We start from the raw sequence: 138,263 nt of genomic DNA, 5'->3' as shown, positions 1-138,263 counted from the left end.
GGATCCTTAACCCACTGAGCAAGGCCAGGGACCGAACCCGAAACCTCATGGTTCCTAGTTGGATTCATTTCCACTGTGCCACGACGGGAACTCCAAGTGCCTGGTTTTCATTAACCTCCTCTAAAGAGTATTGAATTTGGTTTTGGCAGTCGTTTAAGTTGCCTGTGGATCAGCTTGATTCTTGCCAGGTTTGTCTGAAAGCTTTGTTGGCATCATTCTAAAGCGGCCTTTGCTCTGAGGCTAGTCAGCTCTACTGAAGTCGTGTTCCACACGTCTCCCCACTCAGCTCTTGGATCCTGACTCTCCTCCTGTCCTACACGAGCTGCGGGAATTACCAGCGTACGATTTCCCAATAGTTTTTCTTCCCCCAGACTTGTAGAACTTTATTCTACGCAAACATGAGTGTTTACTAAAACTTAGGGGACCCTATTGTAGATTTCTGGAACTTTCTTTGAGTTGACCCCTTTTCTCTAGTACTCTTATCTGAAAATGCCAAATACCTTGGCTTCCCCAAACTCTGGCTTCTGTTTTCTAAACTCATCAAGACCACCACCTTCCAGTGGGATCCTCTTCCCTGCACTGCAGTCTGGAAATGCCTCCAGATGGAAAACTAGGGCCATCATAGGCTCTATGTCCCTTGCTTCCTTTCTCTCAGGAAGCCCAGTCCTGTGCTGTCTTTTATCCAATGTGTGAAGTATTTTGTTCACTTTTCTAGATTTTTCCCCTTTGGAAAGTGGTCAAGTCCAATAGCTATTATTCACTATTATTCCATAATGGCTATAAGCCTTTTTTTTTTCCTGCCACACCCATGGCATATGGAAGTTCCCAGACCAGGGACTGAATCTGAGTCACAGCTGCAACATACCCCACAGCTGCCACAACCCTGGATCCTTAATCTGCTGTGCCACAGCAAGAACTCCTAAACCATTAAAAAAAATCATAATTAATGGTTGAGTATAATAAAATTCACATCTATTGAGATGATCATGCAATTTTTCTCTCTTTGTCCATGACTGTGTTGGATTATTGAAAATGAAATGGGATGTTGAGCCATCCTTGGATTTCTGGGTTAACCCATGTGATCAGAAATGCATTTACAAAAATAAACTCTCAAATTTCATTAGCTAATATTTTGTAGTGACTTTTGATAGGCTCGTAAGTGAAATAGACATATGATTCATTAATATTCTTGAGCTATTCTTATCATGTTGTGGCTTCATAAAATGAACGGAGATGTAATATAAGCTAGATTCCTAAATAGAACTTTCTGCTGAAAATGGTTAAAAATCCAGGATAAACTATTTTCTAAAAAAGTGTTTTCTAAGATCATTGATGATCTAGTAAGAAAATAGGTGCTAAATAAGACAGGAGCCCAGAGGGACAAGTGGATCACTGCCCACTGATTTTGATAATAGGTGTCTGATGAACCAAGAAGGCTGTATTTGGGATTTTATGGCCTATGCCTTGTTGAATAATGTCCCCCCCCCACCCCAAGGCCAATTCATAGACACTCAGAACCTCAGGATGTGATCTTACTTATAAATAAGATCTTTGCAGATCCGATTAGTTAAGATAAGGTCATAATGGATTAGGTTGTGTCCTAATCCAATTACTGGTGTCCTTGTAAAAAGAGGGGAATTTGGGCACCGACACAGACACTGGGAGGGACGGTCATGCAACAATGGAGTCAGAGATTAAAGTGATGTATCCACAAGCCAAGGAATGCCAGCAACCACCAGCCGCTAGGAAGAGGCAAAAAAAAAAAAAAAAAAAAAAAAAAAAAAAAAAAAAAGACGCTTTCCTCAAAATTTTGGAGACAGCGCAGCCTACTGACTTTGCAGAGAACAGCCTGCTTGATTTTGAGCTTCTAACCTCCAGAACTGTGAGAGAATAAACGTATGTTGTTTTAGGCTGCCACTTTTTATGGCACTTTTTATGACAGCCCTGGGAAACTAATGTGTAACCTTTGAGATATAGAGGACAGAGATAAAGCCTGCTCAGGAGGAGACTCCTAATAAGAGACCAGCTGTCTACAAAGCCTAGGCATCAAAGGATTAAAGCCCATGGGTAAGGGCAAAATAGAAACATACTCTGTCTTTCGTGGACTGCAAACAAAAGTGACAGTTTCAAACTTGGGGGCAAAGTCAAGTTGTGTGTGTGTGTGTGTGTGTGTGAGAGAGAGAGAGAGAGAGAGAAGGAGAAACAGAGACAGAGATTCTGAAAATTTAAAAGAAGCTGGCCCTCACATGGATTGGCAGCTCACATTCCAAGAAACTACATATTGAGTGATCTCAGGTTGGAAATTCTATAGATGCCTGGTAGAAGCAAACACAGGTACTCGCCTTCTTCCTAGGCCTCAGGCTTTCTCGTAAATACAATCTGAAGGCTAATAAACACCTGTAAGTTACAAAAGGTAATTAAACAGAGAAACAATGGGGAATCATGGGAACAAGCCAGCAGTAACCACAGACATCTTCTTTAAGATAATGAAATTATCGAATGGATTATAAAATGCCTATTTTCAATATAATTAAAGTATTAAAAGTCAAGGTTGAAAATACATGCAGAAACTTAAAAGTGTAATGAACTATCAAGCAGTTCAAAAAGAAGTTCCAAACGCAAGTACTAAAACGAAAGTTTTAATTTAGTAAAAATTTTAGTCAAATTTAATTTCAACTAAATTTAAAACCAGTACATAGCTGTAAGAGAAAAGTATAAGCAGTTAAAGACAGAACGAATGAAATAAAGATAAAGGTCAATAAATTATCCTGAATATTGCTTGGAAAGATACAGAGATGGAAAACGTGAAAGAAAGGTTAGGCTATGGGAGGCTAGGATGAGGAGGTCCAGCCTGGATTTTACTAGAGGCCCAGAAGGAGGAGAGGTGGAAAGGGGCAGAGGCAATACTTGAAGAGGTAGCAGCTGTGCCATTTCTAAGTGAAGGGAAGAGAAATCCTGTCGTTAAGAAACTCGGTGAGGACTTGCCTCCATGGCACAGTGGGTTAAGAACCCAACTGCAGCCACTCGGGTCGGTGTGGAGGTGTGCATTCAATCCTGACCCAGTAAAGTGGGTTAGAGAATCTGGCATTGCACATGCTGCGGCTCAGGTTCAATTCCTGGCCTGGGAACTTCCATACACCATGGGGGCTGCCATCAAAAAAGGAAGGAAGGAAGGAAGGAAGAAAGGAAGAGAGAGAGAGACAAAAAAAAACCTCAGTGAAACTCAGGGGGAAAAAGCAAACACACCACACTTTGATACCCATCTTGAAGCTTCAGAACATGAAAGTAGGATAAAGAAGTCTCCCCCTCCCTTTTTTTGTCTTTTTAGGGCTGCACCCGTGGCATATAAAAGTTCCCAGGCTAGGGGTCAAATTGGAGCTGTAGCTGCCAGCCAACACCACAGCCACAGCAACTCAGGATCCAAGGAGCATCTGCGAACTACACCGCAGCTCAGGGCAACGTTGGATCTTAACTCACTGAGCAGGGCCAGGGATCAAAGCTGCGTCCTCATGGATATTAGCCGGGTTCGTTAACAGCCGAGCCATGACAGGAACTCCCAGATAGAGAAGTCTTAAGTGCAGCTGGAAAGGAAAGGGAAATTACCTTCAAGGGAGTGGCAAACTGAGAGGTGGCTTCTCATAGCAACAAGGGAATTTGGAGGAAGACGGTGGATGATGAAGGAAATAAACTACCTGACCTAGAATTCTATAGCCGGTATAAAAATATCTTTCAGCAGTCTGGGCAAAATAAAGACATTTTGAGACAAACTGTGAGTTTATCTCCCAAAGCTCTCAATAAAGAACATTTTGGAGACTGTCCTTCAGACAAAAGGAATCTTTTAAGACATTTAGATTACAGAGATTATTCTTATTTATAAAAACGATCTTCTAAAAAAAAAAAAAGCTTTGACTTGTATTTATTGCCATGAGAGTTTTCCCCATTGGTAGAAATCTATTTTTGAAAGGTGTAACTATTTGTGAGAAGTCTTTCTTAAACCAAAAGAAGGACAACTTCTACTGTCCTTTCCTTTAAAACATAGCAGTACTGAAAACCCCATGGCTTTAGATCAACTATACAAATAGAAATGAGAATATACTATTTATTTTAAGAGTAGAATATGCTTGTTTGCCTATGGAAATGATCCAAAGGAAAAAAAATTGATGATACCAGAGAGGGGGCTAATTTCAAGCAAGGCACTTGAGTTGACAATGGGAAAAGTGAGAGATCAAAGGACTGGAGACCTGTGGTGGTTTTATAACATGACTCCCGAATTCTCTGACATGCCTCCCATTGAGAAGTGGGATCTGTGACTGCTCTTTTGAATCTGGGTGGGATTGTGACTGCTTTAGCCGATTGAAAGTTATATGACTTCTTTGGCTAGATCAGAAAAGGCCATGCAGCTGCCCTCTGGACCTCCCTGGACAGTCACTCTGGGGGAAGTCAGCACTTATATAAGAAGTCCAACTACCCTGAGACTACCCTGCTGGTGAGGCCGGGTGTAGGTGCTGGTTGACAGCCTGAGCTGAGCTCCCAGTCAACAGTGCCAACTGCCACCCTTAACTCTGACTGTATTCAAACTGCATGAGATTGGAGCCGTTCCTGGACTGATGACCCCCAAATTGTAAGCAGAGTAAAGTGGTTGTTTTAGTCCTCTAAATGTGGTGGTAATTTGCAACACAGCAATAGTATATGGAAGAAGTTTCTTATGCAATTAAAGAATTGTGGGTGCCGTGGTAATATACTAAGAAAGCAAGAAAAACAGGAGACAACGGTCGGAGACTTGAGGACTTAAAATCAAGATGTAAGAGGTGGAGATGTTACTGCTTATGACAGTATTCTCAACAATGTATGGCTCTTAAGCTTTTCACTTTTTTGTTTTAGCTATTGACATTTTAATTTTATGCTTGTGACTTCTATGCTGTAAGAGTAGAATAAAAGAGAGATGGTTTGAATTTCCCATAGTGTCGCCGTGGGTTAAGAACCCAACTGCAGTGGTGTGGGTTTGATCCCTGGTGTGGTGAAGTGGGCCAAACGATCTGGCATGGGCTGCGGCTGCAGCTCGTATTCAATCCCTGGCCCAGGAAATTCCATATGCAGTGAATGTGGCTGTAAAAAGAAAAAAGAAAAAAAAAAAGACTCACAGTTTGCATTCATTTTGCTTTTGTTTTTTTTGGCCATCCCACGGCGTACAGAGTTCCTGGGCCAGGGATCAGATCCCAGCCACACTCGCAACATACACTGCAGCTGTGGCAGTGCTGGATCCTTACCCCACTGTGCCGGGCTGGGGATTGAATCTGCGTCCCAGTGCCCCAGAGATCTGTCAATCCCGTTGTGCCACAGCAGGGACTCTGGTTTGCATTTACTTATTTTCTAATCTATGAGAGAATTGTCGGTGTCCTCTGGCCTTTTAGGATGGTGGGTGGTCAGGCTCGCTGAGACTGCGTTGTTATTGCAATTATACCATATAGGTCCAGTCGAGTTTGTGTCTTGTACTGGCTGCACCATTCGTGCACCATAGACCATCAGAAGTCAAGAGTGTTTGATGGGTCACTTATGTGGATGTCTAAGTTAACCAGTTTGGTGACAAGACTCAGGATCAAAAGGAAATCTGGGAAGTTTGGGTCAAAACCCTCTGTGAATTCTAGAATGAGATCCAGAGATTTTGGGGGAAAGTCAAAGAGGTTATTACATCCAGACTCCTTGAACCTCATAAATAAGGAATGTTCTTAATTCTTCAAAAATTGAAAAGACAACATGATGACAAGGATTTAATGCCCCAGACCCGGTAGGGCCTGTAAGCCCTGACTCATTCATGTATTTATTCATACATATATTTACTTAGCCCCTACCATGTGCCAGGCACTGTGCTTGGAGCTTGGAGGTTCAAAGAGATATAAATCAGTGTCTCTGCTTTCCTGTAACTCTCAGCCACTGCGGAGGGAAACATGCCCTTATAAATGCCATTCTTAGAAAAAACACTGTAATTGGAGATAAAATATAAACTGTAGTCGGGCCACAAATGAGGGCACCATCTGTCTCTGAGCATAGGCCTTCTCTCTGGGCCGGAATCATTGCCACCCAAAGAATGATGTCACCTTTCCCAACTTTCATGAGCTCCTTCTGCCCTGTGGCTTCCAGGCATCAGTCACTCAAGTGCCTAATCCTTTCCTCAGAGATAATTTTCCACAAAAATAACTTAGACAAAGAAATGCTGGGGAGTTCCTGTTGTGGCGCAGGGGAAACGAATCTGACTAGGAACCATGAGGTTGAAAGTTCGATCCCTGGCCTCGCTCAGTGGGTTAAGGATCCCGTCTTGTGGTGAGCTGAGGTGTAGGTGGCAGGCACGGCTCGGATCTGGTGTTGCTGTGGCTCTGGTGTAGGCTGGCAGCTGCAGCTCTGATTCGACCCCTAGCCTGGGAACTCCTCCATGTGCCTCAGGTGCAGGCCTAAAAAGACAAAAAAAAAAAAAAAAAAAAAAAAAAAAAGAAAGAAAGAAAGAAAAGAAATGTTATGGCACGTAATTTCCATCAAGGGGGAAAAGGGTCATTTCATTGCAGCCTCGTTGAAATGCCAGCCTCCTTCTTTAGCCAAGTCTTCTCCACAAAGTCTCCCTAAGCTGTCCTTCCAACCCGTCTGTAATACCCATGCCACAACTCCGATCTGTCCTTCCCCAACTGCCAACACCAGCCAACCCTCACCTCATGTGATTCCTTGAGCTGATTTCAGCCATTTCTCTTCCCACACAGCTCCACAAAGGCCAGAAAATGTTGGTACCCTAAAGAGTCAATTACATAGCTGGCACTCAAGAAACAGTGTTTCCAATTAATGGACAGAGCTTCAGGGTTATCACTTCACGCAATGTCCATCAACACCTCCCTCCAGCCTGTGCAATCTGTACTGTGTACTGCAAGTTCAGTTTTAGCCCAATCAGCATCCTCTATACAGTCACATCTGGGTCCAGCCTGGATCAGCCTCCCTTGGGCTCCGGCTTCTGCTCAACGCTGCTCAGCAGTTGGGCAACACTTCCTCCAGCTCTGATCAGGACCCGTCGGGGAAACAGTTCCTCCAGCCCGAGTCAGCAAGTTTTAGGGAGAAATCTCCGTGGGCCCAATCAGCACCCTTTGTGGGACAGCTCCGACCAGTCCTGATCAGCACCCCGATGTGGACAGCTCCTCCAGCCCAGCTTCCGTAGGAATCCCGCAGCCCTCGGCTGGAGACCTCAACGCTTCTGATTACCCGGGACGCCAGTGCTGCTCCTGGGGCCGCAGCCACCCCTCCACGAGCCCCTGTCTCCTTGTCCCACCTCCCCAGACCAGTTAACCAGAGGTCTGCGGGCCGACGTCTCCATCGCAGTTTCCTCGTTTAAGCTCTTAGCGCACGAACGGATCCCTCATCCCCACCAATCCGCTTCTCACCTTCCCCCGCCCCGAGGAGACCAAACCGCACACCCGATCCTTCCCCAACCGAGTCTCTCAGTCAAACCATCTCGTCTCCACCAACCAGCTTCCCCGCCGGCCCCTTCGCCCTCCCCCCGGGTCCGCCCTCCTCCCCTCCCCCCGGATCCTCCCTCCTCCCCCCGCCCCCCCCCCGCCGGCTCGCGCTGCCGCGGTGTCCCGGTGGCGAGGTGTGCCGGCAGCGGGGTGTCGCAGGGCGTGTCACGAGGTGACTCGGGGCGGGCCGAGGGCGGGCGGGAGGGCGCGACGAAGGGCGTGCGGGGCTGTGGCTCCAGGCACCCCTCCCCCGCCGCGGTCGGCAGGCCTTTCCCGGGAGAAGATGGCGGATCGGGCGGAGATGTTTTCTCTTTCCACCTTTCACTCGCTGTCGCCGCCAGGCTGCAGGTACGCACTTGGGCGCCCCGGGCCTCGGCAGGTCCCTCCCTTCCTACAGCCCTTTCTCCGACCCAGTCTCCAGACTCCTCCGACCCGACCCTGCCACCCCACCCCCATCGCCTTTGGGGACCCAAGCCCCGGACCCCTCGTTGGTCCTGAGGCTCGTGACTCCTGCTCCCCATCCCCCACCCACGGGTTCTGGCTCTCCCCCTGTGTGTCCTCCCCTTAGCCCCCTCCTCCAGCCCCAATGACCCTCCCACCCCCAATTCCTGTGGGGTTCCAGGGCCGCACCCAGCCCGAGCCGCCGACCCCTTAAGGGTGGAGGTGGTGGCTGAGCCTCCGAGAGGCCGCAGGATGCTGGGTACACCCTCTGTGCTTGGCAGTGTCCTTTTGGCCTTGCTGGGCCTCTTCGGTGGAAGCCTGGCCAGGTCTGCAGGGCTCAGGGAGGAAGAGAGTTGAAATCAAGCCTGGAGCCTGGGGGAAGGGGCTAGGGTGGGAAGAGGGGCTAGCCTGGACCTCTGGGTGTAGGCCTGCCTTGAGAAGGATTGAGGGACAAAGTGGCCAGACTGTGCGCCCAGAACAGGCTCGACCCCCTCCCCCTCCTGCTGCTGCAGCTTCAGCTCCCCCTCCCCCTCCTCTGCTCAGCCTGACTCCCCTGAGGCTGAGGCTGCGACCCAGAGGGGCCTGAGCGGAGTGCAGAGGGAGGAGAGGCTGCTGGCTCTGTGAGGGAGGAGGGCTGGGGGGCTGGTGGCTCCTCTGAGCTGGTCATGGCTCAGATTGTGGGGGAAATCCATTGCAGAGCAGAGCCTGAGGTTCATGGCAGGATGTGGGTCTGGGAGTTGGGGGCTCTGGAGACTATGGAGCCTAGGAGCTGGGAGGGTCTCCCTTGGCCCCTGCTTCGGACCGGCTCCCAGACAAGGGTCCAGGGCGGGTGGCTCTCTCAGGAGCCCTGTGCTTGCTCTCTCACCCCGGTCCCCTCTCCAGGCCTCCTCAGGACATAAGCCTGGAAGAATTTGACGATGAGGATCTGTCCGAGATCACCGATGACTGTGGTCTGGGCCTCAGCTATGACTCGGACCACTGCGAGAAGGTGGGCCAGGGGCTGGGGGCAGACTCAAGGCAGAGTCTTGCTTCAGCTCTGCTTAGCGTTCCCCTGGGGTTTGAGGGTGGGTCCAAGCTCAGCCTTGAAACAAGGGGTCCTCTGACCTCCCGCTCCCCGCTGGCCTCTCGACCAGGGTCTTCCTTGATCTCAAACCTCTCTTTTCCTAACAGACCGTAGGCCCTCCACTTGGGACCTTCCCCGGCAGTCCTCACCTGGCCCGCACCACTGGGCTAGGTTGGGAGAGGGGAGATGTGCCTCCCCTGTGCGGCCCTCTGTCTCTCAGAGCACGTCCCAGAAAGATCTGTCCCCTTCCAGCTGCTGTCTCACTTCATCTCCTCCTCAGCCCTTTCCCCACCTCTCAAGCCACCTTCTATCTGCCTCATGCCAACATCCCTGAATCTTTTTTCTCTCCATCTTTTGCTTCTCTTCCTCCTCCCTATCTCTCCACATCCCCCTCCCCCCGTCGCCCCCCCCCCCCCCCGCAATTGTGGCGTATGGAAGTTCCCAGGCCAGGGATCGAACCTGTGCCACAGCAGTGACCCAAACTGCTGCAGTGACAACACCGGATCCCTAACCCACTACATCACAAGAGCGCTCCTATCTCTCCATGGTGTTTATTTCATTCAAGAACATTTCTGAGAATCTCCTGTGTGGCAAGTGATAGGGGCTTCCAGGTGCCTGGGAGGAGAGCAGGACAGGTGTGGCTCTTGCCTTTAGGAGCTTGTAACCTGGTGAAGGAGAAAGACATGCGAGAGGCAATAGCCACCTGAATCTCCACTACTGGATTCCAATGGGAGGGGTGTCATGGGGTGCAATGAGGGGAACCCACTCGAGACTGAGGCCACGGGAGAGATTTTCTGGTGGAAAGGGTGCACAGCCATGCCCTTAGGGAAGACTAGCAGGAGCTGGTAGATGAGGGAGATAGGAGGGGATGAGGAGAGGAATTGCTGGAAGGGATTAGTGGGTCAAAGCCCCCGAGATTGGTGCAAACTTGGTGAACCCTGGGTGCTGGCTGTCTTGGCTTCATGCATTCACTTGATATTTACGGAGCTTCCACTGTGGGCCAGGCCCTGTTTTCGGTGGGGGGCAGGGTCCATCAGTGTACAATGGCCCTGATGGGGCCTGTTCTGGTGGGGTTGCAGCTTGCTGGGGAACACAGTCTCCAAACCCTACAGGGAATGAGTTGTGTTAAAATGCTATGGAGGAAAAAGTGCTGGTGTGACAATTTAGGGGCGAAATGAGGCTGGCATGTGGGTTGGGGCCACTCTGAGAATCCCTGTCACCCAGGCTTAAGAGTTTGGACTCTTACTTACCAAGAACTGGAGTGATCCTTATGTGTCGCAAGCAGAGTTTTTACAAAGCTGTGCTCTTGGAGCTCAGAATGAACTGGAGGGAGGCTTCCCTCCCTTGACTGACAGCTTCCTGCCTCCCCCTGTCCTGGGACCTGGGACCTGGGACCTGGGTCACTGTCCCCCTCTGGCCTAGCTCTGCCCTGTCCTTCTTTCCTCCAGGACAGCCTTTCCCTGGGGCGTTCGGAGCAGCCGCACCCCATCTGCTCCTTCCAGGATGACTTTCAGGAGTTTGAGATGATTGATGACAATGAAGAGGAGGAGGAAGAGGAGGAGGAGGAGGAGGAAGAGGAGGAAGGAGAAGGGGAGGGCATGGAGGGAGGAGGGCCCGGCTCAGAGACCGCTGCTCTGGAGCCCCTGATCCCCTCTCCCTCCCTGGAGGAGCCCCACAAGCACCGGCCCACCACGCTCCACCTGACAACCCTGGGAGCCCAGGTGAGCACCCAGACTCAGCTAAACCCCAATTGCCAGCATCTGGGACTCTGTTCCCCAGGGCAGCCTGTGCCACCACCCCCGAGAGCTGGGGCCTCTCCTCAGCGCTGCTCTCTCTCCCCCCACTCCAGGACTCCCTGAACAACAACGGAGGGTTCGCCCCAGCGCCTCCAGACTCCTGGCAGGAGACAGTGCTGTGCCCACCCCCCCAGGAGCCCCTCAGAGGTGAGCCAGGCAGCAGGTGGGAGGGGCCCGGGAGGTGCGGGAGGAGGAAGCGGGGTGGGCTGGCTGATGCCTCCCATGGCTCCGCAGACCCGCCCGTCCCCATCCCGCCCACGGACATGAGCCCCTGTGGGGCACAGCCTCCTGTGCGCCCAGATTGCGACCTGGAAGGAAACCGGCCCGCGGGCTCCCCGGCCCAAGGCGGGGCCTCGCCCTCCTCGGATCCAGGCATTGAGGCCGACCTGGGGAGCGGCTCCAGCACAGGCCGTGGGGGCCGGCGAAGCAGCCAGGAGCTGTCCTCGCCCGGCTCCGACTCCGAGGACGTGGCGGGCGCGCGCCTGGGCCGCATGATCTCGTCCATCTCCGAGACGGAGCTGGAGCGGAGTAGCGACGACGGCAGCAGCAGCAGCGGCCGCTCCTCACACCTCACCAACTCCATCGAGGAGGCCTCGTCGCCGGCTTCCGAGCCGGAGCCGGAGCCTCCGTGCGAGCCCCCGCGCCGCCCCGCCTTCCTGCCCGTGGGGCCCGACGACACCAACAGCGAGTACGAGTCCGGGTCCGAATCGGAGCCAGACCTCAGCGAGGACGCTGACTCGCCCTGGCTGCTCAGCAACCTCGTGAGCCGCATGATCTCCGAGGGCTCCTCGCCCATCCTCTGCCCCGGCCAGTGCCTATCTCCCGCCGCGCGCCCTGCGGGGGAGCCCGAGGCAACGGCCAGCGGAGCCCCCGGCGCGCCCGAGCTGGCCCCTGGGCCCGGCGGCGGCGGCGGCAGCGGCGGCGGCGGTGGCGACGTGGAGCTGGTGGACATGGAGACGCTGTGTGGGCCGCCGCCCCCCGCGCCCCCGGCGCCTCGGCCCGGCGCTGCGCAGCCGGGGCCCTGCCTCTTCCTCAGCAACCCGACGCGGGACACCATCACCCCGCTGTGGGCTGCTCCGGGCCGCGCGGCCCGCCCCGGCCGCCCCTGCTCGGCGGCCTGCTCGGAGGAGGAGGACGACGACGAGGAGGACGACGAGGAGGAGGAAGCTGAGGACAAGGCCGGGCCTCCCGGGGGCAGGGGCACAGGCCCTGCGGCGCTGGACGCCTCGCTGGTGTACGACGCGGTCAAGTACACGCTCGTGGTGGACGAGCACACGCAGCTGGAGCTGGTGAGCCTGCGGCGCTGCGCCGGCCTGGGCGACGACAGCGAGGAAGACAGCGGCGGCGAGGCCAGCGAGGAGGAGGCGGGCGCGGCACTCCTGGGTGGTGGACAGAGAGCCGAGGACACCTCCCCAGACAGCCCGGACCTCACCTTCTCCAAGAAGTTCCTCAATGTCTTTGTCAACAGCACCTCTCGATCTTCCAGTGAGTGGGAGGGGCAGGGGGGCGCCCCCGGCTGGCTCCTCCCAGAGCCCATGCAGGTCCCCAGAGGGTGGTGGGACTGGGCCTGTCCGCAGATCCTCATGCGGTGGGCAATCTGGAGGGGCTGCTCTGCTCCCAGCCCCTGTTGAGGGTTGAGGGGCGGTTGAGGGGCGGGGCGCTGGGCGGGGCCTTCGAGGACGCCCCTCCCCCGCCCCTGAGTCTGTGTCTCCCTGTTTCTGTCTCTCAGGCACCGAGTCTTTCGGCCTTTTTTCCTGCCTGGTCAACGGCGAGGAGAGAGAGCAAACCCATCGGGCCGTCTTCAGGTACAGCCTCTCCTCCTGCCGCTGGGGACCCTTCACCAGAGTCTCTAGCCACCCCAGGACACTAGTAGACACAACTCAGCCAGTCCAGCCCCGGCCGCAGTGACCCCCCGCCCCCGACCTGATTCAGGTTCATTCCCCGCCATCCGGACGAGCTGGAGCTGGATGTGGATGACCCGGTGCTGGTGGAGGCTGAGGAGGATGACTTCTGGTTCCGAGGCTTCAACATGCGCACAGGGGAGCGGGGTGTCTTCCCTGCCTTCTACGCCCACGCGGTGCCCGGCCCGGCCAAGGACCTGCTGGGTGAGGCCCCATTCCCAAGGGGTGTCTTGTCATCCCAGACCCCTCTTGCTTGCCTGACCTACGCCCCTTGTCATCCCCCCAGGGAGCAAGCGGGGTCCCTGCTGGGTGGAGCGCTTCGACGTCCAGTTCCTGGGCTCCGTGGAGGTACCCTGTCACCAGGGCAACGGTATCCTCTGTGCAGCCATGCAGAAGGTCAGTCTGGAGGTGGGCGCCCCCAGCCCCACAGGCCAGCACAGCCCTTGGAGGCCCCAGGCCTCTGCCTGCTTCCACAGAGGGTTCTAGAGGATGCTCAGGGGCCTGGGCCCCCACCCCTGATTCAGAGGCCTGGGTAGACAGGCCTAAGGCAGCGCTCAGCAGCTGTCCGCCATCACTTTCGTGCTCACCCCTCTTCCTCTTCAGCCTGTCCTATTCTTTTTCTTTTCTTAGGGCCGCACCCGCAGCATATGGAGGTTCCCAGGCTAGGGGTCAAGTAGGGAGCTGTAGCCACCAGCCTACGCCACAGCCATGGCAACGCAGGATCCAAGCCGCATCTGTGACCTACACCACAGCTCACTGCAATGCCAGGTCCTTAACCCACTGAGCGAGGCCAGGGATTGAACCCGCAACCTCATGGGTCCTAGTTGGATTCATTACCACTGAGCCACAACGGGAACTCTAGCCCATCCTATCCTTGTCTGAGAGTCTTGATTGACTCTCAGACTCTTCCCTAGGTGTCACGTACTCACTCATTCATTCCGCAGTGGATGTTGACTGAGTGCCTGGCCATCTGCTGTCCTGTGACTGGATAGGAGAGCAGTGGGGGAGCAAGACAGTCCTGCACGCATCCAGCTCATGGGCCAGGCATGAGGAGGCCGGGATCAGTAGGGCCACGGTCCTGGGGAGGAATGGAGAGAAGAAGAGGCAGGATGTCCTGAGACTGAAGAGTGGCCAAGACCACGCTCACATCTTCCAGAATCAGTGCCAGGAGACTTCAGGCCAAATCTAGAATGTTCTACCAGGAGGGATAGACACCCTTGTCGGCCCTTGAGACCCCTCTCCTCTGACTTCTTCTCCAGATTGCCACTGCCCGAAAACTGACTGTCCACCTGCGTCCTCCTGCCTCCTGTGACCTTGAGATTTCTCTTCGGGGGGTCAAGCTGAGTCTAAGTGGAGGACCCGAGGTGGGGGCGTGGGGGCCTGAGGCACAGGGGAGGCTGGGGGTGGGGTAAGGCCAGAGGGTGCGACCAAGGCGTGTACGGCAGGGGTGGCAGGGGCCCCGAGCCGCTGCGTCTAACTCTGCTGACTTCTTCCACCTCTGTTCCAGTTCCAGCACTGCAGCCACTTCTTCCAGATGAAGAACATCTCGTTCTGTGGCTGCCACCCCCGCAACAGCTGGTAAGACCCCGACCCACCGCACGGGCTCCGCAAACCCTGAGGGCGGCCCTACGCAATCCCACCCTCCACCACGAACAGCCGTTTGGCTCCAGCATTGAGCCCCCGTAAGGTGCCCACAGAGACACATTTGGGCTGAGGAGCCACGTTTTAGGCAGGCTCCCATCTGGTCTCGGTGGGCAGACAGACATACAGACAAGCATATGCTAGAAATATCTGTGGGGGTTCTGGTGGACGTCTGTTTGGGGCTCCCCGAGCAGACCTGCAGAGAGGCAAGGGACTTAGGGGTCGACTGAAGAGCACGCTGCAGAGCTTGAAAGACAGGTAGGTGACAGGGTGGCAGCCAGCTGAGCTGAGGCTGTGGGTGAGGGGCACTTTGGGGGTGGCTCGGATGAGGCTGGAGGGGTACCTTCTGACGATGCCTAGGGGCTTGTACTTAAACCTCACTGGTTTGGGGGTCATGGTGTGACACAGGTTGACCAGCCGGCTCTGGCTGCTGGGCAGAGTAGAGGGACCCGAGTGCTGCTGGCTGAAGGCCAGACGGCTGCTGAGGTTATCCACCTGCCGTGTCCCTTATGTCCTAAGGCGTTTAGGAGGTGGGGCAGGCAGGACCTGAGTAGATTGGACGTAGAGGCTGACCTGGGAGGGCATAACACCTGGGTGTTGGGCGGTTGGAAACCCACACACCAAGAGAAGAGGCACAGCGTGAATGGGGCTGCAGGCTGGCGATGCAGTATTTGGGCCCTGACCAGATGCAGTGAGACCCCAGCGGCTACTAGAATGTGGAAAGGAGACGGGGGCGGGGGGAGGAGGTCTGTTTGCGAGCAGGTAGACAGCTTTGGTCATGAGGCAGGCAGGATAGCCAGGTGGAGTGAGACGAGGCGGGAGTGAGCGGGGAGGCATGAGCATGAGTGTGGGGTGGGCCACAGCCCCCCTGCCCGCCAGGCTCCTGCCCAGGATGCCAGGGCCCTAGATGAAGGAGAGGGGAGGCGCTCACCACTGAGGCAGACAGAGCCAAGCAGAGTCTCAAACGGACCCCCTGGTTGCGAGGAAGCAGGTCCTTAAGGGAGGCAGGATGCGGGAAGGCCACACTGCCCTGGGCCTGAGGCTTGTGACAGATGCTGAGGCTGGCACGTGTGTTGTTGGACATTTGCAGTAAGAGTGAGCCACTGTCTGCTGGCTGGCTGACACGCCACAGGGGCAGAGCTGTGTGGCTGCTTCTCCACTGAGGAGGGAGATGGTTTAGATGCTGCTTTGAGGCCTGGAGAGCTGGGGTAGAGGGCAGGGCTCAGACCAGGCGGTGGGCGGAGCTGGCACCATAAGGACCGAGCTGCACAGCAGCCCACAGCCCACAGGGATGGTGGGCCGAGGGGGGGCATGGCTAAGGAAGGAAGGACAACAGAGGGAAACTGTAGATGCCCCAGGCTCAAGCCTCCAGGCTGGACACTGACCCAGATGTGGTTCCATGAGAGAAAGATGAGTGGCTCAAAGGCTAGGAACGTACTGAAAGCTGCTGACCTGGCGCAGACCTTCCTGGTATTTGTTGCTCTAGAGCCAGCCCAGTAGTCCCCACAGTGAGGAGGCACAGCGGGACAGTGTCAGGTGTCTCACTGCAAAGCAGGTGCCGAGGTGATCAGGAGTGGGCCAGGTGCACTGTGTCTGGACAAGTTGGGCATGTGTGGTGTCTGAGATCACGGCAGCCTCGAACACTCCCCGTGCACCACAGACTGGCTGTGTGTCTGTGGGCAGGTTTCCAACCTCCTCTGTGCCTTAGTGGCCTCCTTTAGAGGCTTTCTTCCAGGGCTGTTGTGAGGTTTTTGGCATTAATCATACAAAGACCTTGCTTAGGATGGTACCTGGCACGTGGTAGGCAGCATCTAAGTGCAGTGGCCATGAATGCACTCATCCAAACACGGCATTTGACAGGTTCACGGTCAACGTGAGCACGCTGTCCCGGCAACGATGCTGTCACATGGGTTCCCATCTGGTGGACCCGCAACCCCTAATCCCACCCTGTGTGTACTGGATTAGCCGAAGTTGGAGGATCTGCACTGTGCTCCTGTAGGATTCGGACGTTTCTTCCCTCTGGACAATAATTTTTATTAATGTCTTGATGAGAAAAAGAAGGGCAGATTCAGGAAAGGCATACATGGAACAGAGCTGGGGCAGCCGCTGCATGAGTGGCAGAGCCAGGGTGCTGCCTCTTCTCCGGGGAGACAGCTGTACACATTGGTGCCCACGTCGAGCCCCACAGCAGAGCCTGGAAAGTAGCTGTGGGTTTGCAGGACCAGAGGTGGTGCTGGGCAGGCTCAGGGTGCCAGGTGATAATGATGAGGAAGTTGGTGGAGATGTGGCGTCCAGAAGACAGGGGAGAGGCCTTCCTCTGTGGTCGGGGCTGGGGGTGGGGGGCACAGAGGCAGGTGGACACTCTGCGGTGAAGAAATGAACTTAGAGCAGTAACTCCTCACAGACCCCAGCACTGTTCTTGGACAGGGACCCACAAAGGGGCCTCACATCTTGAAATCAAATGACCAGCACCCCGCCCCAAGCCCTTCGTTCCTGCCTCTTCTCTCCAGTCCCTGGGGGCTGAGGCGTGGGGCCACATCCCTTGACGTTTCTGTGTGCTGACCCCCCCCCCCCCCAGTTATTTTGGCTTCATCACCAAACACCCTCTGCTGAGCCGCTTTGCCTGCCACGTCTTTGTCTCCCAGGAGTCCATGAGGCCTGTGGCCCAGAGCGTGGGGTGAGTGGGTCTGGAGGGAGGTGCAGGATGAGGGGTGGACTGGTGGGCAGTGATGGCTGGGACTGCAGTGGGGATGCAGAACTAGGGCCGGGTGCCTCTGGGGGGAGTGGGCTGGAGTTGGATGGGGATGAGGTCTGGGGAGACAGGAACGGGGAGGAGGGCGAGAGGGAAGGTCAGATGAGAGTGGTGGGGGTGGAGGGTTGGGGAGATAATGGGTGGGACACTTGGGTCAGGAGCTCTGGCGGGGGGTGGGGTGGTCCTGGGCATGGAAATGGCACAGGCAGGGTGCCCTTGTGGGTACTGAGGCCAGACAGTAAGGAAAAAGGTCTGTGCTGTGGACATGGTTGCCAGGCCAGGAGGACTGAGGCAGGATGTTGGGGGGGGGGCGGGGCTGAGGACCCCTCTCCTCTGCAGCCGCGCCTTCCTGGAGTACTACCAGGAGCACCTGGAGTACGCCTGCCCCACAGAGGACATCTACCTGGAGTAGCTGCCCGCCACTCCCCTGCTCCAGGAGCAGCTGGGCTGGGAGTGTCTCAGGAGGCCCCCTCAGCTTTGGCAAGGACTGGACCGGGGGCACATGGGACCTGACATCCAGGGGGTCTCCGGGCTGTGCTGGGAAGCCTCCTCCTTGCTCCCCAGAGGCTGCTGAAGAGTGGAGCCTGCACCTCCGCTTCCCCCGATCCATTCTCTCTCTGTGTCACCCCGGCCGCCCTCCTCTCTCCTCCTGTCTGTCTCTGCTCCTCTGTGCCTGCAAACTCTCGTCCTCTGCTCTTTACTTTGGGGTCAGAATTGGGAAGCTCCCACGTGACCCCCACTTGCTCTTCCCCCTGGGATTTATAAAGGAATTTTAATTTTTATAGTGACTATCAAGGGATCATCCCATCTTCGAGCTTAGGGACAAAGAGAGCCCCCCATACTGCCTCACTTGGAGCTCGGGATGCAGGGAGGGGCTCCCCAGAAGGGCCTGGGGGAGACGAGGAGTAGTTGATGCTCACCCTAAGCCCCCAGACTGCTAGGAGGAGGGTGCCCTGCCGGGGCCCCAGCCACACCAGCATCTGCTTTGCCGCTGCAAACACTTCCCACAGTCCAGCACCTCAATAAACTCTCTGCTTGGTGTGACCTCGTGTGTTTCTGGGGTGGTGGGGGTGCAGATACAGGTGCTGCCTGTGGCAGTGTGCGCGAAGACCCCAAGGTAATGGAGTCGTGAGACGCTTAGCTTTTCGGTGCTCTCCGAGCTCATGCCGGGGATTCCATCTCCCCAAAAACATGTGATTGGCCAGCGAGGAATCTGAGGCCAAAGGGAGAGTCCCTCGACGTGTGTTCTTTCTCATGCCCTGGAGTGCTGGCTGGGGAGTGCACATGCCGTGCGTGCTCGAGAGTGTGTGCAAAGGCAGAGAGCGAGCAAAGGCAGCACAGACAAATTCACACATGAAGACTGAAAAGTACTGTCTATAAAAATCACGCCCTTCTGGGAGTTCCTGCTGTGACCCAACAGGATCAGCGGCAGCATCTTGGGAGCTTTGGGACGCAGGTTCGATCCCTGGCCTGGCAGAGCGGGTTAAGGATCCAGCGTTGCCACAGTTGTGGCTTAGGTCTCTACTACAGCTCAGATCTGAGAGAGAGAAATCATATGCCCCTGGGTTTCTGCGGTGGCACAGCAGGTTAAAGATCCGGTGTCACTACCGTGGTTCGGGTTGCAGCTGTGGCGTAGGTTTGGTCCTTGGTCCTGGAACTTCCACATGCTGAGTGTGCGGCTAAATAAATGAATAAATAAAATCACACACTCCTATTCAAATTAAAGGCAACCCACCAAAAGAGAATATAGTCAGGAGTTAGTAAATAACCCAGCCTTCAGCATTCGGGCAGCCCCAGCACAGGCAAGGGCCCCTGACCAGTGGCATGCCCGCACACTGGAACACTCCGTGGAAAGAGGCAGAGAGCCCATGGGCGTGTTTGAAATGCACACCTCTGCACCTGGGCAGGGGCATGGCTCTCAGACCGCTGTGGCTGCACCAGCTTCTGCTCCCCTTCGCTCAGTCAGGTGGGCATTCTCGCCCTCGCACATCTCAGGGAAGACTCCATTTTGCCCAGCGACCCCTGGCCCTGTTGGGCTCGGTCTCCTTCCAGCCCACTTCTCTGCTTCTCGGGATCTTTAGCCTTTCTCTTCCTGCTGGCCCTTCAGGTCAGTTGCCAGACATCTCGGGCATCCCGCACCAGCTGTCAGTGGGGCCCTTTCCCCGCCTGTCCACCCTCTCTGGCTTCCTTTCCCGCACCTGCCCAGGCACTTTCCCTCACCTCCCCAGCTGCTCCTTCTCAGCTCTCATGGTCTCCAGCTCGGCTGCACCCCAGACCCCAACCCGGTTCCTTCTTCCCTCAGATTTGATGCCTTCCCTGTGCTGAGGGCCCCAGCGTCCTGCCTCTGAACAGATGGCTTGGTTCAGTTCTGTGCTGCCCATTAACTCACCAACCGCAGCTGACACCTGGGAGCACTCTCTCTGCCAGCCACTGGCCAGGGGCCTTGTGGAATTCTGTATACACAGCAACCCTAACAAGGGCACCGAGGTGCAGAAGAAGGAAGTTCCTGGTGGGGCCAGGGACACGTCCAAATTACACCTTTTCCTCATGGGCCTCTGTTCTATGTTCTGTGCTTTCTATTTTTTTCCAGTTGCCTGTGCTGGAGTCCTGGAGTCACTCTAGACTGCTCCCCTGTTATCACCTCACCTCCAGCACATCACCCCTAGGTCTGCCCCTCCGCCTCCCCACCTCTGCCTGGATCAGACCACCTTGAGGGAGTTTCCATTGTGGCTCAGCGGAAACAAATCTGACTAGTATACATGAGGACGCAGGTTCGATCCCCGGCCTCACTTAATGGGTCAAGGATCCGGCATTGCCGTGAAGTGTGGTGTAGGTTGCAGACACGGCTCGGATCTGGCACTGCTGTGGCTGGGGCATAGGCCAGTGGCTACAGCTCTGATTTGACCCCTAGCCTGGGAACCTCCATATGTCTTATGTGCAGCCCTAAAAAAGAAACCAGCCTGAGTTTCTGCCTGGATTTTTTGGGGGGCCACATCTGTAGCATATGGAAATTCCTGGGCCAGGGGTCAAATCTAAGCTGCAGCTACGACCAACACCACAGCTGGGGCAACACGGGATCCTCAGCCCACTGCATCACAGTGGGAACTCCTCTGCCTAGATCTCTGTGCATCAGGCAGCCTCCTCCAGGCTCCCTTCCTCCACCTGCATCTACAAATCCACCAGGACCTGCAACCAGACAAGAGTTTTTAAACAGAAACTTGAGCAGGCCATTCACCATCTTAAACGCTACTGTGGGCTCCCTGTTGAACCTCTCCTACCTCATCCCCACCCCTCTCCTGCCTTCTCTTCACCCCATTTCTGCCCCGGAAACTGAGCGTCCCGAGAGTATTCACTGTCCCTCTCTGCATGTTGCTGGGCGATGCTCCTTCTGCATGTTGGAGTGTGCTGGGTCCTACCTGCTCCCCTGGCAGAGGCTGCCAACTGTGAGTCTGAGAGTAGGACGTGGCTAATGTCCACCCAGAACTTGGTGCAGCACCTGACATACCTGCTGGGCCTGCAGGGCCAGAGTGGTAAGTGAGGAGGCCTCCCATGCCAGGACTCTGACTTCTCGTAGTGCAGCCAAGGATAGCATCCTAAATGAAAAGCTTTGGGAGTTCCCTGGTGCCTCAGCAGGTTAAGGACCCAGTGTTGTCACTGCTGTGGTGTGGGTTCAGTCCTTGGCCTGGGAACTTATAAGTGCCTTGGGAATGACCAAAAAGTAAAAAGTAAAATACAATGTTGAAAGCACAAAATCATCTAAATATTAACCAGTAGGGTTAACTGAATTAAAGTACATTTACCTAACTGCAACATTAGGCAGATTATGAAAAAAGTGTGCTTACAAACATTCAGTAATAACACAGAAAATATTTGTTATGTTATTAAGGAAAAATAAATACGCAAAATCTATGCTACATTGAAAAAGTCTGAAAGGGCGTGTTCCCTGGTGGCCTAGAAAGTTAAGGATCCAGCGTTTTCCCTGCTGTGGCTTGGGTTCGACCCCTGGCCTGGAAACGTCTGCACACTGTGGGTGTGGCATAAGAAAAAGGCTGAAAGGAAACATTAAGGCAACAGTCATTCAGTGAAGGTAGGACTGACAGTTTCACTTCCTTTTTTCACTGCAACAAGCATGTCAACTGTTTTAAGCATTATAGGTTGCTCTTAGGCACCCTCAAATGAAAATAGAAACACTCACAAAAAAAAAACCACTAAAAATTAAAATGTAAAGATATGTTAATTAAACTCAAACATAAAAAGTTACGTTGGCCACAACGAAAGTACCCATCTAATAGGGTCATTATGAGACTCGAGTGAGCTCACCTGTCAGGCCAAGAACAGCACTCCTGGGAGTTAGCACTCGTTACCTTTTTACAATTTTTTTTTCTTTTTTTTAGGGCTGCACCCACGGCATATGGAAGTTCCCAGGCTGGGGGTTGAATCAGAGCTGCAGCCACCAGCCTACACCAGAGCCACGGCAACACCAGATCTGAGCCGTGTCTGCGACCTACACCGTGGCTTTGCGTCAACACTGGATCCTTAACCCAATGAGCGAGGCCAGAGATCGAACCTGAATCCTCATAGATACCTGCTGAGCCACAACAGGAATTCCTAGCACTCATTACTTTTATAAATACCATTGCTTGGAGCCAGAAAGAGTTTGGAAGAATCAAGGAAGGAATTACGGCAAATTAGGCAAGATCATTATAAAGAATGGTGGTCTCACGGAGTTCCTGTAGCGGTGCAGTGGAAACAAATCTGACTAGGAACCATGAGGTTGGGAATTCAATTCCCTGGCCTTGTTCAGTGGGTCAAAGATCTGGTGTTGCCGTGAGCTGTGGTATAGGTGGCAGACTTGGCTCAGATCCTACATTGCTGTGGCTGTGGTGTAGGCTGGCAACTACAACTCTGATTTGACCCCTAGCCTGGGAACCTCCATATGCCATGGGTGCAGCCCTAAAAAAAAAAAAAAAAAAAAAAGCAAAAAAAAAAGAATGGTGGTCTTGGATTCAGAGACAAAATGGTGGAGAAGAATTCAACATCTCCTCTCACAAAAACACCAAAATTACAACAAACTGCTGAACAACCAGCAACAAAATAGACTGGAAGCTACCAAAAAAAAAAAAAAAAAAAAAAAAAAAAAAAAAAAAAAAGATATGCTATACCCAAAGACAAAGAAGAACCAAAGACAAAGAAGGAGCCACCTTGAGATTGTAGGAGGGGCACTTTTGTGATATAAGCAATCCCACACCTGCCTGGTGGCAACCCACAGACTGGAAAGTAACTATATTGCAGAGGCTCTCCCACAGGAGCGAGTGTTCCAAGTCCTACGTCAGGTTCCCCAGCCCAGGGGTCTGGCATTGGGAGGAGGAGCTTCCAGATCATTTGGCGTTGAAGGCCAGTGGGGCTTGTGCACAGGAGCTCCATGAACTGGGGGAAACAGAGACCCTACTCTTGGAAGGCTCACATAGGTTTTCATGTGCTCTGGGTTCCAGGGCAAAGCAGGGACTCCATAAGAATCTGGGTCAGACCTACCTGTGGGGAGGGTCTCCTGGGAAAGCAGGAGGCAGCTGTGGCTCACTGTGGGGGCAGAACATTGGAGGTCAAGTTCCCAGGGAATAATCATCAGTGTGAGGAGGCTAGAGGCTGGAGGCTGGAAACCTGGAGGCTGCCATTTTGAAAAAATCTAGCCCCATCCACCAGGGCTGAGAAGCTACAGGGCAAACAACAAACAGGGTGGGTACACAATGCCACCCATCAGCAAACAGGCTGCATGAAGTCCTCCCAGGCACACAGCTGCCTCTAATCACACTCAGAGACAAAGCCCCACCCACCAGAGGGACAAGACTCCACTTCATCTGCCAGCGGGCAGGCACAAGCCCCTCCCATCAGGAAGCCTATAATAAGCCTCTGTGTCAACTTTTCCCACAAGGGGGAAGACACCAGAGCAAGAGAGGCTATAACACTGTAGACTGCAAAAAGGAAACCACACAAAAATCTATATAAAATGAAAAGGCAGAGAAATATGGGCCAGATGAAGGAAAAAGACAAAATCCTTCATCTGGCCCATAAAAGAACAGTTATGTGAAGTGGAGATAAGCAAGCTACATGAAAAAAACTTTAGCATAATGATAGTAAGGATGATCCAAAACCTTGGAAGAAAACTGGAGGCAGAGATTGCTAAATTACAGAAACATTTACTAAAGATATAGACTATTTAGAGAATAAACAAGCAAGGTGAACAACACAATAACCAAAATGGAAAATTCACTAGATGGAACAAACAGCAGAACACAGGAGGCAGAGGAATGAATAAGTGAGCTGGAAGACAGACTGGTGGAAATCAGTGATGCAGAACAGAATATAGAAAAAAGATTGAAAAGAAACAAGGTCAGTCTAAGAGAACTCTAGGACAACATTAAGTGTACCAACAGTCACATTATAGGGGTGCCAGAAGGAGAAGAGAGAAAAGGCCAAAGAAAATGTTTGAAGAGATAATAGCTGAAAACTTCCCTACCTTGGGAAAGGAAACATTTGCTCAAATCCAGGAAGCACAATACCACATAGAATAGTCCCAAGGAGGAACACCCCAAGAAATAAATTAATCAAATTGACCAAAATTAAAGAAAAAGAGAAAATGTTGAAAGCAGCTAGGGAAAAGCAACAAATAATATATAAGGGAACCATGATAAGGCTATCAGCTGATTTTTCAGCAGAAACTCTGCAGGCCAGAAGGTATTGGCATGATATTTTTTAAGTGATGAAAGGAAAAAACCTACAATCAAGAATACTCTACCCAGCAAATTTCCTTCAGATTTGAAGGAGAAAATCAAAAGATTTACAGACAAGCAAAGCCTAAGAGAATTCCGTATCACCAAACTTTACAACATACACTAAAAGAACTTCTCTAGGTGAAAAAGAAAAGGCTACAACTAGAAACAAAAAAATTGCAAATGAGAAGGCTCACTGGTAAAGGCAACTATCACATAGTAAAGGTAGAAAATCATCCACATAAACATGATAATGAAACCAGCAACCGTGAGAAGAGGAGGGCACAAATGCAGAATACCGAAGATGCCTTTGCAATTAAGAGACTAGAAACTAAAAACAATCATGAGTATATTTAGACTTCTGTATCAAAACCTCATTTTAACCACAAACCAAAAATCTACAATAGACACACACACAAATAAGAAAATGCGATCCAAATACAACACTAAAGATAGTTATCAAACCATAAGATAGGAGAACAAGAGAAGAAGGGAAGAAAAAAGACCAATAAAACAAATCTAAAACAACAAAATGGCAATAAGAATACACATATCAATAATTACCTTAAATGTAAATGGACTAAATACTCCAACAAAAAGCCATAGACTGGCTGAAGTGATACAAGAACAAGACCCATATATATGACATCTAAAGAGACCCACTTCAGTTCTAGAGACACACAGAAACTGAAAGCGAGAGGATGGAAGAAGATATTCCATGCAAAGAGAAATCGGAAGAAAGCTGGAGTAGCAATATTCATATTAGACAAAACAGACTTTAAAATAAAGACTGTTACGGAGGAGTTCCTGTCATGGCTCAGTGGTTAACAAATCCGACTAGGACCCACGAGGCTGCAGGTTTGATCCCTGGCCTCGCTCAGTGGGTTAAGGATCTGGCGTTGCTGTGAGCTGTGGTGTAGGTTGCAGATGCGGCTCGGATCCTGTGTTGTTGTGGCTCTGGTGTAGGCTGGTGGCTGCAGCTCTGATTAGACCCCTAGCCTGGGAACCTCCATATGCCATGGGTGAGGCCCTGGAAAAGACAAAAAGACAAAAATAAATAAATACATAAATAAATAAAAATAAAATAAAGACTGTTATAAGAGACAAAAGACAGTACATAATGATCATGCGATCAATCCAAGAAGCAGATAAAACAATTGTGAATATATCTGCACCCAACGTAGGAGCACCTCAATGTATAAGGCAACTGCTAATGGCCATAAAAGGAGAAACCAACAATAACCCAGCAATACTGGGGGACTTTGACATTCCACTTAACAGCAATGGACAGGTCATCCGGACAGAAAATGAACAGGGAAACACAGGCCTTAAAGGATGCATTAGACCAGATGGACTTAACAGATATTTATAGAACATTCCATCCAAAAGGAGCAGAATACACATTCTTCTCAAGTGTACATGAAACGTTTTCTAGGATGGATCACATTCTGGGCCACAAATCAAGCCTTGGTAAATTTAAGAAAACTGAAATCTTTTTAAATTGAAATAACAATGTGATAAGCCTAGAAATCAACTACAAGTAAAAACAACTGCAAAAAACACAAACACGGGGATACTAAACAATTGCTATTAAACAACCAATGGATCACCAAAGAAATCAAAGAGGAAATCAAAGAATATCTAGAGACAAATGAAAGTGAAAGCACAACGATCCAAAAACCTATGTGATGCAGCAAAAGCAGTTCTAAGAGGGAAGTTTATAATAGCAATACAAACAGGAAACAAGGAAAATCTCAAACGACCTAACCTTACACTAAAGCAACTAGAGAAAGAAGAACAAACAAAATCCAAAGTTAGTAGAAGGAAAGAAATCATAAAGAACAGAGCAGAAATAAATGAAAGAGAAGTGAGGAAAACAATAGAAAAGATCAATGAAACTAAAAGCTGGTTCTTTAAAAAGTCAACGAAATTGATATACCCTTCACCAGCCTCATTAAGAAAAAAGAGAGGGCTCAAATCAACAAAATTAGAAGTAAAAAAGAAATTAACAATGGCCATCATAGAAATACAAGGGATCCTAAGAGACCACTACAAGCAACGATATGCCAATAAAATGGACAACCTAGAAGAAATAGACAAATTCTTAGAAAGGTACAATCTGGAGTTCCTGTCGTGGCTCAGTGGAAACAAATCTGACCAGCATCCATGAGGACACAGGTTCCATCCCTGGCCTCGCTCAGTGGGTTAAGGATCTGCTGCTGCTGTGAGCTGTGGTGTAGGTTGCAAATGAGGCTTGGATCCCACATTGCTGTGGTTGTGGTGTAGGTCGGCAGCTACAGCTCCGATTCGACTCCTAGCCTGGGAACCTCCATATAACTGAACTCCAGGTGGCCTGAGCACTCAGGGTTGATGCTCATTTCCTTTGCTAGACATTAAGCACCACAGGTGCAGGGGTGGTCCCCTCTGCTGATCTGTGACCCAGCACTATACACCAGCCTCTCATGGTATGTAAACATTTGTGGAACTAATACGTGATGCTCTCACTCAGGTGGACAACAGACCTGGACAAGGTGCCTGCATTCATTTCATTCTTGCTGGAGCGTTTGAGCTTTGGATGTGATACGGAGATCACTTCCACTCCCCTCTGTCCTCATTGTGAAACCAAGGCACCTTGAGGTGACTGCAGATCTCACCGGAAGAGAGGCTGCAGGCTGCAGTGGGTAGGTACGCCCAGACCACAGTGCACATGGGCCCGCGAGCCAGCATCAGTGTCTCAGGCGGCCCCCAAGGAAACCACTGCCCTATGCAGTCAGCTCCAAGACATAGCAGGATTTGGGGCATGGTTAGCGCAGCCCCCAAAACAGACCAGAATAGATGGGACAGTCACATGGACACAGAAGAGGGCTCAGCACATGGTATCTGACACCTCAAGCTCCCTTAGGAAACCCCCTGCACATGCACACACACCTTGCACACACATCATTCCAGCAAGACTGCTTATAGCTGCAAGCAATAGATGACCCAACAGCCGTGGCTTCAACAGGCTGGTTTATTGTCTTACACTGTGAGCTCTGGAGGCATGTGGCTGGGGACACTGGTTTAGCAGCCGCACGATGTCTGGTCAGGGCCAGTGATGCCACAAATCACCACTTCTGGGAGATGAAAGCTGAAGAGGACCCAGGGATTCCAGCTGACTGCCCCCGACTTTTCACTGACCAGGACTGTTGGTCACATGCCTCTCCTGGACCAATCTCTGGATGTGACTGGCTCAGACTACCTTCCTGGGACCAGGAGAGCTTGTACCTCAGAGGTCAAGGGGGTCCACTGATAGGAAGGGGTGGCTGTTGTGTCTCTACCACGAGGACAGGACCCCCACCTGACAGCACCCTGCATCCAATCAATGCTGGGGGAGCATGTGGACCTGGCAGCGCCACACACGGTGACCCCATGAGGGTGACATTGCCACCATGCAGGTGCGGGGCGGGGGCAGTCTGGACACCCTCTCTACAGAGAGGCCAGCTGCCAAGGGTGTGGGGTGTGGGGCCATTCCAAGGAGTCTGGGTTCAATTCTGAGTGAGACGGGAAGCCTGCAGTTTTGTGCAGGGATGGAGCCAGACCTGATATGTTTTAAGAAGATCACTATGCTGGGTGGAGAATGGTTCCTATGGGGGTGGAGGCAAAGCCAGGAAACTGGGAACACAGGAGCAGGTGGGAAATGCAGAGCTCTGGAAGGGGTGTGTGAGACTGAAGGGTAGCCTCAGGAGCTGCGGATGTGCCATCCTTGGAGCTGGCAGGGCCCTCAGCCCACTTCACCTTGTAGAATGTGCAACTTCTCACCCACCTTCAGACAGGTTTCTGGTAAGAGCCAGGGTGCTGCGGTCCTTGTGCTTCCTCCTGGGGAAGACCTGGCTCTTGCGGGCATTCTGTGTCTTTGGGGTCTGCAGCTTGTCATGCCCTGCCCCCGCCCGTCCTGGCACCTAAAAGCGCCTGGTACTGCCCTGTCACCACACTTGTCTGCCTGACACAAGCAATCACCTGGGGGAGGGGGACAGCTTCCCGAGCCAAGAGGCCTGGGTTCAGATCCCAGCCCAACTTCTCACTGGCTGAGTGACCGCAGGCTGGCTGGACCTCTCCATGCCTCTCGTCCCTAATTTGTACCAGCAGAAGAGCACCTATCCCAGGGCTATCACAAGGATCACACGAATGATCACACCTACAGGTGTCAGCTGGTGTTATTGGCATTCTCGAGCCACCTTCATCCACTCACAGCACAGCGATAAACCATCACATGCTGGGGAGAGGGGGAGGACAAAGGGCCCTGGGCTGGCCTCTGCCTGTGCTCTCAGGGCTGGAGCTCAGGACAGTGGCAGCAGGATGGCCTCGGGGTGCAGCTGGGTTGACAGCAGATCTGCAGGGCAGGGTCCTCACCCCGGGCTATCTGGCTGGGGCTGAAGGTCACGGCAGCATCAAACTGAGCCTTGAGCAGCTGAAGTTGCTTCAGCACCTGCAGCACCTCTGGGGCAACCTCAGCCACACCCCCCAGAAGGTTGTAGTTCTCACCCGGGTCCTCAGACAGGTCAAAGAGCAGCGGGGGCTCATGGGCAGTCAGAGGACTAGAGGCGTGGCATGCAGGGTCCGCAGTGGTGTCGCTGTGGATAGAGCCTGGGGAGGGGGACATGTCTGTGCACAGGGCAAGAGGGAGGGGAGTGCTGGGTTCTGAGGCTCCAAGGGGTTGGCATGGCTGGGGCAGAGGAGGTTACCCTGGGTGAAGAAATGCGCCTTGTACTTCCCGCTGCGCACAGCAAAGACCCCTCGGACCTCATCTGGGTAGGCCGGGTAGAAGAAGAGCGTCCGCCGGGGACTCTGCAGGCAAAGTCAGGGGTCTCCGCATCCCCAGAGCCATGAGCTCTGCGCTGGGCCCTGGATGTACAGTGGCTTCCTGCCCACCAAGGAACCCCAGGGGTGGCACCAGTGGATGTTAAGCAACAGAGCATCCACCTGGCCCCAGGGACTTCAAGTGCTGCCCAAACTCATTTCCGGGAGGGTAAGTGGGCGGGGATTGTGGTCACTGGCCCTACCTTGCCTGTACCCAACAGCAGGGGGCTGAGGTCAACGCCATCCAGGGTGACATTGGGGAGCGGGGCCCCGGCCAGGGCCGCCAGGGTGGGCAGTAGGTCTAGGGAGCTGGCCAGCTCGTGGGTCACACCTGGGGGTAGACAGCTGGAGTCACTCCATGTGCGGATCAGGGGTGGGGAGATGGGACCAAGAGTCCAGGAGGAGGAGGCCTGAAGACTGACCAGGAGCAATGTGGCCTGGCCAGAAAGCCAAGGCAGGCTCTCGGACACCTCCCTCAAAAGTGGTTCCCTTTCCGCATCGTAGGAGGCCGGAGCAGCCGCCATGGGACATCCGCATCGTCTCGGGTCTGGGACATACAAGGCGGTCATCAGTGATGAGGGGTCCACCTGGTGACCCCATCCCCAGACTCCTGAGTTACCCACTTTGCCCAGCAATGGCCAGCACGTGTCTGTCCCCTCCCTGTCCTACCAAGGCCAGCACATCTATGTACCTGTGGCCCCTGGCCTCCCACACACATGCATGTGGACATCACTGTATGTGGCCAGCATCTCCTGAGACCCTTATCGCACTATGTCCTTGGCCAGCGGTCAAGGTGGGAAGACCCCAGCGCCCTCCTGTGCCGCAGCCACAGTACCCGTTGTCTGCAGTGAAGATGACCAGTGTCTCTCCGAGCAGCCCCAGGTCCCCCACAGCTGTCATCAGGGCCCCCACAGCTGCATCCAGCTCCATCAGGGAGTCCCCAAATGGCCCTCGGCCTGAGTGCCCCGAAAAGCTCTGCCCACTGAACTGGGGGTAGTGGGTGTGCTGGGGGTAGAGACTCGAGTTAGCGTGGGGTTGGGTCACAGGCAGCTCAGGGCAGGGGCAGGGGCACTTACGTGGGAGGCGTAGTACAGGAAGAATGGGCGGCCCTGGCGCTGGGCATCAGCCATGAGGTCACGGGCGAAGGCCACGTAGCGGGCCTCAAGTCCAGGCAGCCAAGGGGGCTGCGCCTCCACCGACAGGTTGGCCAATAGCGGGACAGGGACTAGGCCCTGGTCACAGCTGCCGTCGCAGGGGGTGGACGGCGGGAAGCAGGTCAGGTTCTGGCAGGGGCCCTGGGGGAGCAGCTCCTTCAGAGGTCTGGGCTATAGAGTGGGGCTGTCGGGTCAAGGGAAGGACGCTGGTAGTTCCTACCTGGTCATGGGAGTATGGGATGCCCAGGAATCGATGGAAGCCCTGGTGGGGGGGCAGAAAGGCCCCCTCAGGCCCCACCCCAAGGTGCCACTTGCCAGCCATCCCTGTGAGGTAGCCTCGGGCAGCAAGGACCTCAGCCAGGGTCACCTCCTCCAGGGGAAGACCCCCTCGGGAGCTGGGTTCCAGAACGCCAGGGTACAGGCCCATCCGAACTGGGAGTCGGCCGGTCAGGAGGGCAGCCCTGCAGGACAAGTCACAGGGTCCGTGAAACAGAGCAAAACTGACTGAGATGAACAGAGGAGATGAGGTGAGAGCGGCGGAAGACGAGGGAGGTGAATGTCTCCCCGCTGCAATCCAGAGTGAAGCCAGAGGAACCGGTGGGCAGGGGTGGGCGCCTGGGGTGCACATTCCGTCTCCTTGCTCACCGGGAGGGTGTGCACAGAGACACCGGCACATAGAAGTCGGTGAACCGCAGACCCCCTGCGGCCAGCTGGTCCAGATTGGGGGTGGTGGAACTGGGGTGCCCGTAGGAGCCCAGGTCTCCGTAGCCCAGGTCATCAGCAAAGATCAGCACGATGTTAGGTGGGCTGGTAGCAGCCAGGCCTGAGGCCAAGGCCAGAGTGAGGGCCCACAGAGCCACCATGGCCCACAGCACAGACCGGCCTGCAGCAGGAGACCCTTGAGAGGGAAGGCACACAGGGTTCCAGCCAGCTCTAGCTCTGACGCCCCAGACCCAGACCTAGACCCTAACCTCCCCCAGCAACCCAGGCTCAGCCACTACCCTCCCCTGAGACCCCAGACCCGAATCCTCCCCCGACTGAGACAACTCCTTTCCTGAAGTCCCAGGGAACTCGGCACCGAGACCCTCGACTCCAACAGAACCCAGGAGCCCGGAGCCTTGGATCCAACTCTCTGGAGACTCCCAAGGACCAGGACACTTTCACATTCTCCGGCGGAGATCTGACCCTCTTCACCTACTGGTCCCGGCCCAGGCTCGCGGGCAGGGGCAGAAGTCCCCGCACACTGACCCGCGGGGGCCCGAGAGGCGGGACGAGGGCAGTTCGGGTCCGAGGAAGGCTGGTGCGGCGGAACAGCGACAGGCACAGCCCCTCACCGGCACTTCCGCCTCAGCCCCGCCCCGCGGCCCGCCCCCTAACCCGTGACCCGACGCGGCCCGCCCAGGGGTGGGGCGGGGCGCGGGGCGGAGCTGGCCGGGGGGCGGGGCGGAGGGGGCGGAGCCGGGTCGCGCCTGGGCAGCGAAGGGCGGAGTGGGTGTGGCGCGGGGCTGGCGAGGGCGCCGGCACGGTTGTGCGCGAGCTCTGCCACGCTCTGCGTCCCGAGGCTGTTGGCGCCCGGCGCGGGGGCGAGCTCCTCGTGTTCGCGCTCGGCGTGTGGACTGTTTCTTAAGGGGCGTGAGCCGGCAGAGTGCGGAATGAGCAAATCGAAACGAAAAGCTTGGAGTCCGCCGACTGCTGGCGTTTCCTTCCACACTACCTTTGGTGTATTTCTTGAAATACAAGATCGAACATTCTTGGAGTTCTCTTGTGGCGGAGCGTGTTAAGGACCTGGTGTTGTCACTGTAGCGGCTTGGGTCACAGCTGTGGCACGGGTTCAATCCCTGGCCCAGAAACTTCTACACGCCATGGGCGAGGCCATAAAAGAAAAGAGAGTTATTTCCAGCACTTTCCCCTCCGTGTACATGTGTGTCTGTGTGTTAGGGTATTGGAGGGGGCATCTGGGGTCTGGTCTGCCTCCAGATTACAGCAATGAGAAAAACGCATAGAAAGAGGAGATGTTTGGTCCTGGCTCCACCGGTAGACAGGCTTCGATGAATTTCTTCACCTTCGTGGTCTACAGTTTAACTGTGTCAGAGTAAGAGGGAGGTCAGCTGAATGCCCCAAGATCCATGCAGTAACTCCCCCAGAGCATCTCTTCCCAGCAGCTCCCCAAGGTCACACCCCCATAACCCTCCCAAGACAGCTTTCTGGCCTCATGCTCCCCCACAAGGTCTGACCTCAGGAAGAGCAGGCTTTGGGCACTGGTCGGGGAGGGTATTCCACGGTTACTGACCCTGGGCCAGCGAGAGAGTGGGTAGGGCCCTTGAAAGGCCTCTGGTTATTGGGTGGGGGCCAAGAGAGTGTCCACTGAGGCCCAGCCCTGGCTGTGGAGCTGGCATTTTCCTGATGAAAGAGGAAAGCTCAGGATGAGAAGCAGTGTTGAGGAGCAAAATTTGAAGGGGAGGGACTCCCGGAGACAGGGCTGGGCTCCAGGCTGCTGCTGACTTGGTAGGCAGTGGAAGGGGCTCTGTAAGCTGCATCCAGATAGTATCACATTCCAGTGTGGTTTCTGGGTCTGTGCATGGGGCGGCCAGGGCAGAGCTTTTCCATGGCCCAGAAATCTTTGAACCTGTAATTGGAACTATCACAGCTGGTCGGCGCTGTGAACTGGAGTTTAAAAGGAATCGTCCAAAAGCACTTTCTTCCCTTTATACTGCAAGCTGGGAATTACCCCAGGCAGCAGAGGACCTGCCCTTATTCTCTGGAAGAGCCTGCCAGCGTTGTAATGTCATGCAAATGGATGGCGCTTTCCCCCCGCTGTTTCTGGAGGCTGCTCAGGTGTGTGTGCTTGGGACCCCAGAGCCAGCCCAGCCCTGACCTCCGGGTGGGGGAGGGCCATGTGCTGCCAGCTATGTTTGTTCAAAGCAGGCGGCTGAGTCTTTCAGAGATGTGAGTCTTTCTTGGCTTTGCTGCTGGAGCCGACAGGAGGGTCAGCTTGGGACAGAGCCCCGGCAGGAGGCAGCCTGCCAGGGTGCGGGAAGTGACTCTGGATGTTACTAATTTGGAACTAACACCCACAGTCAGGAGAAGGGCCTTGCAAGTGAGCCTGTGGGTCTTGTGTTTCTGCACCCAGGACAAGGGAGTGGCCTCCGTTTCCTGGTTTCCTGGGCCTGCCTGGGGTGGGTGGGCTGGGCCAGCTGCTTCATGGAGAACACTCGGCCCACTTGAAGGGATTCTGCAGTGGCTCCTGCGACTGGCCGATGTGGGGGACCCAGAACACCGGAGGCCATCTGTGCATGCCTCCACCACCCGCCTCGGGTCTGCTCCATCCTCCTTGCCCTCAGCAACCGTCATTCCTGTCCCCTGGATATTTGAGGAAAATGATCCTAAATCAGGCAAAACTGACAATGAGCATAGGTTCTGGATCTGAGGGGCCAGGATGGTGTTGACTGTTTTTGCTCTGGTAATGAAAACCAGGGCTCATGACAGCCCACTTGAAGGAAGCCAAGACGCTGGAAGCTCTTTGGCTTAATGGAGGAAAAGGCATCTAAAGACAGGGAGCGACAGGAGAGTTCTGTGCTCCATCTGCTCCGCTGTCCTCTAACTGACCTCTGTGAGGCCTGGAGGACACCCTCGCTAAGACCTGAAAAGGTGTGCTCTGGAGTGGGCCCGGAAGCTGCGACAGCCTTGAAAGGCTCTGGGGACCTGACTTTGTGGGGTGGAAATGAAACAGGATGAAAAGATACTGGGTGGCGGAGGCCACATGGCCAGACAGCTGTTGTCACCATCACAGTCAAGCAGAACGGGGTGGCCTCAAAGAATTTTGGCTCATCGGCCGTGAAGCCCCCTCCATGACAGACCCAGAGGGCAGCAGTAGTGGAGGTGGGGGCTGTGGTAGAAAGACCCTGGGTCTCAGGAACGTGCCCAGACTTGACTCACTATGCAGCTTCTCTTCCAATTCCTGGACATGAGTCACTCAGAGACCCAGAGTCTTCTGCCAGAGAGAAGGACCTGGAGGAAACAGCCAGGGGTGTAGCACATCTTCTCTCTGTACCCACCTCCCCGCCCTCGGCAGGAGATATGGCCTTTGGCCAGGATGGGCATGCACTAGGGGAGGGGACACCTCATGCCCTCGGGGGTTTCTGGGCACTGGCTATGAGCCAAAACCCAGACATTCGGATGCCCCCAGAGTCCACTGATCAGAGGGGGTGTTGGAAGTCAGAGGAGATGTGTTTTGAGCCACAGTCCATCTCACGACGGACACAGTGGTTACGTAAATTATTTTGTATTAATTTTCCTGGTTTTCAAGAAAATTATTTGAGTAGATATATTGAGCAGCTGGCCAATGCAACACTACCTGTTGATCTAGACAAGGACTCTGAAGGTGGGAAGCCCAATGAAGGCTCTTGGAGTTCCTCTCCTATATCAGCTGAGGAAGTACCAGCTACTTGAATGGATAAACCCCCAAATCTCAGTGACTTAATACAACAGACATTCATTTTTCGCTCCTAGAAAGTCCAGTTGGCCACATAGGCAGGACCGGGCTGGGGCGGGGTTGGGGGTGGTCTCTGCTCCATATTAGGGACCCATGCCAAAGGAAGTGCTGCCACTTTTGACATGTGGTTTTCATGTCATCCTACATGCCTACATCCAGCCGCAGATGGGTGCAGAGAGAGCATGCAGAATTAAGAGGAAGTATTTGAGTTAAGTCTAGGAGTGGCACACATCATTTCTACCCAAACCAATTCCAGAACTCCGTGACATGGCTTACCTAAATGCAAAAGGGGCTGTGAAATACAGGCCTTGACCGAGAGGTGTGGTCTCTTGGAGCCAGCAGTTGAGGTATCAGCTTTCTGAAACCTCAGTTTGCTGAGTGCGGCAAAAAGAGTAAATCCCCAGGGTCCCAGTTCTAAGGTGTTGCTGGGGGAGAGTGTGTTTCTAGGAGTTCAGGCTTGATGCTTCTTTTACTACTCCCAATGACGTTGTAGCTACTAATTCCATGTGCTAAATTCCTTTCTGCCCAAACTAGCCATACCTGGTCTCTACTCTATACACGCAAAACTTAGGTTTTACAGTCAGTGAGTTGAGAGGTCAAGGAAATGGGAGGCCATGGTGTGAGAGATCACGTGGAGATACACGCATGAGGTCAGAACTTGGGGTGAGCAGACAGCCTGTGATCAGGTTGCTGAAGGAGAGGGTATGGTTGACCAGGTGGGCACATTTGAGCACTGCTATATTCCTCGTGTCCTGCCGTCATGCTCCTGTGTGTGTGTGTGTGTGTGTAATAGCATTTAAAAATGCAGGACGTCCTTCTGTTCATTTATTCCTTCATTTAATATCTGCCTAGAAAAGAATCATTAAATTCCTCTATGTGCTGACTGCTGTGGCTGAATAAGAAAAACAGATTTCCAACAATATAATCTAAAACGCTTCTATTGCAAAACACTTGGAAATGCTGACTAATAAGTGGAAACTAAAAGCACCAGGGTAAGCAAGTGTGATATCGGGGACAGTCTCAATACCAGGAGCTTAATTAAAGCTTTGGGTTTTAATGGCGCATAGAGGGCAAGAGAAAGGGACATGGGCCCATGCCATGTAAGAATTTGGAATGTAGATTCCTAAATAAAGTCAGGATGTTTAAAGACTCGTAAGTCTATAAAGATTAGGAAAAAAAGTCTGCTTTCCAGGAAAGAGAAATGAGAGATTTTGTAACAGCCTAACCACAAGACAGAAATCAAGTATCCCTTCAGAATTCATAAGTACAGACTTATTTTCAAATGGGTGTAGGTTTTAAATATATACTACCCGGGGGGTTTAGAATTGAGTTGAAGTGCTTATAGGTTGGCAGCACTGGAGCCTCGCAGGAGCAAATGCAGATCACCTCTGGAGGAAACCAACTGCCATTCAGTCTCTCCAGGTTCCCACAGATTGGATTCACAAAACCCGTGATCACAATCTAAAAATCACGAAACACGAAAGTATGTTAAAAATGGCCACAGAGATAAAAGGTGCAATTGAAAACCTGAACAAGGAATGAGAGATGACTAGGAAGCATCAGAAAAAAAGAAAAGAAAAAAAAAAAGAATCTGATATATTTTAAAAGGAACAAAATATAACTTCAGAAATTTTTTTCATTCTCCCAAATAAGAACTCTGTACCCGTGAACACTAACTGCCGAGCCTCTCTGTCCCCCAGACCCTGGTAACCTCGATTCTGTGTCTGTCTCTGTGAATTTGCCAGTTCTAGGTACAGCACACGAGTTAGAGTCTTATGTTTGTCCTTTGGTGAATGGCTTACTTCTCATCTAATGTTTTCAACATTTATCCATGAGGTCTGGCATAGTTGTAATAGAAGATACTGAAGAAATACAGTGTTAAAAAAGATAATAGCAGAGAAATTTCAGATTTGTTGAAAGACAACTCCTCAGATTCAGGAATCACAACAAATCCTGACAAGATAACTAAAACTAATAGAACACCTAGGCACATCATATTGAAATTTAACAATATTGAAGATAACAGAGTCTTAAAAGTAGCCAGAAAGAACAAATTACCTACAGAAAGAATAACAACATTTATTAAAATGGCAGCTATAGAACTCAGAAGACAGTAGAGTAGCAAGTTTAAAAGGTGAAGTGTCGGCGTTCCCACTGTGGCTCAGTGGTTAACGAATCCGACTAGGAACCATGAGGTTGCGGGTTCGATCCCTGCCTTTGCTCAGTGGGTTAAGGATCCGGCGTTACCATGAGCTGTGGTGCAGTTCCCCGATGTGGCTCGGATCCCGCGTTGCTGTGGCTCTAGCGTAGGCTGGTGGCTACAGCTCTGATTAGACCCCTACCCTGGGAATCTCCATATGCCCTGGGGGCGGCCCTAGGAAAGAAAAAAAAAGGGGAAGTGTCAATAACTGTCAGTCTGGAATTGTATACGCGTGTTTGCACGGTGTTGATTGTGATATTCACCATGTCTTCTTCCTTATTAACAGAGTCCTGATTTTCCGGGGCGGGGGGGGGGGGGGCAGTAATGTGCTCATGTAAGAAAGAACATTTTCTAGCCTCAATTGCAGCCAGACCCAGTTCTGGCCAATGGGATGTAAGCAACTCTTGTGTAAGGTATCTAAATGTTTAAGGGAGTCCCTGTTGTGGCACAGCGGAAATGAATCTGACTAGTAACTATGAGGATGTGGGTTCAATCCCCACCCTGGCTCAGTGGGTTAACGATCCGGCAGTGCCATGAGCTGTGGTGCAGGTTGAAGATGTGGCTCGGATCCTGTGTGGCTGTGGCTGTGGTGTAGGCCGGCAGCTGTATCTCTGACTCGACTCCTAGCCTGGGAACTTCCATATGCCACAGGTGTGGCCCTAAGAAGCAAAAATAAATAAATAAATAAATATTCCTTAAGAGGGTCAGGCATCTGTTCACAATGAAAACCTCTCTACAGAGAAGGACTAGAAGGTAATTGTCTAAATCGGATAAAAAGTGTCTACAAAAGACCTTCAGACAGCATCATACTTACCGGTGAAACACCAAACATTTTCTGCGCATGACTGACAGCAAAGCGAAGCGTATAGGGCAGAGCTCTATGACTCTGTGCTGTGGTCCCAGCCATTACAACAAGGCCAGAAAGAGAAATAAAAGGCATAAAAATTCAAATCAAGGAAATATTTTGTTATTTGATGATTATTTGTGTAGAAAATACGCAGCGACCCACAAAAATACTATAAAACTAAGTGAATTGAACAAGGTCATAGGCTTCAAAGTTTATATGCAAAAATCAATTGTGTTTTTATATACTAGCAACAATTGTAACATGAAATTTATTTATTTATTTATTTATTTTGTCTTTTTGCTATTTCTTTGGGCCGCTCCTGCGGCATATGGAGGTTCCCAGGCTAAGGGTCGAATCGGAGCTGTAGCCACCGGCCTACGCTAGAGCCACAGCAACGCGGGATCCGAGCCACGTCTGCGACCTACACCACAGCTCACGGCAACGCCGGATCGTTAACCCACTGAGCACGGGCAGGGACCGAACCCGCAACCTCATGGTTCCTAGTCGGATTCGTTAACCACTGCGCCACGACGGGAACTCCCAGTAACATGAAATTTAAACATTTCATTTGTAATAATGTGAAATAGCAAAATTCTTAGGAGCAAATTTAACGATAATGTGGAAGAATGCAACACTGAAAGTCACTCAGTCTTGCTGAGATAACGGGAAGATAAGTGAGGGCACATCACGTCCAAACCTTAGAAAAGTCTTACAAGGTCCCTTCTCTCCAAGTGCATTTCTAGACTCAATGCAATTCCAATCGAACTCCCAGTGGGTTTCTAACTTTTGTAGAAATTGAAAAACTGATTCTAAAACTTCTACAGGGCAGTTCCCTTCGTGGCGCGGCGGGAAATGAATCCGACTAGAATCCCTGAGGATGTGATTTTGATCCGTAGCCTTGCTCAGTGGGTCAGGGATCTGGCATCACTGTGAATTGTGGTGTAGGTTACAGACGTGGCTTGGATCCCATGTTGCTGTGGCTGTGGTGTAGGCCAATGGCTACAGCTCCTATTCTACCCCTAGCCTGGGAACTTCCATATGCCAAAGGTGTGGCAAAACAAACAAACAAACAAACAAAAAAAAACCATGTGCACAAAAAACTTCTATAGAAATGAAAATAACCTAGAATAGCTCACAAAATTTTTAAAAGAAAAACGTTGTAGGGAGTTCCCGTCATGGCACAGTCGTTAATGAATCGGACTAGGAATCATGAGGCTGCAGGTTCGATCCCTGGCCTTGCTCAGGGGGTTAAGGATCCGACGTTGCCGTGAGCTGTGGATCGCAGACACAGCTCGGATCCTGAGTTGCTGTGGCTTTGGCGTAGGCTGGCAGCTACAGCTCCGATTAGACTCCTACCCTGGGAACCTCCATATGCCGCGGGAGCGGCCCAAGAAATGGCAAAAAGACAAAAAAAAAAAAGAAAAAAAGAAAAAGAAAAAGAAAAACTTTATAGTACTTATACTTTCTGATTTCAAGACTTAATATAGGGGTACAGAAATTAAGACAGTGCGGTATTAGAGACAGTATATAAATACAGATCAAAGGAAAAGGAAGGAAAGTTCACATAGCCTTATTGAAAAACACGGGAGAACGTTTATATGATCTTGTAAAAGGCAGAGATTTCTTAGATAGGACACAGGATGTAAATGATAAACTGATAAAAGAAAAAAGATAAACTGACTCTATAATAATGAAAACCTTTTGCTCTTTGAAAGAAACTACTACAAAAGTGAAAAGCAAGCTACAAAATTAGAGAATTTTTGCAATGCAGATATCTTTAAAAAAATTGTTCCTGGAATATACAGAGCCCTAGATTTCCATTAGGAAACTACTGATTTAAAAAAAAAAAGGCAACAGACACCTCACAAAAGACATATGAATGGCTGATAAGCATCTGAAAAGAGGCTCAGTATCATTAGTCAGTAGAGAAATGCATATTTAAACACACAAGGAGGAGTTCCCGTCGTGGTGCAGTGTAAAGGAATCCGGCTAGGAACCAGGAAGTTGCAGGTTTGATTCCTGGCCTTGCTCAGTGGGTTGAGGATCTGGTGTTGCCGTGGCTCTGGTGTAGGCCGGCAGCAACCGCTCTGAATGGACCCCTAGCCAGGGAACCTCCACATGCCACAGGTTTGGCCCTAAAAAGACGAAAAAATCCAAAACCAAACAAACAAAAAACAAACACACAAGGAGATACCACTATACATCCATTAAAATGGCTAAAAAAAGAGTTCCCGTCGTGGTGCAGTGGTTAATGAATCCGACTAGGAAACATGAGGTTGAGAGTTCGATCCCTGGCCTCTAAGGATCTGGCGTTGCTGTTGCCATGAACTGTGGTGTAGGTCGAAGATGCGACTCGTTTCCGTGGCTCTGGCGTAGGCTGGCAGCTACAGCTCAGATTGGACCCCTAGCCTGGGAACCTCCATATGCCGCCGCAGGAACGGCCCAAGAAATGGCAAAAAGACAAAAAAAAAAAAAAAATAGAATGAAAAAAAAAATAGAATGCAAAAGTTAGCAAAAATATTCACAGCGGTTTTATTCATAATTGTCCCCAACTAGAAACAACCAAACATGCATATCAACAGAAGAATTGATAAGCAAAACATCATAGTTTCATGAAATGGAACACTACTCAGAACCAAAAGAATGGACCAAGTGGGCATCCATCCTTTCAGGACGATGGGCAGAGTAGTAAGGGTGCAAGGGGACTCTGGCAGTCCAGGGGGTCCGAGGAGCTCCTGCTATTGACACAGCTCAGAAGGAGGGGCTAGGAATTACCTGAACAAAATAAAACAAAAAACTAAGCTCCTCCCTGCAGTGATAGTCCCACTTCTTCTTTGGCTCGGGGGTCTCTCCAGTCCCCCCACCCCCCACCCCATGCTTAGGGAGCAGCTCTGCGCCCTGCAGTTGAAGTCAGCTGACCCCACCCCACTCCCGCAGGGCCCCACTGTGCCCAGCTGGCCCCCTTCCCCAGAAGTCTTCATGAGACTCAGGCTGTGTGGCCAACTCTTCAGTTTTTGTTGGCTTTTCCATTTTCTGATCCAATCTGCATCATGTCTTCGGAGATTCCACTCACATGTGTGAGTGTGTCTTGTCTTCTAACACAAGGATGGGTTTTTTATTAGTAGCAGTATTATTATTTTGGTTTTTAGGGCTGCAAGTGTGGTATATGGAAGTTCCCAGGCTGCAGGTCCAATCAGAGCTACAGCTGACGGCCGGCGCCATATCCACAGCAATGCTGGATCCGAACCTTGTCTTCGACCTATGCTGTAGCTCATGGCAACGCCGGATCATTAACGCACTGAGAGAGGCAAGGGATTGAACCTGCATCCTCATGGATACTAGCCGGGTTTGTTTCTACTGAGCCACAACGGGAACGACTGGATTTGTTATTTTAAAATACACATTGTTCTTTTTAACACTACAGTATTATACTCAAGATGGCGTTCCTGTCATGGCTCAGTGGAAGCAAATCTGATTAGGAACCATGAGGTTGTGGGTTTGATCCCTGGCCTCAATCAGTGGGTTAAGGATGTGGCATCGCCATGAGCTGTGGTGTAGTTGCAGTCGTGGCTCTGATCCGGCATTGCTGTGGCTGTGGTATAGGCCAGCAGCTGTAGCTCCGATCCGACCCCTAGCCTGGGAACTTCCATATGTCATGGGTGTGGCCCTAAAAAGCAAAAAAAAAAAAAAAAAAAGAAAAGAAATAAGATATTTTAAAGAAAAAGACTGAAAGAATTTGTCACTACTCTCAGAAAAGAAAATTCAAGACAGAAGGAAAGTGAATGAACAGCTGGGTTGACACGTGACTCCACGAGGAGCCTCAACAAGAGACCTGCAGCTTAAGCATCTTGAATTCTTACTAGTGCAGGGAAGGAAGGCAGCGCTGTTAATTAGCTTTGGACTTTGTTACTCATGCATGTTGAAAATGTAAGCATATGTATGAAAATGATAGAGAATGTTTAACTTCCAAAGTAAAGGGGGTTGAGGGAAAGAGGAATGAAGATGTGATCAAACAGAGGCCCAAAGGGAAAAAAAAGCACCAGAGAAAAACCAAACCAATCAGCAACACAGATGAGGTGGTAAAAATCAATGAAAACATATCAATAATCACAATGAAACACCATTAAAGGTTAAGGACTGTAAGATTGGTTTTTATAAACATCTGGCGACACACACTGCTTACCAGAAGCATATCTAAGAATATAAGGCATAGAAAGGACAAAAGAAAAAGGAGGGAAAAGATAGCTGAGGTCAATACTCACAAAAAAACTGCTGTGGCTATGTTAATCACTGAAAAAATAAAATTGAGGCAAAAAGCACCATTAGGGATGACGAAGGGCACAATGTAATGATAAAAAGGAATAATTTACCAGGAATCCTAAACCTGTTAGCATTAAAAATAAAGTCTGAAAAGACATATAAATCCTAAGTTGGCAAAATTTCATGGAGAGACTGCTAATGCGGGATTTCATCCCACTTCTCTTAGTAACTTTCATTTTTTTTATTTTTTATTTTTGTCTTTTTAGGGCTGCACCCATGGCATATGGAGGCTCCCAGGCTAGGGGTCCAATCAGAGCCGTAGCCACCGGCCTACACTGCAGCCACAGCAATGCCAGATCTGAGCTGTGTCTGCGACCTACACCACAGCTCTCAGCAACGCTGGATCCTTAACCCACTGAGCGAGGCCAGGGATGGAACCCGCAACCTTATGGTTCCTAGTCAGATTCGTTAACCACTGCGCCATGACAGGAACTCCCACCTTAGTCACTTTTAAATCGAGCAAATGGAACGTTAGAAAGGGCATAGAAGATTTGAATAATACAATTCACAAGTTTGATATAATGGAGATAATTCATGTTACGAATAATATACGTGAATAATCTATACAACATCCAACAATTCCTGTTGAATTGGCTACAAAGAAAGTTCTCACAAAATCTCAAAAATCAAAATCATGCTGCTCGCCTTCTCTGACTATAATGCAATAAAATAAGAAATCGGTAGCTAAGGGTTAGTCCTCTCTCCAAAAAAGCTAGTATCCCTTTGAAAATTTATTTACTTATTTATTTTGGTCTTTTTTTTTTTTGTCTTTTTAGGGCTGTACCCGCAGCATATGGAGGTTCCCAGGCTAGGGGCCTAATTGGAGTTACAGCTGCCAGCCTACACCACAGCCACAGCAATGTAAGATCAGAGCCATGTCTGCGACCTACACCACAGCCCACAGCAACGCCGGATCCTTAACCCACTGAGCAAGGCCAGGGATCGAACCCGAAACCTCATGGTTCCTAGTCGGATTCATCAACCACTGAGCAATGACGGGAACTCCTGAAAATTTAAATAAGCATACTTTTGGAATTCCTGTTGTAGCTCAGCTGCTTAAGAATCTGACCAGTATCCATGAGGATACGGGTTCAATCCCTGGCCTTGTTCAGTGGGTTAAGGATCCTGCACTGCCGCAAGCTGTGGCTTAGGTCACAGACGTGGCTCAGATCTGGCATGGCTGTGGCTGTGGCATAGGGCGACAGCTGCAGCTCTGATCCGACTCCTAGCCTGGGAACCTCTATATGCCACAGGTGCAACCCTAAAAACCAAAAAAAAAAAAAAAAGTATACTTTTCAGCAGTTCCTGAAGCAAACAATATAACTGATATTAGAAAATCAACAAGATGAAATTAAAAATAGTACTTATTAGGACTTAATAAGCACAACTAAAGTGGCACTTGGAAATGTGCAACCTTAAATGCTCATTATCAAAAAAGAGAAAGACTAAAAATTGAGTTAAGCACCTAGCTAATGAAATTTGAAAAAGAATCTTAACAATAATTGGAACAGTAAAAGAAATAAACAGAAGAAAACAAAAACAGAAATAGAGATGATTAACCAAATGAAAAATGGATTCTTTAGAAACAGATTTGTATTACGAGAAATATAGAACTTAACAGTTCGGACTCGGGATGAATAAAATCTAAATATGTGATTGACGTTAAATAGCTAGAAGCAATTAAAAACTATCCACAAAGAACACTGTAAACCAACTATAATGGAAAAAATAAAAATCATTTTAAAAAAGGAAAAAAAAACTACCCACAAAATTTACACCAGGTCCAGACAGCCACCTGGACATCCAGCACTCTGCCCCGTGCGCTGCTCTGGAGTTTGCAGAGGGCCTGGTCTGAGGAGGGACACTGGGGCGTGACTACCTTGCAGAGGAAGGGCAGCAAATGCCTGCTGAGCATCCACTACCAGGCACCACCACACTAGGGCACGTCTGTGAACCAGACACGCGAAGCTCTCTCTTCACAGGAGCCTTCATTCTGGCGGGGGCGGGGTGTGGGGGGAGCCTAAACAATAAGCTACAGTAAGTGAATTACAGGCTGTGTAGACAATAGGGTGCTGTGGAAGAAAGATCGGAGTGGGGAGGGGAGCATGGGGAAGGTGGGTCCACTTGGGGAAGAGCATTTACTGGGAAAGAAAACCAGGGGCAGCCAGGGGAGGGCCTGACAGCAGGACACCCACTCTGTCCCCATGGAACCCAAGGGGGTGAGAGTTCAGGGAGAGTGCAGTTGGACATGGGAGAAAGCAAGCCTGTGGGGTTTTCAGCAAGAGAGGGACTGTGGGGCCAGGCCACGTAGGCTAAAGTATGAGAGGGAGAGAAGGGTTGGGATCTGGGTGAGGAGTGGGCCCCAGGAGAGGCAAAGCTGGCGTGGGAGGGGGACACAGACATCCTCACCAGAAAGAGCCAGAAGAAGGGCCAGGATGCGTGGGCAGGGCGCCCATGCTCTTGGTGCCGCAGACCTCGAGGGTGTGGGCACCAGGGATGTCAGATGGCCTTTTTTGTAGCTGATGGGCCTGGGGGCAGCCGCGGGGTCCATCCACAGTCAGGTTTGACCCTGTGCCAGGCATGGTTCTGGATGCTTTGCCCACATGAGCTCCCACAGACATCATGGGTCTGAAGGTCTGCAGTGGGGAGAACCGGGGATGAGAGAACTGTGGGTCTTTCTGGAATCTTAGCCCTGATGGAAGCAGTGGGGACACAGAAAGGCCGTGGGGTTCGGAGGAGCCTCACCTTCAAGGACAGAGACAGGGGAGCAGAGCGGCGGGGCTAGGCTGGGAGGTGGTGAGGAGCAGGGGGTCTTTTAATCTCACCAAAAGTATGTCCCTGGGCTTCTCCACGGTAAACCCATGTTGCAGGGACAGGGGGCCCTCGTGCGGGTAAGATGCTTCTGGGTATTGGAATTTTTGCCCTTTGCCAGGGTGGTGGTGGGTTCAAGGGAGTGGTGCACGCTTGGAATGTGTTCGTGATGAACCCATGCTTTGTGCCAGGCACTCTGTGGAACCAGCACGGGCAGTGCAGGCTCAGCTGAGCCGGAGACCAGGGGTGTGTTGGTTGCTGATCAGCAAAGATGTGAATTCCCGAAAGCTTGGCAATCACAGTGCTGGACTCATCAAAGACAGGGGGGTGGTGGGAGGCCTGGGAAGGCTGAAGGGGCCCTCCTGAGGTCCAGGGTGGGTGGACAGGTGGGCACCTGGCCATCCAGGCCAAAGGCAGGTTTGCAGGGAGAACTCGGGGGCCTGGGGCTGCTCTGAGTCTGATGTGGTGAGAAGTGCAGCCTCCTTTTTCGGTCCTTTTGCTAATGGAGGACTCTGTTGAGCTGGTCCACGGCCTTGCAGCCGCCAGTGGGAGGGATGAGGCAGGGCAGGGAGGGGAAGCCCTGGGTGACTCAGGGAGGGGAGAACAGGGGCAGGAAGATGGTGGAGACAGGATGGGGGCCGGGAAGCACTGGTTTCCTCTCTCCAGGGCTGGGCCACATGCTTCCCAAGGTGTTTCCTGCAGATAAGTGGGCTTCCGATGGCCCCTTCCTGCTCCCCCCCTTCCCCTACCCCTCCCATCCTGCTCCAGCCCCTGGGGACCCTCAGCTCCCCCACTCAGGCCACACCAGTGGCCTTAGGAAGAGCCTGGACATCCTGGGGCCACACTTCTAGGCAGGGAGGGTCCGCTCAGGCTTGGGGAGAAAGCGGGACCAGATCACAGACAGCGCTGGAGATTCGGCTCTGCAGGGTCAGTGGAATCCTGGGAGGCAGAGATGCTTCCTGAAGGGGTGGTGGATGTGGAGGAGAGAGCCTGGGTTCCCTCAGGGGTCTGGGCTGGTCCTACCCCTCTCCTCCTCCTTGCTCTGGGGTGATCAGAGGCTGTTCTGGGGGCAGAGGGGTGGGCATTGGGGGTTTGTGGTAGTCAAGGCGGTTCTGCGGGGTGGGGGCTGTTCTTGGAGAGGTGTCAGGCACTGTTGCATGCGGGTCAGGGTGCTTCCTTCCTTACCGGGAGGAGTAGGGTGGTTTTCAGTGTGTGTGTGTGTGGGGAGGGGGGGCTCATTCAAGTTTATTTCTGGGAGGCTCAGGGGATCCAGGGCTGCTCTTGGAGGAGGTAGGTGCGGCTGGGCTGTTTTCTACCAGGGTCCAGGGGTCCGCAGGCTGGGTTGTTCTGTGAAGGTTACTGTGTGTCATGTGAGAGGGTGAGCGGCTGTGGGGGTCAGGGCCTGTTCTTTGGCGAGGAGTCAGGCATACTGGGGGAGTTCTGTGGGAGTCAGAAGCTATTTCTCGGAAAATCAGGGATATTTCAACGTTTAGGGACTGTTCTTTGCTTTCAGGCACCTTGGGGGCACAGGGTTTCCCAGCTCTGGGGGTAGTTCTGTGAGGCTGATGTGCTTTAGGGTGGCGGCGGGGGGTGGGGTGGGGGGGGAGAGGATGGCATGCTCCAATGGGGCGGTGGTGCCAGAGCTAGTTTCTTTACTGCGCGCTCCCCTCTTTTCCGCCCACTCATCACCCCCTCCCGCGTTGCCACGACAACGCGTAAAACTAAAATTCACTTCCCCGTCACAGGTGGAGACTAGTAGCGCCCCCTCCCCTAAGCCCTTCCTTGTAGGTTGCGCCCCCATCCTGTCGTCGCTAAGGTGACTGGAGGGGGGTGACAGGCTTTGGATCTAGGCAGACCCGGGACCTGAGGAGGGGGGAGGAGGAGAGGCCAGCCTCAGAGTCCGGAGCGAACTCCCCAAACTCGGTTACGGTGGGGGAGCCGCGCTGAATACTGTTCGGCCATTGTCCTAAGGGTTAAGTCGGAGGGTTAATTGGTTCTGGCTGTGGGAGACCTCCTGGCCCCTCCCAGGCTCCGAGCTCCCCAACTTCCTGGCCCCAGGACTGGGGCAGGGTTGGTCCCTGTCATCTCTCTGGGGCCTTGAGTCGGGTGGGGAGGGGATGTCGGTAGAGTGGGGAGAAGCTGCCACCCCCGGAAATTAATTCTCCTGTTTTTCTCTCCCCTTCCTGCTCTACCTCTGGTCCCTGTGCCCAACGCGGCCCCCACCCCAGCTCCAGGACCCCTCCTCGCCGCATCTTCCCGAGTGGCCCACGGATGCTCTTCCGCAGCCGAAGGGCGGCGCGGCCCTTGCTGCTCGGCCACTCCCCCCACACTGAGGCCTAGGACTCCCCACACCCCCAGCGCAGCCCCTAGGGCCCCCGCCCTGCTGAGCGGCCCTAGCCCCTCGCACGAACCCCACTCCTCAACCCGCGACCCCGCACAGTCCCCCTCACCCTCGGCTGGCCCTGAGCCCTCCCGGCCCTCGCCTCCGGCGCAGCCCCCTTGCCACCCCCGCTTCCCTCCCGGCTCAGGCCCCCTCCCCCCGCCGCCCCCGCCCCCGGGGAAGGCAGGCGCCGAGCGGAGCCGGGGCCGATGCAGCTGAGCCGCGCCGCCACCGCCGCCGCTGTCGCCCCTGCGGAGCCCTCGGCGCCGCTGTCCCCCGCGCCGGCCCCGGCCCCGGCCCCCCCCGGCCCCCTCCCGCACAGCGCGGCCGACGGGGCTCCGGCGGGGGGTCAGGGGGGGCCGGGTCGCCGCGAGGAGCCCCAGTGCGCCCAGCTCGCGGCCGCGAGCGGCCCCAGCCCGGGCGCGGGGATGGATGGCCCCGGGGCCAGCGCCGTGGTTGTGCGCGTCGGCATCCCGGACCTGCAGCAGACGGTGAGCTTTGCCGCCCGGGTCCCGGCAGCACCCCTGCCCTCCTCTGCCAGCCCCCCACCCGCGCGCTGGGAGCCCGGCGCGGGAGACCCCAGGCCTGCGGCTACTCACCCCTCCCCCGCCGCCTCCGCCGGGACCCTCCCCCTCCCCCCGGGCGGGGGCGGGGCCGGGGAAGCACCGCCCTTGGGGCGAGGCCTCGCCGGCTGGACTCGGAGGCGCAGGGGCCGCGGCCCCCGCCGCCGGGCCCGAGACTCGGGCGGGGCCAGGGGGTTCGGAGCTCCGCGCGGGGCGGGGGGACCGGCCCCTGCTCACGAGTCCGCTCCGCCGCAGAAGTGCCTGCGCCTGGACCCGGCCGCGCCGGTGTGGGCCGCCAAGCAGCGCGTGCTCTGCGCCCTCAACCACAGCCTCCAGGACGCGCTCAACTACGGGCTCTTTCAGCCGCCCTCCCGGGGCCGCGCCGGCAAGTTCCTGGACGAGGAGCGGCTCCTGCAGGAATACCCGCCCAACCTGGACACGCCCCTGCCCTACCTGGAGGTGAGCGGCGGCCGGGGGCGGCGGAGCGCGCGCGGGACGCCCCGCCGAGCCCGGGGACCGGAGCGGTGGAGGGCGCGGCAGCGAGGGGCGCGGAGGGTGGGGGCAGGGGAGTTAGTGTGCGAGCGGGGCGGGGGGTGCCGAGCGCCCGGTGCGGTGTGTCGTGTGCGAGGTGTGAGCCGCGTGCGGTGCGCGCGGCCAGCGGCGCGTGCGGTCGGGTGTGAGCAGGCGTGAGTGCCGGAGCGCTGTCTGGAGTAAGCCAGCGGTCGTCTGTGTGCACATCCGTGTCGCCCTTGTCCGCCCCCTCCCCGCCCCGCGTGAAGTTGTCTGAAAGGCAACCTAAGTCGTCCTCATTTGCTCCCCGATTCATGATGTAAAGGTTGTTCACTGCCCTGCGAGCAGGGGCCCCAGACCCAGAGTTTGGGAGGTGGGTGGTGTCAAGCCCAAAGAGCCCTGGAACGAACCAGCACCACGGTGGCTGAGCTCAAAGCTGGCTTGGCCTCCGTGGTGGCACAGGCGAGTAGGGACAGATTTACCCAGACAGGCGGAGTCTAGGAAGGTAAGCCTGGAACCTGGCCTTGGAAGAGGACGGAGGTTTCCAGGGAATCTCGGGGATGAGGCGGAGGCAGAGCTGGGCATGCAGCACAGCTGACCTGCGTGTCCGTGGCGTCCGTGGCAGTGTGTATGGGTTTGTGTGGCTGGCAGGCAGGGGCTCTGTTGCGGGAGAGGGTGAGCAGTGTGGGGCCTTAGCTGCACACCAGTGGGCAGGCCTGGGTTCCGTGCGTGCTTTCACTCACTCAGCCCAGGTGGGCGCTTTTCTCCACCTTGTTTTTACCTGAGCAGTTTCGATACAAGAGGAGAGTTTATGCCCAGAACCTCATTGATGATAAGCAGTTTGCAAAGCTTCACACAAAGGTAAGGGGGCAGCCGTAGAGAAGGGACTCAGCTTACCTTCTCATCTCCCCCCAGCCTCCCGCCCTGGCCCGTGTTCCCCCACCCCAGCCTTAACTGGGTTTTGTGAAGTCAAAATCATCCTTTCAGAATTCCCTTCTTGGGTCCCTTCCCTGCTCCCAGAACCCCCACCCCAGCTTGGTTGGGGCTGACCGGTCCATCCCTCCAGCTTTGGCTCAGCCTGCTTTCTCCTGTCATCAGAGGCCCAGAGTGGATGTGGGGGGCAGCAAGAGGGCTGGGTGCAGACTGGGAGCTCTGTGTCTTTGGGGTGGTAGGTCTGGGGATGGTTTCCCATCAGATCTTGCTGGCCCCTCTGGTGGGACTCTGGCCAAGGGCTGGAGTGCGATGGGGTACAGTGTCTTGGTGAACACCTGGTGGGGGAGAAGTGGGCAAGCAGCTGGCGTGGTTGTTGAGGGGAGCTGAGCAGGGGTGGGGAAAACAGAGGCCAGCGCTCAGTGGTCATCCAGTGGTGAGCACTTGTAATTAGGCATCTCGTTCGTTTTCTCCGGGGAGGGACTATTACTGGTCCATTTCACAGATGAAGATGGTGAATTCCTGGGAAGTTAGGTGACTCGTTCACAGCTCTTCATCCAGTGGTAGTGGGGTTAGAGCCAGATGATCTCTCTGACTCTGGGGTCCCGTATCTAAACATACCTGTGGGGTCTTTACTTCTGGGCACCGTTGCTAGGAGGGCCTGACCCCAAATACTCTTTGAGGGGTATCTCCCTGCCCCTCAGGAGGGGTACGGCAGGTGCTACGGCCCTTCCCACAGGCAGACTCTAAACTCCCACCTGAAGCTCCCAAGGGCCAGCGGACATGTGTTTGCTGGAAACTTCACTGACAATCTCTGGAGCCTAAGAAAGGGATCTGAGCACTCACCCAGTGACCCCAGTGACCCTGCTGTGAGTTCGCAGCCTCCACGCCAGACTTCTCTGCTGCCCTGGGGCATGTGGTGGTCAATAGCTATGACTCTGGCTGGGCAGAGCCTCCTTTACTGGCCCTGGCGTGACCCTGTCATCCTGGGCTCCTCCCGTAGTCACCACTCTTCCGAAGTCGTCTCCAGTGATCCACAGGACACCAGTGACTCTTGCCTTTCAGTGAGTCCCACTTGCTTTTAGGATGAGTTTCAACTCTTTTTTTTTTTTTGTCTTTTTGCTATTTCTTGGGCCGCTCCCATGGCATATGGAGGTTCCCAGGCTAGGGGTCGAATCGGAGCTGTAGCCACCGGCCTACACCAGAGCCACAGCAACATGGGATCCGAGCCGTGTCTGCAGCCTACACCACAGCTCACGGCAACGCCGGATCGTTAACCCACTGAGCAAGGGCAGGGACTGAACCCTCAACCTCATGGTTCCTAGTCGGATTCGTTAACCACTGCGCCACGACGGGAACTCCGAGTTTCAACTCTTAACCTCAGTGCTGTGTTTCTGCCCGCCTGGGCTCCAGCTGGTCCCCACCGTCACCGTGCGCCTCCTGGGTACAGCCAAGGTCTTCTGTTTCGGCTGTGAGCTCCCTTCCTCCTGTTTCATCATCCCGACCTGAGGGAGCTGGAACAGTCTCCATGGCACGCTTTCTTGTTTCTGACGCACTTTGTTTCTAGGGGGCTTGGGACCTCTGGCCAGGGCACCTTGCCTTGTGCACACAGCAGGGTAGCACCAGCAGGAGCTCATTGAGGCTTTGCTGAGTGAATGGATGCCACTGCCTGACTGGGTGAATGAATGAAATGCAGGCACAGTCGTGTCAGAGGAGGGGACACCTGGTGGTCAAGTAGGGACCCCGAGGTGGGAGTCGGCCATAGGGTGAGCTCTTGCGGAAGAAGGGCTAGAGAAGGGACAGGCCACCTCAGGAGTGATGGGGATGTGGGCTGCCCTGGGCTGGCTCCTGCCCAGGTGGCCTTGGGCTCTTCCAGGCTGGACAGGTTGGGGCACCAGGGCCAGGGAGAGAAGCCAGGGCAGTGGCTGAGGCTGGGGTAGGGAAGTCACTCCGGGGCCGTGACCAGGACAACCTGGGCCTTGTCGAGGGGCTGGCTGGGCTCAGGCTGACCACTGTGTTGGGCTTGGGATGCAAGGAAGCATTTCAAGCAGCACAGGGGTCCAGCTGAGCTAGGATTGGGGCCACAGTGAGAGTGCTGGGCTTAGGGTGACATGAGCGGAGTGACAAGGTCCCCACGTGAGATGGTAGAGCAGTGGGTGCCCCACAGGTGGCCTGAGGCTCCCTGGTGGAAGGTGGGTAACGGTCCGATGCTGGTGGCTGTGGTGAGGGCTGATCGGGATGGCTGGGTGTTCCAGGCGAACCTGAAGAAGTTCATGGAATATGTGCAGCTGCACAGCACGGACAAGGTGGCCCGCCTGCTGGACAAGGGGCTGGACCCCAATTTCCACGATCCTGACTCAGGAGGTGAGAAGCAGCACAGGAAGGGGCATGGCCTTGGTGTGGCCAGGATAGTAACCTTCGTGTGTCCCTTGAACCCAGAGTGTCCCCTGAGTCTCGCGGCCCAGCTGGACGATGCCGCGGACCTGCTGAAGGTGCTGCGGAACGGTGGTGCTCACCTGGACTTCCGCACTCGCGACGGCCTCACCGCGGTGCACTGCGCCACCCGCCAGCGGAATGCGGCGGCTTTGACGGTCAGTGCAGGCGGGGCCGCAGCCTGGAGGGGCACGTGGCCCTGTAGCGGGGAGGGGGGGGCGGAGGCAGGCCTGGCGTGGATCCTGAGGCTGCTCGCCCGCAGACCCTGCTGGACCTGGGTGCCTCACCTGACTACAAGGACAGCCGCGGCCTGACGCCCCTGTACCACAGCGCCCTGGGTGGGGGGGACGCCCTCTGCTGTGAGCTGCTTCTGCACGACCATGCTCAGCTGGGGACCACGGATGAGAACGGCTGGCAGGAGGTCCACCAGGTGGGTGGGGAGCGCGAAGGCGGGGTCCCATGCTCTGTCTGTGGGGTTTGGGGTCTGGGCTCTGTCTGGAGACCCAGAGGCACCTCTGTCCTCCCCCAGGCCTGCCGCTTTGGGCACGTGCAGCACCTGGAGCACCTGCTGTTCTACGGAGCCGACATGGGGGCCCAGAACGCCTCGGGGAACACAGCCCTGCACATCTGCGCCCTCTACAACCAGGTGTGCCTGCGCGTGTGCCCACGCGTGTGTACACACAGGTGACGTTGTACATTGACTAGGTGTGTGCACGTCTGATCCTGTGTGTCACTCCACAAGTGCGTGTTCTGTGTCCTGCCATGAGCTGTGACCTCACAGGCCTGTGTGTGTATATCTGTCCCCCGAACATGCATGTCATACGTGTGTGTTCCCAACAACCAGTTGTGGATCGTGTGCATCTGGGCTGCTGGGCCAGGCGGGACCTGCACGTGTCCACCTGACCTGATGGTCTCTACACTACTCACGTGTGCATTGAACACTCGGGTGTGGGTGTGTGTGCCCTGCACCCCTGTGTGTGCACCCGCTATTGCCCAGTTTTGACCCCTCCTCTGACCCTCCCACAGGAGAGCTGTGCCCGTGTCCTGCTTTTCCGTGGAGCCAACAAGGATGTCCGCAACTACAACAGCCAGACAGCCTTCCAGGTACGTGAGTGTTTACAGGAGTGCGAGGCTGCCCCAGGGCATGTCTGTCCATCTCTGTGTGGCGTGGCCTCTCTGGACCTGGAAGGCAATGTGGGGGGCCTCTGACCCCAGGATCGCCCCTAGGTCAAGCAGAGGAAGAGGGTGGGCCAGTGCAGTGCCTGGCTCATGGGGCTTGTTCACCGTGGATGGTTCCCTTGGTTCCCCTTCCAGGGAGAAGAGAGACAGGTTAGGGGCTCTGGGGCCAGGAGAGCACAGGTGTGGGCTTGACATGCCAGAGACACATGGCAGAGCTATGCCAGGGGCGAGAAGGAGGGTCCTAGACTCTGGACTCATGTGATGTTTCTGAGTCCTTTCTCTGGCAGGTTTGGTTCTTGGCACCGGGATGACCAGATGGATGGGTCTGCGTGTGGCCTGGAGTTTGTGGGGGAGTGGGGACCCTGTCTTGGGGACGTTGGACCATGGAAGGAGCTGGCACTCTGCTCTCAGTGGGCACAGGGTCTTCCTAGTTCTCTGAGGAGGTGTGGGAAGATCGGGTCTGGCTGCCGCGGGGTCCAGTCAGGAGGGCAGAGGCAGCAGGGAAGGGCCTGCCGGGCGATGAGATGCAGGGTGAGGGAAAGAAGGGGGTGACAGGAGTGAGGCAGGGGTGGGCTGTGTCTGGGGCAGGAAAGATGGCATGTGGAATGGCCATTAGGAGCGCAGGCAGGACCACCGTTGGGCCCCAGCTTCAGCTCTGCAAGTCGCGCAGACTGGGACGGTGAGTTTGACAGGGGCCAGGGACTGAGCCTGGGGTGCTCCACTGAGGAAGACCCCGCACGGAGTCTAGGAAGGCACCCCCAGGGCCGAGGCGTGGCGAGTGTGGTGCTGCTGAGCCTCCCTCCTGCCCCTCCCCTCCCTCAGGTGGCCATCATAGCAGGGAACTTTGAGCTTGCGGAGGTCATCAAGACCCACAAAGATTCGGATGTTGGTGAGTTCTGCCCACCCAGGTCCCGTTGAATGTGGATTTGTGGGGGTTGTTGGGGCCCAACAGTGCAGGGGTCTGTGGGGATGTTACAAGGGAGCCCCCTTCCCCTGAGCCTCTTCCTCCAGCTCTCCCAGTACAGCTGGGAGTAGTCCCAGGGGTCCATTCGTGGCCCCTGCAGGTATGGGGACTATGCTGAGGGAAGGGCCTGTGTGGCATGGACAGAGGGTTCAGGGTCAAGGGCATGGTCAGTTTAGGGCTGTGGGTGGGGTTTAGGGTCAGGTCAGTGTCAAGGGTATGGTTATAATGGTTAGGGCTGTGGGTTGGGGCCAGTGCTGGATTTAGGGATCAACTTAGGTTGAGAGTAGGGTTGAAGCTGGGGTCAGGGCTTATTTTCTGCTAGGTCATGTGAAGGGCCAGCAGGGACCATGTGGCAGTGGATCGCAACCACTGGCCCTCGGTGTTCCGTTTCAGCCTGTAATGTGAACAGTTAAAGTGGCCCTTGGCAAGCCTCAGTGTGACAAGATCATGTGTACGCACGCATGGAAAAGGTGGAACACAGTGCAGCTGAGAGAGGGTGGCAGCCGCCTCAGGTTGAGGGGCTCTCAGCTCTTGGCAGCCAGTGCCCAAGAGAAGTCTAGTGTGTATGTGCCCCAGAAAGAAAGCAGGGGGTGCCATCCGGTCTGAACCTCAGGTCCAGAGGGCTTGCCTCAGGCCTCAAGGAGGGCCTCACCCACTCCCATGTCACCCGTGAGTGTGTGGTTGGTCTGGAACCTGTGCTCGGGCCTGGAATCCTGCCCTTCCTCCTGGTTTGGGGTGGCTGGGGGTGGGTCTCTTCTCCTGGGAAGAATATTTTCCGGCCAGAAGCCACTCCTTCCAGTCACCTGGCCACAGAAGGGCTTGCCCCTCAGCTCCCTCTGTCCTGGGTGGACCAGGCTTTTCTGCACGTGGCTTTCTCTGGAGCACAGACTCCCAGGCTCCCCTTTCTTTCATGACGTGCGGTAACCCCGTTTTTAAAAAACTTCAAGTGATCATGAACAGCAAAGGGCTAGGGCTGCTCTCAGGGTTCCAGTCCTTGTTGGTTCTGATGTGAGGTTACGGTCGGGTTAAGACTAAGGTCAAGTTCATGTTTAAGGAGTTTGAGGAGTCTTCCTGTAGAGAGTTTCTCCTGAACAAGCCTCCCTGCAGTGGGGCTTGGCTATGAGCCCTCTGTTCCCCAGGCAGGGTCAGGGAGCCAGGATAGTGGAGAGACCATCCAAGGGTGCGGGCAGACCCTCAGACGGCAGCACCAGCAGGTGCATGCTGAATAAAGAACTGAGCTGAAAGGGGTTCCCGTTGCGGCTCAGCGGATTAAGAACCGACTAGTATCCATGAGGACTTGGGTTCAATCCCTGACCTCCCTCAGTGAGTTAAGGATCCGGTGTTGCTGTGAGCTGTGGTATAGGTCGCAGATGTGGCGTGGATCCTGCATGGCTGTGGTCTAGGCTGGCAGCTTTGCTCTGATTCCTTCCTTAGCCTCGGAATTTCCATGTGCCTCAGGTGCAGCCCTAAAAAGACAGCAAAAAGAAGAAGAAAAAAAAAAAGGAAAAAAATAAGTACTCAGCTGATGAAGTGGTATAGGCTTGGGGTCCAGGTTCTGCTTTGTTCAGAACTGTGATGAAGTTTGAGGTTTGAATTTGGGGTGAGAGATGGAGCAAGGCTCCAGTTATGGTCTGGTGAGGGCTGGTAAGTGTCTTGGCGGTGGTTGCTGGCCTGGGAGAAGGCTGCTTTGTGGATATGTGGGGTCCTCTCTTTTGCTTATGATGTCACCTTGGAAAGCTGCTTGGGACCTCTGTGCCTCAGTTTCTTTAAGTAAAATATGGTGTTTTACGGTTATTTGCAACCCTTCCCCCTCTGACCTCATGTGGGATTCTGTTCTGTGGGTCTGGACTCTGGCAAGTGGTCTCAATCCAGCTGGTTGGAGGGTGGGGGCCTGTCCATGATCCAGGCTGAGACTAAGGAAGGCCTTAGCTGCCCCTCGTCTTTGGACAGAGATGCTAGGGCTCCCGGGTCGGCATTATTGCAGCTTTCGGTCGGGGCTTACCCCGAGTGCACTCACTTGGCTGGGGTTAGGCATTTTGTTGTTGAGCTGAGGGTCCATATCAGTTAGTGCCATTGTGGACATCAGCTCTGCTGGCCGTGCATCCCTACCTGCTCAGGTGTCACCCGTATACTCAGATGGCACAGCCAGCTGTCCCTGAGCTACAGGCTACTGTATTCATATTCATGATAAACTCTGTTCTCTTAATTCACCCTCTCAGCAACCCCCTCAGTGAATGATTATTATCAGTCCATTTTTACAGAGGGGAAAACTGAGACACAGAGGTTAATGGCAGAGCCTGTCTTCAGACCTGGGCAATCCAGGGGTCCCCCCTTGTTCCCCTACTCCCTCTGCACACACCTTCCGTGAGTCGTCTGTTACATCCTACCCAAGCTTGGGACCCCAGGTGGGACCTGCACCCCAGGAGGAACAGCAGGGAGGCACTGCCCCACCAGCCTTCATTTTCTGCAAGGAGGAAGTCCCCCTGGAGGGATCTGGTCGGCTGAGACCTGTCGGTCTTCAGGGGGCAGTTCCCCCAAAGCCTCTTGGCAGCCCCACCTGCTCCCTCTAGACTGGCCAGCTGGAAGCAGGAACCCTACCTGGGAGCAGCCACCTCTGCTTCCTCACCTGTTGCCTTGAGTTACCTCTGGGTCCACAGGCTCTCCCACCTTCTCCTGTGCACGCTATACTGCTATCTCTCATTGACTTGCTGTCTCTGAGTGCTTTTGAAGAGTGCCCAGGGAAGTGCTTCTCCCTTTGTCATGTATATTTTGAGTCTCCTGGGGATCTGGTTAAAGGTAGATTCTGACTAGGAGGGTCTAGGTGGAGCCTGAGACTGTGCATTTCTAAAGAGCTGCAGGTGAGGCTGCTAGTCCGTGCTTTGCGTAACTGGAGTCTAGAATAGGGTCTGGCAAACAACGCCCTCAGGCCAAATCTAGTCCGGTCTATTTTTGTTTTTGTCTTAATTGAGGCTTTAAGCTTGAGGATTTAAATTTCAGTTAAAATTAAATTCATATAACATAAAATTAATAATTTTAAATTGAATAATTCAGTGGTATTTACTCCTTTCACAACCAGCCCTATTGAATTCGGAAACATTTGTTATCACAGCAAATGGAGACTCTGCGTGTTAAGCAATTGTTCCCCTCGTTCTCCTCTCCCTGAACCGCTGTCTGCCATTAACATACTCTCTGTCTATATGGAGTTACCTATTGCGAATGTATATGGAGTTACCTATTGCGTGTAAGTGGAATGACCTTGGTGTTTGGCTTCTTTTAACAAGCCAAAGCATGTTTTCACGCTTCATCCATACTGTTTCATTCCTTCTTATGGCTGAATTAATAGTCCGTTGTATATGTGACATTTTGTTTATCCATTCATCCTTTGATGGACGCTTGGATTGCTTCCATCCTTTGGCTGTTTTGAGTATTGCTGCTGTGAACATGTATGAATTGTATTTGTTTGAATACCTGTTTTCAATTAATTTGGGTGTATATTTAGGAGGAGCAATGCTGGGTCCTATGATAATTCTATATTTCATTCTTTGAGGAACTCCCAAGTTGTTTTTCACTATTTTACCTTCCCACCAGCAGTGTACGAGGGTTCCAAAATCTTCAAATCCCCACCAGCACTTGCGCAACTTTTGTGTTTTTGGTTTTGTTTTTGTTTTTTGGATTATAGTCTTCCTAGTCCAAGTGAAGTGGTATCTCATTGGGGTTTTGATTTGCATTTCCGTAATGGATAATGATGCATCTTTTTATGTGCTTATTGGCCTTTTGTGTATCTTTGGAGAAATGTCCACTTCTTTGCTCATTTTTACATTGCTCATAGAATAAGTTAGGAAGTGTTTCTTCCTCTTCTGTTTTTCTAGAAGAACTTGAGAAGGATTGGTGTTAATTCTTTTAAATGTTTGGTAGAATTCATTAGTGAGGCAATCTGATGCTGGACTTTGTTGGGAGTTTTGTGATTACTGATTCAATTTCTTTGCTTTTTTATAGGCCTGTTTAGATTTTCTATTTCTTCTTGAGTCAGTTTTGGTCATTTGTGTTTTGCTAGAAATTTGCCCTTCTCATCTAGCTTATCTAATTTATTGGCATCCAGTTATTTATAGTATTTATTTATACTTCTTTTTAATTGTATAAGATCAGTAGTATTACCCCAGTTTCCATTTCTGATTTTAGTTGTTTCTCTCTTCTCTTTTTTTCCCTTGATCTAGCTAAAGGTCTGCCAATTTTGTCGATATTTAAAAAAAAAACAAACAAACTTTTGGTGTTACTGATTCTCTCTGTATTTCTATTCTCTGTTTCATTTATCGCATATAATCTTTATTATTTCTTTGCTGTGCTAGCTTTGGGATTGGTTTACTTCTCTTTTTCTAGTTCCTTAAGATGTGCAATTAGCTTATTGATTTGAGAACTTATCACTTTTTAATGTAGGTGTTTACACTACAGATTTTCCTCTTAGTACCCTTTTGCTGTTTTGGTATGTTGTATTTTTGTTTTTATTTTCGCAAAGTGTCTTCAGTTTTCCTTATGATTTCTGTCTTCACAATGCATTGTTTAAGAATGTGTGTTTAATTTTTCACATATTTGTGAATTTCCCAGCTTTTTTATGTTCTTAATTTCTAGCTTCTTCCATTGTGATTGAAGAAGGTACTTTGTATGATTCCAGTCTTTAAAACTTCTTGAGACTTTCTGGTGGCCTCACAAATGGTCTCTCCCAGAGGATGTTCCACGTGCCTTGGGAAGAATGTGCACTTTGTTCTTGTTTTGTGGAGTGTTCTCTGTATACCCACTAGGTCTCATCAGTCAAGTCTCCTGTGTCTAATTGATCGTCTCTTTAGATGTTCTATCCATTATCGAAAGGAGGGTGTTGAAGTCTTAAATATTGCTATAGAACTGTCTGTTTCTCCAAATATGTTTGTTTCATGTATTTTGATGCTCTGTTGTTTCATGCATGTATGTTAATAATTGTTAATCTGTTTGATAAATTGACACTTTTATTGATATATAATGTCCTTCTCTGTCTCTTGTAACACTTTTTAAAGTCTGTTTTGTCTGATGTTATCGTAGCTGCGTAGCTCTCTTTTGGTTACTATTTACATGAAATATATTCCTTTATCCTTTTATTTTAAGCCTATTTGTGTCTTTGGATCTCAAGCGATTCTTTTGTAAATAGCATATAGTTGGATCATGTTTTTTTAAATCACCAACTGCTATTTAAATAAAGCTTTATTGGAACTCAGGCACACCCATTTGCTTGTACATTGTTTGAGGCTGTTTTCATGCTGCAGTGGCAATGCTCAGTCCTCACGACAGAGACCGTATGGTTTGCAAAGCCTGGAATGGTTCCTGTCCGATTCTTTACAGGTGTTTGCCAACCCCGCTCCAGAGCATCACTTACGGTTTCTCTGATTAGGGGTCAACTGCAAATGACCCCATGCCTTAGTAGTCGGGTGAGATTTGTCACATGTGGCCTAGTCTGTCTTTCTGGAAGCGTGTGAATGGGCAGCTCCAGGAGCAGATCTGAGTATTCCCAAGACCTCATTTGGCTGAAAGGAAGGACAGATTTTTACCCCTGACGTTAGAGTTAGAGGCAGTTTGGCACGTGACCCCCCAGCATAGCTTCAGTCATAGAGTGGCCAACTGTCCTGGCTGCCTGGGATTGAGGCAGTTCCTGGCACATAAGATCTTACTTTTAAAATCTAGAAATACTGGACAAACCAGGACATGTTGGTCACCCTATCTGGCTGCCCAGAGTCTCACCTGTCCCTCCCCCCCCAGTACCATTCAGGGAAACCCCCAGCTATGCGAAGCGGCGGCGGCTGGCTGGCCCCAGCGGCCTGGCCTCTCCTCGGCCCCTGCAGCGCTCAGCCAGTGACATCAACCTGAAGGGTGAGGTGCAGCCAGCAGCTTCTCCTGGACCTTCGCTGCGAAGCCTCCCCCACCAGCTGCTGCTCCAGCGGCTGCAGGAGGAGAAAGAACGGGACCGAGACGGTGACCAAGAGAATGACGGCAGCGGCCCCGCAGCAGGCAGGGGCAGCCAGAGCAAGATCAGGTAGGAGGTGGCTGGGTTGGGCCGGGGGCGGGGGGGCAGTGCCAGGACCTGGGCCGGGAGGAGCCAGCATGGGGAGGCAGGTAGAGGCCTCTTGGTGCTTGGCACCTCTGCAGTGATGAGCTGAGGCTCTGGGTGGGGGAACTTCCCGGCCCCCAGAAGGGCCTCCCTGGGTGGGAAAGGGAAGACAGTGGTGCTGGAGCCGGGGCAGTCTCCCCATGCTGACCTCTGCTTGGAGCTGGGCTTGTCCCTGGGACGGTGGGCAGCTGAGGGAGCATGTTGGGAGGAGAGAGTCTGGTCAGACCTGTGCTTTAGTGCCAGGGCGGAGGAGGAGGGCTGGGACGAGGCAGGGCTGTGCGACATGTGGTAAGAGGTTAGGGAATGGAACTCCCTCTCCATGAGGGCTCAAAATCTGTAGGTGACCCTTAGCCCTGTCCCCACAGGGGAGCCTCGGTCTTTTCCCTCAGCGCTCCAGCCCCGTATAACCACAGGGCTCCATGGTTCTCCTCTTTCCTGCTCACCATGAGTCCTGGGACACTGAGATCCAAGGACCTGTGGAGGACTTGGCATTCCTAGAACTTAGAGCAAAAGCCTGGGCTGGCGCTCCACTGACCTGAGCAGTGGGGAGGGGAGGGGGTCCAGTGCAGTCCAGCGTCTGCTGCCTGTGTGGCCAGGGCAGATCAGCTAACCACTCTGTGCCTGCGTTTCGCCTCAGTGAGGCAAGACTAACCCTACCCAAGACATTTCCTCCAGCAAGCCTTCTGGGACCTGGGCAGTGAAGGCTCCCTACCGCCCCACCCCCGGACCACAGCTCAGGCCAGCTGCTGCTGACTAAGGCACCTCTCCTCCCTGCACCTTGAGGGCAGGAGCCGTTTGCCATGTTTCCTGTAGCTTCCTGAGAGTCAGTCCTGTAGAAGGTGCAGGGATATGTTGAATGAACGAATTACATAAATAGCACTTTGTTTTCACAGTGAGGACTGAGCTGAGCAGCATAGTGTGTATCCTCTCACTTAACCTTGACCATTTATGAGGCTGTGCCTTATTTCACAGATGACGGTCCCAACACTCAGGTGGGGTAAATGACTTGTCTGGCATCACAGAGCTAGGAAGCGGCTTAAGTCAAGCCCGGGTAGACCTGATTCCCAAACTTTCTAAGCTTGAGGGTTCAGCAGAGGGCTTCGGGCACAGCAAGAGCTTATAAAAGCCATTTTTGCCTCTGCCGTTGTCCCTGCTCATGCAGCCTTGAGCTGTGATGTCTTCTGTCTCTCTGTGTCCCTACCGGGCCTACAAGGCTGTCTGCCCTGCCTCAGAGCACCTCGGTTCTCCCCCCAAACTTGTACTTGGCCCAGTGGCTAAAAGAACAAACTTTGGGATGTTTTTCAGTCTTGCAGTTGAACTGCTCCTGAGTTGGAACTGTGTGGAAGCCCTGCTTTCATTTGTTTTGTGTCTATTTATTCATCCTTTTAGCAAATACTAAGACTTGTTCTGTGCAGGGCTCCAGCTCACTGCTCTGTGGGGACAGCAGAATTATTGCATTTTTTCAACAAACATTTAGGAGGTGCCTAGGGTACCAGATGTGGTGGGAGCAAATAGTAGGGGGCCCTAAAAGGTCTCAGAAAGACGTTGACAGCTGGGGCGCAGGGCTAAGAAGCAGTTGTGCGGAGAGTGATCCAGGTAAGGGAGCCTCCCAGGGAGTGGCCCTGGAGGGAGCGATCACCTTTGGTGGAAGGAGAGAGGGAGGCTTTTGAGCTGCTGTTGGGGGTTGGGAGGTAGAGGTGGGGAGGTGGCAGTTTTCCCCAGCGCCCTCTGATGGCAGAGCCAGGCACCTAGTGTGCTCCCTGGGTCCCCACCTGCTTCCCTGAGCAGGGCAGAGACGGGGGTGGGGGGGTGGGGGGGGTGGTGTCTGCAGCTGAGAGTCAGTTGGCCCCGGTGGGCAGGATTAGAGTAGTTGAGGTGTTGGGAACAGCATCATGAACGGCCAGGGGAGGGAAAGGAAGGTGCGCAGCTCTCTTACTTAAGTCTAGCGAATTCTCAAATCAGAGAGCCTAGCTGTTGGCTGAGAATGTGGACCGGGTCGGCCCAGGCGCTAGGAAACCGGGGCGGCTGTCGAGCCGGGCACAGGTGGAGGGCGGAGGCCTCAGGCTCAGCGCCTGGGTCTGGAGGGGAGTGGTCCGGGGAAGGAGGTCAGCGTGGAGAGGCCGTGAGCATCTGTCCAGGAGGAGGGGACACAGGTCTAGGGGGCGGGGGTGGCATTCGGGCGCCCCACACGTGCCGCGCTCTGGGCGTGGGGAGGCCCAGGCCTGAGCCGCAAGGCGGGGGCGCGGACCTGCTGGGGGAGCCCCTTCGGGCGGCGGCGGGGAGGGGAGCCCTCCCCGAGGGGGCCTTCCTGGTGTCTGAAGCCCCCACTCCTTCCCCGGCTCCCACCTGGCCGCTCAGACCGCCGTTCCCGCCTCCCCTTTCCTCCGCCCTCCGCGCTCCGGAGTCCCCCGCGCCCCCGTGGCCTCTTCCGCGTCGGGGCCGCGGCGACCGGGCCGCAGGGGGAGCAGGGGGAGCCCGGCCCGCCGCCCGCAGAGGGAGGAGCCGGGCCGCGGAGGAGGCGGGGCGCGCGGAGCGGCCGCGGCATGGAGCGAGCCCGGCGCGCCCGGGAGCGCAGCCCCGCGGCCCCGGAGCCCTGAGCGGGCGCGGCTCGTGCGCTGGCGGGAGCGGGCCGGGCGCGGCGGCGCGGCCCATGGAGCGGCCCCGGGCCGGGCCCCCGGCGGGCGGGCGGGCGGCGGCGGGCGGCGGGCGGCGGGCGCTGCGGCGGCGGCTGCGGTGAGGCCGGCGGCGGGGCCGGGCCGCGCGCCATGGAGGCCCCGGGCGCCGGCTTCGCGTGCCCGCTGCCCCCCGGCATCGCGTCCGTCACCTACGTGTTCGTCTACAGCCCGAGCGGGCCCGGCGGCCCCGGCGGCCCGGGCCCCGCGCCCGGCCCCGGCCCGGCGCCCCCCGCGCCCCCCGCGCCGCCGCCACGGGGCCCGAAGCGGAAACTTTACAGCGCCGTCCCCGGCCGCAAGTTCATCGCCGTGAAGGCGCACAGCCCGCAGGGCGAAGGCGAGATCCCGCTGCACCGCGGCGAGGCCGTGAAGGGTGAGGGGGCGCGGGGGGCGGGGTCGCGGGGAGGGGGCGCGGCGTGGGGCGCCGGGCCTCCCCGGGTTCGCGGGCGCCACTCTGGGGTGCAGGGCGGGCCTCTCGGCGATCGGTGGAGGGGCTGATGCCATTTTGGGGTGTCTGTCATTAGGGGTGTCTCTGGGAACTCTGAGCCGCTGTGGTCATTATCAGATGCATCTACCACTGGGGATTCCTTGTGTCACCGTGAAGGGCTCCGTCAGGGAGGGGTTGTCTTTATGGGGTTCCTGTCATGTGGGTCCCTCCTCATTCTCTGTCATTTTGGGTTCCCTGTGTCACGGTAGAGGCTCCTCTTGTCATGGGGGTGTTTTGATGTCGCGATGGGGGCTGGTGTCATTGGGGTTCTCTGTAGGACCCTGTCCTGTGGCAGAGCTTGCTTGAATTATGAGCTTTCTCTGTCACTTCGGGGACTTTCTTCATTGGAAACCCTTGTGATATGTGGGCATTTTCTGCCATCGTGGGGGTTATTTGTGACGATTATGTGGGTGTCTGTAAGGAGGGGATCCTGTGCCATGGCCAGCTCCTCCCTTTATGGGGGTCTGTCATCAATGGGGCTCTGACCTCATCATGAGTGATCTCTGTCCAGGGGAGCCTGAGGAAGAAACAGTTGCAAGTGTCAGTCGTCTATAGTCCATCATGTGGCCTGATCCCCTGGCCACAGCACAATGACCCTGAGCTCTTGGCAGTGACCCCTGGGGTTGGCGACAGAGCAAGGGTAGGGGGGTTGGTTCAAGAGGTGGGAGGAGAGGGATCAGCTGGGAGGGCAGGAACAGGATTGTGGCCCCTGCCTCTGCCTCCTGTCCCCCCTCGAGTGTGTCCATCTGTGCGTCTTTCTGTCCCCCACATGCCCATCCTGTGCTGAGCCCATCTGTTCTTTTCTTTCTTCTGTGTGGATCCCAAAATTTTTCCCAGGGAAAAAGCCAGGAGGATGAGGAAGGGAAGGGAGGCAAAGGAGAAAGGGTGAAGGGTGGGTGAGCAAACCTGGGCTGGCGGCGGTGGTGGTAGGGGGAGCGGTGCGCAGGGGAGGTGGGCTGTGGCTGCCCTACTCTGCCCTGATGGCCTGTCTGGCTTCTGTCCCTCCAGTGCTCAGCATTGGGGAGGGCGGTTTTTGGGAGGGGACCGTGAAAGGCCGCACGGGCTGGTTCCCGGCCGACTGCGTGGAGGAGGTGCAGATGAGACAGTATGACACGCGGCATGGTGAGTGACCCCTGCGTCCCCTGGGCGGCTCCTGAGGATGCTGCCCTTTCCAGCTTCCCATTGGTCTTGCTTAGAGGCAAATCCATGTTGATGTTCACAGAGGAAAGACCAGAGCAAAGGCAAACACACGTTCAAAGTCGATGCAAACTCATTTCCGTGACACACACACCCCCTGTACTTACTTACCAACACACGTGTGTGTGTCTGGGCCCTTGACAGCTGTGGAGGCACATGAGTGTACCCACAGGATGCACATGTGTGAATGTGCACCAGTCGGATCCCACACATGGCTCTCATCGACCATAACCCCCCCAAACACGGTTCTCACGGAGATGCTGGGTGCTTGGAGTACGTGATTCCTGCGTGGCTGGCAGACAAGGAAAGAGGTCAGTTTGAAAAAGAGGCGACTTTCCAAAGTGGACAGATTGTCCAAGTGGGCAGTGCAGGGAGGCCTGGACCAGCCAAGAGGAAATGAGGCCAGTTGGGCCCGGAGGGGCCGTCACGGGTGCCCTGGGGCCCGAGTGGTCTGAGGGCAGCAGGGGGGTGGGGCCGCATCCTTAGCCTGCATCGAGGATGTGAGGGCAAAGGCCGAGCTCCTGGGGCTGGTGAGCCAGCCTAAGCCCGACCCTCCCTGCTGACCACCTGGGCCTCCAGGAAGGACCCCTCTGGGTGCTGGGATCTGAGGTGGTCCTTCCTGCCAGTGGAAAGGAGAGGCTGGTCCTTTCAGGAGCCCAGGCCAGGGCTGACTGCGTGTGTGCCCTCGCAACAAGCACTTGGGGGTCTCAGAAGGCCCCTGGACCCACAGGTTGTTTTTCTGGCCCCGAGAGCTGGTTGGCTGAGTGAGCGGAGGCTAGTGGATGTCACTGGCAGTGTGTCTGGACCCAGAGTGCACACCTCTGTCCTTCTGCACCTGAAGGGCTCAGGCCCAGAGTTGCTGTACTCCCTTATCATGGGTTGAGAGTTTCCCCAGGGGGGCCCACTCTCTGTGGCCTGGACTCCTGCTCCTTGTGGGGCATGGCAGAGGCCCAGGGAGGGTCCAGTCTTGAGCAGGAGCCTTTACACTTTGACCTGGCTGTCTCCGCCTGGCCCTAACAGCTCTCCTTGTGTCTGGGAGCGTGGCTGGGACAGACCCTCTGCTCTCTGCCCATGGTGGGGAGGTGGGGTGGTGTGTTCAGGTGGGGAACGGTTTCAGAAGTTTGGACCCTGGTGCCAACTGGACAAGGGAAGGGAGGGAAAGAAGGGGGTCCCCGGACCTGAGTAGAGAGTGGATCCCTTACTTCCCAACAGGGCAGGCAGTGAAGGTTCCAGTTTGAGAACTGGGTGGGTCCAGGGGCAGCTGGATCTGAGCCTGAAGCTGGGGAGGAAGAAGCGAGGTCTGGGCTGGAGTCGGAATGTGAGAACAGCAAATGTTTATTAGGTGTTTGATGTGTGCTGGACCCGGGCTTGGAAGCTGGGATCACGGAGGCTGGCTCTTTGCCTTGCGAGGAGCAGGCGTGCACAACGGCCACGGTAGAAATGTTATTGCATTGCCGTGACGGGGCTGAGCTCAGCGGAGCTTCCTGGGTTGGTCTGAAGGAGTCAGGGCTTTCAAGCAGAGGCGTCGTTGAGCTGAGCCTTGAAGGACAGCGAGGGTCGTCTCGGTGGTCCGCGGATGGGGGCGAGGCAGAGCCTGCTTGCCAGAGCATGGCATGGCCTTCTAGGTCCACACATGCTGGCAGCCAGCTAGCTCCGTGTCATGTCAGGATGCCTGGCTTGGGTTTGACCTGTGTTATAGCTAAGAATTCACTGGCTTGTCCCAGCAGGCCTGGGAGATGGGGACAGTTGTTATCAGTCCATTTGAGAAGGGTGGGTCCTATAGCCCAGGGGGCAGAGTCTTGTTTGTGGTGTAGGCAGTGGGCTGCAGGGTCTGTGCTATAGCCGCCGTAGTCCCCCGGCTCTGGCTGGGTAAGCCTGTTGGGGAGGGTACTGCAGGGCTGGAGCAGGAAGCATGAGGCCCGTGAACCAGGGGAAGGATGGTGGGGCTAAAGTTGGTGGCAGTGTCGCAGGAGGAGTCCAGGGGGCGTTGTCCTGATTGTGCTGGTCATTTCGGACTGGGCTTCCTGCTGAGGCAGGACCGAGCAAGGAGATGGAGAGGGGCGGGCAAGGCTGGGCTGCAGTCACGGAGAAGAGAGAGGATGCCGAGGCTCCTGGGGAAAGAGCTGAAGACCTCCAGGCAATTGCGGGGCTGGATGCGGGGGGGTCCTCTGGGATTTGTCATCTGAAAGTGTCAGTAGGTACCTGGGTGGATGGGAGCATTTCAGGGTTGGGCAGAGGGAGACAGGCCTGTGGTGGCTACCTGCCGGGAGGGGGTGGGAGTGACCTCTGTCCTCACCTGCAGGTCCAGCTGCCAGCCGCTATGGGCAGAGTCTCTAGTTTGCGACCCAGGGGCTGAGTTCTGCCAGAAGCGAGAGGGCAGCCCAGGAGCAGGAACCTGCTTCCAATAGGCCCAGATCCAAAGAGATCTGTTTGCGAGACTGGAGCTGGGACAGAGGGACTCAGAGGCCAGGGAGGGGACGCTGCCAACACGTGTGGACCAGGCTGATGCCCCAGCTCCCGCAGTTCCTGTCTGGGGTGAAAGGAGCAGTTGCAGGTGGGGTGGGGGCAGTTGAGCCGCGGGGGAGGGCGTGGTGCCGGTGCCGAGTGTGCCCGAGGCAGCTGTCAGGCCCCCAGAGCTCTGGCTCTGGCTCTGGCTGGCACCCTCCCTCCTCCTCCTCCCTTTTCTCCAGTACTTGGGTGGGGCAGGGGGAGGGTCGTACTCTGTGTTTTCTTCTTAGCTGGCTGCTATGTGGGATTAATAAAACCGGAAAACAAATTTGTGTTACATAATAAATATATTTTGTTTGGTTGACAGATATAAAAATAGGAGGCCAGTGATCCGTGGATTTTTCTCAGGGGAGGGGTCCTTCTGCAGGCAGGCACTGTGGACGTTTCTGGAGTTGGATCCGTGTGGAGAAGGGTGTGGTGGAGGCTGGGAGAGGCCTGTGCCCTCCCTGAGCAGTGAGGAGGCCCAGCCTGCCCTGGCTTTGGGCACAGCAGGTGGTGGGTACAGGTGTGCTGCAGAGGGAAGAGATGCCTGTGAGTGCTTGGGAGGGTGCCAGTGAGATGAAATTACAGGCCGTGAGAACCTGGGGGACCCTCCAAGGTGAATCGTCCTGCTCTACAAGGAAAGGGCCAAAGAAACTCTCCACATGCTGAGAGGCACACAAGTCAGTGGCCCTGAGAGCCAGGTCATCTCTGTCTCCTGTCATCTCTGTCTCCTGGTATTAACAGGTGCTCTTTTTTCCATCCAGCCCCTGCTCGACCTGCTCTTCGATCCATCTGTTCTTGGACTCACCCACCCATCCTGCCATCCATCTCTTCATCCATCAACGCGCCTGGACGACCAGGCCGCCCAGCAGCTCCTTTTCATCATCTACCATCCAGCCCCGACCTCCAGCCCACTCTCTTTCTCTCATCTGGTTGTACATCCATTTACCCTGGTATCCATCCCTCTACCCATCGCTTGTTCCGCCCACCCTGCCCGTTAGCACTTGGCCTGCCTCTTACGTGCTAGACGCTGTGCTTGGTGCTGGGATCACAGAAATAAATACGATGTAGTCCGTTCCCACAAGAAGCTCCCAGTTCGTGGAGGAGACAGGTCATCAAAATCCTTCTCTGATCTCGTTTCCTACCCCTCTCTTCCACTCCCCTGCTTCGGTTGCACAGGCTGCTCCCTGTCCCCTGAATACCGCAAGCTGGCACCTGCCATGTGACTTGCCCTGAGTGCCCCAACTCCCAGAAAGCCCTTTACCCACGTGATCTGCGCCCTCATGCCCTTGTGCCTTCGCTCAGCTCGTCCTGCCCGGTGAGGCTTTCGCGTGACCACCTAGAGCTGTGGGCTTTCCCTGTACCCCTGCCTGCTTGCTCTTTTCTTAACATTCACCAGCATTTGACACGTTCTGTTTGTACCTGTTTCTCATGTCTCTTCTCTCTCTCTTCTAATAGGTTGTAAACTCCATAGGGTAGGCTTTGTTCTGTTCTCTGCTGTATTCTCAGAGCCTGGTACATAGTAGGCGCTCAAATGACTATGTGTTGACTGAATACATAAGTCTCGAGAGATGCTGAGCCGTAGGGAATGAGGGAGGGGCTGAGGTCGTGGTAGAGCCGGAGACTGAGGCGCTGGGAAGCTGGGCCGGAGCGGGTGCGAGGCTCCGGGATCTGATGTACAGGCAGCTGGAGCAGTGAGCCTGAAGCAGGGAGGGTTGTGGCTGGAGGTGTGGATTGGGACTTGCAGGCTTGCAGGAAGTCAGCGAGGCTGATGGTGGGGCTGTGGGCAGATGGCTGCCAGCTCTGCTGTGGCTGCGAGGGGCTTTGAGATCGAGAGTGCAGATGGGGCAGAGCTGTGTGGGACACAGTGACTGACATTGGGGAAAGGGACCTGGCCCCACACCTGGACCCTCCCTGCCCACTCAGAGGGAGGGTCTGGAGCGAAGGACAGGAAGGCTGGGCATCAGTGGGTGGTGCCAAGGGATTCACTGAAGCACAAGGCTGCTTCCATGCCGGCGCATGGGCTGTGTCGCCTGACACTGTGCACAGCTGTTGGTTATGCACACAGACACGCACGTGTATGAGCACATGTATGAACACAGCACTTAAACACGTGACTACAGGCCACGCATGCCTGTGTGCACCCATGTGTACACCTCCTCTGCCCTTCGTTTTGGGGCCTGCTGGGTCTCTGTGGTTGCCCTGGCCTCGTGTGCTCTGCTGTGTGCGGTCACCCAGGAGAAGGATGCGCCACGGCTCCGGCCCTGTTCTGGACCCGAGTCTCAAATGTCCTGCATGGTCCCTCGGCCTTCTTACCTTAGGGCCTAGGATTTGGACCCCCGCTTCCACGTGGGCACAACCAGGCTGGGTGGGGGCCCGGAGGCTTGACCAGTGTGTTTGAGGGGCGGGTCGGGCCGGTTGGAGGATGAGACTTTCCGTCAATTCCTGGACCTCCCCCATCAGAAACCCGGGAGGACCGGACGAAACGACTTTTCCGCCACTACACAGTGGGCTCCTATGACAGCCTCTCCGCACACAGGTACAGGGGGGCAGGTGGACGAGGGTGGGCACGCATGCGCTGGGACTTCAGGAGTAGAGGCCTGGGGTGGAGGGGTCGGTGGGGAGAGGTGCTGCCCGGCCCACCTCTCTTCCGGCCCCCAGGTCAGTCCGGGGATCACTCCCAGGGGTGTGCTGTGCTTGGGGTCGTGTGTGGGGGTCCACCTGGCCAGCTGTGCCTGCTGGCCGGCAGGGTTCTCCTCATCGTCCCCTGTTTTCCTCCGTCAGCGATTATGTCATTGACGACAAGGTGGCTATCCTGCAGAAACGGGACCATGAGGGCTTTGGTTTTGTGCTCCGGGGGGCCAAAGGTAACGAAAGGGGATGTGTCCCGCTGGCAGGGCTGCGCACAACTCCAGGCGTTTTCTTTCTGTGTCTTGCCTTTGCTCCTCCCCCTCTTTCCTCCTGCCCTGCGCCTGCCCCCCAGCTTCACCCCCTCCCCCTTGGCTTCTCCCTGCACCCTTCCCCCTCCCTGCTGTGACGCTGTACTCTTAGTTGGGAGCGTTGATAGGAGGCAGTGATGCCTGTTCCTTGTTGGACTCTGGCGTGTGTGTCTGATGGAGTGGGGGGCCCTTTCTGCTGGGGTGAGTGGGGATTTCTCAGAGAGGTGTGTCCTGGATTCCTAGGCTGGCTCTTCTCGCCTGGGCAGCCCTTGCCTGCTGCCTCCCAGCCCCAGGTCACTCGGAGGACATTGCTGGGTGGCAGCGGCCTCCCCCGATCCGTGCAGGTGCCGTGTCTTCCTAATCGCCCTCTCCCCGACTCCCACAGCAGAGACGCCCATCGAGGAGTTCACGCCCACGCCGGCCTTCCCCGCGCTCCAGTATCTCGAGTCCGTGGATGTGGAGGGTGTGGCCTGGAGGGCTGGGCTGCGGACGGGAGACTTCCTCATCGAGGTGAGGCTCGTCCTGGCCTGGCAGCCCTGTGGGGTGCTGATCTCAGAGCCCCGAGGAGGACACCCACCTGGACTGCACCCCCCTCCCCCACTCCTGTCTGTCCCAGGTGAACGGGGTGAACGTGGTGAAGGTCGGGCACAAGCAGGTGGTGGCTCTGATCCGCCAGGGCGGGAACCGCCTCGTCATGAAGGTGGTGTCGGTGACAAGGAAGCCAGAAGAAGATGGGGCTCGGCGCAGAGGTGAGGGCTCAGGCTTCAGGCCTCTGTGCCCAGATGTCCCCCTCTGTCCCCTGACTTTAGACCTCTGATCCCAGGCCCATGTCCCCCGACTGCTGCTGCCTGAACCTAGGCGAACGCTGCCACTCTTGGCCTGGGTGCCTGTCCCTGATACTAGACTGCGAACCCTGGTCCCAGCCTCTGACCCCTGACCCGAGGCTGCCCCTCCTAAGATCCCGCCCCCTTCTTCCCGGCATCCCCCAGCCTCTGGCCTGGAAGAGCCCTCCTTCCCAGGCTGCCAGCAGCTGCCTGGAGGCCGGGGTTGCCATAGCAACTGTGAGGTTGACGCTGCCGCTGCCGCTTATTGTCGGAGGGAAGGGGGAGGCGGCACCTGAGGGAAGAGGAAAAGCGTCTTCTCCCCGCGCCGACGTCGCGGCACAGCCTGGGCCCAGGAGGCTTTGCCGGCCCGGCCTAGCCTGGCCCAGGCCCTGGCTTGGCTGACCACACCCTGGTCCCTGAGGGGCAGAGGCCTCTGGAGCCTGGCGGGGCCCTGGAGCAGCAGGAGCCCGGCCTGCCAGGAGACCCCTCCCAGCCCCCACCCCATGGCTCTGGTGCCGCCTTGCTCCGTCTTGGAAGCCTACACGTGGGCACTTGGGCTGGGGCTGGCCAGCATCGTGACCCCCCTGGGGCCCTTGGCCGTCTCCTGAGGCCCCCACTGCCCTGGCCCAGCCCAGCCTTCAGCACCCCCTGAGCTCCCAGCGCCATGAAGAAGTTTGCGTCCAGCCGTAGCCTGAACAAGATCCTGGCGCAGTGTGACTCGTCCTCCCGGGAGTACGAGGAGATCCAGGCGGTGGAGCGCAGGTGGCACCTGCACCTGGCCACACCGCGCTGCCTGCTGCTGGACAGGAGGTCCAAGGCCTCCCTCTTCTTTGCAGCCCCGCCGCCCCCCAAGAGGGCCCCCAGCACCACGCTGACCCTGCGCTCCAAGTCCATGACGGCAGAGCTCGAGGAGCTTGGTGAGCAGTGGGGCAGTGGACAGATAGCCCAGGGCAGGGGGCCAGACAGGGGGAGCTGGGCCAAAGCCAGGCAGAGAGCAGGGAAAAAGGATAGACAGATGGACGTGAAACAGGTCAAAGGTAAATGGGCGGGTGCCGGAGTGGTGCGGGGATCGGGTGTCTGTGTGCTGAAGAGGTAGATGACACGTGGATGGATCGAGGGCCGAGGGGCAGGGTGACAGGGCTGGAGATGGGCAGTGGGACAGCCAGGACTGACGGTGGGGAGCAGAGCCTGGCCCACCAGTGTGCTTGCATGCGTGTGCACGTGCTCCCTCTGGCGCTCCGCATCTCCAGTGTGGCTTTCCTCCTTCTCTTCATCCAAGTGAGGAAGGGGGACTCAAGCTTTGCTCCCGGCTCTGCCCAGGCACTCGCTGTGTGGTGCTTGCATTTATTTCACTCTCTCAGCACCCGGTCACGCACGGGTTAAGCAGGGGTATTGCAGTGAGCTGCTGACCTCACAGGACCATGTGAACTTTACTGGTGCGATGATGGGACAGGCTCTCGTGAGTTGCAGGACGCAAACAAGAGTGTGTTGGGGCTTTGATGGGTATGTGGCAGGCACGATCCCAGGATGGCCAGTGACGGCCTCATCGTGGGCATGTCTCGATATATGTGACTTTTAATAGTCTCATCATTGGCATGTTCATATATACAAGACTGTGTCCTGACGTACGTGACAGTTGATAATGGTAATGCCCTGACTTGTATGACCGTGAGTGTCCTCAAATACATGCCTGTTAACATGTTCTGTCTTTCTTCTGAACCCAATTCTAGTCCCAGACTTTGATGTGGTTCCAGGCATAGAAGGGCCCCTGACTCTGGTCCTAGGCTGAGCTCTGACCCAGTCCAGGCCATAGGAAGGACCTTGATCCTGGTTCTAGACTGAGCCCCAGCCCTGGCTTCAGGCTTGGCTCTGCCCCAGACATAGAAAGAACCCTTACCGATCCCTTAAAATTATTCCTGACCTTCTTCATGGACCTCGACCCTGGGCCTCTGCTGAGCCATCACCTTCCATGCAGGTACTCTTGACTGCAGTTAGTTTAGTGTGGAGGACAGCTGCCAAGATCGATTGGGCTGACGTGGTCAGACTCTTCTTCCCCATAAATATTCTGAGTAAAATAAAACTTTAAAAATACACAGCCAACTCAAAACAAAGGAAGAGGAATTTCTCGGTTGTCAGAAGTGACAAGAGGAATCAGCGAGGAGAATCAGAGGAGGAGGATGCTTTCATAGTCCAGGAGGGCATGGGATGGGATAGAGATTCTAAGGGCAGAGGGTTGGGGTTCTCATGCCCCATAAAGCCAGGAAATATGGCTGTGGAGCCATGAGAAGTGGGAAACCTAGAACCAAGCCCAAGAACTGGAATGGGTATCAGAAGAATGGGAAATCAGAGAATTATCTGAAAGATAAAACAAGGTGTTTAAATATAAAGTTTGAGAGAACTAACAGAACTCAGAGTAAAAGAACAGGACAGTTAGTTATTCCCCCCCCGCCCCAATAAAGGGTAAGCATATTTAAAAAGGATCCCTAAAGAAATGTTATTGAAACAGAAAGCATAGAGACTGAGATTTTAAGAATTTATGCCTAGGAAACAGTGTAGTAGATCCACCTGAAGGAAGAAGATGTGAATTAAAAGATAAATCTGAGGAAATTACCCAAAATCCAGGACAGAAAGATAAGGAGATGCAAGATGTCAAAGAGCAGATGAGAGACAAGTGGGAAAATCCCAGCCTAAGTAGAATCCCAGAGGGAAAGAATGATAAGATTGGAGAAGAGTTCCCCAGGGGCTCAGTGGATTAAGGACCTGGCATTGTCACTGCAGCAGCTCAGGTTGCTGCTCTGGCATGGGTTCAATCCCTAGCCTGGGAACTTCTACATGTTGCAGGTACTTCCAAAACACACACACACACACACACACACACACACACACACACACACACACACACACACACACACACACACGTTGAAGAAGAGGAAATATTTGAAGAGTAAATGGCTAAGAATTTTCTCAAATTGAACAAGAACATGAGACTCTAGATTGCAAGCATATAAGTCTGAAGCAAGGAAGTTAAAACAAATCTACCCTTCGACCTGTCATAGTAAAATTAAACAGTACCATATTTGAAAAAAAGGAATCTTAACTACCAGAGAGAGAAATGACTTAGAAAGGAACAGGGTCAGACTGACAGCAGACTGCTCATCAGCAACAGCGGATCCTAGAAGACAGTGGAGCAGTAACTTCAAGTTACTGTTTGAGTCAAAACGCCTTTCTACCTGAAATTCTATACCTAGTAAACTCATTCATTCAAGAATAAGACAGAGAAGCTGGCAGACTTTGGGCCCCAGGGTCGCAAGGGTCCAAGGCTGGTCATGGGGAGTCACCCATCACACTGTTGAGGATCCAAACGAATCAGTAAACCAATACCAGTGGGCAGCTGGATCTGGCTAGACACCGCTCCAGGTTCTGGTGGCTAGTTCCCCGGAGTCCCCTACCAGAGGCCATCACGTAGCTGTGTTCAGCTGCACGTTCCAAAGGGGCCCTCCCTGCTCTGCACCAAGAAGTGGGACCCAGGAACTTTGCCCTGTGGAAACAGAAGACTGCCTTCTACTCCCTGGGCCGCTTCTGTCTGCAGAGACCAATGGACGGAAGCAGAGCCTCCTTCCTCTCTGCTGCCTTGGGACAGGCGTGCTCCACAGACCCTGTTTTCCGGAGGGGCTCGCTCTTGCGGCATCAGGCCAGCATCCTTTTCACCAGCTTTTCCTGAGCAGAGTCTGGGGGAGGGTTTAGGGGTAACTTAGCACAGAACCCCCATCCACCCTACTGAGTGAGGGGTCACAGGGTATGTGCAACTGGATCTCAGCTCTTCATGTTGCTCTGTTTGGAGGAGAGTCTGGGCAGCCAGGGGCACAGGAAGGTCACTCCTGCCCTTGGAAGACAGGGGAGCCCACCTGCCGCCTTCTCTAGAAACACCCGGTTTGAGGAAGCCAGGCTGGCATCAGGGTTTTCCCAGATACCTAAGTGATCATCCCCACAACCCAGTGTTTGTGCTTTTAAAAGGTAGAAGTAAGACGTGTTTGTTCACTGCCAGCACAGACATGTCAGTTTTGTGTCACATGGTTGAGGCTGATAAAGCCATTTAGCATCCTGTAGCTTGTTGAGAAGATGACCTGAATACCTGGAAAGAAAGGAAAACGGGAGGTGACAGGAAAGGCCTGTGGTGAGGATGGTGGGGATGCCCGCAGGCTGCTTGCTGCTGGGGCGTGGGTAGGGTCCTGCAGGAGGAAGAGGAAGGAAAGTGTATCCTGAGGGGGGGGGGGGTCCCAGGAAATGAAGGGTTGAGGTGGCTGGCAGAAACAGGATTAAGAGGAAGAAGTTAGCAGGGGCCCTTCCTCCTGAGGCAGGAGGGAGGGGAGGAGGGAAGCTGGGACTCCTCCAGCCCCTTGAGCACTGGGCTCCTCCTAGTTGCGAGATATGCATCCGAGAGCTTGCACCCAGGATTTGCTGGGGCCGTAGAGGTCAGTGAAGACCCAGGCCAGCGAGGCCTCCTGTCCATCCTCTTTCACATAAGACATCTGGAACTTCTGGGTCCTTTTTTTTTGGTCACGAGACTGTCAGGGCAGGTGCCACACCAGCGTAGGGTCCTTGACGGGCCTTGGTCTGGCAAACGCTGGCTTGCCCTTGGCTAGAAACACTGCAAGAACGCTCATGAGCAACTGCTGCAACCATGGATGGCCTCTGAAATTGGGTTTTCTGGGGTTTTGCCTTTTTTCTGAACAAACATGAGATTGAACAAAGTTATGATTTTGTTGTGCGTCCACATGTGTGTGCACGTCCATGTGCATGTGTGTGTGTGTGGACGCACAAGTGTGTGTGTTTGCATGCACACAAGCACTGTCCCTACTTGTGGTGGTTCCCGCCCTGAACTCTGTGTACTGACTAGACAGTTGGGCAGATCTGATGGGGATACAGGCCACATGGTGGGGGGCTGGGGGGTCCTGCTTGTCGGGAGGGTGAGGATGGGCGAGGAGGGTGCGGGAGTGGGGCCCAGGGGCCGAGGGACAAGCCTACCTCTTACCCCGTTTACTCTGTTTCTTGATTCCAAGCCTCCATTCGGAGAAGGAAAGGGGGTGAGTCACCTGCGGTGCCCCAGGCCCAGTTTTGCCTGAGCCCTGGCGGGGACATGCTGCTGTGCAAGTCAGGGTCCCGAAGCCTGGGCTGTCCCCTCCCTTTGGCCTCCCTGGGGAGCTGGGGGCGGGCGCAGTAGAAGGACGTGGGAAGGGGAGGTCGGCCGCAGGCCTTGGGGGTCTCAGGTGAGTGGAGGGTGGGCGTGCGAGAGCCAGGGAGGGAGCCCCAAGGCCGCGGAGCAGGAAGGGCCTCCCCCTGTGGAGGCCACAGCCTGTGGGGGAGGGGTGGGCTCAGAGCCCCTGCTGCAGCCTGGAGGAGCTTGTTTGGGGAACCAAGTGACCGGTGGGGGCGGGGTATCAGGTGCTCAGCCTCGGACCTCATGGCTTCTTTCTGCCTGTTTTCTGGGGGCTTCTGTGCCTGGTGTGTGGGCCCCGTTCCTGTGCTGACCTGTTATAGGGTCAGGCCCAGTGCTGATGTCCTTTCAGGGCAGCGATCAGGGCCCACAGCTCTGAGGAGGGAGCTCGGGGTTCCCCTGCCCGGAGTCACCCATGTGGTTTGACTTCACCACCCCCAGCCCTGCTCCACCCTTCAGCCCCGCCCCCTTCCCGTTTCCTCGATGGCTCCTTTCTGCGTGTCCAGCCAGGCTGCAAGGGCCGCAGCAGCCACTTGGGCACAGTCTGGGCGGGGCACTGAGTCCAGCTTCTGGTAAGATCTAGGGCCTGGCCGCTGCAGGTGCTCGGGAGTTAGTGCCAGACAGAGTCTAAGGTGGCTTTGTGGCCCGGGCGTGTGTGTTCACGCGTTTGTACACATGCTACGTGCCCACTGCCCCTCACTCCAGGATCCGCTGGGCCTTACCTGTGCCAAGGACACATGGCCCGTCTGTCTCAGCCAGGCTCTGCTGTGTGACCTGTGGCCTTGCCCTCCCAACTTTGCTGTGGCCTGTGCCTCAGTCCCAGGTGAAATGCTTTCCCCAGGGTCTTTTCAGGTATAAACCAGTTGAAGAGGTCTCCTCTGGGGACACTTTTCTTCACACCTTTGAGGCAGACACACAAGCTATTTCTGGAATGTTTTGGTTCTGTCCTGAGCTCATTAGCGGGGCTCCTAGGGTGCTCTGCTGTGGCCTGTGTGCTTCTTCCCGTTGTAGGGAAGTGACGGCGATCCATTGCTCCCGCAGGCCCCTCATCCCTGCTTGGGTCCTGGTTCAAACAGCTGTATACCCAGCTGTGACCCTCCCAACAGCCGGCAGCGTGTATGGGGCTGATGGGAGGCAGCAGTTTCCAGTGCCCAAGATCTGGTTCTTAATGGGCTTTTTTTAAGCAGCTAATTTATTTAAGAATGTATTCTCTAATTTGGGGGGATTAGTGTCAGTCTCACCAGCAGTAGTTTGCAGAATTCTTGATTCTCTCCCTTGGAAAATAATTCTCGCCTGGCCTCACACTGTGGTCCCATGGCCACCGTCTGCTTTGTTGACTTCTGCGTGCACCGCTTTGGGTCTCTGGGCCTGGAGACGCAGCCTCTACATCCGCAGCTCGGGCGAGCAGGTGCCCCCAAGTCCCACCCGGACATCTTATCTCTGCTCACGGCTTTAGGGCTGTGGTTTCTGGCTAATCTGTGAAGTCTTATCTCTTACGTAGCAGATCTACGATCTGGGGCCCTTTATCTCTCAGAGTTTCAGATTCTTCTTGGGTGAAATGGGGCAGTAAGAACTCCTCCTGCGTGTGGTTGTGGGATTCCCGTAAATCTCCTCGAACCCTGGAGATGACCAAGGACGTAATGGCAGCGATGGTGACTCCGGCTTCCAAAGGGAAGTTACTTCACTGCAAGAGCAGACAGGAAGGGCCTCCCCAGGCTGCACCTGGTGGTGCCTGGAGCTACGCACAGGCCCAGCGAGCTGGTCTGCAGGTGGAGCGTGTTTTGCTGGTGACTGGTCGCATTTGTTGAACCCTTGGGCACTTGGGGCGCAGGCTAAGACACTCAGGGTGTGCAGGCAAGGGTATTTGCTCTTGTTCTAGGAGCCCACGGGCTGTTTGGGGAGATGAGGCATGCAGGCTGCGGTTCTCTGGTGTGGGGCACTCGGGGCGCATGAGGAGAAGTGTAACAGATGCGTGGTCCTCTAGGGTTGGCACAGCCCCTGGAAGCCTGGAGGGGCCTGAGTATGGGTGGGCTGTGGTGGGAGAGCAATTCCCCCCCTCCACCGCTTTCCTGCTCTGTCCACCCCAGTCCTCCCAGCATAGCTAATAGTTCTCTGACACATGTGTGTGTTCAACAGAATTTCCAAGCCATGTTGGTAATCAGAAACACTGCTTTCAAAAACATTAGATAGCTCTGGGAGTTCCCATCGTGGCTCAGTGGAAACGAATCTGACTAGTATCCTTGAGGACGCAGGTTCCAGCCCTGGCCCCACTCAGTGGGTTAAGGATTCGGCGTTGCCATGAGCTGTGGTGTCGCTTGCAGATGCGGCTCAGGTCTGATGTGGCTGTGGCTGTGGTGTAGGCCGGCAGCAGCTACAGCTCTGATTGGACCCCTAGCCTGGGAACCTCCATAGGCCATGGGTGCAGCCCTCAAAAGACAAAACAAACAAAAACATTGAATGACTTTAATACAAACAAGCGGATTTGAAAAGAATGCTGCCCAAGGGCCCCCGGCGCCTTTCTTCAGTCCTGGGCCTGCGCAGGCCTCCGCCCGGCCTTGTTCTCCCGCTCCTAGCTTCGGGGGCTGCTTTCTGAGAGGCTGGGGAAGCCCCTCTGACACTGCCCCTCCCGACACCCTCTTCTCGACGCCTCCCAGCCTGGGGGGCTACTCGAGGGCTACAGGTGCTGTGGTCTCCTGACCTGCAGAGCGCTCTTTAGGTCCCTGTCCCCACCTGTGGTTCTCGGTTTAGACACCTCCTTTGTGAGCGGGCACTTCTCTTCATCCCCAGGCTTACCGTTTGGTGCGGGGGTGGGGGGCACAGCAGACGAGTGATGCCACGCGCTGAGGAGGGGAGTGAAAGGGAGTCGGGGACATTCAGAACTCTGGGCTCTGAACCGCTCTGCCCCCGCCTTGGTCCCCTCCCTAAGGGTCAGTCGCGATTTTCCTGGAGTGGGGTTCGTGGGGTCACCTGGAGCCTCCCCGAGGGCGGGGAGCCCAGGCTGGAGTGGAGTCTGGGTTCTGGTGTGTGAGGGCCTTGGATGGGATGCAGGTTCTTGTCCTGCTTGGGTCTTGAACGCATGCCTGGGGGAGCGAGGGGCCTGAGGTGGGCAGGGCCCTTGGCCTCTGTCGGCAGCATCAGGACGACTAGCCCTGGGGAGGCTGTGGCAGTGGGGCTGCAGAGGGGCTGTAGCAGGTTAGAGGTCCCTGCGGCTCAGCCGCCACGTCCTCGGCTGTGCAGAGAAGCTGGATGAGATCCTGGCAGCTGCCACAGAGCCGACGCTGAGGCCGGACATCGCCGATGCTGACTCAAGAGCTGCCACCGTCAAACAGCGGCCCACGAGTCGGAGGATCACCCCTGCTGAGATCAGTGTAAGCCAGCCTGGCAGCGGGGGCACTGGGGGGTGGGCGGGGCATGGGTCAGAGGGCCATGTCCCCCACGGGGTGTTTATGCATTTGGGGGGTGAGGGCCCCTCGTTTGGGGTGGAGGTGAAGGACCTCACAGCCTCTCTCAGAGACATGAGGGGCCATCTCAGCCCCCAGGATGGCCACGATTCAACATGCACAGAGTTCTCATGCTTCTGGCTGTGGCTCTCGGTGCCTCCTGCCTGAGGCAGGTTCTGTGCCAGCTCAGGACCACCCAGAGCAAGCATTCCAGCCAAGCTGAGGCCACCATATGGTGTGTTTCTGTTCCCTGCCGCCCAGCCCGCGCCTCTCACTTGGCACCGTCTCGGCTGCTCCTTCAGCTCCCCCCGAGCCAGACCCAGGTCCACGGACTGCCCTGGCCGTCTGCATCCACTCTGCCCAGTGCCGCCTATGCCCGGGCCCCTGCTGGCTGTGCCCCTGCTCCCCGGGGACAGGACCTGGCCCGGGTCTGGGTCATGTGTCACAGGCACCAGCACTGTTGGAATTAGCATTGGGGTGTCTGATCTCAGGCTTAGGAGGAGGATGGGTGGGGAACTGGGGACCCCAGTGCTCTAGCACCTCCATGTACCCTCCCCCCCCCACTCTCATAGTCATTGTTTGAGCGCCAGGGCCTCCCGGGCCCAGAGAAGCTGCCAGGCTCCCTGCGGAAGGGGATTCCACGGACCAAGTCTGTAGGTACGGCTGGGCTGGGGGCTGCATGGGGCTGGAGGGCTGGGGCTGGGGTGGGTGTGGGGCTGGAGGACTCTGTCTCTCGCCACCCTTAGCTTCTCTCTGAGCCCTGCCTCTCCCGGCCCAGGCCAGAAATCTTTTTGTTCGAAGGCATGGATAGGGTCACCCTTCCCCAACCCAGAGAGACTTTGCTGAAATACCCTTGGGCCTTCTCCCCATGCATCCCTCCCTGTCCACTGGGCGCCCCTGTTCTGTCCCTCCTGCCAACGCCAGCGTCCCCATCCTGGCTTTTCCATGTCCTTCCCGCTGTGCTCCCAGAAGCCCGAGTACATGTCAGGTTTCTGATGCTAACCCTCCCCACCCCACCTTGCACCTGCAACCCCGGCACCCAGGTTTTGCTCTGCATCTCTCTTCTTCGTCACAGCCAGTGTTCTCCAGAGCTCTCCCGTTCCCCACCTGCCTCTTGGCCTGGGGCAGGCAGACTTTGTCCATACCTAAAACTGAAGTTGTTCCCACCAGGGTCACCAGGGGTCTCCAGGGCGCTCCTCCCAGTGGACACATTTGCTTTTCCTGCCGCCTCCTCTGTGCTACTTCCCTCCCCAGGGCCTCTCAGACAGCACTCCCTGGTGTTCCCCTAAGTTTTCAGGCGGGAGTTGTTCGGTCCCCAGCCCTCCCTCACAAGTTGCGGGGCCTTCTCAAGGCTACGTCCTTAGCCCCTTGGTCTTCTGCACACCTCACACTTGGCCCCCTCCTCCCTCGACCCCAGACTGGCTCTTCTGATAAGCCCTGCCCACTGCTCATCCCTCTGGGCACCCGGTACCTCTCGCCTGCCCACCTGTCCATCCATCCAGTTACGCACTTTTCCAGTTTTCCGTCTGTCAGTTCACCCATTGGCCTTTCCGCTTGTCCGTCCGTTGGTCCGCATACGCCACCACACCCATCATCTGTTAAGCAGCAGCGTGAGAGCCTAGTCAGTACTTCCTGTAACACTGTGTTTCATGCACACTGTTCGTGTAACACTCAGAGTAACCCTGCTGAGGTGACACTGTTGGCCCTTCTCTATTACAGATGAGGAAATAAGCGAAGAGGTAAAATGACTTGCCCAAGGTCACACAGCTGCCTCACCTGTCTTCTTTTCACCCACCTAGCTAACCAGCTGCCTAAAATTCAATCCCTCATTCACCACGTAACCCCTGCGATGCTGGGCAGGGTCTGAGAGCTCCTTTGGGGGAGGTGACACATCTGCAGACAGCTCAGCTCGGCAGTTACGTGGTGGATGCGAAGGGGCATTTATAGGTGGAGCTGACTAGGGAGTACCAGCTGCACTTGAGGGTCAAGGAAGGCTGAGGGGAGGTGCGTTTGGGTTTAGACATGCAGGGGAGCATGGGTTTCTGGTAGGTAATGGGGTGAATTGCTGCCAGGCCATTGTATACAGCGTCATCCTTCAGAGACAGCAGTGGGCCTTTTCTGTATTTGGGAGAGTGGGGAAGAGGGCAGGTGTGACTGCACCTACTTTGGAGCAGAGAGGCACTTCCCTGCCTGACCTCCCTGGCCTAATCCCTGGGTATCCACTCTAGTTCCCTCCTTGGTTTCCACCTCATTCTCAGCCTCCCCTGACAAATTAGGGACCGTCTGCTTCCTTACACACCTGGCAGCCAGCTTCTCACCATGCCTGCAGCCCTGCTGTCCCAGGCCTTATTACCTCATGGCTGGACCACAGCTTTGATCTCCTCTTGACCTCCTGCCCCAGCTTCACCCTGTAGTCCATCCCTCAGGCCAAAGATGGCTTTCTGCAGAGCAGATGGCACATCACATCCCTGGAGTTGCCACTCAGTGGGCTCCTCGTTGCCCTGAGGCCCTAGGACCTCACGCAGCCCTCGTCTGCTTCATCACGACACATCTGTCTCTGCCTCCCTCTTCTCCCAGGACTCACTGCTCTCCACCTGCCCTCACTCTTCCTGGGTTGCCTGCCCTCAGCCCACTCCGCCCCAGTACTGACCGCCACAGGTCTGGATCGGAAGTGCACGAACTGTAGGCTCTGAGCTTCTCAGTGGTGTTTGCCAGCCCTTCCCTACTTGTCCCTCCTGGACCCTCCCATGCTCTGTCCACGAGTGGCTCATCTTTAATCACCTTTGCCCTCGCCTGCTGCCCGTTGCCCGCATGAACGGTGGCGGAGCTGTCAGACTCTAGGGCTCCTACCCCTTGTCCCAGCTCTGTGGCTCTGGGCACACATCTCAGTCCTTGGGACCTCAGGGTCCTGATCCATAAACATGGGAACCGTCTAGTACCCATCTCCCAGGCCACGCTGAGGCCCATCCAGGGGGGCTGTGCTCACAGGCTGAGTCCTGAGCAGCTGCAAATGTTGACAGTAGATGTAGGTCCTGCGTATTGTGACTGGTGCACAGTCAGTGCTGGAGAAATGCCCACCCACTCTGGCAGAACAGATTCCTCTTTCATCCCAAGGCAAGTGACGTGTCTTCACCTTAGGTCAGTCCCGCAGGAGCACTAGCTTTCCCTGTGTGTCTCCGTCTCATGCACAGGCTTGTGGGTACTGAGCTGCGTTTATATGCCGAGGAAGAAATGCAGCAGGGGAGTTCCCATTGTGGCTCATCAGTAACGAACCTGACTAGCAATGAGGACTCAGGTGCGATCCCTGGCCTTGCTCAGTGGGTTAAGGATCCTGCATTGCCGTGAGCTGTGGCATAGGTCACAGACGTGGCTCAGATCTTGTGTGGCTGTGGCTGTGGTGTAGGCCAGCAGCTGTAGTTCCAATTCAACCCCTAGCCCGGGAACCTCCATGTGTTGCAGCTGCAGCCCTAAAAAGCAAAACAAAAACCAAACGAAAAGAAATGCAGTGGGGAGGAGACCCGGGATGAACCTGGCACAAATTCTGTGTCCAGCAGTCAGGGTGGAAGGCAGACCTAAAAGTGACGTGGAGGAGGAAGACCTCAGCCGTCTTCCTGGGGCGGGTGCGTCTAGGTACTCAGGCCTGTGCTGTAAGCTCTAAAGGGCACCAGTACACACTGCCCCACAGGGGGAGGGGCACGGCTCCAGCGATGAGGAAACGGAAGAGCCGAGAGGTTAAGAAACATCAGATAGCAGCTGGCAGAGCTAGAATTCAAACCTGATCTTACACACACCCACCCCCGCCGCCCCTCCCAATGAGGGCTGTGCCTGCGGATAAAAGAGCTGTTACGCTGGACACATGCAGGCAGTGCGGTGTGGGAGGCCTGGTGAGAGCGCCGTGGCGGCTAAAGGAGGAGGTGGTTGGGAAGAGGCAGCCTGCAGCGTCGGGAGTTCCTAGAACTGTGGCCAAGCCCAGAGTGGGGCCAGGAGCGGGTTCCCAAGGTCCTCTGCCAGGGCCCTGGGTGTCAGCATGGAGGAGCCTCTCATCCTCTCCTTGGATCTGGCCATCTTACACTGGCAGCCTAGCTGGGCACACCTGCAGCACAGGTGTCCGCACTGTGTACACAAACAAGGACGCTCTGAGGTTAGGCAACAGGACTGCTCTTGCACGGATCCTACGATATCTAAGTGAGGCAGGCAGGTAGCATTCATTTTAAGTCTGTGTTGTCCGCAAGGGACCTGAAGCTCAGGGCCCGGCCTGAGATCACACAGCCGAGAAGGAGTAAAACTGAAACAGGTGACAGGTGCTCTGCCTGCAATTCTGTGGGAACCCTCCCTCCCTCCTTCTGCCCATCCTTACTGAATTCCAGCCCCTAGGATTATGGCGGTGACCTCTTGGCAGCCTCTGCCGGTCCAGAGCCTGTCCGTCTCTGGGGTTGAGCCTCTCGGGGTTTCTGTCACAAAGCACCCCTCACCTGGGCATCAGCCCTCACTGCCGCAGCCCTGCTGCCCTGCTGCTGTGTATCACTGCTGCTCAGGAGAGCTCCCCCTCATTGCGGATCTCCTCCTTACCTCCCACCTCTGACTGCCGCCAGGGCCTCCCAGTGACACCTGCTTGTTCCACTGCTGCTGGTTCTGAATTGAGGCCTTGCGCAGTCCTGGGTGTGGAAGACCTGCTCCAGCCACCCCTAGCTCTTCTCTGCAGCTGGCAGGAGGAGGGCCGCCCCTTCTCTGCTCAGATGTTTGGGGGCCCTCTTCATTTCCCCAACCCGAGTAGTCAGAATTCAGCCCTTTTGTCAGAGCCTCTGTTGGTGGGGCCCACCCAGGCCCTCCATCTGAACTGATACCTCTCTTGGTCTCCGCAGGAGCCCTCCAAACCCAGCACTGGGCTTGGGGTGCAGCCTGTAGCCTTTCGGGGACAAGCCAGACTGGGGGCCTTGGTCAGTTCCCTGCTCTTGGTTCCTGGTGTCGCCCCTTGCTCTCCAACGCCAGCGCCCACGGCCCCCTGACCCTGCCCTCTTGCGGGCGAGCCAGCACCTCCCGCGGATTTCTAGGGAGCCTCGAGTGCCCTTGGGAGCAGGGCCGGCCCCTGCGGGGAGGGGTGGGGGCGCCGGGTCCGGAGGGGCCTCCTCGAAGACCCTGGCTCCTAGCGCCCGGGCCAGGCTCACCGGCGCCCCTCTGTCCGCAGGAGAGGATGAGAAGCTGGCGTCCCTGCTGGAGGGGCGCTTCCCGAGGAGTACGTCCATGCAGGATTCCGTGCGCGAGGGCCGTGGCATCCCCCCGCCGCCGCAGACCGCGCCGCCACCGCCGCCCGCTCCCTACTACTTCGACTCCGGGCCTCCCCCCGCCTTCTCGCCGCCTCCGCCGCCGGGTCGCGCCTACGACACCGTGCGCTCCAGCTTCAAGCCCGGCCTGGAGGCGCGCCTGGGCGCGGGAGCCCCAGGCCTGTATGATTCCGGCGCGCCCCTGGGTCCGCTGCCCTACCCAGAACGGCAGAAGCGCGCGCGCTCCATGATCATCCTTCAGGACTCGGCGCCCGAGGTGGGCGACGTCCCTCGGCCCCCGCCAGCCGCCACCCCGCCAGAGCGCCCCAAGCGCCGGCCGCGGCCACCGGGCCCCGACAGCCCCTACGCCAACCTTGGCGCCTTCAGCGCCAGCCTCTTCGCGCCGTCCAAACCTCAGCGCCGTAAAAGCCCGTTGGTGAAGCAGCTGCAGGTGGAAGATGCGCAGGAGCGCGCGGCCCTGGCCGTGGGCAGCCCTGGCCCGGGCGGCGGCAGCTTCGCCCGTGAGCCCTCCCCGACGCACCGCGGGCCTCGGCCGAGCGGCCTCGACTACGGCCCCGGGGACAGCCCTGGGCTCGCGTTCGGCGGCCCAGCCCCGGCCAAGGACCGGCGGCTGGAGGAGCGGCGGCGCTCCACCGTGTTCCTGTCCGTGGGAGCCATCGAGGGCAGCTCTCCGAGCGCAGACCTGCCCTCCCTGCAGCCTTCCCGCTCCATCGACGAGCGCCTTCTGGGGCCCGGCACTACCACCACCGGCCGCGACCTGCTGCTGCCCTCCCCTGTCTCTGCTCTCAAGCCATTGGTCAGCGGCCCGAGCCTTGGGCCTTCGGGCTCCACCTTCATCCACCCGCTCACCGGCAAACCCCTGGACCCCAGCTCACCCTTGGCCCTTGCCCTGGCTGCCCGCGAGCGGGCTCTGGCCTCCCAGGCACCCTCCCGCTCCCCCACTCCTGTGCACAGCCCTGACGCCGACCGCCCTGGGCCATTATTTGTGGATGTGCAGGCCCGTGACTCTGAGCGAGGGCCCCTGGCCTCCCCAGCCTTCTCCCCCAGGAGCCCAGCCTGGGTTCCTGTGCCTGCTCGCAGGGAGCCTGAGAAAGCTCCCCGGGAAGAGCGGAAGTCGCCGGAGGACAAGAAGTCCATGATCCTCAGCGTCTTGGACACGTCCCTGCAGCGGCCGGCCGGCCTCATCGTCGTGCACGCTACCAGCAATGGGCAGGAGCCCAGCGGGCTGGGGGCCGAAGAGGAGCACCCGGGCACCCCAGAGCTGACCCCAGCCCCCACACAGTCAGCAGTGGTGGCAGAGCCCCTGCCCAGCCCGCGCGTTCAGCCCCCTGGCAGTACCCCAGCAGACCCCGGGCCAGGCCAGGGCAGCTCAGAGGAGGAGCCAGAGCTGGTATTCGCTGTGAACCTGCCGCCCGCCCAGCTTTCCTCCAGCGACGAGGAGACCAGAGAGGAGCTGGCCCGCATCGGACTGGTGCCGCCTCCCGAAGAATTTGCCAACGGGGTCCTGCTGGCCACCCCCCTCCCTGGCCCAGGTCCCTCGCCCACCACGGTGCCAGGCCCGGCCTCAGGGAAGCCGAGCAGCGAGCCGCCCCCTGCCCCCGAGTCTGCAGCGGATTCGGGGGTGGAGGAGGCCGACACGCGCAGCTCCAGCGACCCCCACCTGGAGACAACGAGCACCATCTCCACGGTGTCCAGCATGTCCACCCTGAGCTCAGAGAGCGGGGAACTCACCGACACCCACACCTCCTTCGCCGACGGACATACTTTTCTACTCGAGAAGCCACCAGTGCCTCCCAAGCCCAAGCTCAAGTCCCCGCTGGGGAAGGGGCCGGTGACCTTCAGGGACCCGCTGCTGAAGCAGTCCTCTGACAGCGAGCTCATGGCCCAGCAGCACCATGCCGCCTCCGCCGGGCTGGCCTCTGCTGCCGGGCCTGCTCGCCCTCGCTACCTCTTCCAGAGAAGGTCCAAGCTGTGGGGGGACCCCGTGGAGAGCCGGGGGCTCCCCGGGCCTGAAGACGACAAACCAACTGTGATCAGTGAGCTCAGCTCCCGCCTGCAGCAGCTGAACAAAGACACCCGCTCCCTGGGGGAGGAGCCGGTTGGTGGCCTGGGCGGCCTGCTGGACCCTGCCAAGAAGTCGCCCATCGCGGCAGCTCGGTGAGCAGGGCAGTGTGGGGAGGGTCCTGTCCCGTGTCCATGCCTGCCCTCCCCGCTCCCCTCCTTCTTCCTCACGTCCACCCACGGTTCCCTCTGTTCCCCCTCCACAGCCCATCCTGTCACCTGTCTGTGCCCCCCGCCCCCCCCCCCCGCCCCCATGCTCCTCCCGTTCACTCCTCTGTCTTTCACCTGGCCTTGCTTTGTCTGAGGCCAAAGGCTCTTTCAGGGATCTGAACTATCAGGGGTGCTGTTCTCTCCATTCCTGTTGGTGCTGAGAGTGGGAGCTGGGCTCCCGCCAGAGGCCCAGGCTGAGTCTGAGCACCTCCACGGAACAGCCTCCTGGCGGCTCCCGCCCCAGGGGTTCCTGCGGACTCTTGCTCTCACTCCTGACCGTAGCTGCCTCAACCACCAAAGGTTCTGTGGTCCACTCTGACCCTAACCCTAACCCCAGCTGTCTGGCTTCTCTGTGGCCCTGTGCACACCGCCCCCTCTTCCTCCCTGTGGTCACATGGCTGTCACATGCGGCTGGTGCCACCTTTCCTGTAGCTGCCTCACTTCCTTTTGAGTGCACTGGATCCTTTTCCTTTTAGGACCCACCACCAATTTCCTATTTTCTGTCCCAGAAACATTTCTGACTCTCAGCACCGCCTAAGTCCCTCAAACAGACTCCTGTGCGTGATTTTCAAAGTGCATTAAGAAGCCATTCTTAGACGGAAGTCATACCGTTTCTCTGCGCCTCCATCTGTTCCCTTTCCTCCACGTCTTGCCCATTCCTCTGTCCTCCTCTCCCACCTCCTACGCAAGGTGGGGACTTGAAGAGGCCACCTCATGCCTTGGAAACGGGGGCCGCACTGTCTCGGGGAGGGGGGCTGAGCAGGGGCTGGGGCTCTGCTCTGCTGCGCGCATCCCTCGGAGCTTTCCTCGAGGACCTCATTCCAGAGGGGGGCCCCTTTGGGCCTGCGGGGATGCTGCGGGGAGAACTAGCTCCTCGCGTGCTGGTCTGAGGCAGAGCTGGCCGTGCCCTGGCCGGCTCGTGTCTGCCTGTGGCTTCTGCGCCCCATGGGCCCTTCTTAGCCTCTGGCTTTGTGGCTGCCACCTCCTGACTCTTGCTCTTGCCACGCTGACGACCAGCCTAGAGAGTCTTTCCTGTCAGCCTCAGAAGGCAGAGTTCCCCAAACAGTGAGGATTCAGGTTTTGTAAGGGCTTGGCTGATCTACGTTCTTCAAGCTAAGGACTTGAAATATCAGTGGGGGCTTGGAAGCTGGTGACGCCTCTGCTAAGTGGCATGGGATGGCTGCTCTCCAGCTCCTGTCAGCCCATGCCTGCCCTGGGGCCACCCCCCCTTTTGCCTTTTGAACCCCCCGTTGAACGTGAAAGCCCTCTTCCCAGCAGGGCTGTGTTTAAAGTGCCCTTAGAGCGGGTGCTGGGGTGTGGCCAGGGATGGCCAGTTGCAACGAGCAGCCTGGGTCCTAGGCCTCTGGGGAATGGACCCCTGAGGGTGGGGACTCCCTGACAGCCTGGGCCAGCCCCCATCTTCACTCTCTGCTTCTCCTCCCTCTGCCAGCCCCTCCATTCTCCTGCTCCCCTTGGTCCCGATGAAAATTTAAGCCATTTAAAGTGGGTAGCACAGAGCCTGCCCCTCAGGGGCACAATGCAGGCCCTCAATAAAGCATTTGCCAAGTGCGTGAAAGAACAAGGCTAAGTGCAAGTGCTGTCTTTTGTGACTTGAAGTCTAGGGAGGTGGCTTCGGACGAATGCCACAGAAGGAAGGTTGAGGTGTGCTGGCTGTCGAGCCCAGGGGATCCCAGGTCTCACCCTCGCCCTGCTGGCTCCCGCGAGGCGAGGCAGCCGGGCAGTGGTGGGGCAGGGGGAGGTGGTCTTTCCGTCAGAACCTCCACCACGGCCCCCCACAATCGTCTCTGGCATTTCCCCGTTGTCACGGTAAGGCTCCCGTGTCCAGGGGCTCTGGGTTGTGCCAGGACCTGTACTTGTTCCTTTTCTTGGACGCGGTGTGGAGGAGGGGCAGGGCCAGCATTTCCAGCCTTCACGTTCCATCTGTTCTGCAGGCCCAAGAGTGAGCCTCTTTCCCTCGGGAGTTCCTGCAACATTCCAGCCTCCGATTGGCTTCATGTGGATCCCCTGCTTCCCCTGAAGTGGTCACTGGGGTCAGGGAGCCGTAGGGTTGCCACTGGCCAGGCCTGAGCCATATGCTGTCCTAGGAGCCAGGGCCCAGGGTCAGCCCAGTGACTGGACACGGGCTGAGAGGGAGGGCGCCTTTCCCAAGGAAAGCTCAGGTACTGTTACCAGAGGTACCAGGTGCCGGGAAGCCTAAAACAAGAGCACCAGCTTTCGCAGCTCACTTTGTTCCTAGACATTGGCTTGGGGCCAGCCCTCAGCAGATGGCGTCTGACTTTGTGGTCTTGGACAAACCACTTGACCTCTGTGAACTTCAGGGCCTCCCCCGTTGAACGGTGAGGGTGACCTACAGCACCTGTGAGCACCAGGCACCCGGCCAGGCCCCTGGGTTGACTCGTCGCGTCCTCGTGGGAAAGTAAGAGGGCCGTGTGCACTAGAGAACATCAAGTCATGTTATTTCATCTTCACAGCCGTTCTGTTAGATGGACAGTGATATAATCTCCATTTTCCAGACAATAAAATTAAGATTCTAAAGAGATCCATTCTGGCCAGTAAATGGTGCCATCTGACCCCAAGCCCCGTTTTCTGTCCGCTGTAGTCCGGAGCCCCTGTTGCTAATCCTCTTCTGCTGACAGACAGTGGCTTTATGTGCAGTGATTCCCCACACGGAGATGCGCATGTGTTCACCTGTAGACCAACACCCTGATTTATCAGTCAGGTGTGTAACAACGAGCACACGGATCCTGCAATCACTGGCACTTGAGTCCAGCCAGTGCCACCAGACTCAGGGTGCAGAGGGTCTGTGGCTAAAGGACACCAGAGCCTAGACCTGGCAGTCAGTGAGCATGGTGGGCTCTGCTACATTAAACCCACCATCCGCGCTGCCTCTCCTTCCCCGCTCCCCTCTGCATTCCCTTCTCTCCACGTCCTCAGGCCTGGGTGAAACCCTACCCTCTGCAGTGGACCCCATTGACTACCCCAGGCCCTTTTCTTGTGGCTCCTGGCTGAGCAGGAGATGCTGTGGGCACGTCCTGTCAGCCTTCCATGTGGCCAGCAGGGCTGCTGGACAGCTCTTGTTTTGCAGCCAGCGCTGGCTAGAGTCTGGCACCCATTTTTCGGGTGGTGATAAAACTGCTAATGATACTGTCTCTTAGATAAATGTACGAAGTATAGGAAGTTCTGATGTCCAGGTAGGGCTGTTTCCTTCCCAGGCCTGGTCCTAGCAGAAGCGCTAGAGTACCTGCCACAGCCACTAGATAGGTCACACCCCAAGCCTTGTCCCTGCCCCCCCTGCAGGTGTTCCCTCCCAGGCCTGCCCTTCTCCTCACCCAGCGGACACCACGAGAAAGGAGGTCCTCTCTCTGCCCACCTTGCTCACTGACTGCTAGGTCTAGGTTCTGGTGTCCTTTAGCCACACTCTGTAGCCTGAGCTCTAGTGAGGTCTCAGAAGGGGAAGGGGACGTTGCCACTTATGTCATGAACTTGAAGCTTGATAACTTGTGGAAATGCACCAGGGCCAACTGGAAAGCCCTTGGCCTTTGGCTTTTTGGAACTTTGATCTCAGACCATCCACCTGCTCTATGCTTCTGGCTTTGGGTCCAGCTGCCTGGTAGACAGAACATCTGTCTGCTCAGAGCCCCACGTCTGTTCTGGACAACCCCATGGCCGGTTCTGAATCTTACACGTGGTCTGAGTTGCACAGCAACACTCAGTCTTGCTGTGGCTCTCAGTTTTACATTTGTTTGACCCTCATATCGGATTTTACAGGAAAAGGTTCATGATGAAATGAACGAAAGCTTTGACACAAAGTCAAAGAGGTCTCTTTCTTGCAGTACTTTTCAGAACCTTCTATATCCTTGTGTGTGGTATCAGACAGCTTCTTTAGTAGATCACTAATTAGTTTCCCACCAAAGATGCATGATCCTGTGATGGTGGAGAAACCCTGCCATGACCTACTGTGAGCCCTGTCCTGCCAGCGTGTCTGACTGCGACGTGGGTGAAGCCCCACGTGCCTGCAGGTGCCTCAAGCCAGCAGGGTTTGGTCTTCTGAAACGGACTGACACTGTGTGCCGGCCACTGCAGGGCATGGGGCCAGGGTGTGCTGTGTCCTGGCGGGTCAGACAGCGTTGCGGATGTGAAGTGTGTTCACAGGAGGCGAGATCAGGGCTTCAGGAGCCCTGACCTCTGCTGGGGGAGCAGGAAGGGGTCACCAGGAAGGGGACATAGGGGTATTTGGAGTGCTTCAAGGTTAGAACCATGAGCTGGTGTGTGCAGTGAGAAGTTCAAGGGCTGGAGTGACACACCAGGACAAAAGAGGGTGGGTGCTTCCGAGCCCAAAGCTAGTTTGTGCTCCCCTTGAGCATTATTCCCCGTCATGAGGCGCTCAGACTGCAAAGGGCCACAGGCCTGGACCTGCCCTGTGTGAGTGCAGCGGCAGAAGCCTCCAGGCAGGGACCGGGGCCAGAGTGGGCTTTTCTGGCCTGTTGGTACCCCTGGGCTAATAGGCAGTCAGGCCTGAGGATGACACGTTATATTACTTTTTATTTTATGACATTTTTTTCAGTACAAATGGTGTTCCTGGCTTCGAGCTGGGTGCCAAGAGTCAAGGAGAACAAGTAGGAAATGAGGGGACAGGTCCTGAGTAAGACCCTAACAAGTCTGGAGCCAGAGGAGGCCGGGCGATGAGGGGAGTGGCCTGGGTTAATGCTGGGGGTTGGGACCAACCTGGGGGATGGGGCAAGGGGGAGCTGGAACAGCCGATGTGGCTCCCAGGACCCTGGTGTGGGAAGGACTGGGGGGAAGGGAGCATGTTTGGAGACCCCAGTAGAGGTCTGGGTCTCAGGTGAGACTGGCTGGGCCTCACATGTGGCATTTGTGGGCACATCAGTCGCAGCAAAGGGTGGGAGTGGGTGACCCTGCCTGGGAGAAGGTTTGAACTAAGAGGGGAGCCCATCTAGGAAGGAAGGGGAGAGAGGAAAGGCCGCCTCAGAAGGAAACAAGTGGACAGGTCAGCAAGAAGAGTCTGCTGACAGCCTTGGCAGCTGCAGGGGCAGGGTCGAGGCCCGACCTCACCAGCCGAGGAGCAAGAGAGGGCAAGATTCAGACCCTGGTGGGAAAGGGGTTGCGGACTGTGGAGGCTCGTTGCTCTGTCTGGAGAAACTGCTGAAGGCACTCAGGGGTGATGGTGCCTCGTGAGGTACTGTGTGTCAGAGGGTGGGTGGCTCAGAAGCCCCATGGCAGCGGTTGTGATGTGACCATGCCGTCTGTGGTCAGGGCCTGGCACTGGTCAGACAGCTGTGAGCCGTTATGGACAGTGATGGGTGTGCAGAGGTGGTGTGGAAACGTGTGGACCTCGGCCGTGTACGCTGTCCGGGTACCTGGCCTGGGACAATGCGGGCACATCCCTGCTCCCCAAGAGGAAGGGGAGGAACAGACACCTGGCCCATGGGCTCCCTGGCCATGCCCTGCATGCTCTGGAGCCTTCCCAAGGTTCTTCCAGGTCTCCGACCATTTCTACTGGGCTTTGGGCAGCCCTGGGAGTGTGACTGGCCCTCCTCCCTGCACTCACCCCTGACACCATCTCTAAGCTCTGGCAGGTGCCCCCCTTCCCACACCCAGTATCTTCTCCTGGGAAGGTCTCCCTGGGTGCCAGCCTGCCGTCATCCTAGGCCTTCAGCTCACCCTCTGCTGGGCAGGAGGGCTCCAGACCCTGCTTCAGGAGCCCTTTGGGGGTGGGGCCATGCAGGACTCCATCCTGAGATGCATGACCCCAGGCCAGGGTCTTTGCATGAGGACCCCAGCTGTGGCGGGGGTAGGGGTGGGGTGGCATCCTACTGAGCTCAATTCCACAGGCCCTGTTCCCTCAGCATCTCCCCCAGCACTAGCCCCTCTCCCTCTCCTGAGCAGTCATTACCACCTGGGCACCCCCCCCCGCATCTCCCCCCACCTGCCTTCCACTGCCACCCTCTACTTTGTCCTGAAACCCAGATGGTACCATAGAGGCCCCAAGTGGTGGGAGCAAGGAGGGCTTCTTCTGGTGTTTGGTGTTCCTCGAGCCCACCACCCCAGGTGTCCTTGCAGCTCTTTTCTGTCTGCGTGGGGGAGACACGGTCTGTCCTCTTCCAGAGGCTCCACTCTGGATCTGAGCACTTGGGAGGAGCAGTAGGGACAGAGGCTGAGGGGAGGGAGCCAGTGGAAGGCGACAGAAACCAGGTCAAGTAGAAGGGACAGAGCTGGACCTCCAGGGGGAGGTTGACCTTGCACCTGTGCAGAGGCTGCACAGGTGAGAGAAGAAAGGACGAAACCTGCTTCCAGGGGAGGAAAGCTGCTCAGGTGCCCCATGCACTGTGCGCAGTGCAGAGGTTGGTGGGAAAGCAGAGCAGAGGTCCTTGAGCCCTGTCCCTGCAGGGGCAGGGAGAGGGGGGTGAGATGGCAGCCGGAGGGAGGCCTGTCAGACAGCGCAGTATAAGGGGGCACAGAGCATCCCCAAGTGCCAGGTGTCTGCCCAGCACTTGCCACACAGGGTTCCAGGTAAAGCCTGGGGATGGGCATGGCTGTGGTCTGCACTTCACAAGCCAGAGAACAGGTCGCAGGCAAACCAGGAGCCCACTCAGACCTGCAGAGTCTGGCCTGCACTTCCCTCCCCCAGCAGCCCCAGATTCGTTCCGTTCCATTGCACCCGGGCCCGTGCCTTGAGTTCCTCCCTCACTGGGTAGCTGGCCAGGGGCGGTGGCGGGGGTGGGGGGTGTCCCTGCACCTGGCTGCCCTTCCTGTGGTCATGACTGTGGGCCACGTGCCTGCCTTGAGGGCCTGGGCCGCTAACACTCTCTCTCATTGCTCTCTCCTGCCCATCTGCATGTGGCTGCTCTGTCTAGCTGCGCGGTGGCCCCGAGCACCGGCTGTGTAAGTGAGCATGCCCATCCCATGCCTCTCACTGTCCACACGCTGCACCTGCCCACCTGGATCTCTGCTCTGCGTGGCTTCATGGGGCTTTGGTGCCACGGACAGCCCCCCGAGGCTTCCCTTGGCCACAGTGAGGGATGGGGAAGGAAACGGGGTGGGGGCGTGCCGGATAGGGGAGTAGGCTTTCTCCGGGGGAGCTCCCCCCAGCTGGGCCTCTCACCATGGCCATGCTGGGGGCGGGTCGGGGGCTGAAGGCCTGGCTTCCTATCAGCTGGGAAGCGAGGAACCATCTGTGTGTGTGTGTGTGTGTGTGTGTGTGTGAGTGTGCGTGCGCACACGCGAGTGCACGCGCGGCGGGGACATATGCTGCTGTGTCACTGTCTTGAGCAGGCCACTGCCACTCCTACCACTGTTGCTGCATGTATGTAACACGTGTGGTTGCTACTGCTGCTGTGTGCTGTCCTGTGCAGGGAGGCCGAGTTTCACGGGTGTGTGGCTGTCTCACACCTGTCCTGCACGTGCTGCTTCTCTGTGTGGGTGTGAGCACCACCCATGTCTGTCTCAGGCCTCATGGACTTGTTCCGTCTTGTGCTACCGCCAGCCTTTATCAGCACTCAGCAGCCCTGCAGCCAGCCCAGGTCTCTCTGGGTCTCCTCCTGAGAACAGAGCTGTGTGTGGGGAGTGGTGAGGGGTATTGCCAGCCAAACCCAGGGTGCGGGTGGCTGGGGCACTGCCAGAGCCGGTGTCCTGGGCTCTCAGAATTGGGCGGTAAGTCTTCTGCCCCGGAGGCTGTCTTTCCTCTGGTGCGCTGCTCCCGGAGCCCCCACGGGGTGGAGGGGGCCACGGGTTTTACTCCTATTCCGTTCAGTCTAGCCTCCCCCCCCTCCCACCCCGCGCGCCCCCAGCAGCGTCTTGGCTCTGACCCTGGGGGCCAGGCCGGAGTATCCAGAAGCTCCTACCCTTCTCTCTTCCTCTGGCCCTAAAGACGACCCCACCCAGCCCCCAGCGTCCTCCTGGCCGCTGGCCCCACTCCCCTCCGCCCGCCCCCCGCCTCGCCTGGTGCCCCTCACCTGGCCTTGACCCCCTCTCCCTCCGCAGGCTCTTCAGCAGCCTCGGTGAGCTGAGCTCCATCTCAGCGCAGCGCAGCCCTGGGGGCCCGGGCGGCGGGGCCTCCTACCCGGTCCGGCCCGGCGGCCGCTACCCCGTGGCGCGGCGCGCCCCGAGCCCAGTGAAGCCCGCGTCGCTGGAGCGGGTGGAGGGGCTGGGGGCGGGCGCGGGGGGCGCGGGGCGGCCCTTCGGCCTCACGCCTCCCACCATCCTCAAGTCGTCCAGCCTCTCCATCCCGCATGAGCCGAAGGAGGTGCGCTTCGTGGTGCGCAGCGTGAGCGCGCGCAGCCGCTCGCCCTCGCCGTCCCCGCTGCCCTCGCCCGCGCCCGGCCCCGGCCCCGGCCCCGGCCCGGGGGCCCCCGGCCCGCGCCGGCCCTTCCAGCAGAAGCCCCTGCAACTCTGGAGCAAGTTCGACGTGGGCGACTGGCTGGAGAGCATCCACTTGGGCGAGCACCGCGACCGCTTCGAGGACCATGAGATTGAGGGCGCGCACCTGCCGGCGCTCACCAAGGACGACTTCGTGGAGTTGGGCGTCACGCGCGTGGGCCACCGCATGAACATCGAGCGCGCGCTCAGGCAGCTGGACGGCAGCTGACGCCCCCCCTCCCCCCAGCCATGCCCCGGCCGCGCCCTGCGGGCAGGGCCCCCCTCTCCTCCCCCGGGCCGCGGGCTCGGCCCGCCCCCACCCCGCCAACGGCACCCGGGCCAGGAATGTTGCATGAATCGTCCTGTTTGCTGTTGCTCGGAGACTTGCCCTGTACATTGCTTAGTGCCCTCCCAGGCCGGCGAGCCCCACCCAGCACACGGTCAGGAAGGGCGCGGGCCATGGAGGCTGGAGCGGGAGGGGGTTGGGGGCGGGGCGCTCCGGCCTGACCATCTCCCGCTCAGCTCCTGGTGGCTACTTTCCCGGAGGGGGGAACTTAGTCCAGCATGCGAGGCCAGGACACACCTTGGTGACTCGGGGGGAGGGGGGAGACATTGGGGTTCTCGGTTGGGGGGGCCAAGGAGCCCCCCCTGTTTTGCATATTTTAATCCACTCTATATTTGGAACGAGAAAAGGAACAAATATCTCTGTCCTTAATAGCTTCCCTTCCCGTCCCCTCCAGCCCCCCACTGGTTCCGCTGCAGCTGCCCAGTCTTCCATCTCTGGCCCCTCAACTGCCACTGCCACCCGACATGGGGCGGGGGACGCTCCAGCTGGTCTGGGGTTGGCCAGGGTCCTAGGAACCCGCCCTGGGGCCCCGACTGGGCCCCCTCCCCCCCGCTGAGCTATAGTGTGCCCCACCGACCCTTCAGGTGCTGCGTGGAGGAGGGGCGGCAGGCAGCGAGTCCTGCTGGGCACTAGCAAGGTCAGATGGCCTGGGAGACCAGTGCCCTGGGGTGGGGCGGCAGGGCCCTGGCACCTGCCCCTAGCTCTCTCCCTCACAGGGTCCCTCCCCAGAAGGGGTCTAGCCTCCTCTTCGCGCTGTTGGGCAACTACAGCAGAGAAGCCTCCCTGCCTCAGACCCGAAGTCTCCCGTTCCGCCCTGTGTGTGTGTGTGCGCACATGTGCGAGTGTGTGAAACTCGGGGTGTGACTGAGTGCATCGGAGCCCCACGTGTGCCTGACTGGAGAGTGGTCTCGAGGGGCCACTCTGGACTAGTGTAGGGGCTTCGGAAGCGTGCACAGGGTGCGTGCATGGGTGTGTGCCTGTGGAAGCACCCCGTCTCCACGTCCAAAGAAAGTCAGAGGTCGACCTGGGACTTGCTGCTTGCCCAGCCTGTCCTTCCAGAGCTTTGCCGAGCCTGAGCAAGCGGGCCCTCTTGGTGAAGCCCCACTGCTTGGAGAGGCCCCCAAGGGCCCCTGGAGGCAGTGCCCGCACCCCCCATCGGGCTTCTAGGGGGGGATCACAGGGGACCCCTAGAGTCAGGCCACTACGAGCTCTGGGGAGAGGCAAAGACCCCAGAGGGCACCCCAGCCCCCCTTACTGTGACTCCTCACACTCAGCAATGACCTGTGGGGCGGGGGGGCCCTGGGACGTTTTTAAACCTAGGGTTTGGAGTCTGGACTAAAGCTCCATCCACGTCACTCACAAGTTTCTGTTTATATTTCTAGCTTTTTTTAATAAAAATTAAAAAAACCCAGAAAACAGAAGTTTTCACAGCCCAGGGGCCTGGCACGCCGGTCTGTGCCCATCCGCCCCGCCCCGGCCCACCGGCCCCATTCCCTGGGCAGAGTCACACCCAGTAACCCTTTCAGCAACAGACCAGGTCACACACACAGCAGCAGTCACTGTAACAGACTGCCACATACACACTCGTCTCACACTCACCTGTGGGTTTTTGGTTCCGTTCAATTTGGGTTTTTAACTTTACAGGGTCAGTTCTGCTTCACCCCTCCTTTTGTATGGAGTTCCATCTGGGGGATTTCACCCCTGCTCCAGTCCTGAGGCCTCCTGACCCTGACGTTGTGATACACCCCACAGAGATCTATGTTTCTTATATTATTATTGATAATAATTATTATAATATTATTATGTAATAAATTTATAAGAAATGGAACCATTTCTCAGTTGCCTGCTTGAGGGGATATTGGGAGCATGAACCCTGCCGCACCTGGGCGGGTCCTGTAACCCTCTCCAGCCTTGAGATCGTGTTCAGCCACATGCGCCAAGGACTCTCAGATCCCTGTCTCTGAGTCGGGCTCTTGGGTGACCTCCCTGCCCACGTGCCTGGCTTCTCCCGGCATCTTTCTTGGGGTTGCTGGACTTGAGCCCATGCCTCTCGAGCTGCAGACTTCCCTCTGCTCACCCATCCTGAGCTAGAAGTCCAGTTGCCCTCCATGGCTCCCGTCCCCCTCCCCTTCCCCTGAGTGTCCTAAATTCTGCTGCTCCTGTCTGAACCCTCTCGTGTCTATCCCTGCTGTCCTTCCCCCGCAGCTTTGGCCCTTCTCTCTGAGCCAGCCGCCACCAGCCAAGACGAAGCAGGTCCTGTGTGGCACCTGGTGGCAAGTGCTGGCTCACAGGAAGGGCAGAGGCAGCTCAAGGAGTGAAAGGAGAGGGAACAGTGAGGTGAGCGGGCAAAGGAAACACCGAGGGGGCCGCAAGTGGGTGGAGACTGCAGGGCCCATGTCTGAGAGAGGACCAGGGGCCTGCAGAGATGTGACATGAGACCGGTTGGGTACCAGTCACCCGGTGGGGTTTTAGAAGGGGCAGTGGGTGCCTGAGCCTGGCCATGCCGGCTCAAGGTGGAGTGTGAGTGTGACACATGACAAATGCAGACTTGGGTTCAGGTTTTCCAGGGTGGGGCCTGGGAGATGCCTCTAGGAAACTGTGAAGATCCTGGGTGGGTCCGAATGGTGGGTGGTGTGAAGCCTTGAGGACAGAAGAGAGGCGGGCTCGGGTGTCTCTACCCAGAGTGGGTGGGGAGGCGGAGAATCTCTGAGTGGCCAGAGAAGGTCTGGAGGGCCCGCTGGGGGCGCTGGAGGCCCTGGGGAGGCAGGGATGGTGAGCACTTGGCACTGGGACCTTGAGAGGCTAGCCATCTGTCTAGAAAGTAGTGGGGTTTCAAGTTTTTAAATATTTTGCTTCATTTTCAAGTTTGAAACTGTGGTCATCACACAGAAGGGGCCAAGAAGGAAGTCAAGGCATGGGAACCTGGAAGGGTCTGAGTGTGGGGACAGAGGTGGAACCCTGACCCCCTCTGCTCCCGAAGCACTGCGGCAGCCAGGGGGTTGGTCTCCTCTGAGCTGCACATGGAACCCTGGGTCTCCCTGGCACTGGGCCGGGAGCTTGGGGCACGCCCAGCTTTTCAGAGGAGGAAAGGAAGCGCATGGGCCATGGGAACTGCCTCCCATGGAAACGGAATTGCCACCCTGCCCCTGTGGGTCTGGGCCAGAAGACCAATATCCCCGCTGGTCAGCAGCCACCCTCGTGCCTCCAAAGATGAGTCAGAACCCTCAACATCTGGACCCCAGGGACTCCTGCAAGAGCAGGTGGAAAGGTGGCAGAGGGGCGTGGGGCAGAGAAAGCTCGAAACTTCTCAACACCAGAGGGTGCTTTCTCACTCTGGGCTAAGGACTCCCTGCCCTCTACTGCCTTCCCCATGACCTCAGAATGTTCCAGCTTTACCTCTGGGGGCCTGAAGCAAGTTACCAACACTCTCTCCAGAACCCAGAGTGGAGTCTGTGGCTCCAACTCTCCCTCACCACCACCTGCCTTCAAGGCCCTGTGGGCAACTCTGGGTGGGGCCTGGACACCAGGGCTGGATGGATGATGAGGTTTCTGCTCTGCAGAGGGCCCCGCTGGATCCTAAGAGGGGGTGGGTGGGGATGAGCAGGAGCCAGAGAAGTGAGATAGGGACAGGTGGCAGCTGGCAGGGGTTAGGGATCAGGGTGAGAAAAAGTGGGGTGAAAGCAGGGGTGCTTAGGTGAATGAGATTGGGGATGCAGAGTGAGCAGGACTGGGAGGAGGGTTGGAGTGAGCAAGAGGAGCGTGTGGGGTGGGGAAGGAGTGGGACTAGAGAATGTGGAGGACTCGGGTGAAGGGGGATGGAGACCCCTTATCCGGATCCCTGTGCCGGGAGCTCCACCGTGGCCTGAGCAAAACCACCAGGAGCCATCGAGAACCCATCCTCTGGCCCCTGAAGCCTGAAGGTCTGGGACCTTCCTGCCTCCCTCTTTTGTGTTTGGGAGCAGCACAGAGAAGGCAAATGAAGTCGAATCACCCCTCAGCCCATGACTGGCTGGGAGCAGGTACTGTAACCCCTTCTAGAATCAGAGGTGGGTGCTACGCTGCAGAGTCAGACAACAACTCTCCTCTAGAATCTAGACATTGGGTCTCCAGTCTTTGTCATTGCATAACCTCTACATGCTTTGAAAAACCGGGTACCACTTTTCATTCTGAAGTTTAAATCTAACATTTTCTTCCTATGTTTTAAAAAAACTTGCAAAGGTTGTGATTTCCAGAAAATTGTACATACTAACATTTAAAATAAGTGGTTACAGAACCATGAGGTTGTGGTTTCGATCCCTGGCCTTGCTCAGTGGGTTAAGGATCTGTCGTTGCCGTGAGTTGTGGTGTGGGTCGCAGACGCGGCTCGGATCCCGTGTTGCTGTGGCTCTGGTGTAGGCTGGTGGCTATGGCTCCGATTAGACCCCCAGCCTGGGAACCTCCATATGCCTTGGGAGCGGCCCCAGAAAAGGCAAAAAGACTAAAATAAATAAATAAATAAATAAATAAATAAATAAATAAATAAAAAATAAGTGGTTACATCATTCTGTTAAATGATTCTCATGGGTCTAAATACCATATCCATTTTATGCCCATCAAAATCCTGTAAAAACACCTGAATAATCTTTTTTTAAACCGTCGAAACTTGGAGTTCCCATTGTGGCTCAGTGGGTTAAGGACCTGACGTTGTCTCTGTGAGGATGCGGTTTTGATCCCTGGCCTCCCTCAGTGGGTTAAGGGTCTGGCACTGCTGTAAACTTCAGTGTAGGTCTCATGAGGCTCAGATCATCCACAGGTGTGGCTTGGATCAGGTGTTGCCATGGCTGTGGCATAGGCTGCACCTGTGTCTCTGATTTGACCCTTGGTCCAGGAACTTCCATATGCTGCGATTGTGGCCATAAACAGAAAAAAAAAAAAAAAGCAGTCAAAACTCTACATCACTTATTGAATTGTTACCATTCCTTGAACTATATTTCTGAAGTCTTTTTTGGTTACTTTATCAGGCATAACACTGATAAAACACTGAGTTAAAAATAAGGCAAGGCCTCAGGTTGGTGAAATAGGACCTTGTGACCTTCAGATAGAAGAGGTGAGACCACCTGAGATAAAGGAAAAGGGGAGAGAGAAAGACAGAGACAGACTTGCCTTGGGCACTCAGGCACAGGAGAAGCTGCTCTGAAACTCCAGCAGAAGAAATGCGTTCTGCGGCGCTCAGGTATAAGTAGTAAGAGACCCTGACAGATAGGGTACCTCAGTGCCCTCGAAATGGACACAGGGGCGATGAAGCCTCCTTACCGTCAGGTAGAAAGGGAGGGAGCCCTCTGGATACTTTCATCAGAGATAAAAATCTCAGTGTTCCTGTCGTGGCTCAGCGGTTAAGGAACCCAACTAGTATCCATGAGGATGTAGGTTCGATCCCTGGCCTCGCTCATTGGGTTAAGGATCTGGCGTTGCCTTGCGCTGTGGTGTAGGTCACAGACTCGGCTTGGATCTGGTGTTGCTGTGGCTGTGGTTAGGTCGGCAGCTATAGTTCCAATGTGACCCCTAGCCTGGGAACCTCCGTATGCTGCGGGTGCGGCCCTAAAACAACAACAACAACAACAGCAAAGAAGATAACAATCTCATGACACTCCAGTAGTTGAGATTCTTGAGACCTGATTGCATTTATATAAAGACATAAAACCTCTTGCTTGGCAAGAAGGAAAATTCGAGTAAGGAAGTGAAGTCAGCCAGGTGCTCCCTGGTAAATAAGGAGATGTTCTGGCTTGGTAATTCGAAAGGCAGGGCCTCCCGGCCTGCAGGGAAAGTGGATTTGGGGACAGCCATGTAGAGAAGATGATGGCTTCCTGACAATCAGGTGTGTGAGAGGGTGTCTCTGGACACGGACAGGAAATGGATGTCCTGACAATGAGGAAGAGGAGACGTAAGGCCTGACACTGAGGGGCGATGAGCCCTTCTGACACGCACAGAGGGGAGAGGAGACCTGCTTATACTGAGGTGGGAGCGTGGAGACCCCTCGGTCCCTTAGAAAAGGTGGACCCTTCAGACACAGAGCAGAGAGATGAGGCCTGCCGAGTGGTCACTCAGGTGGAGGAGAGAAAGCGTTGAGACCCTCGGGGCACGCAAGACGTCCTGGCACTTGGGTGGGAAATGTGAGATTTCAGGACTCTCAGGTAGAGGAGACAAGACCAGCTGGATGCTCAGTTGAGGGGGATATGACCCTCCGAAAGTTCCGAACGATGGGAAAGTATGACATTCAGTTAGGAAGATGCTCAGGTAGAGGAATCAAGATCGCCTGACCATCCGAAAACTCTTAACACCCAAGAGGAGGATGCGAGGTGTCCTGACACTCAGGTAGGGGAGGTGGGACCTCGTGACACTCACAGATGGGGTGCAACTCCTTAGCACTCCGAGAAGCTCGTTGCGACCTTGTACTCAAGTATAAGGAGCTAATTCTGCCCCTTTTAACAGGATAGGTAGAGATGTGACCTTTGACACTCTCACAAGGGAGGTATAACTTTTGTACGTCCAGGTAGGTGAGGTGAGCAATGTCTGCTCTGGGACGTGGGCTGCTGTTTCCTGACAATCAAAAGGAACATGACTCCATGACACTCAGGAAGCTGTACCGAGTATTCCTGACACTCAGATATAGGAGACCCGCTGCACGCTGGTCCCTGAGAGGAGACCTGGAGACACTTAGGGGAAGGTCTGAGACCCTGCGATACGCAGCAGAGGACACGCAGGTGGACTTCCTAGTCGTGAGCAGGGAGACACAGAATGGGCTTCAGAAGGTGTGCTGACAGCACACACTTGGGAGAGGGAAAGGCATTTCGCTGCACTTGGCATTAAGGGTCTGTCCCTCTGCAGAGCCTGCCTTGCTGAAACTGCCAATATTGCACCGTCGTGTCGCAGGGGCTGCATGGCCCCTCAGTCTGTGAGTTGGAGTGGGACTGCGGGAACCTTGGATGACGGGGGGGGGGGGCCTTGAAAGATAACTGGGAGTGAAGCGCTTGGCCTTGGGACGGAGGGAGGGGGCTGCCTAAGAGCCCCCGTCGCCCCCCCCCCGGGGGGGGGGAAACTGTGCCGGGAGTTGGGAAGTCACTTTCTCATGCAGTGGTTAAGCTGAAGGGCTCCTGCCTGGCCTGACTGTGGACGGGGGGGTGGGGGTGGGGGCTTCTCCTGCTGATTGGTTAGAAAGCCGGGGAGCTTTGTGAGGTCACTGGGCTTCCAGGCCAGGCCGGGCAGGAGCGTGGTAGAGAGATGCTGCCAACTGCCGTTCTGCTGGTCCTGGCAGTGTCTGTGGCGGCCAGAGATAACGCCACGTGTGAGTAAGTGTCAGGGACTCCTTAGTGGGGTGGCGGGGGGGAGGGCGTCTTCTGAATAACAGAACCCACCCAGACTCCATCTGCCCAGGGTTCACAAGGAAGCCAAGCCAGGGCCTTCGCCTTCCCCACAGGGTCCCAGTGCCCGTGACTACATCCCCAGTTCAGACTCCCCTGCTGCCAACATCCTCAGCCCAGGGCCCCCAGCGCCCCGGATGTCCGTGGTTTCCTCCTAAGAAAACTCCTGGGGCTCCGACAGCACATAGACCTGTGCCCCATCCCCGCCCAGTGCCCGCCTTCCCTGCCTCTTGAACATTGAGCCTGGGTTCTCAGGAGGTCCTGTCCCCCTGCAGATACCCCCGTGCCCCACCCTGTGGTTGACCCCAGGGACCCCAGCGAATGTACGCGGTACCTCTAGTACCTCCACACCATGTGTAGCCTCCCACAGCCCCCAAGGCAACCTACAGTGCCAACGACTCCCAAACTCTCACCAAAAAAAGGCCCAGAACACAGGCCTCTGGACGGCCCCAGCTCTACCCTCCGCCTGGTCAGTGCTTCTGCTCCACAGGACTCCCTTCATCTGCTTGCAGCTGCTGTCTCCTCTTACTACTGTTCAACCCAGACCTGTGGCCCCAAGAACCCTTGGCTCTTCCCCGAGTCTCCCACCTTTAGCCCTGCCCTTGGCCCAGGGTCTCCCCAGCTTCAAGGGCCCTTCCGGTCTGTCTGTCCTGCTGATGCCCCCTCCTCCTCACCTTGTGCTCACACTCAAAGACCCAAGATGTCCCACTCGAGAACTGTTTTGCAGCGCCTGTGGCCCCCTGCCTCGTCATGGCCCCCGTGGCACCACTGCTCAGCCGCCCTCTAAGATTCCACACGCTCCAGGCTGCCCTGGTTGCCCCAGGGCCCCAGAGCGCTTCCACTTTTACCCACCCCACAGCCCTGCTCCCCAGGTGTGGAGGTTCAAGGGCGCACGGCCTGCTCCTGGTTTGACCTGTGCCTGTGCTCTCTCCCCAGTGGCCCCTGCGGGTTACGGTTCAGGCAGAAATTAGAGTCAGGCATGCGTGTGGTTGGCGGCATGAGTGCAGAACCGGGCGCCTGGCCCTGGATGGTCAGCCTCCAGATCTTTATGTACCACAACAACCGGAGGTACCACACGTGCGGGGGCATCTTGCTGAACTCGCACTGGGTGCTCACTGCTGCTCACTGCTTCAAGAACAAAAAGTAAGTGTGGGATCCCACGGAGGGGGGCTTCCGCAAGGGGTGTTCTCCCCGAGTCTCTGTGAGGAAGGTCCCTGAGGCTCTGGTTGACCTGGACCCTTGCTGGGGATGAGGGTGCTCTGAGGGTCATGTTGCCAGAGGCGTCTGTCCAGCCAGCCCGCAGGGACAGTGACCTGGCTCACCTCTGTGCCCGCAGAAAAGTTACTGACTGGAGACTGATTTTCGGAGCAAACGAAGTTGTGTGGGGAAGCAATAAGCCGGTGAAGCCACCCCTGCAGGAGAGATTTGTTGAGGAGATCATCATTCATGAAAAATACGTTTCAGGGTTAGAGATAAATGACATTGCTCTCATAAAGATCACCCCTCCTGTTCCATGCGGGCCCTTCATCGGACCAGGCTGCCTGCCCCAGTTTAAGGCAGGCCCGCCCAGAGCGCCCCAGACATGCTGGGTGACTGGCTGGGGCTACTTAAAAGAGAAAGGTGAGTACTGCAGGGGCTCCGGGGTGGACCTGCTGGTCCCTCCCTGGCGGTCTTTGATGGGAAGGGGAACGTGTGCTGACGCCCGGCTGAGCCCTCCCAGTCCCCAGCATGGGGCTGTGAGTGGGTCCTGTCACTGTCCCTGCAGCCAGAACAACTGGGTGGAGTTCCTTGTCCATGGCCTCACACTGACGTGTGTGAGGGCTGAACGGCAGGCACGGGGAGAACCTGGGCCTCTTTAGATGGGGCCCCCAGCGCTGCGTTCCCGGGAGCGCGGGGCTGAAGCAGTGCTAGCAGAGTCCTAGATGGGGTTTCCCTCTCTGTGCCTCAGTTCCCTCAGCTGTAAATGAAGGCAAGACCATGTAGTCACCAGGCTCGGAGGGTCCGGAGCCTGGCCGTCCTGCTCCCAGTGCCCTGCCTGCTCCCCACCCTTGGCAGTTCTGGCAGCAAAATCCATCCCACCCCCCACACCCCGACTCATAACTTTGAGGTTTCCTTGCAGACCCGGGAGGAACGGGTGGGGGTGTGGTTTTCTGCGGGCAGCACTAGGTAGCAGGGTTTTGCCTGCAGGGCAAGACCCAGGTGGATAGGCCTCTGCGGGTGAGCTACCCTTTCAGCTCCCTACAGGCGGGCATTTTTATCCAGTCACACTAGGAATGTGAAGATATGATTAACTCAGTTCTCAATCTCTTTTGTTCATTGATAATGGAAAATCTGGGCTTCCTAATTCAAGGCAGTTCAGTCATTTGGGGTTTAAAACTCAGTATTTTTTTTGGCAACAAAACCCAGTAATTTCAGGATTCTTCCCTTAACTCGTCTTCCCCCCTCAAAGTGTGAAATGAGTTTCCGACAGGATTGCCATCTGTACCGCATCTCAGGAAAGGCAGGTCCTCCCAGCTGTCCTTGCTGTCACTGGCCTGTGCTGACCAGCAACCTCTCCTCCCAGGCCTGGGGTTCCAACCCCGGTCTGGCTGTTGGGGTTCTGCGGCTCTGCCATGGCATGTAGAGCAAGCACACATGTGCTCCTTGTCCCACTCGTCGCCTGCCCTGCTCTGCCCACAAGTCCTACCTTATCCCCACGTTCTGGGAGTTGGTGCAGACCCTGGGGACTGATCTCAGGGTTCTCAGCCAGCTGAACCCTAACCCTCTACCATCCTCCTGCTCGGGAAGACTCCCACCTATACTCTGGACGTCACGCAAAGTCTGTTTTGTTCTCGAGTCACCCTAAATTTGTTGGGGTTTCTATCATTTTTTGTTTGTTTGTTTGCAAACACATCCCCTGCCCCTAAGCCCAAGTCTTAGAGACACCCAGGCTCCTGGAACTTTCCTTCTGACCTTCCTCTTCCTTCTTCTCCCTTGAACGCATACACTTTGGGGACCTAAGGGCATTTCTAGGGTAGTCTGCCTCCTTTTCCATTGAATTCTGAGTTCCTGCAGGCGTTTAAGGCGTGGGTTATTTAAAGCCATGGTGCAGGGACTGAGAAAACCCTCTTCCGTTTCAGGACACCTGGTTCTTAACAATGAAGCCCATGGCTCTGCCACAGATTGAAAAGCCCACCTCAGTGGCCAACACGCGAGGCTGGCTGTTCTTTCCGTGTTAGTTACGTTTACCTGAGGGCAGGGCATGTACACACCCTCACTGTCGCTTAGATGGGAAGCAAAGGCAGGGGCTGAGGAGACTGCAAACACAGTCAAAGCCATTCAAACGTGCATCTGGCAGCTGCTTAATAACCACGGGCTGTGCCCGCCCCAGCCTCCCTTCCCCACGGGGGTCCCGTCTTTCCGAGGGGCCTCCAGAGCCTCGTTCCAGGTCTGCCCCTCACCCTGTCAGGTCTGATTCCTCAACTCCCCGTTTGTACTGCAGATGATGTTCAGACTCACTGGGCTATGGTGGGGCTGCTGGGACCCTCCTGTCTGTGGGACCGTGTGATGCAGGGGATGGTGGCGTCAGCTCCTGGGCTTCAAACCAGATGCGTGTTGGCTGCCCCAGCCACAGCACAGGCTGGGCCTTTCTTAACCCCTGGTCACGGCCGAGCATCTGAGGCCGAAAGAAAGTTCTGACTTGCCTGTGAGGTCATTTCAAACCCCCACCCCCACCCCCGTGCCCCTGGCAGGTCTGCCTGTGTGTGGAGGAGCTGCGAGAGAACTGCTCTTTCCACTTCCTCTCGAAACAGACACCAGGCACATGAGCCGAGTCCAGAGCATCCTGCCCACAGCTGGGTGGAGGATAAAAAGCGGGGAGGGAGACCTATAGCTGGACTATGGGGAATGGACGGTGTGTCCTGGACTCAAGTCTGGAGAGGAAAACCTGGGTCTGAATCCAAGCCACAGCATGTCCCTGCTGTGACCTTGGGCAAGGGGTGCTCTGGCCTGACCAGAGGAAAGGGGAGTAGCAGTTCCTACCTCACGAGGTGGCTGTGAGGAATACAGGCGATGACACCTGTGTGGCTCATGGCAACTGCTTGGCACGTCCTCGGTACAGTCGCTAACCGCACAGCCAACCTCCATAAGCCACTGCCATTGATGAATAGGACTCTTCAGCTGCATCCATCCATCCTGCCCCTGCCACCTGTCCACCGTCCATGTCTTTCCTCTCTTCCTCTCTCCTCCATCTCCTGTCTCTCGTCAGCTCTTCCAGCTGCGTGCTTTCTTCCCTGCAGGAGTGGATAAGGAGAGCTGGCTTAAAACAGGGCCTTGTAGGATGAGGAGGGCTCAGTGGAGGGAGGAAGGCAGGGCTTTCCCAGGACATGTCTAATGTGATCACTGACCACTGAGTTGCCTGGCTGTAGGCCCCAGGACGTCACCTACACTGCAGGAGGCACGTGTGGCCCTCATCGACCTCGAATTATGTAACTCGACCCGCTGGTACAATGGGCGAATTCGTTCAACTAATGTGTGCGCAGGGTATCCTAGAGGCAAGATTGACACCTGCCAGGTAACTTCCTTTTGGGTGCCCAGGCCCTTGCAGACACCTCTTTTTTTTGCATCCCTGAGCAAAGTTCCCTGGTCTCTCTTCTGCATCCATCGCCACGATGAGCTGGGGAGGCGATACCCACCCGCTGCCCCTACACAGAATCCATCACCGTATTTAGAACTTTACTCACCCGAACACAGAGATCATCTCAGCCAAACACTGCCCTGAAGATAGTGTTTACCTCTCCTGAGCGAATACAAACCAGTCTTGTACACACCTGCTCAGGTACGCATGTGACACCGCGTGCGTTGCTCCTCGTGCCCTCCTTGCTGCAAACCCATTACCATCCACATGCTCGCCCGCATCCCAAGTGGAGCTGTTGGGACCACTTCAAACTTTACTGCAATCGCCCGTGTTTATGGCAGCAGAAGTCGCCCTCTCAGCGTCTCTGGCCTTTCTAGGGCAGGGGGACGTGCTCAGGCAGAGAGTGACTTCTGTGTCCTTCTGGGCAGGGGGACAGCGGCGGGCCTCTCATGTGCAGAGACAGAGCGGAAAACACCTTTGTGGTCGTGGGCATCACAAGCTGGGGGGTAGGCTGCGCCCGAGCTAAGCGCCCTGGAGTCTACACGTCTACCTGGCCCTATCTGAACTGGATTGCTTCCAAGATTGGTTCTAATGCCTTGCAGATGGTTCAACTGGGCACCCCTCCCCGTCCTTCTACTCCAGCACCCCCTGTCAGACCCCCCTCTGTTCAGACTCCTGTTCGCCCACCTTGGTACTTCCAACGCCCTCCTGGACCCTCCCAGCAACCTGGGTCCCGCCCCCGCCCCCCAGCTCCCCCCCCTCCCCCGCCCCCCCCGCCCCCCCCACCCCCACCGCCTCCACCACCCCCACCCCCACCCCCACAGCAAGTTTCCGCTAAACCTCCCCAAGCACTTTCCTTTGCCAAGCGACTGCAGCAGCTCATAGAGGCCCTGAAGGGGACGGCATTCTCTAGTGGAAGGAGCTATTATGAAACAGAGACCACAGACCTCCAAGAACTGCCCGCCTCCTGATTTGACCCCATTTTCACCTGATTTGGACCCATTGCACACCTCATCCCTGAGGAAAAAAAGGATGAAATAAATGACTATAAATACAAATATAAATATATATACATAAAGAGATGCTTTCTGGACTTCTTCCTGTCTGCCCTCTCCAACTCAACCCAAACTCTCCCCGTCAAATCTGCCTTCCCTCCATTCACCCTCCAACGACTGGAATTGCTTGTGTTAAGGACGTCAATTGTTTTTCAATCTTGACCTGAAATACTATGGCGAGGTGGCCTGGGGCCATGGTCCAGGTGCTTATGGCATACTTGGTGTCTCTGCATGTTATGCCAATGGGGCTCAGCTCCTGAGAGAGGAACCCACTGCAAATGAGTGTGCGTTGATGTCTACTGGAGCCCACGGCCCTCCTGGTGGCAGGAGGAGACAGACTCACCAGAAGGGTCGGTCCTTAGTTTCTTCTATCCTCCATGATGTGGGACATTTCATCCTGGGCCCATGATCTGTAGCTGACACTGGGCTTTCCTTCCTGGAGAGACAGGGGCCTGAGCTCAGGAGACGCTCTGGTGGGAGGTCACAGACTTGTAGAGCCTGCGGGGTCCAGGCGGCGGGTTCTTGCACAACTTCTGCCAACTTCCCATGCACGTCATATGTTTATACATAATCGAACCCTTATCTGTCACTGTTCTTATTACTCTGTCTTTTCCTGCTCATTCAGCAAATGTAGATGTTTCCCTGGTAGCACACATGGCCTCAACTTCTCTATGCGCCACACTAGGGATGTGAGCCACTGAGGTGTCCTCTCTCGGCTTCCACCTGCCCATTTCCTCACATCTAAGCCAACACTGGTTCCTAACAAAGTCACCCATCCTTGCCACTCTGATAGATATTCAAAGCTTCATTTCAGAAATTATGAGTGAAACTGTTAGTAAGACTCTGGGAAGTGCCTTCGTGCCCCTGTGGATACTCGAACCCTAAAAATGGCTCACAGAGGCAGGAGCAGGATCTCCCGCCCAGAGGGGCAGGAGGAGCAGGGATAAAGCTATGTGCCGAACCAGCGTCGAAGGGCATCCAGGCCACATGTCACTGTTTCCTTGTGGGGTCACTGGGCAAATGACGTTTTCCAAAAAGCAGAGGTCATAATGACGAATTTTATTGCTCCGAATAATAACGAAATGATTTAACAGCAGCTGAACTGGCACGTGAAAACTCGGACACTAGAAAACCGGACATGTCAAGAATAAGAGATGTACATTATTGGAATTTTCTGCAGAAACTACATTCTTAGTACAGGATCATCAATGACTTGCTCTGGTCAAAACAGATGTGTCTTTGTACGGACACGGGCTTTCAGAAACAGAATGGCTGGGTCCCACAGGAGGTGTAGTTCTGTCCTATGAATACACCTCCCAAACCCACCAGCACAACCAGAGCAGTGAACACACCCACCACTCCTCAAAGTGCTTTGTCATTTCCCAGCACCTTTCCGCCTGGGCCCCAGGCAACCACTGATCTGCTTTCTATGACTATATATTAGGTTTGCATTTTATATAAATGGAATTAAGCTGTTTTTTGCTTTTGCTCTTAAGGACGCACCCATGCCACCTGGAGGTTTCCCTGCTAGGGGTCCTATTGGAGCTACAGCGGCCGACCTACGCCACAGCCACAGCAATGCCAGATCCAAGCCTCATCTGTGACCTACACCACAGCTCACAGCAACGCTGGATCTTTAACCCACTGACCGAACCCACAACGTCATGGTTCCTAGTCGGATTCGTTTCTGCTGCGCCATGGTGGAAACTCCTCAAGTACTTTTTTTTGGTTTAGCTTCCTTCACTCAGCAGAATCATTTTGAGATTCATGTTTATTCTTTTTTATTGCCGAGGATTTCATCATATAGCTGTACTGCAATTTGTTTCTCTGTTCACTGTAGGTGAATGTTTGGTTATGCTAAATAAAGCAGCCTCGGGCGGCACATACAAGCCTGTGCGCGCACATACACTTTCCTGTCTCTTGGCTGAGTAGCTACATGTGGAATGGCTGGATCACATGGTAGGTGTATGTTTGGCATTTTAAATAACTGCCAAAGTGGTTTTTCAAAATAGAACATTTCACATGCCACCAGCAGTGTAAGAGAGCCCAGTTCTCGAGCTCCTTGCCAGCACCTGGTGTGGTCAGTATAATTTTAGCCATTCTGACAGGTGCATGGTCATGTTTCACTTGTGGAGCTTTTTCCGCAGACAAGAGTAGTTTTGGAATAAGTTCAAAGCATTCTGAATGAATACAGCTAAGGTCTCTTGTCAGTAATGTAACAAGGCAATTAACTTTTGATAGTTATAAAATATGGAAGGACACCTAGGGAAACAAGTAGGTAGAGGGAAAGAGGCATAAAATAAACTTGTCCAAGCAGAATTTGGATTTTTCAAGCATCTCAAACATCAGTGGAAAACTGAAATACCGACAGCAGCAGTTCATAGGAGGGCTTCTCTGTTAAATTCCAGCTAATATCTCTTTTGCACAATTCCAGAAAAAACCTGCCTAAGAAACTGGAAGTCTATTTCCTATATGAAGATATTCCAAAGTGTCCAATCTCTCAGAATCTCTCTGCTGCTGATGTTACTAAATCCAAATAATAATACTCTGTATTTACAACAAAATCCTCAGATGTCCTATAATGCTATACATTCTTCAAGGTGAACCAAATTGTGTTCAAGTCTCAATTTGCCAGGTTAAATTAAAAATAACATTCAAGCAGGTCTTAATTCACTGCATTCATGTATCTACTACACATAATATACCAAAAGTATTTTGTGAGCTAAATTCTTCTAGATACAGAGTGAAATGCAAATCTTACATTCAGTGCTTTTTTTTTGGCTGTACCTCGGGCATGCCGAAGTTCAGGGCCAGGGGTTGAACGTGCACCGCAGCAGCGAGACAATGCTGGATCCTTAGCCTGCTGAGTCACCCGGGAATTCTCTCCGTGCTCTTTATGACATCATCGTTGTCTCGGTATGAGTTTTTATTTTTGCTTTTATTTTTTTATAGGCTCGCACCTGCAGCATATGGAAGTTCCTGGGCTAGGGGTCAAATTGGAGCTGCAGCTGCCAGTCAGCCTCACAACCACAGCAATGCGGGATCTGAGCTGCATCTGCGACCTAGGTCACATCATGGGGACTTGCTGGATCCTGAACCCACTGAGCCAGACCAGGGATCAAACCCACACTCCCATGGACACTAGTCGGGTTCTCTAATCCACTGAGCTACAACAGGAACTCCCCAACTGAATTTTTATTTTTTTATTTTTTATTTTTTCTGTCTTTTTGCCATTTCTTAGGCCGCTCCAGTGGCATATGGAGGTTCCCAGGCTAGGGGTTGAATCGGAGCTGTAGCCGCCGGCCTACGCCAGAGCCACAGCAACGCAAGATCCGAGCCGCGTCTGTAACCTACACCACAGCTCACAGCAACACTGGATTGTTAACCCACTGAGCAAGGGCAGGGATCGAACCCGCAACCTCATGGTTCCTAGTCGGATTCGTTAACCACTGTGCTACAACAGGAACTCCCCAACTGAATTTTTAAAAACAGGTGTTGGAAGGAACCTTAGTATATTCCTTATATTTTAAATTTTTTATTTTTTTAAGAATAAAAGTATTTCAGGGAGTTCCCATTGTGGCTCAGTGGTAATGAACCTGACTAGCATCCATGAGGGTTCTATCCCTGGCCTCACTGAGTGGGTTAAGGATCTAGTGTTGCCGTAAACTGTGGTGTAGGTCACATGTGTGGCTCAGATCTGGCATTGCTATAGCTGTGGTGTAGGCTGGCAGCTCTAGCTCTGATTCAGCTCCTAGCCTGGGACCTCCTATATGCCCTAAATACAAATAAATAAACAAATAAATAAATAAAATAAATATTTCAAACGGAAGACTTCATGACAATCCCTGCCTAAAAAGTTCTTAAATCTCAAACTTTTTACGCTTTTTCTTTATTTATTTATTTATATTTTTTTATTTTTTGTCTTTTTGCTATTTCTTGGGCCGATCCCGCGGCATATGGAGGTTCCCAGGCTAGGGGTCGAATCGGAGCTGTAGCCACCAGCCTACACCAGAGCCTCAGCAACTCGGGATCCGAGCTGCGTCTGCAACCTACACCACAGCTCACGGCAACGCCAGATCGTTACCCACTAAGCAAGGGCAGGGACCGAACCCGCAACCTCATGGTTCCTAGTCGGATTCGTTAACCACTGCGCCACGACGGGAACTCCTACACTTTTTTTTTAAATGAGAAAGATCCTATTCTCTCCTGTTCTGTCCTCACTGGAGATAGAGAAAAGCTTCTCATATAACTTCTTACTTGGAATCCTTTACTAGAAGTCTCAAATAATAATAAGACTTATTAAACCACATCAACAGCTTTTTCCTTTTCAGAGTAAAATGGTCTTAAGTTTTTGCACTTTTTCTCAGGCGTCTTATTTTAATTCCTTTTTATTTCTGCTTGACCTGAGTTCCCATAATCCAACACACTAGCAGGAACTGAAGTAGTAAAAGGCATACGTTTCCTCACCTCCTGTAACGAGGTCTCTTTTTTGTGATTGCCAGTAAAGGAAAACGATGGACTCACTCTCTGCTCCTTTAATGACAAATAGGCACAAGCCAACATCTTGCCTGCTTTTGGGTGGTGGGTGGGTTTGCTCGTCACTTACTGGTCTTTTTGTTGGTTTTTACAGTTAATTTTCCAAAGGAGGCCTTGATCTTGCCCCACTTATTTTTTCCTTTCCCCAAGCTCTAGAACATCGTGGAATTTTGACCTGCCCGCTCAAGGAGAATGCACTCCTTCCCATGAAGTTACTCCCAGAGGAAAACAACATAGAGCCCAAGGCTGGGACTTGTGTCTTGTGCCTCCCCTGGCTGGCTGGGCCAGTGGCTGAATTTGTCCTATTAGTTATGATCCCAGTCAAGCTCATGCCAAATGTGCTTAGATAGACTGCACAGCTTGTCTGGAATCAAATGACTCCTCTATATCCTTCAGGAACATTTGTAAATGCTGTTAATTTAACTTAAAAAATCTTTTTGGCCACACTTGTGGCATGTGGAAGTTCCTGGGCGAGGGATCAAACCCGAGCCATAGCAGTGACAATGCTGAGTCCTCAACGGCTAGGCCCACCAGGGAACTACTGGATTCTATTAGTTTTCATTTTGGATTTTTAAATCTTTGTGGCAAGAATCCATACTTCACTACCTTAACACCTTAATTAAGATGACTTAAGTGTTGTATTATATTAAAGTACTCAAAACTGCTCCCATCATAGAGAATGACCATCGAGACATGGCTTAGTGACTATGAACTGCAGTCACACCATCTTGGCTCCACTTTGTCTTTCAGTCACTGAAGCACAGGTACTCAAGACAAATAAACCTATTTTTCATATATAGAGTATTATCCACATCATTTTGTAAAATGTAGGTCATTTCCTAAATGACAATCTACATTCTTAAAAGCTAGCTATCCAAGTCATACAAGATACAGCTATCAGAAAGTAAGGAAGGAGCAAATTAATAGTAGCAATTCAATAACTTGAAAATTCTATTTGGATTACATGTGTTCAACTAAATGTTAGCTGATTGATTGCTGAAACCAACCAAGCCATGATTTAATGAGCATTCTAATCATTCCAGATTTTATATCATGGTTATTGTTGTTACTATTTTGGATAAATTCTCTTATGCTGCTGCCATCTCCTATAGGTCATTTGTTTAGTGTGATCACATCCAAGCCTTGCGAAGGTTAATGCCTAACTGTATCACATGGGTTCAAATGTTCTACAAGTGAGCTATCTAGGACAATATGCTTTAAGAAGATTAAACAACACTGCTCTATTAAGTCTTTTTTTCAGATCCCAGAATCAACCAAAAAAGACCTTCCAAGTTTTTTCCACAACAAAATGATAAATGGTTCTTATGGGATCAGAAATTCTGTAGAAGTGAGCAAAATGTTAGAATCAACCGGAGTTTTAGAGTTTATAATACCTAAAATCCATTTTATTTCTTACTAACATTAACTTAAATACTTACAAAAATATAATTCAAAGGTTAGACTTCTAAATTAACTCAGAGTTCCTCTCTCAGTTCAGATATTTTTCTTTGCTTAAATCAGCACATCCTTGATATAGGTGGGAAGCATCTATATAGTTTGAAAGATTTTCTCTAGCTGTCCAAACATTAACTGATCAGATCATATTTGATGCGGGAGCACCTGGCACCATCCCTGAGAAGGTACTGAGGAATTTGACAAGAACAAGGTCCCTGGCAGTGTTGCCTGTTGTTTTATGTCCGGTAAACATCAGGTTTTTACTACTTGTGATGAATGTATGCTGCATTGAGAGCACCTTAACAGAGATGCTGATACCACAGATAGATATGCTAAATGCCCTATTTCAGGTATTTTAATTTGTAAATAAATACCTGCGATGTAACAATAATACATTTCCCCAGTGATCTTGGAAGAGTAAAATTTTCTTGCCATCTTGATGGATTTCTTCCCAAATTTAATGGATTAATTTCCTTAACTAACTCTACAATTCAACACATGCCTTTTAAAAAAAATGTGCTATACACAATAATAGGCCTCTGGAACTAAGCTTAATCATACTTTAATAGCAAACTCACTTTTGTAATATATTTTTCTTTTTTTCTTTTTTTTTTGTCTTTTTGCCCTTTCTAGGGTGCTCCTGAGGCATATGGAGGTTCCCAGGTTAGGGGTCTAATCAGAGCTGTAGCTGCCAGCCTACGCCAGAGCCACAGCAACGCGGGATCCGAGCCGCGTCTGCGAACTACACCACAGCTCATGGCAACACAGGATCCTTAACCCACTGAGCAAGGGCAGGGACCGAACCCGCAACCTCATGGTTCCTTGTCGGATTCGTTAACCACTGCGTCACGATGGGAACTCCTGTAATATATTTTTCTTAAAGGAATTACAGCATGTTACTATAATTCTTCTAACGTACTGTTTTCTGTCCAGGATTATGAAACATTTGAATAATTTCCCTCCAGACCATTTCACTTCAAATTTATAGTTTGTTTAGTCAGCTGGCCAAAACTAAAGAAAAGAAAAGGAGGAAAGGAAAAAAGAAACTCCTCCAGATGAGCTAGAGAAAGTATGCCAGCAGGAGGTCGAGGCACAGGTTTCTTGGCTGCTCTGTTCCATATGCCAGTGAGGGGTATACCCCTAAATGGAACTCCAGGTCCCTCCGTTCTCACTGGGCTCAAGAAAACTTTACATCAGACTAATCAAGTAAAATTCATACTTTGTGGCAAGATAAGAAAAATTTAAACTTAAAAATTTTCTCTCCCCACTTGGGCCTCTTCCTTCCCTTTTAGTGTGTGTTGTACTGCCTGCATCCTTAGGCAATAAAGAGGTCAAGTGAACACATGGCAAGATGGCAGCGATCTAAAGCCAAGAGGCTTCAGAATGCAATCTACCTTGCCAGCACCGTGATCTTAGACGCCCCAGCTTCCAGAATGGTGAGAAATAAACACCTGTCGTAAGTCATCCAATCAATGGTATTTCGTTACAGCAGGCTGTGTAGACCATGGCACTTGAATTGAAAACTGCTCATATAGGGAGTTCCCATTGTGGCTCAGAGGAAATGAACCTGATATAGTCTTCGTGAGGATGTGACTTCGATCCCTGACCTTTCTCAGTGGGTTAAGGATCCAGTGTTGCCATAAGCTATGGTGTACTTTGCAGACATGGCTCAGATCTGGTGTTACGGTGGCTGTGGTATAGACCAGTAGCTGCAGCTCTGATTTGACCCCTAGCCTGGGAACTTCCATACGCTGCAGGTACAGCGCACCCCCCCAAAAAAAGGGAAAGAAAATTACTCATATAAGCACATGTATAAGCATGCTCATCGTAGCGCTGTTCTCAATAGCTAAAAGGTGGACACCCCGAATGTCCATCAATGGATGAATGAATGACAAACAATTGTGGGAAATAGCATCATGGAACATTATTCAGCCATAAAAGGAAGGAAATACATGATAAATGGATGAATCTTGAGAACATGCCTACAGAAGGCAGACACAAAAGATCACATATTGTTGTATTCTGTTTATATGAAATATCCAGAACAGATAAATCCACAGAGATAGAACGTAGATTAGTATTTACAGGAGGCTAGGGGACAGGGTACTAGAGAGAAACCACTTAATGAGTCAGGGATTTTACCTTGGAGTGATGGAAATGTTTTAGAAGTAGAGAGAGGTGATAATTGTCCATCCTGCACTTTAAAATGGTTTTTTTTTAAAAATAATTTTGTTATGTACATTTCACCTCAATAAACTATTAAAAAAAGACCAGGGTTGCTTTCCTGTATGTCAGGATGCAATGAAATTTAAGAAGAAGGTGGGTCTGAGCAGGCTAAGGGTGTGTGACCACGGATGTTGCCTGTACTCTGCCTCAGCCCGCTCCCCCAGCTTTGAGTGTTGATGGATTAACTCATTGCTGCCCCTTTCCCCAGAGAACTGCCTTTGCTAAAACAGGAGCCACTCAGCCCTGGATATTATGAGCCATCCCTTTCTCCTCCTCCTCCTCCTCACATACTTGGGTAATGGCACAAAAAGCCCCCTGATCTCACAGTGGGGCCAATACTGTGGAGCAGTGTGTCCCCCCAGAGCTTCCCTGGGGAGGGGTGGGGAGACTGAAGCTGGTCTCCAGCGGAGAGAGAGAACTGCCCCAGTAAGTTCTTTGAATAAGAACTGCCTTTTCAGGCTCTGCTTCTTGGGGACCTCATCCAAAATGGCTATGTAAAACCAGTACTGATGGTGAATTTATGGTTCTTGAATTATATTTCAATAAAGCCATTATGTTTTTGAAAACACACATTAATCATTTATAATAATGAAAGGGTTTTGTTGTCATTTTTATTATTTTTGTTTTGTCTTTTTAGGGCCGCACCCACGGCATATGGAAGTTCCCAGGCTAGGAATCTAATTGGAGCTGTAGGTGTTGGCCTACACCACAGCCTCAGCAACACGGGATCCGAGCCGTGTCCACCACCTACACCACAGCTCATGGCAATGCCGGATCCTTAACCCACTGAGTGGGACCAGGGATCAAACCCGCATCCTCATGGACACTAGTTGGGTTTGTTACCGCTAAACCACAATGGGAACTCCTTGTTGTTGTTTTTAAAAGCCCATCTCGGGAGTTCCTGTCATGGCTCAGTGGTTAACGAATCCAACTAGGAACCATGAGGTTGCGGGTTCGATCCCTGCCCTTGCTCAGTGGGTTGAGGATCTGGCGTTGCCGTGAGCTGTGGTGTAGATTGCAGATGCAGCTCGGATCCCGAGTTGCTGTGGCTCTGGTGTAGGCTGGTGGCTACAGCTCCGATTCGACCCCTAGCCTGGGAACCTCCATGTGCCATGTGTGCAGCCCTAAAAAAGGCAACAACAACAACAACAACAAAAAGCCCACCTCACCAGGGCAACGCATTCCTGAAATTTCCCGCTAAGATTAAATCTCTTCAGTTGACACTGTAGGCATCAGGAATTTAAAGGGTAGAAATGTTTGTTCTGGACTCCTAAATAAATAGCCGTGTTTTAAAAGCACCAAATTCCGCTGAAGCGGTCTCTGCCACAATACATCAAGCACGAACCTGCTTCCTTTGTTGACATGGCTGATGATCTGCAAGGTCTTTGGTGACTTTTGCTCAGAGACATACCCGCCCACAAAGCAGGCCAACTACTCAATGTTGATGTAATTCAAGCTTTACTATAAATAGAAAAATAAATAAAAACAATGGAAATGATGCACAAGATGATCATAAAACATCCTGGTGAACCACCAGTCTTGGAGATAAGTGGAAAAGGCAGCAGGAGTTCTTGGCTGCCCTTGCCTCCCAAGGAGGTACAACGTCCACACTAAGTCCTCAAAAAAAAAAAAAAAAGGAAAGTCTCATACAGTGAAATAGGGGTTTTAAAGGAAGCTTTCTTAAAGTCAGTTTCTTATAACGCAAATGGATGTGGCTTGTGGACTAACCCTCGATGTCTACAGCAATGTTTGTTTATCACCAAGAACAGCCAGACCCGTCACCAGTGTTCACTTGATTTTAACAGCAAACTTGGGCCTGTGATCTTGGCCCTGCTGTTCACCAAGGTACTGGCCACACCTAGAAGAGCTCCCCAAGAGCCCTTCTTCAAATGGCTGATTTAGTTGAGAGACTAAAGAGGAAAAGAAAAGCAATGAAGAGGCCCTGAGGTCAGTTCTGGGAAGGAAAAAAAAAAAAAAAAACCCAACAAATGAACATCTCCTCAGAAAAGAAAATCATGGACTTGGAGAAGAGACTTGTGGTTGCCTGATGGGAGGGGGAGGGAGTGGGAGGGATCAGGAGCTTGGGCTTATCAGACACAACCTAGAATAGATTTACAAGGAGATCCTGCTGAATAGCATTGAGAACTATGTCTAGATACTCATGTCACAACAGAAGAAAGGGTGGGGGAAAAAACTGTAACTGCAATGTATACATCTAAGGATAACCTGACCCCCTTGCTGTACAGTGGGAAAATTAAAAAAAAAATAAAAATAAAAAAAAATAAAGTAAAAAAAAAAAAAAAAACCAACATAAATTTCCCTTTATTTTAGAGCCACACACACAGAATGTTCCCTGATTCTCTTCACTGTCCCACAGAACGCGGGGGAGGGTTATGATGCTACTCTACCCCTAATTCTGGCTCAGGGGCTGGTGTGGACTCCTGTACCTGCGGATGGGGCTGCTGGTGCTGACCCCATCCCTGCCTCTGCCTGCAGGGGAGGGAAATACTGCGGACGGGTCATGGAAGTGGGGAGGCGAACAGGATGGGTGGGTTTAGAGGAAGCAGAGCAGGGCCTGGGAGTTTTCTCGACTGAGAGGTGAAGGACTGCTGACGGCAGAGGAGTTCTGCACACCCTCCCTCCCCCTGGTCAGCCATGGAGAGCGCTCCTTCTGTGACTCAGGAGGGAGACGGGCTCTTGGTTGTGCCACGCTGCTCTTGGTCCAGCGCATCCTCCTCCTTCTGGTCCAGTGCATCCTCCTCCTTCTGCTCCAAGTCGAAGTTCTGTGAACAAGGCTGTAGGTGAGGCTTGGCCTTGCATTTGCCCAACTGTAGCTCTGACACCTCTTGGGGGCAGTGCCCATGACAAGTGTGAGTTGCCTGCAAAGCCAGCCTACTGGGTTACGTTCTGCGCCCCATCGAAGAGAGGCCATTCTCTCTATGCCACCTGACATTTGGACCTGACCTACCTCAAGCTCCTGCAAAACTTCATCCATGAAGTCCCGGGAGTTCTGTTTGTAAGACACAGCTAATCGAATCGCATCATTGAAGAGCTGCAGGTAAGGTGGAGGTGGTGGGAAGGAAAATAGGGCCCTGAGTGCCAGCGGCCTGGACTCTGCCTGCCCAGTACTCACTGGCCCCATCCCCGTCCTAAATCCACCAACACCCCACCCTAAATCAGCAGGGCCACTCCTCAGTTGACCTTTGCTCTATTACCCTGCCCCCACGCATGGTCGATGTACCTTTTCTTCACCAAGTCCAACCCATCACTTCCCTTAATCCTCACAATGCCCCCTTCCTGTCATCGCATGCTCACCATGGCCCCCCAAACGCCCATCCTCTCCATCCTCCCCACAGCCAGCCCTTCTTGGCTTTACTAGACTGGCTCTGTAGTTTCCTTACCTTCACGACGTTCGTACCATCAGCAGCTGAGACAAAGTACAGGGGCAGGGAGAACTTTCTGGCAAAATTGAAGCTTTTTTGGGTCATCTTTATGTCTGCTGTAGAGAGAAGGCAGGACACTGGCCTGTCTACCAAGGGAAAGGGAGAGTTTTGCGGGGTGGGTCACTGGAGGTCCCCACTGTAGGAAGTGGGACGAGCAGGGACAGTCAGGGGACGTGTCCTAGAAAGAGTTCATTTAACTGGGAACTGTGTCTCGAGCAGAGGGCAGGTTGGCTCGGGTGGGTATTTACTGAGAACCAAAGACCGTGTGTTGGGAAGGAGAATGGATCGCTGACGGTTCGCTGCCCCAGGAGAGGAAAGGAAATGTGTCACGGTGGCCCCCCCAACGATTGCTGGCACCCAGATGCAGGGGTGGCCTTACCATCGATTTTATTAGCCACCACGATGCACGGAATCTCTGGCCTGAACGTCCGAAGCTCTGTATACCAGGTGCCCAGGTTCTTGTAGGTGATTTTCCTCTGCACATCAAACACCTGCAATGACCAGAGGAAGGAAGACAGCCCAGGTGTGTCAGTGTCTCTGCAAGACGCCCCCAGATGACACACACACAGGTGATCACGGGCTGGGCCACATGCTTGGCAACTCTGACCACACACCAACTCTGAGCGGCAGCCTCTCCAACAACAAAGGCTGTGCCTGGCCCACCCTTCTCGGTGAATCCCTCTAGACCCTGCCTCTTGTCACCTAATCTTATTTGCCTACTTTAACCAAATTGTATCCTTTTACTCATCAATAAGTCTATTACAAATTGTAAGCTTTTTTTTCTCAGTCTAATCTTTTTTTTGGTCTTTTTGCTATTTCCTGGGCTGTTCCCGCGGCATACGGAGTTTCCCAGGCTAGGGGTCTAATCGGAGCTGTAGCCACCGGCCTACACCAGAGCCACAGCAACTCGGGATCCGAGCCACGTCTGCAACCTACGCCACAGCTCACGGCAACGCCGGATCATTAACCCACTGAGCAAGGCCAGGGATTGAACCGCAACCTCATGGTTCCCAGTCGGATTCGTTAACCACTGCGCCACGACGGGAACCCCTCTTAGTCTAAACTTACTACTGCTTAAACTCTGTTTAAAAACTCCTTTATAATAATTTTAAATGTTTCTAGAATTTCCTTTTAATTATTTTAGTTGCTTTTAATTTTCAGCTTTTAATTTTGTATTTTAAACTTTTAAAATATAATTTGTCTTTTATTATTTTGGAGCTTATCATAATTTTATTAGCTTTTTATAATTTACAGTTTTTACCTATTTAAAAATAGCAGCAAGAAGCATGAGCACTGCAACTAGCTCTAAGGACAAGGAGGCCAGGAGTCCCAAGATGCTTCAAGGTGCCACTAGAGAGATCCTTCTAGCCCCTTATAGGAGCTCCTCAAAGGCCAGCTTCCTGTTTCTGAGCCATCCTGCGAACAGATTCACAGGCTCAAACATAGCACAGCAATGGACTGAGAAGGAGAACCTGTAACCTGTTTGGATGGTAGAGCTAAACAAGCCAGCCCTTCATGGAGGCAGCATTCCCAGGGCCAGAGGCTTGCCTTGCATGGCGCTGGGCTCCAGTCAGCAGCTGTCACACCTGAGGCAGCAGGAGGTCCCCCTGGGAGGCTCTTCTATGGCAGAGTCCACAGGCCCAATTTCAACAAATGACCACACTGCTTTCCCCAATAAAGACTTCTTTTAAAATACTCTTATAACAAAATTTCTGGAAGCTGCTTCACATCTCCCATGATCACCATCAGGCACCTATTGTCCAGGTCTGGCTTCCTGAGCTTCCTTTCCTTGTTTTGAGAACTAAGAGGTAGCTGGTTAAACTGAGGAGCATACCCTTCGGGGTTTCGAGTGGAAGGTGAATTCCTAGCTCTCTCTGGGACCGTCAGATCCCCACGTGGTCACAAGAAGTCGAGCACTTTCTACCTGCAAGGCCACACAGGGGCTGGTGGTGGGCACCTGCAGATATAGGAAGGCAGGGTGCTGGCAGGACAGACACCCCTGAGCCTCAGAAGAGGGTCCAAAAGGAGCTAACAGAGATGTGTCGGGGCAGTGTCACTTCTGGCACTGCTCTGTCGCCTCTCATCTAACCCTGTCACCCTCTTTGGTTTTGTCCCCTTCTAGGTACTAGCATCACATTTTGGAAAATTTCACAGGATTTTGAACCTAAGGGACAGGAGGGCCTGAGAGTGGAGGTCAAGGGCAGGAGGCCCTTCTCTCTGTCCTTGACTATAGCCGAGTGTCAGGTTCACCCCTGGCTACTGGGGTGGACACCTGGGGACTGTGTTCCAGACAGCAATGCGAGCGGCTACGTGAGAGGGAGGAAGGGGCCAGTTTTGAAGGGAAAGTTCCCTGGGAACCACAGGGCCCACTCAGCCCAGCGCCCACCCCTAGAGAGCAGAGGTTGAGGGAGGCCTCATGAGGAAGGAGCTGTGTTGGCCTCACTGATACTCTGCTTGATGATAAAGCCCTGAACTCGCTCCTCCTGCTCGAAAGCTGCCTCCATACCCGCCCCCCCCGGCATGTTCTCACTCAGAACCTCTGGGGAGCATGTGCAGTCTGAAACCTGCCCAGATCCCTCCCACTCCCAATCTCCTGGCATCCAGCCCTGGTGGGGAGGGCTCAGTCTTGCTGGGCCCCTTATCCCTTTGCCTCTCAGGCCAGACTTGGCCAGAGGCTCTTCCTCCCAGCTGGTCTCATACCATGATGCAGGCGTGGGCCTTGTGGTAGTAGGAGGCGTGCATGCTTTGGAACCGCTCCTGGCCTGCTGTGTCCCAAAAGTCTGCAATACGAACACAGCATTGACGGCCCGATAGGGGCTTGCGGGCAGGGAGCCCTGGATACTCGAAGCATCTTTGTGTGGTCTCCCTGTTCAGAAACACAGGCACGCGTCGCGGGGAACAAGGAGGAACAGAGACCACACAGCTGCCAGGTGTGTCGTTAGGACATAAGGCACTGGGTATGCATGGGGTGGGTGAGAGGGAGCCATGGGGCCAGGAGGAAGGGGAACGTAGACAGGAAGCGCTAAGAGGGAGAGGGTCAGAGCCCTCCTTCCCCTACCCACAAGATGTGGGACCCTCCAAGGTCATCAAAACTAGGCCAATTCCCATGTGCGCTCGTCACAGAGGGTGACACAGTCAGGCTGGATGTGTGGCCTGGCCAAGGGAAAGGCTGTGACTCCACTTAAGGCCAAACCCTGTGCAGAAGACAATACTCAGACCACATCTGTCATCTCTTCACACAGGCTAGTGTGCTGGAACGGAACCCGTGGGCCTCCTCCCAGCCTCCCTGCCTCCCTGGCTCTCTGGGGGCACCTCCCACTCCTTATTTGTGCCTGGGGTCTCCCTCCCTCCCACCCCTGCTCTTCCCTCTGCAGGCGGTGTGGCTTGGCCCTGTGCAGCTCACCCACGAGGACGGTCTTGCCGTCGACTGTGGCCCTGTGCTTGTACAGGGTGAGGGCATACGTGGACAGCTGCTGCGGCTGACTGCACTTAGGTCAAGGAGCAAAGATGAATAAAAAGAGAGGTAAGAAAGGTGCGGGGGGAGGTAGTTGTTGGAATGGGCCTTCTCTCTCCTTAGGAAAAAAAAAAAGTTATTTAGATTTTAAATTGAATGAATGTTACAGACAGAGGATCAGCCTCGAGTATCCAAGGAAACAAAGGAAAGGTGAGGCGTGGGAGAGGCTGGGATTAGGTCCCGAGCATCTTAATCCATGGGAAAACAATACTTCCTGAAGCTGCAAGATGCAATGTGGTTTAACCACCAGAGCTAGGATGATGCAAGTGGGTGGGTGCAAAGAGAACTTGGCAGAATGTGAAGAGAGAGAAACTCAGACTCTACCTTGGGGGTGGGGCCCAGGGCAGGGAGCAGGAGGCTCCAGGGCTCTTTTCATGCACAGTTCTCAACGGATCACTTGGGAAGCTTCAAGAAGCCATCTTAGGAGCTCCCGCTGCGGCGTAATGGGATTGGTGGTGTCTTGGGAGCACTGGGACACAAGCTGGATCCTAGTCCAGCACAGTGGGTTAAGGATCTGGCATTGCTGCAGCTGCAGCCTAGGTCACAACTTTGGCTTAGATCTGATCCCTGGCCCAGGAGCTCCATATGCCATGGGGCAGCCAAAGCATTAAAGAAAAAGAAAAGAAAGAAACCATCCTAGTTGCCAGGGACAGTCTCATTCCATACCTGCACAAAGCGACAACTCATGTTAGGAGGCTGGGGCTGGCAGTTCCTATTTTAGAAAGTTGATTCATACCAGAGAATTTTTAAATATTAGAGAGCCATGGAGTTTTCTTGTGACACAAGCAGGTTAAGGGTCCGGCATTTTCGCATTGTCACTACAGTGGGTTTGGTCGCTGCTATGGCACAGGTTCGATCTCTGGCCTGGGAACTTCTATACGAAGAGAGCACGGCCAAAAGAAAAAAAAAAAAAAGATCTGAGAGCCCAAGCACTTAGGTCAGAGATGCTAAGTGACCTCAGTGCTAAGTTCTAACTAAGAACACCAGGGTTACTAAGAGCAACAGGGCTACTGAGAAGGAGGGAGTGGGGTTTGCATCCAGGCATCTGACTAGGTGCTGATAGCCATTCTACTACCTTCCTAATAGAAAGCAAATCCAAATGCGAGTAGGCCTTAAAACACGCAGCATTAATTACATGTGACGCCATGTGGGTCAGCCCGTGAGAGTCCAGGGTGGGCAGTGGGGCTGAGCTGGCATGAGGGTAGGAAGGGCCACAGGAATGGGAACATTTCAACCGTGAAGGATACAATCCGTCCATGAGAAATCTCTCCATGAGTCTGTAAGGAGAACGTGCAAGGAGGTCAGGGGCTTCCCTCCACACTCCTCCTCCTGATTCTGTCGTGCTGCCCAAGGGGTTGAAAACCTGGAAGACAGCTTCCCCTCCCATTCCTTCCACAGCTACACAGTTTTCCTTCAAGGACAATGGCCGAGAAGCATCTATCCTCTTCCTGTCTCTTCTGAAGTTCCTGCTGTCCCTTGGCTATAACAGCAACCCACGAGCACCCACATAGGCTTCTCCCGCGGGCAGGGGCCCCGGCTTACTCCTTTCAGGGAGTAAACAAACCGTGGTGCATCTATACCATGGGCTACTACTCAGCAGTAAAACGGAACAAACTACAGAGACACAAAACAATTTGGGTGGCTATTAAGGGTATTACGCTGAGTGAAAAAGGTCACATGCTGTATAATGCCTTTTACACAAGATGACGTAATTATAGAGAGGGAGTGGAGTAGTGGGCACAGGGGCTGGGGTGGTACAGGGTGAAGTGGGGTGGGTGTGGCTCTAAATGAGCAGCGGGACCAAGGCCTCTGCCGCGACGGAAGAGCCTTTGTATCCTGATTCCAGTGATGCTCCTGCGAATCTACACACAGGACAAAATGACACAGAACTATACACACGCACTGAACTAGTACCAATCTCCTGAATTTGGTATCATACTATGGCTAAGACATGAGTGAAGGGCACACAGGCCTCCTCTGGACTCTGCAACATCCTGTAAATCTTATTTCAAAATGAAAGGAAAAAACCCGCCTCGGGGTTCCATGCCAATCACTGACAAAGAATTAATGTACAGAAACAGCAAATGGTTCTGATATGTGAATGAGAGAACACGCGCACAACCTGGGTCCTAAGAATATGAACAGGCAAGTCACAGATAAATGGCTAACAAATATGAAAAGATGATCAATCTTTTAATTTACTGATTTTAATGCAAAGTAAAATAAAATGAAGTAGCACCCACACCCTTCAGATTAGCAAAACTGGAAAAGTCGTGTGACACTAAATGTTGGAGCTTTCGTGGGGCACCAGAAACTCTTGCACTGTGCTGGGAGGACTGCAAATGTAACGTCACTATTTTGGAGTAACTGGATTGTCTTAAAGTTTGAGCTAATCCTCAAACTTGGCAATTTTACCCCAAGTCTAATAGGATGTGTGCCCAAGATGTTAGGCATAAAATTCACTGCAGTATTGTGTCTAATATCATAAACATGACAAATACATTTAATTCCTGCCATTTTTTTTTTTTTTTTAACTGAGTGCTTGCCATTTGCCAGATACTATTCTAGGTGCCATGATATAACACTGAACAAAACAGATGAAAATCCCTTCTTTATGAAGCTTTCATTCTGGTGGGTGAAGACAGACAACAGACAGGCTCTTAAAATATATACATGTATGGTTACTGGATTTGGAACAAAAGCATTACTGGAATTCGGTGGGGCAAACGATTGTTCTATCAGTTAGTGGTGTGGGAACAATTAGATATTATCCATGTATAAAAAACTGAATCTTGAGACATTACACAAAATGGTGGAACTGGAAGTTCTAGGGGTCGCTCCCTCGACTAAAATAACCAGTAAACTAGAAAAAAAAAGATCAGAAACAGGTAGTTCTGAACTCTGGAACCTGACCGGACACCACAGTCAGGAGAGTGCGGTCTGGCACAGAATGACACGCACAAGCCAGCAACCACCACCCACCCCTCAGGCTGCTGCGGCTCTGCAGTGACCTGTGCTCCAAGGGTCTGGCTGGCAGTAGAAATTCTGTCCTCAAAAAGTTGGGCTTGAGTGTTTTGGTAAGTTGGTAGATCCCTGAGGAATCAGACCTCAGCTCTCTCAGGGTTCAAGCTTCCTCTGCTAGCACCTACCAGAAATGAAAAGGATAGGAATACCTTGGGTTTTCTTTCCCTTTTTGGAGCTGAACATTTGAGAAAAGCTTTGTCAGGTCACTATCTGACCACAGATAATGGAACAGAAATATCAGTGACCACACACAAGGAACATACACATAGCAAAAATAGTACAGAAAAGTTAAAAATGGATGCTCTAGACCTAATTAAGCAGAAATGAGCCATCCTTGATGAGTGGGAGTATCTGAGTCCAAAGTCACCACATTAAAGTACTCAGGATGGGAGTTCCCACTGTGGCTCAGTGGATTAAGAACCTGACATAGCGTCCGTGAGTATGTGTATTTGATCCCTGGCCTTGCTCAGTCGGTTAAGGATTCGGCATTAGTTGCGAGCTGCAGCACAGGTCACAGGTGCAGCTCAGATCTGGTGTTACTGTGGCTGTGGTGTAGACCACAGCTGCAGCTCTGATTCGACCCCTGGGAACTTCCATATGCTATAGGTGTGGCCTTAAAAAGAAAAAAATACTCTGAATGTCTCATTCTCAATCAGAAAAGCAGAAAGCATACAAAGAAATAGGAAGGTATAGCCCATTCATATGATAAAAAGAATTCCACAGAAACAACCAATGAGGAAATCCAGACCCTGGAATTACTAGTCGAAGATGTTAAACCAATGATCTTAAATATACTCAAAAAGCTAAAGGAAACCAGCAAGTAATGTGTAAACAGAATGAGAATATTAATAAAGAGATAGAAATTATGATAAGAAACCAAACAGATACTCTGGAGTTGAAAAGCACAATAATTTAAATGAGAAACTCAGTAGAGGGTTTCAACAGCATACTTAAGCAGGCAGAAGAAAGGATCAGCAAACTTAAAGATGAGGTAACTGAAGTGATCCAGTCTGAGAAGCAGAGAGAAACATAAGTAAAAGTGACCAGTGCCTAAGGAGCCTGTGAGACAGCATAAGTCATACTACATGTGTTTCATAAACTGAAGGGGGTGGGGGCTGACAAAATATGCGAAGAAATAGTGTCTAAAAACTTTCCAAACTCTATGCAAGACATGAATATACACAACCAGGAAGCTCAACAAACTCCAAGCAGGACAAACTCGGAGATCGACATTATAAGCAAACTGTCCAAACCCAAAGACAAAATTCTCAATCAGATAAACAGACAATTTCTCATCATTCACAACTCAGGTCAAAAGGCAGTTGAATGACATATTTAAAGTCCTGAAAAAACCCAAACGAACTTGTCAATGAAGAATTCTATGTTCAGCAAACTATCCTTCAAGAATCTTGGAGACGGGAGTTCCCGTCGTGGCACAGTGGTTAACGAATCCGACTAGGAACCATGAGGTTGCGGGTTCGGTCCCTGGCCTTGCTCAGTGGGTTAACGATCCGGCATTGCCATGAGCTGTGGCGTAGGTTGCAGACGTGGCTCGGATCCCGAGTTGCTGTGGCTCTGGTGTAGGCCGGTGGGTACAGCTCCGATTGGACCCCTAGCCTGGGAACCTCCATATGCCGCGGGAGTGGCCCAAGAAATGGCAACAAGACAAAAAAAAAAAAAAAAGAATTTTGGAGAAACTAAGACATTCCCAGATAAACATAAGCTTATGTGGCTCATTACCAGTAGATCTGTCTTATAAGAAACGGTAAAGAGAATCGCCTAGGTTGAAATGAAAGGATGCTAGAAAGTAGCCTGGAGCTGCATGAAGACATAAAGACCTTCAGTAATGGTAGCTACATAGGTAGATCTCAAAACCAGTATTCTTGTACTTTTGGTTTGTAACTTGTCTTTTTTCCTACATGATGTAAAAGACAAATACATAAAACTATAATTTCAAATCTATGTTAATGAGCACTTAATGTATAAAGATGTAATTTGTGACTAAGCAACACAGAGGAGAGGGATAGAGTTCTGCAGGAGCTGAGTGTTTGTGTGCTATTATAACTAGGTTGGTATTCAAACAGGATGTTATAAGTATTAGACATGAATTATAATTTCCAAGGCAACCATTAATAAAAAACAAAAAATTATACAGAGAAGGAAGGGACTCAAAATAGCACAGTACAAACAATAAACTAAACACAAAAAAAGAGTAATGGAGTAATTGAGAAAAAAAGGAGACAAAGAAAACAGCTAAACAGCAGAAGTAAATCTTTCTTTATCAGAAATAACTCTAGGAGTTCCCGTCGTGGCGCAGTGGTTAATGAATCCAACTAGGAACCACGAGGTTGTGGGTTCGGTCCCTGACCTTGCTCAGTGGGTTAAGGATCCGGCGTTGCTGTGAGCTGTGGTGTAGGTCGCAGACGTGGCTTGGATCCCGCGTTGCTGAGGCTCTGGTGTAGGCTGGTGGCTACAGCTCCGATTAGACCCCTAGCCTGGGAAACTCCACATGCGCGGGAGCGGCCCAAGAAATGGCAAAAAGACAAACAAACAAACAAAAAAGAAATAACTCTAATTATTGTTGCTGCAAATGAGAATGGATAAAACTTTCCAATTAAAAATGAGATTGGCAGAGTGTATTAAAAAATGATCCATATATGTGCTAAAAGCAAGAACTTGCTTTAGATACAAAGTCATAAAGAGGTTGAAAATAAAAGGGTGATAAAAGATATTTCATGTAAAGAGTATTCAAAAGTGGAGTTCCCGTCGTGGCGCAGTGTTAATGAATCCAACTAGGAACTGTGAGGTTGCGGGTTCGATCCCTGCCCTTGCTCAGTGGGTTAAGGATCTGGCATTGCCGTGAGCTGTGGTGTAGGTCGCAGACGCAGCTCCGATCCCGTGTTGCTGTGGCTCTGGCATAGGCTGGCAGCTACAGCTCCGATTAGACCCCTAGCCTGGGAACCTCCATATGTCACAGGAGCAGCCCAAGAAATGGCAAAAAGACCAAAAAAAAAAAAAAAAAAAGTATTCAAAAGAGAACTGGGGTGGCCTGGCTGTAGTGAGACAAAATAATCTTTTATGTAACAAATGCTACAAAGAAGGATTTTACATGTTGATAAAAAGTTCAGTCTATAGAGAAGATACAAAAGTTATAAACATATAGGCACCAACAACAGAGTCCCAAAATATCTGAAGCCAACATTGACACAAATAAGGGGAGAAATAGACAGCTGCACACTAAAATGTTTAGATTTCAATATTCCATTTTCAATAATGGGCAGAACAAGGAGACAAAGGACTTGAACCACACTATAAACCAATCAGACCTAACAGACATGTAAAGACATTCCACCCAACAAGAGTAGAGTACAGATTCTTCTTAAGTGAACATAGGTTGGGGCAACCAAACAAACCATGATAAAATTTAACATATTAAGATCATACAAAGTATCTTTTCCAACAAAATAGAATGAAATTACTAACAGAAGGAAAACCAGAAAATTCACAAAAAGATGGACATTAAATCAATAACATAACCTGCACATCTTAAGGTAGAAGCCATGAAAGAGTGAACTAAACTCAAAGACAGTGGAAGGAAAGAAATAGTAAAGACCAGCATGGACATAAACAAAACAGAGAACAGAAAGACGACAGGGAAAATCAGTGTAACCAAAAATTACTTCTGTGCCAAGGTCATCAGAATCGACAACCTTCAGCTAGACTAAGGAAAGAGGGAGGACACAAATGATCCACAATCAGAACTGAAACTGGGGACAGTAACATCAATTTTACAGAAACAAGAAGAATTACAATTAGAACACTGTGAACTAGTGTACACCACCAAGCTAGATAACCCAGATGACACGCACAGATTCCTAGAAAGACACAAATCACCAGGTTCAAGACAAAAGAGAAAACCTGAGTAGACCTCTACTAAGTAGGAGATTATATCAGCATCAAAAACCTCCCATAAGGAAACGTCCAGGACTGGAGAGCTTCAAACCATTTAATGAACTAACACCAATACTTCTCAAACTCTTCCCCCAAACTGAGAAGGGAACACTTCGTAATTCTTGCTATGAGGCCAGCAGTACCCTGAGTCCAAAGCCAGACAATGACAGTATAAGAAAAGAAAATTATATGCCAGTATCCCTTAGGAATTTAGTTGTAAAAATCCCCAAAAAACCCCATAGCAAACCAAACCATATTAAAAGGATTATACATCATGACCAAGGGAGAGTTATTCTCAGAATATAAGGGTGGTTCAACTTAAGAACATGAATCAAACATATCATATTAACAGAATGAAGGAAAAAATCCTATATGTTCATCTCAATAAATGCAGAAAAAGCAGCTCATGACCAAAACGCTCAATAAACTAGGACTCGAAGGTAATCACCTCAACAGGATAAAGGCCATGTATGGAAACCCCACAGTTAACATCATACTCGACTGTGTAAGACTTAAAGCCTTCCCTAAGATCAGAGCAGAGGAATGCCTGCTCTGCCACTTCTATTCAACATAGTACTGAAAGCTCTAGCCAGGGCACTGTGATGAGAACACTGTTATTGTGAGTTGCTTTCTTGGCATTTTTACAGTATGACCACCCTGCTCACACCTAGAGTCTGGGCCTTTAGATGTGGATCTGAGTTTAGGATTTTTGCCACAAGCTCCTGCTTTGCTCTTCCCGGGGCACCTGTAAAAATAAACAGGGTTGAGGCAGGGAAAAGCTGGTGACCTCTGCCCCAACCACCTTATAGGTAATAAGTGCTACCCTGGTCTTTATCTCCCGCTCATTTGCGACCTGGGACAGAGAGCTGCCCTTCCCCTGTCCTGGCTCACTGCCCACCCCTGTTTATGGGATCTGTAAGTAATAAATCTTGGGACTTTACTTCCTCTGCATGGGTGTACTGAATGGAAATGACCTGAGGGTTTTAACTTTCTCGGAGTGAGAGCTCATAGCTACCTGTCATCCCTGTGTGGCTGGCTTATGCCTCCCCATTCAGTAGATCCTAATCTGCATATGCCTCATTTCATACAACAGCTATGGGAGGCCGCCATCACAAGCGCCTCGGCAAGAGAAGGAAAAAAAAGGCATCCAAATTGGAAAGGTGGAAGTAAAATTATTTCTGTTCAAAGATAACAGGATCTTATATCTAGAAAACTCTGAAGAATTCACAAAAGCCTGGTTAAAGCGATAAGCAAATTCAGCAAAGCTGCAGAATATAAAATCCACACACAAAAATCCACTGTATTTCTATACACAGCAAAGAACAAAGTGAAAAGGAAATTTAGTCAAGGAGACACAAGGTCTGTCCACCAAAGCTACAAAACATTGCTGAGAGAAATTAAACAAGACATAAAGGGAAAGACACCCATGTTCATGGATTTGAAGACCTAATATTATTAGGTGGATAATACCACTCAAAGCAATCTACTGATTCGATGCACTCCCTATCAAAATCCCAATGACATTATTTGCAGAGATAGAAAAATACATCCCAGATTATCCATCGTGGCTCAGTGGTAATGAACCTGACTAGTATCCATGAGGATGCAGGTTTGATCCCTGGCCTCGCTAGATGGGTTGAGGGTGTGCAGAGTTGCCATCAACTGTGGTGTAGGCTGCAGATGCAGCTCGGATCCCATGTTGCTATGGTTACGGTGTAGGCCGGCAGTTGCAGCTATGATTTGACCCCTAGCTGGGAACTTCCATATGCTGTGGGTGTGGCCCTAAAACAAGTCAAAAAAAAAAAAAAAAAAAAAAAGTTAAAAGTGGGAAACAAGGATATAAGATTAAACTAGGCATCTGATCAGGGTCAAGTCTACCCTCATTGTGTGGTGAAGGCAGAAATGGATGTGTGCCCGGACTAGTCCAAGACAGCTGAGACAGGCTCACACCTTGCAGAGAGAAGCTGCCAGCACTGCAGAGCCTCCCTCAGGTCTCCAGGGGGAGCTTCACACCTGTGCACATGGGCACTGAAGTTAGTTAAGAGAATGAGCCAATCTTTACACTGACTACGGTCAGTTATCATTTCTATCCACTCTTCTTAACTCAGTGATTTCTTTCAAGAAAGCATTTTCATCACCTTTCTTCAACCTGTTGCTAGCTGTGCTAGTCACACTTTTCACACTTTCGTCTCCCCATTCCCACTGCCTGCACCTTGCAATCTCTCAGCCCACACAACACACACAGGAACACCTCCTCACCAGCACCGCTTCTGTAGTCTCTAAGGTGACCTGTCTCACACTTTCTGCCAGGACTCATGGAAAAAGCTCATTTTCCTCAGTCCAGGGACTTGCCTCCCCCAGTCCCTCTTCCAATCCTTCCCAAATACACACAGCCACTGATGTGACCCTCTCTTGTTCCCCCATGAAGACCCGGGCTCCAGCAAAGACTACTCTCTCATTATGCCCATAGAAGCCACGCTCCTCTGCCTCTAGAGGATTTTTCTAGTAACCCATACCCACTCTGGGCCTGGCTCTACTTCACTCATCTCCCGACATACTTGGACTTGCCCACAGCGCTGTCCCCCAGGCAGATGATTTTCACATTGTCATCAGCATTGTATTTCTCTTGGTCCAGCTCACAGGGTTTGTCTTTGTCTCTGGCCATTGGCTCCTGGCTGTAGAAAGAAGATCCACTCAGCAGAGGGGTGTCTTGTCACTTTCTGGAAAGATCAAGAAAAGGCTGTAGTTAAAGAGATGACAAGTTCCCTGAACCGAATCTACTTCCTCTTCCAGGGCAGGGGAGACAATAAGCTGAAGAGAGAGGGGCCCAAGGACGTATTTACATCCTTCTCTATTCACCACCAACCTGGCCAGCACTTGCTGAATCACAGGGCTGTAATCTTGTCCACACAAAGATCTTCTTAGAGTGGCCTGTTCTATGTCACCTCTTTACTACAGCTATCTATGCTCAGGGTCACGACTCCTACTTGCTCCTGGAGAGACAGGATTCTAAGGCCATGTTGAAGCTCTACAAGTTTTTTTTTTTTTTTTTTTTTTTTCCCCCTAGGGCCGCTCCCGCAGTATATGGAGGTTCCCAGGCTAGGGGTCTAATTGGAGCTGTAGCCACCGGCCTACGCCAGAGCCACAGCAATGTGGGATCCGAGCCGCGTCTGTGACCCACACCACAGCTCACGGCAATGCCAGGTCCCCAACCCACTGAGCAAGGCCAGGGATCGAACCCACAACCTCATGGTTCCTAGTGGGATTCGTTACCCACTGCGCCACAACGGGAACTCCGAAGCTCTACAAGTTTTATATAAAAATGTTTTTTCACTCCAGAAACACGGACAAAAACCCACGTCCACCTTACGTGAATGATGTGAGACACTGACAAAGAGACAGGGGTCTGTGAGCCTGACCTCTCATCGCCGAACGGCAGATCATACAACCGAAGACGCCTAAGCTACACTGCTGCTCCTCTACTTCATGCCTCTCACCTCCACCTCATTTCCATTCTACTGCAATCTGCCTTTCCTGGCTCAACCCAGGCACGCCCAGACCCTCTTCTCTAGGGTTATTTCAACCTCTTTTAGTTTCAAGTCTCTCCTAAATGCTGATGATGCCAAATCTGTATCCCCACCAAGCCTGCTTCCCTCAGTGCCGGACTCAGGTACGAAACTGCCTACCAGATTTTGATGAGCAAACTACTCCACAGCGGCGTAAATAACATGTGAACCTTAAGCCGTGCTCACCTCAAAGTCGTTCCTCACATTCCTTGTCTGTACAAGACATCACCAGCCATCCCATCCAACGCCAACAGGTGTGACATAATCTCTACTCCTATTCCACTACTCTCACGCCCAGTGTAACTTTACAAACATTTCGGAGAACGAGCCACAGTCCAAACTCGGTGCTAACCAGGCACACAGAAAAAGTGCAGTCTGACAACGCAGCAGCAGGACTGGCACATACTGAGCATTCATCACGGGCAGACCTTGCACCCAGATCATGGGATATGAGACATGATGGCAGAGCCTACCGTGATGGCAAGCGCTATGACAGAGCTGCACACAAAGATGGAAAACACCAACAGGACCCCCGAGTTTTCCTGACTCCAATGCTATTGCCTCTGCTCAGGTGAGGACTCAGCCTTGTTTACCGAGGTACTCTCAGTCTCAAGAGCCTGGGAAGTGCCAGATGCCTGGTAAGCACAATGAAAGGCTGCCCTTCCACCTTCACCCTGCAACGGGAGCGACCTGTTCGAAAGCCAAACGCAGCCAAAACCCATTCTCGAAGACCTTCAGTGGTTGTCCACGTCCTCGCAACCCAGTGGATAAGCTCGCCTTCACTCGAGTCGTTTTCGGACACCGATCAGGTCCGGGAACCACCTCACCCTCGAGGCCAGGTTGGGCTACCCTCGCCCGCGCACGGCTGCCTGAACCCACTGTCCGGGTCTTCAAGGACGGCCTTGGAGGTGCGGTTCCCACATGCGAGGCCGCTACCGGTGCGGCTTCTTCTTCCCGGCGGTTCCCGGGCGAAGGCCGTCCTCTGGCCCCGCGCCCCTCTCGGATCCCACCCGGTCCTGGACCCCGGCCCGCCTCGGACCTCGCGAGCCAGTCGGATGCCACCGCGCCTCGCTGGTCTTCTAGCTCTGCCCGCGTCCCCGCAGCTGCTACGCAACCGCGCCAGGACCCTAGGAGGGCTGCCCGGCCCCAGGCCCGAAGGACCCCGCGGGGCGCTAGCTGGCTAGTGCGGTGCCGGGCCGGAGGCCTGCCAGCGAGTGATCCTGCGGACTAGCCTGGCCAACGGCTTCCGACAGCGAGGAGCCGGGGGTGGGCTTCGGCCCTGGCCTTGAACAGGGGGTCGAGCGGCCGTAGGCCTCGGGGTGGGGGCGGGGCGTGGGGCGTGGGGGCGGGGCGGGGCGTGGGGGCGGGGCGGGGCTGGGGGGCGAGCCGCAGGCGGGGCGGGACCTCAGGTGCGGGGAGGGGCCTCAGGCTTGGTGGGTGGGACAGAGCTGTGCGGGTTGCGTGGGAGGTGGTTCCCGCGCGCGGGGGCTTCTTTGGGGGTGATGGAAGGGGCGCAGGGCAGCCTTGGGAAAGTGGAAGGGTGGGGTCTCATGTGTGGGGGCATTCGGTGATCTCTAAAGTTCGTAATTCTCTAGTGGGCCGATTCTGAGCATATTTTTCTACCAAGAATCCAGACAGCCACGACTGAGCTGGATTTATCAGGGGACCTCTTCCTCCCTCCACACAGCTCTGCAGTGGAACGTGCTGGCTCAGGGGCATCATTGATTTATTCCAGAGGCAGCCGTTGAGCGTAGCTGTGGGCTAAGCAGGGCCTTCCTCCTAGGGACCCAGGAGAGCAAAACAGCTGCCGTCTTGGAGCTGACCTTCCCGTGGAGCAGACGTGTGTAAATCAAAGAGCTGTACCAGTAAAATAACAGACGAATCCGTTGAAGAAAATGCATAGGGAGCCGGGAGAAAGTGTAACAGAAGTGAGCTGAGCTTCAGCGAATGAGTAGGTGATAACCAAGGGAAAACCCTCTCACAAAGGCTGTCTGGCCAAAACCAAAAAACCTAAGCAAACAAACAAACAAAAACCACCAAAACCCTTTTGGAACTGAAAAGCTCCCAAAAGCTGGAGCAAAGGAAGGCTAAGGGGAGAGGGGTTCCAGCTGACCCTGGACTGGAACCACGGCCACAGCGTGCAAGACTTGGCAAGACAAGATGGGGATTTTTGGTATTTCTCCATAGAGCAAAGTGCACCTTGAAAGGCCAAGGAGGAGCCCATGATTAGATTTGCCTCTTTAGTTTCTGTGAGGAGGCTGCTGCCAGAGTACTGGGTTGGGCTGGTGGAGGTGAGAGGAGAGACTTGGGAGGTAAAGTTGCCAGGAGCTGACTAGGTGATAGCTTGGATATGGAAGGTGGGGGTAGAGGGGTGACAAGGATGTCCCTTTAGGTGTCTGGCAAATGTTCCATTTGCTCTGGGGTTACTCAGCACCTGATGTCACGGAGAATGGGTTTGGCTGAGCTGTCTTGGTTTGGTGGCAGTATGGATCCTCAAGCTGAAAGCTGTGTAAAGGACTCAGGAAGGGCTTGACTTCTTCCTTTGGAAGGTCCCTGTGTGACTTTCCTGTGGTTGCCACACCATTTTCAGGCTGAGAGAGAGGAGTGCTGTCCTGTCTGTGTGTCCAGATGTCTTCTCTGTGCTGGCATGTTTACGAGTCACCAGATAGGATCCTTCAAAGAGATTTCAAAGGTCTTTTAGTTCAGTTTCAAAAATACTTTTATGTTCATTATATTTCTTCCACAAAAATGAATGAAATAGTTGTACAAGGATTCATTTAGTAAAGATTGAGGGAGCACCTGTGCAAGGCAGTATTTTAGCTCCTTGAGATACCAAGTAGTGACAGTCCGTCCTTTTGGAGTGGAGTATCTGTAAGCCCTGCCATTAAGGAGAGCTGCATGTGTTAAAGGGTCTGATGTAGGCAAGCGAGATCCTGGGCTCTGAAAGATTGGATGAGACGAAGTTGATGTCCAGCAAACTGTCTGGTACCCTGATGACATCCCAACTCTTGTCCACTAATTTTCCTGTTCTCAAATTGGTGGAAAGTCACTCAGGGTAGAGAGCCTTAAGGGGAGCAGTAGTCAGTGCGCCCTTGTGGCTAGCTTGTTTGGGAGTGTAAATTGTAAATCTTCTGTAAAACAACCAAAAAAGAAAGTTAGAAGGGGAAGGAGTGGTGGAAACAGGCAGGGTTTCAACCCGAGTTTCTTTTGAATGGGTAGTGCCCTTGATGGCTTGCAGATATACAAACCAGAATATCTACCCCCACCCCTCCCCCGGGCCAGGCATTTGGCCCCTCTGCCACGCCCTCTTTCTTGGGCCCAAGTGAGAATTACATACAGTAATGTATGCTGGTAAGTGCTTTGTGAATGTCAACAGAGAGAGGCCTGCTGGCTTGGGAGGTGGTCCGGCTCCTGAGGAGGGAGAGTGTGGGAGTTCAGTGAGGGTGGGTCCGCAGCCATCCTGACAGCATGAGGGAGATGGCTGCGGCCTTGTGAGGCCCTTGGGAGCCCCAGCTAAGTCCAGCCCTGATTAGCCTGATCCGGGCACTCACTCCTGGCTCTGGAGGGAAGAAGGACCCTGAGCTATTGCATCCTCCAGCATCGCGAGCATCACAGTGCATCCACCCCCTGGGGAAGGACTCCGGAACTGTGTGCCACATACTGTGGAGCACTGCTTTCACTGCTTCCTGCGCATTTTGGTGTTTTTTAAAAAATTTAATTCAAAGTATTTTTCCTGAGATTTCTTTTTTGACCCATGTGTTTTTTAGAGGTGTGTTTAATCTCCGAGTGTTTTGGAATTTTCCAGCTGTCTTAAAATTGATTGTTTAGTTTGATTCCATTGTGATCATAGAGCAGTCATTGTATGATTTGTATTCTTTTAATGTGTTTCATGGCCCAGAATTTGGTCTATTTTGGTAGACCTCCTGTCACAGCCCAGGTCTGAGTGTCCCCTGCTCCTGTCACATCCCAGGTCTGAGTGTCCCCTGCTCCTGTCACAGCCCATTGCCTTTCCACTGTGTGAAGGTGACCTGAAGTTCAAGAGACCCTGGTCCCCTGGAGCTCCCGCAGCAGGTGGTGCAGCAGGATCGGTAGCGTCTTGGGCTTGCTGGGGTGTGGGTTCATTCACCAGCCTGGCACAGTGGGTTGAGGATCTGGCGTTGCCACAGCCTTGGCTTAGTTCATGGCTGTGGCTTACATCTGATTCCTGGCCTGGGAGCTTTACATGCTGTGGGGTGGCCAAAAAAAAAAAAAAAAAGAAAAGAAAAGAAAAGAAAAAGAACCTCTCACCCCCCCACCCCCTTTGACTGGGAAACAGCTTCCC

At 53.8% G+C, this 138,263-nt stretch overlaps 5 protein-coding genes and 1 long non-coding RNA gene across 64 annotated transcripts; 3 read left to right on the top strand and 3 right to left on the bottom strand.

Annotated features, from left to right (window-relative positions):
* Positions 1-7,745: 7,745 nt before the first annotated feature.
* MAPK8IP2 (mitogen-activated protein kinase 8 interacting protein 2) lies at positions 7,746-18,128 on the top strand. Its single transcript, XM_021091276.2, has 12 exons — positions 7,746-7,838; positions 8,814-8,919; positions 10,443-10,715; positions 10,844-10,937; positions 11,025-12,275; positions 12,520-12,595; positions 12,723-12,895; positions 12,978-13,087; positions 13,951-14,055; positions 14,199-14,269; positions 16,911-17,009; positions 17,424-18,128. The coding sequence occupies exons 1-12, from the start codon at positions 7,774-7,776 to the stop codon at positions 17,494-17,496; spliced, it is 2,496 nt and encodes an 831-aa protein (XP_020946935.2). The 5' UTR covers positions 7,746-7,773; the 3' UTR covers positions 17,497-18,128.
* Positions 18,129-28,031: 9,903 nt separating this feature from the next.
* Positions 28,032-31,259, bottom strand: ARSA (arylsulfatase A; the record flags this gene model as incomplete). The annotated part of the gene is given in 9 exon segments (NM_213933.1): positions 28,032-28,474; positions 28,573-28,675; positions 28,891-29,018; positions 29,110-29,234; positions 29,523-29,692; positions 29,764-29,982; positions 30,062-30,302; positions 30,487-30,739; positions 31,036-31,259. Coding segments are annotated over 8 exon segments (1,524 nt in total). The 5' UTR covers positions 30,705-30,739; positions 31,036-31,259.
* A 14,044-nt stretch (positions 31,260-45,303) lies between these two features.
* SHANK3 (SH3 and multiple ankyrin repeat domains 3) lies at positions 45,304-96,988 on the top strand. 11 transcript variants are annotated; one of them, XM_085024963.1, is made up of 25 exons: positions 45,304-45,438; positions 46,740-47,382; positions 47,710-47,913; positions 48,754-48,825; positions 51,150-51,258; positions 51,334-51,485; positions 51,590-51,757; positions 51,857-51,973; positions 52,354-52,431; positions 53,329-53,395; positions 59,252-59,525; positions 62,443-62,645; positions 63,768-63,881; positions 67,211-67,399; positions 68,910-68,985; positions 69,231-69,313; positions 69,771-69,895; positions 70,002-70,134; positions 71,046-71,126; positions 75,270-75,293; positions 78,662-78,792; positions 79,437-79,521; positions 84,050-86,303; positions 93,314-93,341; positions 94,440-94,605. In XM_085024963.1, exons 2-25 carry the CDS (start codon positions 47,101-47,103, stop codon positions 94,458-94,460), a joined length of 5,070 nt encoding a protein of 1,689 aa, XP_084881089.1. In that variant the 5' UTR covers positions 45,304-45,438; positions 46,740-47,100; the 3' UTR covers positions 94,461-94,605. The 11 variants fall into 11 exon arrangements, with proteins under 11 accessions (XP_084881089.1, XP_020946926.1, XP_020946933.1 ...); XM_021091267.2 differs by lacking the exon at positions 93,314-93,341 and having other exon boundaries at positions 94,440-96,988; XM_021091274.2 differs by lacking the exon at positions 94,440-94,605 and having other exon boundaries at positions 93,314-94,433.
* A 5,405-nt stretch (positions 96,989-102,393) lies between these two features.
* Positions 102,394-108,247, top strand: ACR (acrosin). The gene is given in 5 exon segments (NM_214033.2): positions 102,394-102,485; positions 103,494-103,700; positions 103,894-104,177; positions 106,964-107,109; positions 107,601-108,247. Coding segments are annotated over 5 exon segments (1,248 nt in total). The 5' UTR covers positions 102,394-102,417; the 3' UTR covers positions 108,144-108,247.
* A 9,638-nt stretch (positions 108,248-117,885) lies between these two features.
* RABL2B (RAB, member of RAS oncogene family like 2B) lies at positions 117,886-135,058 on the bottom strand. Of its 49 annotated transcripts, none has more exons than XM_085024941.1 (10): positions 134,129-135,058; positions 133,243-133,369; positions 132,935-133,096; positions 124,649-124,764; positions 123,291-123,370; positions 122,588-122,667; positions 120,267-120,378; positions 119,846-119,943; positions 119,413-119,496; positions 117,886-119,227 (listed from the first exon to the last, which is right to left on the bottom strand). In XM_085024941.1, exons 4-10 carry the CDS (start codon positions 124,672-124,674, stop codon positions 119,123-119,125), a joined length of 585 nt encoding a protein of 194 aa, XP_084881067.1. In that variant the 5' UTR covers positions 124,675-124,764; positions 132,935-133,096; positions 133,243-133,369; positions 134,129-135,058; the 3' UTR covers positions 117,886-119,122. The 49 variants fall into 49 exon arrangements, 48 of the variants coding, with proteins under 48 accessions (XP_084881067.1, XP_084881053.1, XP_084881042.1 ...); XM_085024927.1 differs by having other exon boundaries at positions 124,649-124,678; XR_014845345.1 differs by lacking the exon at positions 133,243-133,369 and having other exon boundaries at positions 119,846-119,973; positions 122,588-122,753; positions 124,649-124,678; positions 134,675-135,058.
* On the bottom strand, positions 126,000-129,449 carry LOC146403054 (uncharacterized). The gene is made up of 2 exons (XR_014845346.1): positions 129,380-129,449; positions 126,000-128,920 (listed from the first exon to the last, which is right to left on the bottom strand). It is a non-coding gene; the product is annotated as an uncharacterized LOC146403054 (long non-coding RNA).
* Positions 135,059-138,263: the final 3,205 nt, after the last annotated feature.

This window comes from Sus scrofa, chromosome 5 (assembly GCF_054392235.1).
Source record: "Sus scrofa isolate SSC_HxYL_T2T_F1_AM1 chromosome 5, Sscrofa_HxYL_maternal_Yorkshire_Landrace_v2.0, whole genome shotgun sequence".
Classification (NCBI taxonomy): Eukaryota; Metazoa; Chordata; class Mammalia; order Artiodactyla; family Suidae; genus Sus; species Sus scrofa.
Note: the sequence above shows the minus strand (reverse complement) of the source record. Positions and strands in the feature narration are given on the sequence as shown.

What these genes read in the sequence shown, in the direction of transcription:
- MAPK8IP2 (XM_021091276.2), top strand. Translation starts at nt 7,774, where the DNA reads ATGGCGGATCGGGCGGAGATGTTTTCTCTTTCCACCTTTCACTCGCTG. An exon ending in TGACAACCCTGGGAGCCCAG is followed by an intron (nt 10,716 to 10,843) that starts GTGAGCACCCAG and finishes CCCCCACTCCAG; the next exon opens with GACTCCCTGAACAACAACGG. An exon ending in CCCCCAGGAGCCCCTCAGAG is followed by an intron (nt 10,938 to 11,024) that starts GTGAGCCAGGCA and finishes ATGGCTCCGCAG; the next exon opens with ACCCGCCCGTCCCCATCCCG.
- SHANK3 (XM_021091267.2), top strand. Translation starts at nt 47,101, where the DNA reads ATGCAGCTGAGCCGCGCCGCCACCGCCGCCGCTGTCGCCCCTGCGGAG. An exon ending in TTGTACATCCATTTACCCTG is followed by an intron (nt 67,400 to 68,909) that starts GTATCCATCCCT and finishes CTCCCCCATCAG; the next exon opens with AAACCCGGGAGGACCGGACG. An exon ending in CGGGAGACTTCCTCATCGAG is followed by an intron (nt 69,896 to 70,001) that starts GTGAGGCTCGTC and finishes TGTCTGTCCCAG; the next exon opens with GTGAACGGGGTGAACGTGGT.
- RABL2B (XM_021091264.2), bottom strand. Translation starts at nt 124,788, where the DNA reads ATGGGAGGGGAAGCTGTCTTCCAGGTTTTCAACCCCTTGGGCAGCACG. An exon ending in AGATTTCTCATGGACGGATT is followed by an intron (nt 123,371 to 124,648) that starts GTATCCTTCACG and finishes ACCTAAGTGCAG; the next exon opens with TCAGCCGCAGCAGCTGTCCA. An exon ending in GGTGGCTAATAAAATCGATG is followed by an intron (nt 119,974 to 120,266) that starts GTAAGGCCACCC and finishes TTCCCTTGGTAG; the next exon opens with ACAGGCCAGTGTCCTGCCTT.